Genomic DNA, 144179 nt, shown 5'->3' on the forward strand with positions numbered 1-144179 from the left:
TAAGTAACTGACATGTGCTACATATGATTAAGTTTCCAGGAAAAAAATGACTACTTCTTGGAACTGTGACCAAACTAATTTTTGGTTAAATGCAAACATCATGGTAAAGAGTGGTGGGTTGTGCATCAGTAAAGAAAGAGGAAAACCACAAATCAGTTTCACAGTAAGCAATCTCGTGGGATTTCTAGTCAGGATAAGCAAGCTAAGGAATACTTAATCAAATAAGTGGTCTGTTTGTTTGTTTGCTTTTTAGGTGTTTTGGCTTCAGGAGAGAAAAAGATTGGAGAGAGAAGGCTGGAGGCAAAAAGACTAGTTTTTTTAGGAGGTTATGTAATAATCCAAGTGGGTTGATGAAGGTGTTCTAAATGGTGATGAACTAAAAAAGACCCAGGACATGATAGTAGTAGGATTTGGTGATTTATTGCAAATACTGATGGGTGAGAACAAATAAATCATCAAAATCATGCACTATATGGCAGATTATATTTTGTAAAGATGGCTACACTGACCTATTTCCCACCTAGATATATGGTATTACAATGTGGTGTTGATGTCCTTCCATTGAAAGGAAATATCTGTTTCTTTCCCTTCAGTCTGGAGTGCTGAAATAGCTGACAAAAGAGTTGCCTTCCCATTGTCTGTTCCTTCACATTTATTCATTTTTATTAAACATTTGAGGACACAAATGAATTGAATATGGTATGAGAGTTTAATGCAATTGGACACAAAAAGACAAAAAATGAATCACAATGGATTACTTAGTGCCTATTGTCCCATAAAAGACAGCATAGAAGTTTCCGTGAGATTCAAACATTTTCCTGGTACCAAATTCTAGGAAAAGATAGTCCATGGGCACAGGAAATTGGAAAACATCACAATGTCTTCGAATGGATTTTATTTTTTAGAAATGAAAAAATGCTACTAATGAAGTAAAATAGCTCAGTGAGCCTGAATAAAATCTTTGTCAGAGAGAGAGAGCACAAGCAGGGGGAGCGGGAGGCAGTGGGAGAAGCAGACCCCCCGCGGGGCAGGGAGCCCGATGCGGGGCTCGATCCCAGGACCCTGGGGTCATGACCTGAGCCGAAGGCAGACGCTTAACCGACTGAGCCACCCAGGTGCCCCTTGCCTGAATAAAATCTTAAGGCAAAGCCCTACCTCTGGAGGCTAGTGGAGCCAACCGAGCTAAAGGAAACAAGGCATTAGGGAAGTGAGAAGAAATTGAGCAGTACCTTCAAAATGATGAGGAGTGGTTATTTGCAACCTGGAATTCTATCCCAATCATCCTGGGTATTTCAGTTGGAGATTGGAGACATTTTTAGACGTACAGGTCCCCAACATTCATCTCCTAGTCTCCCGTCCTCAGGAAGCTCCTAGATGAGAGATCAGCAAACTATGGTCTTCAGTCCAAATCAGCCCACTGTTTTTGTAAATAAAGTTTTAGTGGAACATGACCATGCTCCTTTGCTTCTGTAGTGTTCATGACTGCTCTCATGTTATAATGGCAGATTTGAACAGCTGTGAAACTCTGTGGCCCACAAAGCCTAAACTATATACTAGCTAGCGCTTTACAGGAAAGGTTTGCTGATAAGGTGCATAAAGGAGTAGGAAGGGGAAATGATGAGGGAATCAGGCAAACTTTAGAAAGGTAGAAAAGGGGTGCCTGTGTGGCTGTCGATAAAGTATCTGATTTCCATTCTGGTCATGATCTCGTTTCAGGGGGATGTCCTGGGATGGAGCCCAAGCTCAGGCTCTCCGCACATGGCAGAGAGTCTGCCTGTCCCTCTGCCCCTCCCCCAGCTTGTGCTCATGCCCTCACACTCTCCCTCTCAAATAAATAAATAAAATCTTTTTAAAAATAAGGTAGAAGGAAAATGAGTTAAGGGTGACAAGAGAGGATGGAGTTGCAAGAAATGTTTGATGTTTGAGAGATGTCAGGGAGCCTAAGATGTCTTTTTTTTTCTTAAGATTTTATTTATTTGACACAGAGAGAGCAAGCACAAGCAGGGGGAACAGCAGGCAGAGGGAGAGGGAGAAGCAGACTCCCCGCTGAGCAGGGAGCCCGACGCGGGACTCGATCCCAGGACCCTAGGATCATGACCTGAGCCGAAGGCAGACGTTTAGCCGGCTGAGCCACCCAGGCGCCCCGAGCCTAAGCTGTCTTGAAAAACCACTGAATATAATATAATATAGGGGGTATGCAAAATGGGTGAAGGCAGTCAAAAGGTACAAACTTCCAGTTACACTATAATAAAGTCCTGGGGATATAATGTACGGCATGGTGACTACAGTTAACAAAACCTTATGGTTTGAAAGTTGCTAAGAGAATAGATCTTAAAAATTCTCATCACAAGAAAACTTTTAAACTATGTGTGGTGATGGATGTTAACTACGCTTATTGTGGTGATCATTTAGTAATATATACATATATTAAATTGTGTTGTACACCTAGAAGGAATATAATGTAGCTAAATTTAAAAAATACATACATATGTACTAAGTTTTAAAAATTAAATTCTTGGGCGCCTGGGTGGCTCAGAAGAGTCTGCTTCTCCCTCTGACCCTCTTCCCTCTCATGCTCTCTCTCATTCTCTCTCTCTCTCAAATAAATAAATAAAATCTTAAAAAAATAAAATAAAAATTAAATTCTTTGTATTTATAATAAGATATACAAAATATAAAAATATATGTATAAAGCAAAAAGTTATATATGTTTAATATTAAAAATTAAATTAAAACATAAGAGAAGTCATGGTAAACTTTCAGAGTAATAGTGGTGATCTTTATCGGGGTAAAGTGAAGAAGCCAGAAGCCAGAAGGCAAAAGATTAAAGACTGAGTACTTCTTTTTACCAAAAGATGCCTTAAAGAAAGGAAGATATAGAGAGGAAGTGGCAGATTAGAGCCATTTTAAGGAGAATGAATATTTGCTAGTTAGATTAGTGGGAGGTGGTTGCTATTGTTTGTCTAATTGTTCAAGTTTCCCATTCTCCTTCTTCTATTAATAGTCCCAAATCCCCACCAGTGTGGACAAGTGATCCAAACTAGATCAGTCAACTTTCCCATCCCAGGATTTTAAACTTGACACTGTTGAAGAAATCAGACTTTGCATTTGGATCAGCTATATCAGAGGTGGCTTTAATTTCTACAGGTCTGAGAGAAAGTCATTCAAAATACTCTTGATTTGACAGAAGCACCCACACAATATATTTAGTACATCTAAGGCTAGTGAATTCACTTAGAGCATGAATGAGATGATTTGATTACTTAAGAGTAGTCTTTTGTTCCTTATTAAATATTAAAGAAGCTATAATCATAATAACAAGAAGTAGAGCACATTTAGATTTGAATTTTTTAAAAAAAGATTTTATTTAGGGCGCCTGGGTAGCTCAGTTGGTTAAGCGACTGCCTTCGGCTCAGGTCATGATCCTGGGGTCCCGGGATCGAGTCCCGCATCTTCTCCCTCTGACCTTCCTCCTTCTCATGCTCTCTCTCTACCATTCTCTCTCTCTCTCAATAAATAAATAAAAAAAAAATCTTAAAAAAAAAGATTTTATTTATTTATTTGACAGAGAGAGACACAGCGAGAGAGGGAACACAAGCAGGGGGAGTGGGAGAGGGAGAAGCAGGCTTCCCGCTGAGCAGGGAGCCCAACGCGGGGCTCGATCCCAGCATCCTGAGATCATGACCTGAGCCGAAGGCAGACGCTTAAGGACTGAGCCACCCAGGCACCCCAAGATTTGAATTTTTTAAAAGATTTTATTTTGAGGTAACCTTTACACCCAACATGGGGCTCAAACCTACAACCCCAAGATCAAAAGTTATATGCTCTACCAACTGAGCCAGCCAGTCGCCTTTAGATTTGAAATTTATTTATTTATTTTTTTAATAAAGATTTTTATTTATTTTTTGACAGAGAGAGAGAGACAGCGAGAGAGGGAACACAAGCAGGGAGAGTGGGGGAGGGAGAAGCAGGCTTCCCGCTGAGCAGGGAACCCAACGCGGGGCTCGATGTGGGGCTCAATCCCAGGATCCTGGGATCATGACCTGAGCTGAAGCAGACGCTAAACGGCTGAGCCACCCAGGCGCCCCTAGATTTGAAATTTAAACATGACCTTTGCCACTTAAGAGTTGGTCTCTTATTTATCGTGCTCCTCTAGTCATCAGAATGCAATTTTTAAAAATCATCTCTCTTTTATCTCTCTCTCTCAATTTTTAAAAATCATCCCTCTTGTTGAAAAATGATAGACCAACAGAATCCTTTGGATTCCCAAAGAATTTATGTCACAGAACAATTTGGGTTCCCAAAGAATTTATGTCACTAAGGTTGTTTACCTTTCATCTATTAACATTTGCGCCTGTGGTTTCTTTTATTTTTAATCAAGGTCAAATCAGAGGTTGGGGCTTATCATTCTTATTCCACAACATCCAGAAATAAAAGGCTGTATTGTTGCCACATTATCTGGTTGTAATTCCCTGAGAGATGATCTTCAAGTTCCTGTTGCAGAGACCCTGGTTGTGCCCACTTCTTATCCTTTCGAAGCCAATTTCTTTCATTTTTCTTTGTTTCTGTGAATTACTCCAGTACTCATCTTCAGATATTGTCCCTCCACGAGTTGGTTTCTGTGCTGGGAACAGGAGAACCCCTACCTGATACTACTCAGTGACAATCCGCAGATGGTGAGTAACACTGAGGGAGAAGATAGGATGATGGGCCACTCTCAGGTCTCTGGTTTGGTCAACCGGATGCTGGTTCCACACACTCTGAGGGATACAGGAGATAGGTTTGAGAAAGAAAATATATTCGGTTGGAGATATACCGAGTTTGAAGCACAGGTAGGACATGAGGTGGAGATGTCCAGGAGAACTTAACTGGAGAGAGAAAATCGTTATTTAGTAATTGAAGATGAGGGAGCAGGGAATGCCAAGAAGGAGCAGGCAGAGTGAGAAGTGGTCTGGGACTAACAGCCAACAAAGTGCCAACTTCAAAGGGGTGGCAGAGAATGAGAAGACAGTGAAGGTAACTGATAGAAAAGAATCAGGAGAACATTATGTAGGGAAGACCTAGTAGAGGAGTTTTGAAAGGGAGAATGGAGTCCACAGTTCAAACAAGATCAGGATAAAAGTGTTCATCAGAGTATGCTGGTGGTTGATCCTCGAGTGCTTAGTTTCAGGGTAGTCCAGTGTGTTGAGGAAAGAATAAAGGGGCAGCTTGAATACGGGAATGGAAAGAGAAGGATGAGGTAGGTTATTTTTTTAAGGAGAGACTAGGGATAGAATATGATAAGAACAAAAAACACTCAAAACACCCTAAAGCTAGGGTCCTCTGGGAGTAGTGAAGGATTTCTTAGGATATGAAGATATGGGTAGTGTTGTTTGTTTTTGTTTTTTTAAGATTTTATTTACTTATTTGAGAGAGAGAGAGAGTGCACAAGTAGTGGGGAGGAGCAGACTCCCCACCAAGCGGGGAGCCGGACGTGGGTCTCGATCCCAGGGTACTGGGATCATGACCTGAGTTGAAGGCAGAACTTTAACCAACTGAGCCACCCAGGGGCCCTGAAAACATGGATAATGTTAAGAGAATCAATCTCTTGGTCATATACATTCTTCTTTTATTTTATTTTATTTATTTATTTATTTATTTATTTATTTATTTATTTATTTATTTATTTATTTATTTTTGAGAGAGACAGAATCTTAAGCAGGTTCCACGCCCAGTGCAGAGCCCAATAACTCAGGGCTTGATTCATGACCCTGAGATCCTGACCTCAGCCTAAATCAAGAGTCAATGCTTTTTTTTTTTCAAAGGATTATCAAGAGTTGACGCTTTATCAACTGAGCCACCCAGGTGCCCCGATTCTTCCTTTAAATTGCTTTGCCTAAGAACGCTCTAAATTCAAGGTGTCCATGGGACGCCTGGCTGGCTCAATCAGTAGAGCATGCGACTCTTGAGCTCCAGGTTGTGGTTTTGAGCCCCACGTTGGGTGTAGAGAGTAATTAAAAATAAAATCTTAAAAAAAAAAAGTCAAGGTGCCTTTTTCACTATGGCCCTTCTCTCATCTTACAAAAGCAAGCCACACCTCTCAGCCACCTCCAGTCTATGGTTGATTACCCCCGGGGAAGAACTTCAAGTGACTTCAAAAGGACAATTTGATATACCAAATTAGATAATGAGGAAGTGAATAACAACACCTGGATATGTCTCTCTTTCTTTCTCTCTCTCTCTTTTTTTTCCCAAAAAGCCTCTGTCCCTTTCATTAAGAGATATATTTCAACTCTCAAAAGTTGTAACATAAAAATATGCTAATCACTAATAGTTAAAGCCTTTCAAAAAGTTGTAATATATTTACGTTGTTTTGAAAAGTTGTGTACTATTACTAATTATGCTTAGTCAATCATAATAATTTTTCAAATGGCCACAGAAAAAATTTAAACTTTTTAATTTACGTATGTATTTTTGTTGAAGAAAAGAATGAAGTGAACAATAAGACTTTCAAGGTTAAAACTGTATTGCATTATTATAAATTATTGTGGGGGAAGTAAAATTGACATACAAGTTCAGGGAGAAAATGCAATTATATAAAATTACTGATTTTTAAGAACTTGTTCATGTATTTTTAAATAGATAATAGTAGGCACCAAATCAATATCTCATTTAAAAAATCTTATTTAGAGCAACCTGGGTGGCTCAGTAGTTAAGCGTCTGCCTTTGGCTCAGGTCATGATCTCAGGGTCCTGGGATCGAGCCCCGCATCAGGCTCCCTGCTCAGTGGGAAGACTGCTTCTCCCTCTCCCACTCCCCCTGCTTGTGTTCCCTCTCCGGCTGTCTCTCTCTCTGTCAAATAAATAAATAAAATCTTAAAAAAATAAAAATAAAAGTCTTATTTAGATGCTACATATATATTTTTTTAATTTTTTATTTAAATTCAATTTCAGGGGCACCTGGGTGACTCGGTCAGTTAAGTGTCTGCCTTCCGCTCAGGTCATGATCCCGGGGTCGTGGGGTGGAGCCCGCATAGGGCTCTCTGCTCAGCGGGGAGCCTGCTTCTCCCTCTGCCTGCCGCTCCCCTGCTTGTGCTCTGTCAAATAAATAAATAAAATCTTTAAAAAATAAATTCAATTTCATTAACATATACTTCATTATTAGTTTCAGGGATAGAATTTAGTGCTATATATATAGTTTAAAGAAGTAACAGAAGGATTTTTATTTTATTATTATTTTTTAAAGATTTATTTATTTATTTTAGAGAGAGAGAGCATGAGCTGGAGGGATGGAGGGAGAGGGGGAGAGAATCTCAAGCCGGCTCCACATTGAGCATGGAGCCTGACATGGGGGTTTGATCTCAAGATCTTGAGATCGCTACCTGAGCTGAAACTAAGAGTTGGTTGCTTAACCGACTGCGCCACCCTAGTGCCCTGGTTTTTATACTAAAGTGCTAATATTTACAACAGAATTTATTGTCAAAATCTCTCCCTTTCAATTTTTTATAAGGGAAAATTTTAGATGCCAATCTAAAAATGTGTGAATGGATTACATTGGTTTTCAAAAATTTTTTTGGTGGCGAGAGGAATGTAAACAAAAAATTTTGAAGCCACTGTCTAAAGGAAATCGGAGGAGATATCCCTTCTGGTATAGGGATAAATTTTATCCCTAGAGGAAATGTTGCCTTAGCCTCTAAGATGCAAGGTGTAGTATTGTATTGGACCAGGTCAGCTTTTTGCCCCTTTTCAGTGATATTTGGGAGGGAAGAATAAAGTGAATGATAGGTTTTGCCAGAGGTTGGGAATTGATCGGTACTGTCTTTAAGATAGAAACCAAGGAAAGACAGACTTGAATTCATTGCCATCTTTGGGGTTGAGGCTAAGAAGGGAGCATGTGATACTTAGAGGAAACACAGACCAAAAAGCTGTGGAAATGTGCCAGGCGATGGGGAGGATCCAAAATGTATTCTAAATCCACAGGAATTAGGGAATAGAACAGTGGAAGGATTCTCTATGGTGGTTAGAGACTAATGTTTCGGAGTTTGATTTTTATAAGTGGGATGTTTTGAGTCCTGACACAGTTTTATGTATAGTGAACATGTTTTTAACTAATAACTGGCTGAAACGAGCAGGGATGAAGATCATGAGTGCTGCGGACTCTGTTGGCAGACTGGACCCAGTCCCTGACTTCTTCAGCAGCCAAAATGAATACTGTGTGAGACTTATTTCTGTAGAATTTTGGCTTGTCTGGAGCTCCTTGGGATTGGATAATTGAATCATCTGGGATAGTTGGATTTTCTAGATAGTTTAGAATTAATCCTTTTAGGCATCTAAAATTGCTTATTAGAGCGGGCGCCTCGGTGGCTCAGTCAGTTAAGCATCTGCCTTCGGCTCAGGTCATGATCCCAGGTCCTGGGATTGAGTCCCACGTGGGGCTCCCTGCTCAGTGGGTAGTCTGCTTGTCGCTCTAACTCTCCCCTCCCCCTACTCGTTCTTCCTTTCTCTCTCTCTCTAATAAATAAAATCTTAAAAGATTTTCAAAAATTTATTTATTTATTTGAGAGAGAGAGTTCGCGCACAAACAGGGAAGGGCAGAGGGAGAGGGAGAGGGAGAAGCAGGCTTCTGGCTGAGCAGGGAGCCCAGCGAAGGGCTCCGATCCCAGGACCCTGGGATCATGACCTGAGCCCACGGCATAACGACTGAGCCACCCAGGTGTCCCTGTACTGTCTCTTGATGTCAGGATTATCGCCACGGCCATCAGTTATTCAAGTGAAATGACTTCAGGGACTCTGGGGTGGGTAGTGCTTTTTGTACTTTACAAATAACCCCAGAATGTTCTGCTTTTTGAGTTCTTACAGCTTCTTTTCATAGTTTTCCTGCTTCTTGCTTGGTTTTTATGGGCTCCGTAAGCTCCTCTGTCATCCAAGTACCTGCCCAGAAGAGTGCTCTCTAATATTCTGCTTCTAATTTGCTCTCACTGTGGAAACAAGCCTACTTTGTTAGAACTGTACATACGTTTAGTGTAATTAGGGCCTTCCGGAGGGGAGAGTGGACTTTGAAAGAGTGGAAGACATAAGTTTTTCCGTTCTTGGATTTTGTGATGCATTATTTTGGCTTCTCAGTGGCCTCTTCTCTGCCCCCTGTGCATCCCCTTCCACAATTCCTTCTTGTCTGTTTTTGGAACTTGAAGTAAATTCTAGATAGGAAGTATCTCCAGGCTACTATCCAAAATCAAACTGTCTAGTAAGAATATGAAAGTATCTATCTATTTATTTATTTATTTATTTAAAGACATTTTATTTATTTATTTGACAGAGAGAGATAGAGAGAGAGCCCAAGCATGGGGAGCAGCAGAGGGAGACGGAGAAGCAGACTCCTCGCCGAGCAGGGAGCCTGATGTGGGGCTTGATCCCAGGACTCCGGGATCATGACCTGAGCCGAAGGCAGACGCTTAACCGACTATGCCACACAGGCGCCCCAGAATATGAAGCTATTTAGTGGGAAAAATAAACTACAATAGTTTGAAGGAAGAAGCAATTATAAAAAAAGCTTAGAGCTTTAAACACTAGAGATTAACAGCAGTGCTGTAAAGTGGTATAAGCTGCTGTATATGATGAAATGTTAAAGGCATCTTTTTTTAACCTAACAATTCCGCCTCTACATATTTCTCTCTATATAGGTAATAATGTGATTAGGTTGACATATGCATAGGAATTTTTTACAGTAGCATTTGCTTGCACTAGTAGAAAAAATTGTCCACAACCTAAATGCTCATTAGTAGGGGAATGGTTAAATAAGTTTTATCATGTACTTATCATGCAGCCATTTAAAGGAATGGGGTAATTCTGTACATACAGATCACAGTGGTGAAGAATGATCCACTCTGTCTAGGTTGAAATCCCCGCCCCACCACTTTCTAGTTTGTGGCATTTTGGATTTTTCCTCCACGATCTGGTGTCATAGAAATCCTTACTTCATAAGATTGTCGTGAGGACTAAATGGATTCCACCATGTAGAACACTTTAAACCCTGCCTGGCACGATTAGGTATTAGCTATTATTATCATTACCTCTATGGAAAGACACCTGTGATATATTGTTTGGTGAACAGATAAAGTTACATAATAATATGTGTAGTAGGATTGTGTATACGCACGTATCTGTGATTTGCACATGTGTGGACTCTGAAATTTATACATAGGATGAACTTAGGAGATGCTAGTCTTGTCTGGAAGTTAATATTGCCTAACAAACTTTTTTTTTTTAGTTTATATTCTTTTTTTTTTTTTTTTTTGGTGGTGGCTTTAGAAGGATCTGTTTGAGGCTATGGGAAGTCAAATTTTTTCAAACCAATCCTTGGTGCAGCTACTTTACGTATTCATAGTCAGGAAAGGTTGGAGGCACCAAGTTGTTAATAGGATTATTTCCAGGGAGTAAGAGATGAGGGGATGGTGGGCAGGGAGGTGCGGGACAACCTTTACTTTTATACACTTCTGTATCGTAGTCTTTGCAAATAACAAACTATTTGTCAATATCAAACTAAAAATCCAAAATGTCCTCAAAAAAGGAATTGGTGAACTTAATGTTGTATGTATGAGGTCATTGATAAAAAGAGTGGTGGTGTAGGCCTTTTTGGAATAACAGGGAAGAATGTTTATGGGGGAAAAACAGTAATACAGAACTTTATTGTAAGTATGGGCCTGTCTCCATTCTAGTTTCTTTTGGGGATGTATATATATGTGCAAAGACAAGGCCTCAGAGAATGCACACTCTACCTGTTAACCACATTTTCTCTGGGGAATGCGATGGTGGGAGTGGAAGGTCTTTGACTTTTAATTTTATGATATCTCCAATCATTTGAAAATTTCCCAAAGATCATGTATAATTTCCATACTAGAGCAATAAAGGAAATAAATGTCTTTAATGTGGTGTAAGTACCTTGTACTCGCCTAAGTTACATCTGGAATGACATATATTCATTTTTCAAGGCATTAACTAGGGCTTTATAGATTTCTTTTAGGAATAAATGCAATTTCAATCCATTTAGGGTCTTGATTTCTTCCTCTTATACCAAAGGGGAAAAAAAAGCATTTGATCTTGTACCTAATTTGTTGTTGACATTGCCATCACATATGCAACCCCTTAATTTGAATTCCATTTTGCAAGTGTTTTTTTCACGTACACGACCTCACGGACAAACTTAAGCCGTAAAGTTCAAATCGGTATATTGAAAATAAATCACTCGGGTTACCAAAAAGAACGTAGGTATTAGAATAAAAATTAAAAAAAGCCCATATAATCATATATACTTGAACTTTAAATATCTTGGTTCATTTAACTTTGGTAGGACTTCGTGGCTTTCCTTCACTCGGCAGTCCTAGTTTCTGAAAGATCAGAAAACTATACTTGATCACGGCTTTTAAGTGAGAAAAGGAGCCCAGGGAGCCGGGTCGGGGCGTTCAACGCGCCGGGGCCGAGAAGTTCGCGGGAGGCGCAGGGCGGGGCTTCCTCCCGCCGACTCTGAACCCGGCTCTACTTTTCCGAGTCCACGTCTCTTCCTTTGGACAGGCGTGTTTCTTCAGGTCGGGACCGGCCGACGTGACAGCCGCAGACCTTTCAAGAGGGAGCTCGGGCCCCGCCTGGAGGATCTCCCCTGGCCGCGGGCAGCGCGGACCAGCCCGGTCAGACCCCTCCCGGACTGCGGCGCGCGGCCCTTCGGGCCCGAGCCCGCCGCCGCCTCGCTTCTCGGCGCCCACCGCGCGGCGCCGCGCGCAGCATCCCCGGCATGGAGACCGGCTCAGACTCAGGTCAGAGGCCCGCGCGTCCGTTTCGTGGCGCGGCCGCCGCAGGCTGCTACGGCGCGGCGGGGTTGGCTAGGCCGGGCCGCCCGCGCCGGCCGCCGCGTGCCGGGTTCGCGCGGGGAGCGCTCGTGGGGCGGGCGGCGGCAGGTGGGCAGGACGAGCCGCGAGCGAGCGAGCGAGCGCGGGCGGGCGCGCGAGGGGCCCGGCGGGGGGGCCGCTGGGAGGATGGCTCAGCTCTTTCTAAATATAAAACCGGCGTGAGTTGGGCGAGCGCGGCGCGGAGCCGCAGAGCCGCCGCGCGGGCCGGGCGCACCGGGACTCGGCCGACAGACGGCTCGGCGGCTCTGCAGAGGCGCGAGGCGGTGGGAGCGCCCGAGTCGCGAGCTCGCGGGGGACCGCGAGAGCGACGCGTGCAGCGAGGAGGACGCAGGCGACGGCGGCGGGCGGGCCTCGTGGGCGCAGCGCGACCCGCGCCGAGCGACCGGAGGCGGCTCCCGGCCTCTGCCGCACCGAGAGCGGCGAGCCCCCCGCGCCGCTCGTCCGCGCCCTCCCGCTCCGGCCCCTCCCTTCCCTCCCTCCCTGGCGCAACATGGCTGCGGCCGCCGCCTCCGCCTCCCAGGACGAGCTGAGTAAGTGCCACCGCCAGCCCGCGGCCGCGAGTCAGAGCCGGCGCTGCGCAGGGCCCGGGGCGGCGGCCGGAGCCGGTGCCGGGCGGGCTGGCGAGCCGGGGCGCGCTGCCGCCCTCCGGGAGCCGGGCTGGCTGGCTGGGTGGGTGGGTGGGTGGGCTGGCGGGTGGCGGCGGCCGCGCCGTGCGGGGGGCTGGGGCGCTCGGGCCTGGCGGGCGGGCGGGGCGCCGGACGCCGCCGCTTGCGCTTGTAGGCCTCAGGTTTGCACCGTCACGTTGCGAAATTGAAACCGGAGCCCCGGGCGGAGCCACCTCTGCCCGCGATCCGCCCCGGTCCGGGGGTGGGGGCAGGTCAGCCCCCTGCCCTCTGCTCTCGGGCTGGCGGACGGGCCTGGGCGGGGGGCGCAGGGTGGCGGGCTGTGTCTACCCGTCCCGTCTGACCCCGCCGTGGCCCCGGGTCCCAAGTGTTTGGGGGAGTTCTAGAAATGGAGCTTTGGGGGCGGGGGAGAAGGTGCCTCTGTGTGACACCCTGGAAATCAGAGGAAAGGTCAAGAATAGGCGGTGACCCTCAGGTGGAGCAGGAAGGACGGGAGGGCAGAGAGAGGGTCGCTGGGCTAGACGCAGGGGAGGGGACCGGGGGCTAATAGCGCTTTCAGAAAGGAGAGCCGGTCCACACTCGGCCGTAAACGTTGCCGTTTTTCAGGGGACGGCGAGCCCTGTTTGGGGAGAGCGGTGGTCACCCTGAATCCCAGGCCGCCCCGCCCGCCGCCCGGGTTCACCTCGATGCTTTGTGGGAAGTGTAGTTCCAGGGCGCCGCAGGCCCACGCTGGGGTCATAAAAATTGAATTTTCCTAGGACACGTAAGATGATTTCTGATTGCGTTTGGGGTGGTTAGACGAAATGCTTAGGTTGAGCTTTTGTTTGTTTTTTTTTTCCAGTGCTGCCCTTCGGTTTATGACAGAAACAAAAAAGGTGTTATTTAGGGATGATGTGAGTTTTAAGGGGAATGAAGCATGGGTGAGGTGTCGCAAGCCTTGTGAAGTTTTTGTTGTTATAGTCCCTTCTGCATTTCCATACGAAAGTAGTTATAAACATAGTAATTTGTGTTTCTTTGGTGTTTGGCAGTTTAAAGCCACTTTTATATACGTGATCTCACTCTTACCCTCATAACAACCTTGTAAGGCAGGTAGGTAGGAATTATCCTTGTTTTAAAGAGGAGGCAGGCTTAGATTAAGTTCCTTGCTCCTTTGACAGAAAACTGGTTGTAGCAGGAGTAATGTTTGTTCATTCTGAAGCTGAAATAAACAGTTGGTGTGACCCTGGGCAGGATGGAGCGTCTGAGTGGACAAGGTCTCAGGGTGTTTTGGGAGATAGACATGGTTTGAGGGCCGTAGAGTTGATCAGATCCAAGCTGGAGCACCCCTACCAGGTCTCCTGGGGAGATCAGTTCCCTGATTTTTTTTTTCTTCCCTTTTTTTGTTATTGTGGTAGAATACACATAACATAAAATTTATGGTCATAACCATTTTTAAGTTTATAGTTCAGTGGTGTTAAGTACATATTGTTGAGCAACCATCACCACCATCCATTTCCAGAACTCTTCATCTTGCAAAACTGAAACTTTATACCCATTAAACTTGAACTCCCCATCCCACCCCACTCCACCCTCGCAGCACCTGGCAACCATCATTCAGTTCTGTCTCTCTGATTTTGACTGCTCTAGGTATCTCATACAAGTGGAGTCATACATGATTTTGTCTTTCTGTGACTGCCTTATTTCAGCCTAACGTCTTCAGAGTTCATCTCTGTTGTAGCATGTGACTGTATTTTCTTCGTTTTATTCCGTGTGTGTATATATTGCATTTTCTCATCCATTCATCTGTTGATGGACACTTGGGTTGCTTGCACATTTTACCTGTTGTGAGTAATGCTGCTATGAACATGGGTGTACAAATATCTCTTTGAGACTCTGCTTCCAGTTCTTTTGGGTATATATGCAGAAGTGGGATTGTTTGGTCATACGGTAATTCTATTTTTAATTTCTTGAGGGACCACCATACTGTTCCTACCAACAGTACACAAGGGTTCCTACCAAAAGTACACAAGCGTTCCAATTTTTCCACATTCTTACCAACATTTGTTCTTTTCTGTATTTTTGAAAGTAGCCATCGCAGTGGGTTTGAGGTGGTCTGTTTAAAATTGTTATACCGCATGGTATCTCAGTTCCTGTAGTACCACAAAACACTTTAAAATCTGAATTACCATTTGGAATGGGGGGAAAAAACTAGAGGAAAATTGGATATCATTCTTTTTTTTAAAAGATTTTATTTAAGAGTGCGAGCTTATGCGAGCTGGGGGGAGGGGTGGAGGGAGAGGGAGAAGCAGACTTCCTGCTGAGCAGGGAGCCCAATGTGGGACTGGATCCCAGCCCCCCAGGATCATGACCTGAGTCCAAGGCAGACGCTTAACTGACTGAGCCACCCAGGCGCCCCAAATTGGGTATCATTCTGAAGTGGCTGTCACATTGTGTACGTGCTCCTGTACATCAGGTATCTGTCAAGTGCTGGTAGTACTTCTGGTAGTACTTCTGGAACTCACAGCTTTAGCAGCTGCTGAAAAAGAAACAAGTAGTTCCAATCCTTGCTTTTCCATTGTTTTGTTTGGTTAAGTCATCAATCATCGACCACAAATATCTGTTGACTTGGTTTCTGTGTTCCTTTAGAAGAGATTAAATGTTTGGCCGCTGGTTGCTTAGAATAATTTAACTTGAAATTACATACATAAGTACTGGTTAAGCAGTTTCAAATAAGCCACTTTTAGTTTTAGAATAGTTAGAATAAAAGGAGAGATGGCTGATAAATGATGCTTTATACAATTTTTTAAAAAAGCCAAGAATCTGAATATTGCTGGCTATTATTTTTGAGTAGTAGTGATAATAAAAGCAAACTTTTGGATGCCAGCATTGTTTTTTTTCCCTAATACTTTATTGTAAAAATCTTCAAAAATACAGAAAAGTTGATAGTGAGTATTCATATACATACTACTTAGATTCTGCATTTGATATTTTACCAGCTTGTATCATGTATCTGTCCATCTTTCAATCCACCTTTTACAATTTTATTCTAATTATTTTTTAATTCAACTGTAGTAAAATACACATAATGAAACTTATCATCTTAATCATTTTTTAGTTGTACGGTTCAGTGGCATTAAGTACTCAATCCAGCCTTTTTTGATGTGTTTCAAAGTAAATTGGAGACATCTGTAAACATACCCCTTAATATTTCAAGTCTAGCATGAAGTGTTTTGCATATATTTTATTTGTCACAGTAATCCTAAGAGGTGGGTCAAATTATTATTGCCGTTTTATGGAATGGAAAACAGACTTTTTTAGGTTCCCAAGGTCCTGCAGCAAGTGAGTGGTGGCGTCGGATCCCAGGTGTCTCAGACTCCAGAGTGCACTCAACCAGGCTTTAGGCTGTGTTACCTCTGTTTACGGTAGTCAGTGTTCACGCCGATGGAAAGATCTAGTCAGGTGGGCTGCTAAATTCTTAGCTAGGTGTTACTTTAGTCCAGCTATTTGACCGCTGTTTAACATTGCTATGGGGTGCAAAAGAAACACCACTGTCCACCAACGGAATTATAATATTGCTGAGGGGAAAGAGGAAGCATACATGTAAACAAATATGCAGGGAGCAAAGTGTATGATTATATAATATAGATAATGCTAAAATCATATTATCTGTGGTTCCCACATCTGCTATTTAGGGATGTATTATAGCTGGTAACACTGGGTTTCTATAGATTTCAGATCAGCATTTTTTATCTTTGTATTTGAGGTGATACACATGCCATAAATTTAAATTAAATCTATAGTTGCTTTCAGTTGTATCTGCCACTGCACTTTGCGGGAGCTCCCAAGAAGCAGCACTGTTAGGTTTCTCTTTTATTTCATATTTATCGATTGAATGATTAGTATCATTGACATATGGAAGTTGCCAAAAGGTAAGCAGGACAATCTTGGGCTGGCATTTCTTAGAATTTGTTATTCTTTCACAAATCTCATGTAATTGTCACTTTGAATCAGGTGTTTGTAAAGTTAATGTTTATTGAAAGCTTACCGTGTGTTCTGGTCACTTTGTACATGTTGACTGACAGAATCCTTACAACACCCCTGTGAGTTTGGTGCTTTTACTGTCTCAGTGGTGGAACTTCCTTCAAATTATAGTTAGGACTTGAATTCAGATTCTCTGATTCCAAAGTTGATGTTAATTCTGACTGACTGTTGTATTACTCTCTCTGAAAGGGAAAATACAGTTTATAACAAGAGCAGCATGTTCCTCCCGCCCACCCCCCATGTCTTACTAGCCTCCAGAAGAAATCTGCTGTCGTGTATAAAATGTGGCAGTATTCTGAGGTTCGTTGAATAGAAATATTAGATTTTTGGGTGAGATGCCAGGATAGAGAACAGTTAGTTCTGACTGTTAAAGATAATTCTGAAATCTAGTTTGTAAATTACTTAAGATCATAGTGCTAGAACTGTTTGGAATGGAATGAAATTCAGTGCAGGGCATGTGGGCTAGTTTTTCTTCTAATATTATCCTCTGCCAGTTCGTGGAAAAGTTGACATTGTGGTTATGTTTCAGCAGTGGACAGGGAGATTTCTGACAGAGGGAAGGAAGCATTTGAGACTTTTCACCTGGTCAGCTGTTCAGTGGTTTCATATTCTGGGCTTTATAATTATAAGGCATCCTTAGCATCTGATCTTCACTGGGGTAAAGACAACTCAGGAAGGAGTACGGCCTGTAATCTTAAAGCACATTGACACTCTTCAGTTTGACCATTTGACAGAACCATGGGGAGCTTCACTTGCAAAAGCTGGCCAGATAATCAACATGTCAAATACCTTCTGAGAGAGGCTCTGCCAGTGCCTGGAAGCCTCGTGGCTCTTTTTGAGGGTGAGACGTGGGAAGCTGTCTGTGTAGCTGTGTGGGGGAACGTGATTCTGTGGCCTACTGAAATAGCCCCAGAGACAGCCATCCATGCAGCGGAGCTGATCTTTGTAGAAAGGCTCAATCATGCCTGTATCATTGAAATTTTGGTTACTTAGTCAAAGAGGAAAGTTAAAATGGGAAATAATGATATTTCTGTTTCTTATCACTTCTATTCTAATTCTTCATTTTTACCCCATTCTGTCTTGAATTATGCTTCCAATAAACCGTAATATTTAATAAAGGCCAATGTCAGTGAAAGTAGTTGGCACTGGGGCATTCGACCTTGTTCAGGAGATAGATGTTAAAATTATTGGCCCTGCCAACATGCTCTGATGGTCTAATTCAAGTTTCTGGTCTCTGGTTTCAGGCCTGGCTAGTCTCTGCCTTGATGCTGTTGTCTTATATGGCTTATTTTCCCCACACATTTTCAGTTAAGTAAGCCGACTTTAAAAATCGAGTGACTGACTTTTGGTCCTGTCCTCATAGGGCTCCTGAGCCACTGTAGACTCAGGGTTCTATCTAAATGTACATAACTGATACAAAGTGTAATGTGAAAAATGCCTTCCACTGTTCTTTGGAAATTTCAAGTGAGAATAGCTTGAGCTAAGACAGAGGTTGGAAAATACTTTCAGAGAAAGTTTGAGTCTGATGTGCTGGAGTAGAGGTGCTGTGGCTGCGTGAAGTGTTTGTTGGGAAAGGAGATAAAATTTGGAGTTTGATACTTGACCCTTTCTGCCTTTTATGTTCTTTTTACAATTTGGGATCTTCAGCAAATTATTTTACCTTTCTAGGTCTAAGTTTCTTTCTCATAAAATTGGGATAGTAAGAAATACTCATAGTGTTGTTATGATTAATGTATATGAAAATGCACTGTATAAACAATTAAGCTCTATGTAAATTATTATTATTATTTAGGTGGGGAGGCAGTAGGATATGAAGCTGGGAAGAGAGGTTGGGACTAGCTTGTGTGAGAATGCCAACACAACTAGTTTGGACTTTGTTCTGTAGACAGTAGAGGACCATCAAAGGCTTTTAAGCTGGAGTGTAACATGAGTAGGTCTGTTTTATAAGGATAACAGGTGGTAGTGGTGTAACATTGATTGCGTGGATCCAGAGACCAAGAGCAGCAAGACTAATTAGGAGGGTATCACAGTGGCCAAGTGAAAGAAACCTAGGGTCTGAAGTGGGACAGTGGAAGTGGATTTGGCAAGGAGGTAACATAACCTAGAATCCCTAAAATAGGCAGAAATTATCGGCCAAGTATATCAGTGTTGTTCAAGAGAGGGAGGAGTTAGAGATGATTCCAAGAATCTACCTGAGGGATCTGCGGGGGGTGGAGAGTATAATCTCTGACAGATTTAGGGAAGTGGAAGTGGAGAAAAGAGAGAACAGGTTTGTGTTCAACAAAGAAATAATTTGTTGAGTGAATGAGTTGAATTATTGAGGTGCCCATGTTGCATTGTTTAGGGAGACTGTTTGGAATAGTAGCTGAAATGTGTGGAGTCAGAGATGGTTTTGAATCCTGGCTCTGCTGCTTTTTGATTCATGTCCTTGAACAAGGGACCTAACTTCTGGGCTTTGGTTTTCTCATCTGTTAAGTGGGATAACCACCAAACCTATTTCACAGAGTTGTTGTAAGAGTGGGAAGAGATAAATAATGCATGTTAAGAACCTGGAATAGCGCTAGGCGTGTGGCTTCCTTGGGTGTGGGAACTTGTTCTGAAGCTTAGGACAGTGTGGGGGTGATGGTAGAGTCAGGGTAATGGGCAGATTGTCCAGAGGACAGCTGTCTGGGTGCTGTGCATATGTAGGGGTGAGAAGAAGACCAAGAAGAACCAGAGAAGGGGATCAGGAGTGCTGAGAGAGGGCAGAGGTTCCCAGCATTATGAATGTGCACCATTTACATTCTCAGTTGTAATGTGCAGTAACATGTGTACCCACCTACTAATACCCTTCTTATAAAAACTGTTGTATAATTAACACTTCCTTTCATTTTTAATGTAAGACTTTGTATGTTTGTGATTTTTGATGTATATGTACACATACACAGATATGATGAAATCTATGTTGTATTGATATTCCAATGTTTGTCTTCGGTGAATAATTTGAAAGTATTAGCCTGTTATTTCTATACAATCACTTTTATTTGTGGACATACTCCTTATCTTTCTACAATTTGGTAATCACTATAATTTTTTCCTCATTCTGAATTTGCAAAGCAGGGCATCAAATTAGATCTTAGCATAGAAATGAAAAGTGCTTTTCTTTTTTTATTTCTTAATGATAGCTATGAATATAAATCTTTTAATTGCTTTTTTTTCCTGGTGTTCTAAATAATAGATTCTTTATACAATTGCATATGTACGAGTGGATGAACCTACCATTGGTGATCCAGAGGATTTTTGTCAAGACTGGATAAACCATGTATCACATTGATTGTAGAGGTTAGTAGTTCCTTAGTTTCTTAGGAAAAGACTATGAGTGTTAGTTTTCAAGTAGTATTGTCTGCCACAATAAAAAATGACTTTACATGCTCCTGGAATGTCATCCTGGAGTTAACGGTTTTATTTGTAAAAAAAGAAAGAAAGAAAAAAAGGGGGACGTTGAAAGAGGCATCATCATAGTAATTGGATATCCCTAATTCTGCCTTTTTCACATGTGCTGTGATGAAAAAGCCACTAAATTCTACTTAATTCTGGGGCGGAATAAGACTCGTGTTGGTGTCATTCTTGGATGATATTGGATGGTCCTTTGATTGAAACTCTGTAAATTCAGATTGTAATTCTCTGATACCATGAGCTCAATATCCAATGTACCTCGGATTTTGTGGCTTCAATCCAAAGGTGCATCTTATTGCTTCTAATTTAACGATTGCATTCCCCTTCCCCCAGTGCATTCTGTTTTTCAGTATGTATATTGCTGATGATGGTGTATGATTCCTTAATTCAGTTAGGTGGAATTTTGAGGGATAGAATGAATGGAGTATTTTATAAATCAAAGTCCAACTTTAGCATAAGCTTTGGTTTATTTTTGCTATTTCACATATCTTCATTCCATTATAGAGAAATGGAAAACTGGGAGGTTGGAGGAATTGTTTAGAAGAAAAATGAGGATATTGTTTATTTGCTCCTAAATTCTTTCTCAGTGCTTTTGGGCCTGTGACAGATGTGTTAATGAAATTATGATGTACCGAAGGCAAGCAGGTCAAACCACAAATGCTGGAATTTAAATAGTGACTTAAAGAACTTTCTAGAGTTTACACATCCAAATGAGCATTGTCCTAAGTAATTAACTGCTTTGGTGGATCTTAACTATCACATGTTTGACTTTTATGCAGTCTGAACTCTTGCATAGTATATATTGTCTCCTCTGAGCTGGCTTTCATAAGCTGAACTAATCTTTCTGCTCATCAGTTTACTAACATTGATTTTTAACTGGGCATTGGCCAGCTGCTATCTCTGAGGGAAAGGGCTTCCTTGGGATGTGGGAGTGTTTGTGGAGCTCAGTGCATCTGGAGTGTGGCACTTATTCAGTAAATCTCGGGTACAGATGAGGGCTTCTGTCTCATCACTTGGCCCAACCCTGCCAAGCTAACGCTGTGACTTCTTCCTTCCCTCTGTCTGTGTGTGTGGAGGGGGGCAGGGGGATGTGTGTGAGCAGGAGAGGGTTGCCTTGCTAGGGCCTATGCTAGGTTGGTCAGGGACGCTTAAAGTAGCTTGACACTATCTCCAGGTAGCTAGGACTTTGGAAGCGGCAGGAGAAGAAAGACTCCTTTCCCCTTCCCTGCTCAGAGTCAAGAGCGCATCCTCGTGCAGGGGTTTCCATATTGGAGTGTCTGCCTCGGTCCTGGGGGTAAGATGGTGGGCTAGAGGACAGGAAGTTGGTCTGACTTCTTAGTTTTGGGAGTAAGGGATACCAGCAGGGACTGTCAGCAGGCACCTCCTGCTCCGAGTCTCATTGCTTGCAGAAGTTCTTATCTGTCTCCCCTTTGGGCAGCCCTGGCTGGAAGGAGCCATGATGGAATGAATCCTCTCCCCATCTCTGACTTATATTGATTACTACTGGACTTCCTGACATTCCCCTTTTAAGTATGTTTGCATTTAATAATTTTTTTTTTTAAGGTAGGGGTTGGGGCAAACATCTTTTTAAAAACCTAGCAGTAGAGATCAAAATTGAAAGCATTTATTCCTGAAGAAGGATCTCGCTGGCCTCATTTGGATTTTGTCACTTAAGTATTAGAGTGGCATTTAGTGAATCGAAATGGCATATAGAAATCAATAGATGATGTGGACTTTACTTTAACCTTAGTTAGTATCTGGTTAGATTTATAATTCACAGGATTGATCTACCAGAAAAGACTGTTACGTATAAAATCTAGATGGCAGCTAGGCCTTCCTTACTCTTTGTGGTTTTAGCCTCACACTCCTAATTGCAGAGGTTGTCAAAGTCCGGAGGTGGTCCTCTCTCCGCCATCCCCAACCCCCATCACACCCTGTTTTTGTGAATTTCCTGTAATTTACTTTACTTATGCTTTTCTTCTGTTAGGTTCCCATTTCTGAAAATGATATTTTGGTTCCACTCATGTCAGCTTGGACATGAAAACCCACCTGTTTCACTGGTTTACACACACACACACGCTCGCTCACTCACTCCACTCTCCCAAGCATTTCAGTAATTTAGTTAACTCTGGAGTCATGGGGAAAGTCTTGGTGTAGAGGGTTTTTTCTGTCCTTCCACTGTTCTGTCCTCTCTCCACCTTTTTCTTTTCTCCTCTTCTCTCTGTAGTAACTACTGCGTCCCTCCTGATTTGGAGCAGACCAGTTCTTTTTTTTTCAAAGATTTTTATTTATTTATTTGACAGAGAGAGACACAGCGAGAGAGGGAACACAAGCAGGGGGAGTGGCAGAGGGAGAAGCAGGCTCCCCACTGAGCAGGGAGCCCGATGCAGGGCTCAATCCCAGGACCCTGGGACCATGACCTGAGCCGAAGGCAGACGCCTGACGACTGAGCCACCCAGGCGCCCCACGGAGCAGACCAGTTCTGCCACACAATCAGACTGTCCAGAATTCCTCCCACCTTTTTTTTTTTTAAACCCTAAGCATTCGTCATAGTATTAAAATATATATAGTCCCTTTTCCAAGGGATTCTGATGTCAGGTATTATAAATTGTCGCCAGTCCCCTCCTTTCCCTTGCTACAGATGTTAAATGTATAAACTTCTAACTAACTTTTCTAATGCACGAGGAATTAATATTTCATTCATTCAACAGGTATTTGAGCAACTCTTCTCTACAAGGGACTGAATTAAGTGCTGGGATACCAAGAGACTTAAGTCACGGTTTCTCAACCTGAGGAGCTCTGTAGAAGGATGGAGGGTAGAGGAATGGGTACTTAGGTGGAATCAGATTGAAATCACACCTCAGAGAACTGCTTTGGTCTAGGGAGGAGAAGATCAGGCAGTTACATAATGTGCAGCAAAAGACAGTGCTAGGAGAGATGTAGAAAAGAGATCTGTGGGAGTTTGTAGGGTTCAGGTGGGATGTGTAAGTGTGCAGCACGTAATATTTGAGCTGGACCTTGAATGGGAGGAATTGGCTGTGTGGAGAAGGAGACTATTCCCCGTTGGGGGACTTGGTTGACCAAATAATTGGGCAGGGAAAACATGGTACACTTAAGAAGCTATTGCAGTTTGGATTGCTGTTGCGGGAGTAATAGGGTACATGGTTGAGAAGATTCTTTTGGAGATAGATTGGCCCTTAGGAAGGAAGGACTCTTTCTCTGATCTGATAATTCACCCTAGGCATGTGCTAGCTGCTTTTTTTTTTTTTAATGTACTTTCATAGAAGTACTTCTTTTTTTATTCTCCTTGGCAAAGACCTTCCACTTGTATTTGGACCCAGCTGTAAGCCGGCTTAGGCAAAAACAGGGCACTTATTTTAGGGAGTTTTATGGAAACACAAGGGGCCTTCATGAAATAGAAATCATCCAGTTCTTCCAGTCGCTCTCTGTGCCTTTGTGCCCATTCTTTGTTCAGACCAGCTTCTTCTGATTCTGTTTCATAGAGTGGGCTAAAGATGCCCATGTCCTGTCCATTGGCTTTATAGGTCCAGGCACTCAAGGGATGCTTGACTTTTTGGTCCCACTTCTGAATTGCTGAGGAAGGATGAATTGAGTTGGGACCCATCCTGACACATTGGCTGTGGCCAGGGTACAAAGTCATGTTGTACATGGTTGTCCAGTAAGCCTTCATGTCATTTCCACCCCCTTTCTCTGCTTCGGCAGTGCTGCAATTTAGCATGTTGAAGGAGCATTGGGTTTGGAGTTGGACTGGCCTGGAGTTTGAACCCTAGCCCTGACACTTGCTACTTTATAGTCTTGATCAACATTCTTCTTCTTTTTTTTTAATCAACATTCTTAATTCTAGGCCCTGTTTCTTCAGGTGTAAGTTGAAGCTAATATTACCCTACTTCAATAAATAGTACTTTAGAGGGAAGTGTACTGCATTCTAGTGTGTACTTGGAAGGTAAAGACCTCTCGAGGTTCAACTTAATGATTCTTTGTCTTATTAGCTTGGTGACCTTCGGCAAATAGATCCTTAGCCTGTTTTTCATCTATAAATGCAGACAATAGTTACCCACCTCACAGTGTTTTTTGAGGCTCAAAGGGCTGTGTGAAACTGCTTTGTGACTATAATGTGTTTACACATGTATGAATCAGAAGAAAGTAAATACCAGGAGGGACAATATTTCCTTGTGAGATTATTCCATTAGAGTTTAGTACATTTCTGTGGTAACTTGATAGATCTTTCTCAAAATATCTTGTAACTTTAGATTATTAATTGATTTATGATGCAGTGGGCAGTGGTCTAGGTATTTTCAGCTTTCCATTTCAATCTCAGCTTCCACTTAAGCTCTAACCTGATTAACAATTTAAAATTTACTTTCATATTCAGAAAAAATAATGTTCTTTGTAGAAAACTTAAGCAGCCTTAAAAATTCCTAAACCTGTTACCCTGAAATAGCTGTTTTCTCTTTTTAATTCAAACAGGTAATTCATGCTGATGAAGTAAATTAGCAATGACATAAAATTAAGCCAAAAAAGGATCCTCTGAAATTCCATCACATGGAGATAACCACTATCTTAAATTTAGTAACTTTTCCTATTCTTTTTGATGGTGTGTGCTTGCCTTGCATACTTTTTAAGGAATGTTTTGATGTTCAGGTTGTTATGAAAAGATGATACATCTGAGGAAATGGACATACTGCTATTTCTTTTTCTTTTTTTTTAAATTTTTTGTGTAATTGATTATGTGAGTGAAAAACCAGTATTTAGGGGCGCCTGGGTGGCTCAGTTGGTTAAGCGACTGCCTTCGGCTCAGGTCATGATCCTGGAGTCCCGCGATCGAGTCCCACATCGGGCTCCCTGCTCAGCAGGGAGTCTGCTTCTCCCTCTGACCCTCTTCCCTCTCGTGCTTTCTATCTCTCATTCTCTCTCTCTCTCAAATAAATAAATAAAATCTTTAAAAAAAACAAACAAACCAGTATTTGCCTTTTCTAATCCTGTGAACAAATAGCCTTTCCTCCTTAACTCAGAAGTCAAAGTTGTATTTTTTTGGAGCGATCTGAAGTATGAGTGATTTATGTGGACAGTTTTATTTGTCAGGAATAATTACATGTTTTCAGAAATATCAGTGGCTAATGGTGGATAACATCAGAGTGAAGTCCTTGAACCTTTACTGGTTATTTCTTCCTTGGGAGGGGTAGAAGGAAAGAAGGTACCTTCTTTGTCTCTACATAGAGAAATTGAAGACAGGTGAATAATGAATTATAGAAATATTTAATGGAAACTAAATGAATGTATTTATTTTTAGTAGGCTTTTTTCCATACATGAATGTAATAGTTGACATAAGCTAAACTGGGAATTGTCTTTTGTTTTGGGATTGAAGAATTGCAGTGTTTTGATATATTTTTTTGAGACTAAGTTTTGTTTTTTTTAAGATTTATTTATTTTAGAGAGTGCACTCGCACGGTGGGGTGGGCGGCGGAAGGAGAGGGAGAGAAGAGAATCTTAAGCAGGCTCCACACCTGGCGTGGAGCCCAATGCCCTGAGCCGAAATCAAGAGTTGGACGTTCAGCCGACTCAGCAACCCAGGTGCCACTGAGACTAAGTTTTTTTAAACGACTTTATTTTTTTTTTTTTAGAACAGTTTTAGGTTTACAACAAAATTGAGAAGGCACAGAGAGATTTCCCATGTTAACCCCCCACTTTACTCCCTCGCCCCACCCATAGCATGGCTTCCCCCGTCAGCATCACTCACCAGCATATACATTTTTAATCAAGGATAAACCACATTGACACAATCGCCTGAAGTCCATAGTTCATATTACAGTTCACTCTTGGTGTTCTGTATTGTATGGGTTTGGACATATATCCCTCATTATAATATCATACAGAGTATTTTCACGGCCCTAAAAATCCTCTGTTCTCCTCCAATTCATCCCTCCTTCCCCATTCCTTCCTGGAAGCCTCTGATCTTTTTACTGTCTCCATAGTTATGCCTTTTTGGGAATATTCTGTAGCTGGAATCAAACAGTATGTAGCCTTTTCAGATTGGCCTCTTTAGTACTACTACTACTACTAAGTAGGAATGTGCCTTTAAGTTTCCTCCGTGTCTTTCCATGACTTGAAAACTCTATTTGGCCCTGAAAAATATTCTGTTGTTTGTATGTACCAGTTTATTTATCCATTCACTTACTGAAGGACATCTTGGTTGCTTCCAAGTATTGGCCATTACAAATAAAGCTACAGTAAACATCCCTCTCCAGGTCTTTGTGTGGACATAAGTTTTCAACTCCTTTGGGTAAATAGCAAGAAGTGCAATTGTTGGATCATATGGTGAGATTCTTTAGTTTTTTAAGGAACTTCCAAACTGTCTTTCAAAGTGACCATGCCATTTTGCATTCCCACCAGTAAATGGTCTTATTTTTGTCCTTCCATATTCTTTAAGGTTCCTCTTAAGTTTTAAAATTCTGTGCTTTAAATTTCTTTCTTTATCCTTGAAACATGGCTTCTTTCAACAGATTTTTGTTAAAAAAATATGTTTTTACTGAGGAATATTTGAAAAATACATGAAAGTATAAAGAAGAAAAATTACTGATATATTTTCTTCCCCCTTTTATGTACTTGTATCCTAAAATAAAATTAGTATGGTGTGTATATTCTTTTTTAAAATAATGAAATATTTCAAGTATGAAGAAAGTATAGAGATTAATCTTAGAAATACTTATGTATGTCCTACCCATCTTTGTCATATCTTTACATTTTTTGCTGTTAGCAAAAAAATTTTTATTTGAGAAATAAATATTAGAGATACAGTTCAAGCTTGCTGTGTTACCCCTTACAATTTCCCTTTCGTTCTCTTTTTCCTCTTCTCTCCCCTTTTCCTTCTTCTCTATTCCCTTCTAGTCCAGAGGTTGTCATTCCTGTGAAGTATATACATCATATGCACCATATACATAGCACTTAAACTGTACATAGCCTTCTGCACTTGCTTTCATTGATCTTAGGTTTTTAGATATTGTCATGTAGGTCCATGTGACATTTAACTCTTGTTTATTTTCACTGAGGTGTGACCCTGCCACAATTTCTCTACCGTTTTCCTGTTGACTGACATTTAGATTGTTTCCATGTTTTTGCTTTTTTACTGACCCTGTGTGTATGATCAGTTTCTTACAGGTGTTCCTTGTGCTTGTCTTTGCCTAGGAGAGTTTTTCTCCAGGATAGTGTTATACACAGTGTGGTCTAAGGAAGGAAGAATTATTTTTTGCAAATAGAGAACTGTGGAAGAGTGTAAATTGTCATTGTTAATTTATTTAATATTTCACGTAAGACGTTCTCAACGAAGGACGAGTGTTCCTTATCTTTTTCTGACTGGTGACAGTTTGCAGCTGAGTTACTTTGAACAGCACTGCTTTAGGGTATGTTACCCTCGCGTAGAGTTGGTAGAGATTTGTTTTCAGAGATGGTATTGGTGTACACCCCATCAGCAGTGAACTCAATTACCTCTTGGTTTGTTTCCGGTCTTTGCCAACAATTGTAGGTTTGCAGAGTTTCTTTCTTTCTTTTTCTTTCTTCTTTCTTTCTTTTTCTTTTCTTTTCTTTTCTTTTCTTTTCTTTCTTTCTTTTCTTTCTTTCTTTCTTTCTTTCTTTCTTTCTTTCTTTCTTTCTTTCTTTCTTTCTTTCTTTCTTTCTTTCTTTCTTTCTTTCTTTCTTAAAAGATTTTATTTATTTATTTGACAGAGAGAGACACAGTGAGAGAGGGAACACAAAGCAGGGGGAGTGGGAGAGGGAGAAGCAGGCTCCCCACTGAGCAGGGAGCCCAATATAGTCCAACTGACTGAATCACCCAGGTGCCCCTTGCAGAGTTTTTCTGATGTGAAGGGTGCAATATTATATCTTATTGTGTTAATTTTGCATGCTCCTGATCAGTGTGATTGAGCATCTTTTTACGTATTATTTAGTTTATGGGTATCATCTCTGAATTGCTTGCTTATATCCTTTTTTCTTTAAAAACATTGGGATTAATTTGCTTTTTCTTTCTCTCTCTCTTTTTTTTAAAGATTTTATTTATTTATTCATGAGAGAGAGAGAGGCAGAGAGAGAGAAAGGCAGAGGAAGAAGCAGGCTCCCAAGGAGCAGGGAGCCTGATGCGGGACTCGATCCCAGGACTCCAGGATCATGACCTGAGCCGAAGGCAGACGCTTAACCATCTGAGCCACCCAGGCGCCCCTAATTTGCTTTTTCTTGATTTGCAGGAATGTTTAAAGTATTCTGTATAGGGGCGCCTGGGTGGCTCAGTTCTTAAGCATCTGCCTTGGGCTCAGGTCCTGGGATCCAGCCCCGCAACGGGCTCCCTGCTTCGGGGGAGAACCTGCTTCTCCCTCTCCCAGTCCCCCTGCTTGCGTTCCCTCTCTCGCTGTGTCTCTCTGTCAAATAAAGAAATAAAATCTTTAAAAAAAAAGTATTGTGTATTTAAATCCTTTTCATTTAAAAACATGGTTGCTTTTTATAACCTATCTTTTTATTTTATGTTTTGTGTTTTATGATATTTTTAAATCTTAACCCATTAGTCTTTTATGTTTTGTGCCCAAGTTTTAATTTTCCCTTCGTAGTTTTACTTTAAAATCTTTAAAATTCTACTTTTTACATATGTCATTAATCTACCTGCAAGGGATTTTTAGGTATTTCTTTTCTATATGGGTAAACAAATTTTTTTCCAGTTTTCATTGACTAGTTCATTTTTTTCTTTGCCTAGTTCTTCTGACCCCATAACTCCGTTTTCTTCCTATTTTTGTATGCTGCCTTTTATTTCCTTTTTTGGATTCTCCTTTCTTTATCTTTAAATGCTGTTGTCTTGGCCACTCTGTCTCTGGCTTTTGGGGACTTACTTGCAGCGTACCACTAGCACGTACAAGTGCTCAGACCCGTACCACGTCCTCGCCTCTTCCTTCTTCCCTCTGTTGATCCCTGACCACCAAGCCCTGACACGGGGTGGGGTTTCAGTGACTACCTGAACGAGTGCATGAGGGATCGAGTTAGGGAAGTTAGTGCTTCGCGGTGGAAGTAGGAGGGTGCTGGGCCTTGAAGGAGGAGAGAATTTAGATGAGCGGGGAGGAGGTGGAAGGGTGAGTTGCAACTTGACACATTTGGTGTTAGCTTCTGATTCATAATGGTGTGCTTTCTCTAGTGTCATTTTTTGACCTTTGATTTTTGTACATTGTTCCATTTTGTCTTAACTACCACTTGAATGAGACAAAATCACATGATCTTTTGGTGATGCTCTCAAACAGGGCTCCAGTGTCTGATGTAGTATGTGTAGCATAGTGCCCTATAGAAAATAGGATCATTGTTGCAGACAGTGGCACAGCGTTGGCAAGGTTTTTTAGACTGAAGATCAGAAGACCCCATTCTAGTTCTTGCCCTGCTGCTTATTACCTCTGTGAACTTAGGTGAGTCCTTAAAACCCACTGTGTTTTTTATGTTGAACAGTCTTTTAGTCCTCTCCAACTGTGAGTTCAGTAGAAATCTTTCTTTGTGGCATAGGTTTCAAAATAAGTTTTTTTTTCTTGGGTGGTATTTTCATGGATGTTTATAATTCATGAAACTGCACACTTCCATTTTGCGCATTTTTGTAGATGTTTTATTTCACAATGAAAAAAGATTTTAAGAACCCACAAAAGACTAGGTTTCTTATGTCCATGTGCCCCCTCCCCCCTCAAAAAAAAATTCCAGCTAGATTAAAGACTTGAATGCAGAAAGCAAAATCATAAGAGCAGGAAGAAAACATAGATAAATATATGTGGCAGGGGTCTCCAAGCCCACCTCCAGGTTCAGTGAGTTGAATTCACAGGACTCCACATATATTTGTACTCATGTCTAAGATGTATTACAGTGAAAGGATAAAAAGCAAAATCAGCAAAGGGAAAAGGCACATATGTGGAGCAAAGTCCAGAGGAAACCAGGTACAAGTGTCCAAGAGTCCTCTCCCAGTGGAGTCACACAGAACGTGCTTAATATTAACCCTCTAGCAGTGAGTTGTGACAACACACGTGACACGTTGTCTACCAGAGATGCTCATTAGAGACTCAGTGCCAAGGGCTTTTAATCAGTGCTGGTCATGTTGGCATCTCCTGCCTGACACGTACCACAATTCCAGAGTCTGAGAAGGAAAGCAAGTGTTCAGCATAAACCATATTGTTTGTACAAAGGGTTTAGGCCCAGTGAGCCACTCTTAGCAGTTCTGGGAGTGGGGGGATCTCTCCTGAAACCCATTTCCAGATGCCAGCCAAGGGCCAGCCTGGTAGGCGCGTGTTTCTAAGGATAGCAGTCTCAGGCCTGCTATGTTAACTATTTTCTTTTTCTTCCTTTTTTTTTTTTTTAAGATTATTTATTTGTTTATTTGACAGAGAGACACGCAGCGAGAGAGAGAGAACACAAGCAGGGGGAGTGGGAGAGGGAGAAGCAGGCTTCCCGCGGAGCAGGGAGCCCGACGTGGGGCTCCATCCCAGGGCCCTGAGATCATGACCCGAGCCGAAGGCAGACTCTCAATGACTGAGCCACCCAGACGTCCCTATGTTAACTCTTTTCTGCAGAATATATTATTTTTTGTAATCTTAGAGTAAGAAAGGCATTTCTTAGCATGACTAGAAGCTCTGAAGCCATAAAAGGAAGGAAGGGTAAATTTATATTTTAAAAACTTAGATATGAAAAGGAAGTGCTGTAGAGTCACAAGGCAAGTATTTATGATTGTGGGAGAATAGGGGGAGATTTTTTTCCCCAGTATATAAAAGCTTTTATAGTTCAGCAGCTCAAAAGAATAGTGAGTAATTTGCTGAGGAAGGTATTTCAAAGGACCAATAAATATTTGAGAAGATACTTTACCTCAGTGATAAAATAGGTATAAAATAAGAAAACAGTGTGACCCCTTTTCATCTATCATATTCAGCTAAGATTGATTACAGTCTTTATAAAATTGAGTACTCAGTGTAGGAGTGGGTATGGGGAAATTGCTACTTGTATACACTGCTGGTGGTAAAAATTAGCACAGACTTTTTAAATTAAGTTTTTAACTCCAGTGTCGTTAACATACAGTGTTATATTAATTTCAGGTGTACAACATAGTGATTCAACACTTCATACATTACTCAGTAGCACAGACTTTTTGAAGGGTATTTTTTTCAAAATCTCTTAAACTTGATGACACACCTACCCTTTGACTCAGCAGTTCCATTTCTAGAGTTTTAGCTTACAGAAACCCATACAAGTGCACAGATGCATGGATAAGAATGTTCTTTGAAGCATTGTTTGTGGTCCTAACTGGTGATAACACAAATAGAGGGTTAGTTAAATACGTTGTACTACTTCTATAGACAAAGTCTTCCTGTAGCCATTATCAATTAGACTTTTATTTAGTGCTACGGAAAGATATTTAAGATTTTATATGTAACCAAACATTTTTTTAGTGTTCTTCATTTGGTATTTAAAACCTGATCTGAATGGATATGTGGTTCTTTATAATCTTTGATTATCCCACTTAGTGTGAGTGCCCATATGTTTTATTACAGAAATATGAATGTATTTGATTACAGGTACTGCTCTAGAACCCATTGGATGGTTGGGGTTATTTGAAATACACAGTATATTCACTATATTGTATTTCTAAAATCTAAAAAGTTCTGAGACATATTGCTCCAAAGGTTTCTGGTAAAGGACTTGTATTAATCAAAAGGAAAAAGAAAGGCAAACTGTAAAATACTCTATTATATTCCAGTGTTTAGGTTAAAATAATGTTAGTTTTATGAACAGGAAATAATAGTTCAGAATATATTCTCCACACTTAACAGTGATTATCTGAGGTTATGGCAATGTCTTTTTCTCCTAAGTGAAAATACTTTGATACACGTTTGTATGCAATGAACAATGTCAGAGTTGTGAAGAGGGTGGAGCCGGCTTCTGACTCTGAGGTAGTGTTGGTCGTATCTCAGATACTGTGTGATGGCCTGGAGGGTCTCACTTCCCTACAACTGAAAACTTAGTCTGTGTGAAAGATGAATTTGAGTGTTGGATTCCTTTTGAATTTTCAGAACTTTTGGTTACAATCCTTTTTTTTTTCCAAATATAATTTTATTATGTTATGTCACCATACATTACATCATTAGTTTTTGAGGTAGTGTTCCATGATTCATTGTGTATAACACCCAGTGCTCCATGCAGTATGTGCCCTCCTTAATACCCATCACTGGGCTAACCCATTCCCCCACCGCTCTCCCCTCTAAAACCCTCAGTTTGTTTCTCAGAGTACATAGTCTCTGATGGTTCATCTCCCCCTCCGATTTCCCCCCCTTCATTTTTCCCTTCCTACTATCTTCTTCTTTTTTTTTTTTTAAACATATAATGTATTATTTGTTTCAGAGGTACAGGTCTATGATTCATCAGTCTTACACAATTCACAGCGCTCACCATAGCACATACCCTCCTCAATGTCCATCACCCAGCCACCCCATCCCTCCCACCCCCCAACACTCCAGCAACCCTCAGTTTGTTTCCTGAGATTAAGAGTCTCTTATGGTTTGTCTCCCTCTCTGGTTTCTTCTTGTTTCATTTTTTCCTCCCTCCCCTATGATCCTCTGTCATGTTTCTCAAATTCCTCATATCAGTGAGATCATATGATACTTGTCTTTCTCTGATTGACTTATTTTGCTTAGGATAATACCCTCTAGTTCCATCCACGTTGTTGCAAATGGCAAGATTTCTTTCTTTTTTTGATGGCTGCATAATATTCCATTGTGGGTGTGTATATATATATATATATATATGTATATATATATATATACACACCATATCTTCTTTATCCATTCATCTGTTAATGGACATCTGGGCTCTTTCCACAGTTTGGCTATTGTGGACATTGCTGTTCTAAACACTGGGGTGCACGTACCCCTTCAGATCACTACATTTGTATCTTTGGGGTAAATACCCAGTAATACAGTTGCTGGGTCGTAGGGTAGCTCTATTTTCAACTTTTTGAGGAACCTCCATACTGTTTTCCAGAGTGGCTGCACCAGCTTGCATTCCCACCAACAGTGTAGGACGGTTCCCCTTTGCATCCTCGCCAACATCTGTCGTTTCCTGACTTGTTAATTTTAGCCATTCTGACTGGTGTGAGGTGATATCTCATTGAGGTTTTGTTTTGGATTTCCCTGATGCCGAGCGATGTTGAGCACTTTTTCATGGGTCTGTTGGCCATTTGGTTGTCATCTTTGCAGAAATGTCTGTTCATGTTTTCTGCCCATTTCTTGATTGGATTAGTTGTTCTTTGGGTGTTGAGTTTGATAAGTTCTTTATAGATTTTGAATACTAGCCTTTATCTGATATGTCATTTGCAAATATCTTCTCCCATTCTGTCAGTTGTCTTTTGGTTTTGTTCACTGTTCCCTTTGCTGTGCAAAAGCGTTTTATCTTGATGAAGTCCCAATAGTTCATTTATGCCCTCGCTTCCCTTGCCTTTGGAGATGTGTCTAGGGAGAAGTTGCTGAGGCTGAGGTTGAAGAGGTTGCTGCCTGTGTTCTCCTTTAGGATTTTGATGGACTCCTGTCTCAGATTTAGGTCTTTCAACCATTTTGAGTCTATTTTTGTGTGGTGTAAGGAAATGGTCCAGTTTCATTCTTCTGCATGTAGCTGTCCAATTTTCTCAGCACCATTTGTTGAAGAGACTGTCTTTTTTCCATTGGACATTTTTTCTTGCTTTGTCGAAGATTAGTTGACCATAGAGTTAAGGGTCCATTTCTGGGCTCTCGATTCTGTTCCATGGATCTATGTGTCTGTTTTTGTGCCAGTACCATACTGTCTTGATGATGACAGCTTTGTAATAGAGCTGGAAGTCCGAAATTGTGATGCCACTGGCTTTGCTTTTCTTTTTCAACATTCCTCTGGCTATTTGGGGTCTTTCCTGGTTCCATACAAATTTTAGGATTATTTGTTCCATTTCTTTGAAAAAAAGTTGATAGTATTTTGATAGGGATTGCATTAAATGTGTAGATTGCTCTAGGTAACAGACATTTTCACAATATTTGTTCTTCCAGTCCATGAGCATGGAATGTTTTTCCATTTCTTTGTGTCTTCCTCAATTTCTTTCATGAGTATTCTGTAGTTCTCTGAGTACAGATCCTTTGCCTCTTTGGTAGATTTATTCCTAGGTGTCTTAGGGTTTTGGGTGCAATTGTAAATGGGATCGACTCCTTAATTTCTCTTTCTTCTGTCTCGTTGTTGGCGTATAGGAATGCAGCTGATTTCTGTGTATTGATTTTATATCCTGCCACTTTACTGAATTCCTGTATGAGTTCTAGCAGTTTTGGGGTGGAGTCTTTTGGGTTTTCCACATAAAGTATCATATCATCTGCAAAAAGTGAGTTTCACTTCTTCTTTGCCAATTTGGTTGCCTTTTATTTCTTTTTGTTGTCTAATGGCTGTGGCTAGGACTTCTAGTACTGTGTTGAACAGCAGTGGTGATAGTGGACATTCCTGCTGTGTTCCTGACCTTAGGGGAAAAGCTCTGTTCTCTGTTTTTCCCCATTGAGTATGATATTCGCTGTGGGTTTTTCATAGATGGCTTTTCTGATATTGAGGTATGTGCCGTCTATCCCTACATTCTGAAGAGTTTTAATCAAGAAAGATGCTGTACTTTGTCAAATGCTTTTTCTGCTGCTATTGAGAGGATCGTATGGTTCTTGTTCTTTCTTTTATTAGTGTATTGTATCACACTGACTGATTTGTGGATGTTGAACCAACCTTGCAGCCCAGGGATAAATCCCACTTCGTCATGGTGAATAAACCTTTTAATATACTGTTGGATCCTATTGGCTAGTATTTTGGTGAGAATTTTTGCGTCCATGTTCATCAGGGCTATCTGTAATTCTCCTTTCTGATGGGGTCTTTGTCTGGTTTTGGGATCAAGGTAGTGCTGGTTTCATAAAATGATTTTGGAAGTTTTCCTTCCATTTCTGTTTTTTGGAACAGTTCCAGAAGAATAGGTATTAATTCTTCTTTAAATGTTGGGTAGAATTCCCCTGGGAAGCCATCTGGCCCTGGGCTCTTGGGAGATTTTTGATTATTGCTTCAATTTCCTTACTGGTTATGGGTCTGTTCAGGTTTTCTGTTTCTTCCTGGTTCAGTTTTGGTAGTTTATACTTCTATAGGAATGCATCCATTTCTTCCAGATTGTCTAATTGGTTACAGTCCTTCTTGTTTCTGAAAAGACACTTTTGGGGTCCTAGGCCTAATTTGCCTTGTCACTTTCATGAGGTTGTTTCCTGGGTTGGGTAAGGGCACAGAGTTCAGATACCTTTTTTTTTTTTTTAAAGATTTTATTTGTTTATTTGAGAGAGAGAGCATGGGCATGAGCGTGGGGTGTGGGGGTGGGGAGGCAAAGAGAGAAGTGGGGCTTGATCCCAGGACTCTGAGATCATGACCTGAGTTGAAGGCAGCTGCTTAACTGATTGAGCCACCCAGGCGTCCCCAGAGTTCACATTCTTCCTGTGCCTCTAGAAACAGGATTCAGGGACCATACTATTGCTAAATCTTTATTTTTAATTTTGTTAGCTTTGACAGGTTGATAATTTTAGTACTTGATTATATCAGGACTTATTTACATTTCTTTTCATAAAGCTTGAACATGATTAATTACCTTTTATTTAAAGTATGGTGTGTAAAAAAAATAAAAATAAAGTATGGTGTGTATCTAAAGATGGCGTAAGAGCGTTACACTGATGCCCCTCAAAGGGTGGAGGAGGCTTTAACTCTTCCTCTGGTATACTTGGCCCGTTTTGGAGGGACTCCATGTGACATTTGGTGCCCTTTTGGCCTTCCCACAGTCCCATTATAAATAATTTTATTGCATTTAGGATGCTACATTTTCTTTTCTAGTGAGGGAGAGCGGAAAGTTTAGGCACTATACTGGGGATACATAGGAAGAAACCGAATGGTTGTATGAAAACGAAAGAGACCGATATCACTTGGCTTTTTATAAGCCTTTGGTACAGATTGTCTAGGTCAGTTTGTTATGAAGAATTTAACTTTCTGCCTTCTTCCCCGGAACAATTCTTCCGTCATTTCTGTAGCTAAAATCTGTGGGCAGTGTTTACTGCCTGAGATCTGAGAGGCACTAGGGCAGAGCCTCCTGTGCTGGTACAGATACTGCAGACTGATTGCACAGCCACCACACAGAATCAGCTGGTCTGCTACTCTCACAGCCGTCCTGCCTGCCTTTTCCTCCTCCCTTCTTCTTCACTCTTTGCTTCTTCCTTTATTATTGAGCTTTGGGCTAAACTTTGAGACTTTATTTGGATTTCGCCACTTTTTCCCATTAATGTCCTCTTTCTGTTCCAGGATCCAACCCAGGGCACCAGCCTGTGCTTAGTTGTCTCCCCAGTCTCCTCTGGTCTGTGACAGTGTCTTAGTCTTTCCTTGTGTTTCACCATCTTGAAGCCTGGAGTGGTACTGGTCAGATATCCTGTGGAAGTTCTTCCAATTTGGGTTTTTCTAGTTGTTTTACTGATAATTAGATGGGGGGTCTGGGGCTTTTGAAAGAACACCACAGAGGTGCAGTGCCCTTCTTGTCACATCCTATCAGGGATCATGATAGCCCTGTGACATCAGTCATGGTGTTAACTTTCATCACTTGGTAGAGATCGTATTTATCACGTGTCTCCACTGTAGCATCAACATTTTCCTTTTTCCTTTTTCTGTTCTTTGGAAGCAAGTCACTAAACCTAGTCTACCCTTTCAGAGAGGGTAGAGGCAGAAATGAAGCCGTACCTCCTGCAGGGGGAGGTCTCTCTATATATTATTTGGAATTCTTTTAGAAGAAAGATGTGTTTCTTTTCCCCCAATGAATTTAATCATTTAATGATTTCTTTACATCGGCATGGATTCATGTAGATTAATTTTATACTTTGGGTTATAATCCAATTCTGTGTTATTTATTTTGTTCCCCAAATTATTCCAGCCTTGGCTGTATTGGAACTCTTTCAGGTGGCTCCTGGAGACCTTTGGCCGTGTTTCACGCCCCATTTTCTTTCTAGCATGACAGAATGCTTCAGGTTCATCTTGCTTTTTCAGTGCTCCAGCCCCAGAATCTGTCATTTTTTTCAAGGAGCCTGGCTCCTCTTTTTGGAGAATGGTATTTAAATACCAGGATTTGGGTGCAGGGTGTGCTTGTTGCTACCAGAATGTCTTGCCTCTATGTTCTATGTGTGTGCGTCTTTGAAAAATTTGGAAAATATCAAGCATACACAAGAGTACGAATTCTCAATGTCTTTCATGCAGCTTGAACAGTTATTGATTAGTGGCTAATCTTGCTTTCATTTATATGGCCTCTCCCCATGCCTCACCCCTCTGCCTGTGATTATTATTTTTTATGAAGACCCAAATGAGGCTATTACTTTATTTATATTAAAAAAATAAAAATTGTATATATTTAAGGGGTACATCGTGATGATTTGATATATATGTACATGTGGAATGATTACTGTAGTCAAGCTAATTAACATATCTTCTCACATAGTTATCTTTTTGTGTATGTGTGGTGAGAGCATCTGAAATTTACTCTCTTAGCAAATTTCCAGTACACCCTTGGTTATTTCAAGTAAATCCCGGTAACTATATTATTTCACCTATAGATATTTCAGTCTTGATCTCTAAAAAATACTCTTAAATAAAATTTTAAATTGAGGTATAATAGAGTAGAAAGTATGAAAGTGTAGAGCTTGATGAATTTTTATCAAGCTATATGTCTTTGTAACCATCACCCAGAACAAGATACAGGGCATTTCTAGCCCCTCAGAAGGCTCCTCAATCACAAGTGATAATTTTCAAGAACCTTGAAAAACAAACATAAACCACAATACCGTTATTACACCTAAGAAATTAACAATAATTCCTTAAAATAAAATATCCAGGCATTTGCAAATGGTAGGTTCCCCTGTCCCTACCCCTCCCCTCCCTTGGAATGTTCTGCCTCCCTGTTCTGTACTTTGTTACAGTCTGGGTTTTGCTGAGAGCATCACGGTGGTGCTGTTTAACATGTTCCTCTCATAGAGGCTTTCTTGGTTGAAACTGGTCTCTCACCTTCTGCTTAGGTAATCCCACCACAGTAGTGGGCAGTGGTTCTGTCTGTGGAGAAACTTCATCAGTAAGGTGCCTTCTCCAAATAGATATTGTCCCTGGTGTCTGATTAAAGTTCTCCTTCCCACTGCTTGCTAGATCTAGAAGATTTCTTCAAAATTTTTGTATTCTTTTCAGTATAACAAATCCTTTAGAAGAAAGGAATAACTATATGTAGAAGAGAATTTTGATATTCTTGGCTTTGTTTTCTTCTCTTCTAGGGGTTAAATGACCAGGACAGTTGTAAGAAAGTATAAATAACTAGTAAACCTTTTTTAGTGTTGTTTCCTAGTATGTCAGAGTCGTCTGCATACAGGGCTAGTTGTGGTTAATCATGACTGAGTGATCTGCAGTACAGGAAAAGGATTAAGCTCTAAAAATACTTAGTTTTGGTTGTGTTTGATTTGTTAAGTTCTTTTTTTCTTCTTATATTATAGATCAGCTTGAACGGGTCTTTTTACGACTTGGCCATGCTGAAACAGATGAACAATTACAGAATATTATATCTAAATTCCTTCCTCCTGTTTTGCTCAAACTGTCCAGCACCCAAGAAGGAGTACGCAAAAAGGTAAGCATGTTGGGACAGTTGGGGGAATTAAATGGTGAGTAAATGGGTATATATTATGAAGTGAGTTTTCTGTTCTCATTTATTGAAATCTAGGTTCATGATCTCATTATGGCCTTTCAAAATGGAGAGTAAGTCTGGGACCAGCTTACAGGATTTAAACGTAGCTTTCGTATGCTTAGCACAGCTGCATTTAGTACCAACTGTACACTGGGCATCAGTGCCAGATGATATAATTGAGATAATTATTCTGAATATGTGGAGGCTTGATCTAAAATCCATGCCCTTGATTCCGATATGAAAGTCAGGTGGTAATGGGGCAAAAATATTCTTTAGCTTTGGCTGACTATGAATACAGCTTTCATGAAAATTAAGCAAAATAATTTTTTAAAAAAGCAAGAGACCTTACAGCTCCTGTTTTAGGATTCTGAAGTACTGTCACCAAAAGTTGGGTAACTATCACATCAAGATTTTTTTTTTTAAGATTTTATTTTATTTATTTTATTTTTGTTTATTTTTAATTTTTCAAGTTTTTATTTAAGTTCCAGTTAGTTAACATACAGTGTAATATTACTTTCAGGTGTAGAGTTTTTTTTTTTATTACTATGTTCAGTTAGCCAACATATGGTACATCATTAGTTTTTGATGTGGTGTTCAATGATTCATTATTTATTTGAGACAGTGAGAGCAAGAAAGCATGAGCTGGTGGGGGGAGGGGCAGAGGGAGAGGGACAAGCAGAGTCCCTGGTGAGCAGGGAGGGCTCGATTCCAGGACCCCAGGATCATGACCTGAGCCTAAGGCACTAATGCTTAACTGATTGAGCCACCCAGGTGCCCCAAGATTTTCTTTTTTTTTCTTTTAAGATTTTATTTTTAAGTAATCTCTACATCCATTGTGGGGCTTGAACTCACAACCCTGACAAGAGTTGCATTCTCTACTGACTGAGCCAGCCAGGTGCCCCTCAAGATTTTCTTTTTTAACCTAAATGTTCTGCAGGGAACATTTGCCCCCTTCATTTTTAAAATAGTTCATTAGTCTTCTGGTATATTTATACTAGACCTTCAGGTCTTAGAGCTGTGATCAGGTTTCATCTCTTGGGCCACTGTGATTGATTGGAAATGGCTCCTTGGAGGTTTGCCCTGAGAGGGATTTTGAGGCCCAATTTGGGTTCATTGGACAGAGAGTCTCTTTAAGAACATCTTTTAGGTTTGCAGGAAGAGAGAGGGCATTCTCATCAGGTATTTGACATGCCTGTTGTTAACACTGCCTTGCTAAACATGTATGTGTTTGATCCTGTCACTGTCCTATTTAAAACTCCTCTGTGGCCTGTTACCCTCAGGAGAGCAAGTTATACTAAAAGGCCCCTCATGAATTGGTTTCTGCTAGGTAACTAGCAGAATTCACGCTAGTGAATGAAAGAAACATCCAGTTGGGGAGACTGATATTAAACAATCAGACAGATAGTATCCAGTTATAAATTGTAATAAGTACCAGGGTAGAAAAGGATCTTTGAAAGAATATATTTGAGGACTTGATTTAAACTGAATGTGGGGTGTAAGGAAGGCCTCTGTGGTATGTAGGAAGTAGCCAGAGAGATGGGAAGACCATATAAGACACAGCAGGCCCTGTGTGGATGTTCTGAGCTAGAACAGTGTGGGACGCCTTCAGGGACCTAAGGGCCACCCAGTGCACCCAGCGATAGGAGTGAAAGGTGGTCAGGCTTTGGGGAGAGGAAACAGGGACGCCAGTGGACAGCAGTTTGAAAACTTATGTATACATAATTATACATAATTTCAATATGAAATTTTGTGATTGATGAAAACTTGTATTGATTTTCAGTTGTGTAATTTTTGGGTTCCTAACTATCAGTGTCATCATGCACATTAGACTTAACCAGGATATCCTGCAAGGGTAGGTGGTAATTTGTGGATAAATTGAGTGAAAGAGAAATAAAAGTTTTAGATTTCTAGTGACATATCATTAGAGTATATTTGCTATTTTAAGGAAAAGGTTTATTATGTAGCATTTTACTTTATAGCCAGCTTTATTTATTTAGTTTTTAAAAGATTATTTATTTATTTATTTGACAGAGAGAGACACAGCGAGAGAGGGAACACAAGCAGGGGGAGTGGGAGAGGGAGAAGCAGGCTTCCCGCTGAGCAGGGAGCCCGATGGAGGGCTCCATCCCAGGACCCTGGGATCATGACCTGAGCCGAAGGCAGACGCCTAACAACTGAGCCATGCAGGCGCCCCACTTTATAGCCAACTTTAAATGTAGTCTGTCATTAGAATATCTAAAATTAAAGACTGCCCATACCAAGTACTGACAAGGTTGGACTGGAACTCTCACAGACTGCTGGTAGGTGTGTAAATTAGTATAACCATTTTGGAAAACTGTTTGGAAATACTCTAAAGCTTATATGCGTACTCCATGACGCATATCCAGTCCTGAGTTCATATATAACAGAAGTATGTATATATGTGCACTAAAAGCATATCTAAGAATGTTCATAGCAGCATTATTCGTAAGAGCCCAAACTGGAAATAATCTCATGTCTATCAGGAGAGTGGATAAATGACGGTATTTCCTTACTAGAGCAGTGAAAGTGAACGGCTATGAGCAACAGCATGGGTGAATCTCAGATACGATGGCGAATAAAACATTCAGACACGAGTTCACCTTATGTGTTCCATTTACAGAAATTTAAAAATGGTGTTCGAGGAATGCCTGGGTGGCTCAGTTGGTTAAGTGTCTGCTTTCAGCTCAGCTCATGATCCCAGGGTCCTGGGATCGAGCCCTGCATTGGGGGGGGGGGGTCCTTGCTCAGCAGGGAGTCTACTCCCTCCCCTTGGTCCCTCCATCTCCCTCTGCCCCTTCTCTAGCTTGTGCTCTCTCTCGCTCACTCTCTCTCTCTCTCCAATAAATAAATAAAATCTTTAAAAAAATGGTGTTCGAAGTCAGGATAGTGGTAACTTTTGGGGAAGAGGGGTTAGTGAGTGGAGGGGCATGGGGTAGACAGGGCTTTTGTGGTCCCAAGTGTGCTTACTTTATGAAAATTTATTGGGCTATGCACTCTCAGTTGTACACTTTAGTTATGTTTTATACTTCAATTAAAAAGCTTATTAATAAATGAATGTAAATGTATGAGTAGTAAGAACTGATATAGACAAGATACTATATACCTGAGGTTGGTGATTCTGTAGGTTTACTAATAGTTGTCCATGGGGAAGGTTGGTTCAGTTGATTTTTTTTTTTTAATGTCGTTTATTTATTTATTTATTTATTTTTAAAGATTTTTATTTATTTGACAGAGAGAGAGAGACACAGCGAGAGAGGGAACACAAGCAGGGGGAGCGGGAGAGGGAGAAGCAGGCTTCCTGCGGAGCACGGAGCCTGATGCAGGGCTCGATCCCAGGACCCTGGGATCATGACCTGAGCTGAAGGCAGACACTTTACGACTGAGCCACCCAGGCACCTCTGTCGTTTATTTAAAGTAAAAAAAATTATCATAAAAAGAAAGTGTGTGATTGTGGGCATGACTGTCTGTCACTAATAATGATTTCCCATAGAGCTCTGCCAGGACTCAGCCTAGATTAGGTTGTCAGAAGAGGGCTGTTTCTTGAGCCTGGTTCCTCCTGATTCTTTTCTCCATCAGTCAGCTGTATCTTAGGTCTGGACAGCTAGGAAGTTGAGATGAGTATGTGTGGTAATGCAAGTTTCTAGGTCTCTGTAAGGTATATTAGTGGTTCCAAGGATGGCTCATGGTGACAGACACTTCAGATGAATTGAGCTCGACTGTCAGTGTTGGTTGGAAAGGTTAAAAGAATGGGCTCTGGAATCAGATCTTTACTATGTCACCTGGTGGCTCAGTGTCCTGGGACGTTACTTCAGTCCCCTAAGCCTCTGATTCCTCGCCTGTGAAATGGGAATGACAATACCATCTCTCTGGTTGTGAGAATCAGGAAATACAGAGTGCTATGCAGAAATGTGTTCTGTACAGAAACTGCTTGATAAATGTCAGCTATTTCATTATTCATTAAACATAATTACAGATTTGTTATTTTTTTTAAGATTTTTATTTATTTGACACAGAGAGAAAGGGATAGCAAGAGAGGGAACACAGCAGAGGGAATGGGAGAGGGAGAAGCAGGCTTTGTTGTTATTCTTAAAATTCACATTTCATTATTGCTTCAGATTCACTTGAACTTCTGTTGTTGCCAGGGATAGTCCTACAACTCTTTATTTTTTAAAATATTTATTTATTTATTTATTTATTTTAAAAATTTATTTGAGCAAGAGAGAGCGAGCATGAGCAGGGTGAAGGGAGAAGCAGACTCCCCGCTGAGCAGGGAGCCCGACGTGGGGCTCCATCCCAGGACCTGGGATCATGACCCGAGCTGAAGGCAGACGCTTAACCGACTGAGCCACCCAGGTGCCCCTATTTATTTATTTTAGAGAGAGAGAGTGAGTGTGCCCCAGCATGCACACAAGTGGGGCGAGGGGCAAAAGGAAGGGGGCAAGCAGACACCTTGTGGAGCACAGAACCCCACCCAGGGCTCAGTCCCACCACCCTGAGATCATGACCTGAGCCAGAATCAAGAGTTGGACGCTTAACTGACTGAACCAACCAGGTGCCCCTCTATAACTCTCTTTAATACTTGCTTTGAAGCTAGAGCACACGTTTTAGAAATGATGGAGAATAGTGTAGGCCTGGCTTTCCAGAACAGATACCTTAAATCCTTGAGTCTTTCTCAGGTGAGGCCTTCTAAAAATGTTATTTTTCTTTTCTTTCTTTTTTTTTTTTTAAGATTTTATTTATTTATTTGAGATAGAATGAGAGAGAGGCACAAGCAGGGAGGAGGGCCAGAGGGAGAGGGAGAAGCAGACTCCCCACTGAGCAGGGAGCCCAACATGGGGCTCGATCCCGGGACCTGGAGATCATGACCTGAGCCGAAGGCAGATGCTTAACTGACTGAGCCAGCCAGGCGCCCCTAAACATGTTATTTTTCAGTGCTCAGTTTCTCATTTCTCTCGTAGCAAGATAATCTCACTCTTAGAGTAAGATTGGGGCCATTTGACATAAGCTTCTGGATTTTTGTTTTCCATGCATGGGAATTATTGACTTGCAGATCTCTTCTCTTTTCCCACTTGAAGGTGAGGAAGCTTGTTGTTAACTTATATTGCGTTAGTAGAATCAGATGATCTTCAGAATAAAGCAAAAATTCTCCATCATTTTACCTGAGTCCTTTTATAATCTGGGCTCTTCTTTTATCTCTTATCACTCTGTGTGTCAGGCACATGCAGTATGTTACATTCTTTTAGTCCTCGTTCCTTCTTATAACTGATTCTCTGCTTGGAAATTCATCTGGTTGTCAGGATTCAGTGTTCTTGTCACTTCCTCCCTAAGTCCTCCTTGATCTGGCAGGGTCTTTTCTGGAAACCCACGGTATGTCGTCTGTTTCTCATATTGTCACATTCACCGTGTGTCTTTGTCCGTTTGGGCTGCTGTAACAGAAGGCCACAGGCTGTGACTTGAACAGCACTTTATTCTCACCATGCTGGAGGCTGGGAGTCTGAGGTCAAGGTGCCAGCATGTCAGGTTCCTCATGGAGGGACCTTCCTGGTCGACGGGGCAGTCTCTCTGCTGCATCCTCCTGAGGGGACGAGACAGGACCACTAATCCCTTCATCCCCTTATTAGGACACCAGTCTCATCATGGGGGCTCTGTCCCCATTACATTAGCCAAAGCTAAGTGTCTCCTAAAACCATCAAACTGGGGATTAGGGCTTCAGCAGACGCGTCTTGGGGAGACACAAACATTCCGCTCGTGGCATGGTGTGTTGCAGTCATTTATTCACAGGGGCTCTGGGGGGCTGTGTCTCAGTGTAGGCTCACACGGGATCCCAGCTTTGGGGGACACAGCATTTTGGAACAGGACCCTGATACTGTAAATTCCCTTTTTGGGATGTCACATTTATGTCCTTGAAAAAAACAAAGTAGCTGCTCTTCATCAAATAGTGGTTTAGAAATGAATTTATTTTAAAGGTATCAATAATTTCAGTTCATATCTTTCTGTATCTTAGGTAATGGAACTGCTGGTCCATCTGAATAAGCGTATAAAAAGCCGCCCCAAAATACAGCTCCCGGTAGAGACACTATTGGTTCAGTACCAGGACCCTGCTGCAGTTTCCTTTGTCACAGTGAGTGTTCTCTTGGAATATTTCTGACTTACAGTGAGTTTTCTCTCCTAACATTTATTAGATGTCATCAGTATATGGGCCAGTTTAGAATTTCACCTCAGACTAATTCTAAATGAAACAGGAGATGTTTTTCTTCAAATGACACACTGTTTTTTCCACTGAAGTGGTAGGTGCAGGATAAGGCGTGGTCGTTTACATCGGGCAAAGGAAGGTTGGTGAAATGACTACTCAGGCTTGCTGATATAAAGGGAGGATTTGATTCTTAGTAAAAGGTTGTACGAGGCCAGTCTGAACAGAGAGAAGACAGGGTTATGCAGCATAGGCATGAATAAACAATAATAGAAGGAAAGAAAGGGTAAATGGCAAGGATAGGAAGCTGAATTTTAAAAAATTCTGTCTCTGATACATTCAGAAAGGTATCCTTTTTAAAAGTGAAGTAACTGAGCCTGGTAAGAAATGTTCCTGTTAAATTGTCATCTTCATGAAATGTAGATGTATACAAGTGTTGCTGTCATGTGATGTCACATGATCTTTTTGTGGCCCTGTTGCTTCTAGCATTGAGGCTCAGTCTGTTGAGTATTATCTAACATCTGGGTTCCAGACCTTTGGAGCCACCTACTGGTGCAGGTATCTTTTCTGTGCCTGCTCTGGACGTACAGCTTCATTACAGAAGCTCCTCCTGCAAGCAGGCAGAAACATTGTGTGCCAATAAAACTGCCAAATAGAATGTCTCCCAAAGAATAACCTTATGAAGCCTATTCTGAAGTGAAGAATCCTTTAGAAAAGCAAATTTTTATCTTATGCATAGATCCAGATATGCATTCATGAGTTTGCTTAAAATGAAGCATTCATATGGATTCTAGTGATAAAAAATACCCACAGCACTCAGTTTCCCTTGGTTCATCATCCATTGGTCAGTTATCGGAACGAGGAACCAGAGGGCTGCCATGTACTAAGGCGGCTGTAGTAACTGACCAGTGGGGAAACGGCAGCCTAGGATTTCACAGGTGGTCTCCTCTTTGCTTGAAAGGATTAGTGCAACAAGCTGGGAGCTCTGATGCTAATGTGTAGTATGTAGGTTCAGATGGGCCAAATGATGACTTTTTCTTTTCAGTGAAAATTGTGTATTTGCGTGCTTTTATCCCCCCAACTTTATTGAGGCACAATTGACATAATTGTATATATTTAAAGTGAAAAAACATGAAGTTTGATATATGAATGCATGAGTGCTTTAGATTAGGTCATGCTCTCTCACATGAAGCACATCTTAAAGCAAACATGAATAAGTAGGGCTGGAATTCTTCCTGAGATGTCATAGTTGATCATGCTGTAATAAGTAAACGTGATAAACTTGTGGAGAGAGAATGTGATTTCTTTGTTATAACATAACTCCCTAAGTTAGCAACCATGTGTTCTCATTGAAATCCTAGAATATTTCCTTCATGCTCACTTGCTTTTCTCTCATTGTGTTAGAATTTTACTATAATTTATGTTAAGATGGGCTATCCTCGCCTACCAGTGGAAAAACAATGTGAACTGGCCCCTACGCTTCTTACTGCCATGGAAGGGAAACCTCAGCCACAGCAGGATAGGTATGGTGTCCTCAGTTACCTTCTCTCCCACCTGCATGAGTCAACAGCTACCTCTCAAACACAGAGTCACACATTTGGTTTTACTTGGGCTAATGTGAAGGCTTGAGTTCTTTCAGCTGACAGATGATTGAATTTTCTGTGTCCCTCAATGTTACTGTTTTGGTAATTATCAAATTTCTTGAATCGAGCATATTAAAATGTGTGCAGAACTAACAACATGTTTCTCAATCTAGATGCATTTATTTTGTCAATTATTTTGAAGAGGCTAATTTCACGTGATTGCACAAATTAGTCATAAGGTGTTTTTCATCAAAACATTTCTGTCTTGGAGCATATGAAGTTTTAGAGCAGTTTTAAGGAACAGATCATTTGTTTATATTAATATGGGCATTGGAGGGGTGAAAAGGTTTGGATAACATCCTTAGTTTCAGATTTGGCTCAAAGTTCTGTAGTGTAACCTGGTGGTGGTGAGCATCATCAGGAAGAGTACGGAAGCTGTGGAGGGAGGTGGAGTTAAAAAAAAAAAGTGTTTTATTTTGCTTTTTTAGAGCACATGTATTTTTAAAAGAGAGACTATCGTACGGATCTTTACAAATAAAATTAATACACAATACAAGCACTCTTCGAGGTTTTCACGTGTAATGAAAGAAGGAATTACTGAAGCTGTGTTATATAAGTTCATACGTTGGAAATTTTCATACTCAAAATATTAACAGGATTGGTTTTTAATTTCTTTAGATTTAGAATAACTTTATTTTAATTAACTGGAAAAGAAAAAAAATTATTGAAGGAACATGTTATAAGTCAAACTATACCTAAAGTTTAATAGAAAAATCTGTTTTGGTAACTTTAGATACTTTCACTGAGGGCATATTATTATGTACATCTCTTTCCCCGTGTTCTTGGTAATGAGTCGGAGGTGGCTAAATGGCAGTCATCACCCAGCACACTAGGGTTTCAATAACAAAGAAAGCTAGGCCAGTTCCTAGATTAGGAGTTTGTAAATTGGTGGTTCTGAAAGTGCAGGGCCATTGCTACACTTGCCACTTCTTGTTAATGTGATTTTTGTTTGTTATTTGCATGTATGAAAACCTTATTTTTAAAGTAGTTGCAATAAATGTAATTGTTTTTTCAGCTTAATGCATCTTTTAATACCAACCCTTTTTCACATGAAATACCCTGTTGAATCATCAAAATCAGCTTCTCCGTTTAATCTTGCTGAGAAACCAAAGACCGTGCAGCTGCTTTTGGACTTCATGCTAGATGTCCTTCTGATGCCTTATGGGTAGGTTCAAAATAAAGCCCAGCGACCTTGTCAGTGACCGCTTTCACTGTGTGGGGTTAAATACTATTTTAAATGATTCAGCTTTCACTTGAAAATGGATGTGTCTAAGATTTTCATTTCTGCTGCAGGCTGGACCTCTTCTAAACCCCAGCCCCACTGCTTGTTGACCTTACAGATGTGGAGCTCCCGTCACGGTTTCAGACTCAGCCTGTCCCTGCTGAAATCAGTTTTTCCCCATAAAATAGTTCTTTTCTTTAACGCTGCCAGTGCTGTGATGGTTCTCTTAGCCTTGTCTGTGTACAGTTACAAATTGCCTGCAGCTTTCCTTTTCCTTGTTGCTAATGCCAGTCCCATAATAGCCCCTCTCTGCTCCATGTCTTGTCCCGGAGCCATGCTGCCCGCGGCCCACTGCGGGCTGGTCTCTTCTCTGCTCAGCTCTCATCATGACTTTCTCTCCAGCTGTTCTCCAAAACTCTCTACACTGCCAGAGGGATCCCTGATTTTTATTGTTTTATTTTTTATTTTTTGTAAAGATTATTTGAGAGAGAGGGCACGTGCACCCACTCGTGCTTGAGTGGGGGGAGGGGCAGAGCGTGGGCAGAGGGACAGAATCCTCCGCGGGGTGGGGGTGGGGGGGGCTCGATCTCATTGAGATCATGTCCAGAGCCGAAATCAAGAGTCGGCTTCTTAACTGACTGAGCCACCAAGGCACTCCAGGGATCCCTGATTTTTAAAACATAGATCTTACCAGATCACCCTTAAAATCCTTGGGGTATTATTTTCCAGTCGTTACATACACTCGTGCAGTTCGTGCGCTCTTATGTCCTTGCCTTCGTGTTTTAAGAGAATATAGTTCTCTCTGCTTAGAATGCCTGCCCAACAGAAGAGAAGGGAAGAAAGAAAGAAAACAACAGCCAAAACAACTGCTTTCAAAAAGCATCTCAGACTAGCTTTGAGAGGTCAGCTGTGTGGGTCTCTGACACAAATTTCTTGCCTTGGGCAGAGGACACTATTTTCTGGGTTCTTATTACATTAACTATCCATCTGTATTGCCACTTCGTGTTTTCATTGTACTGCTGACATGTCCGGCTTCCCTAATAGATTGGGGCCTCCTTGAAGTCAAGGGCTGTTTTCGCTAGCTCTGGTCCCTTGCTCAGTGGCCCAGGTTGTGATCTGCTTTTACGCTACTTACTTTCTAGGTTGTCCTTCTGCCAGAGATATTTATCTAAAATGCTGCTTTCATTATGTTTCTTCCCTGACCAAAGGGGTAATGTGTACTATAATCTTAGCCTTTGGAGCTTCCTATCCTCTGTCCCCCCATCCAGACACAAGAGGGTTCATGCTGTACAATTTTTTCCCTTTCCAGTTTGCCCCCCTCTGACCCCTCTAGTTTGGTGGCTTTATTTTCCAGACCTTGAAACGCTTCCACTACTTCTACCTGTTCACTTCCAGTACGTGTCCTATCATTGCTTATTTCTCGGTGGTTTCTTTGTCATGTGATAACATGTCAAATGCTCTCCTATGTGCTGTTATTATCTCAGCCTGCTCCAGATCTTACACTTCCTGGTATTCTTCTGTCTTGTGCTCAAGATGGTGTTTTGCATAATGTTAGCTGTTCAGTAATTACTGATTCATTTACTTACTGCCACTAGTCTTGCTTTAACTTAGAAATAAATGAAAACCTCCTTTTTATAGTTGTTGAATCAGGAGGCAGCCAGAATTGGCAGGTGATGATGGCTTTGGTAAATAAACTTTGAAATCCAAATTTAACTTAGGCACATAACGTCCTCAATCCAGTTTTTCTTACCAAATCCAAATTTAACTTAGGCACATAATGTACTCAATCCAGTTTTTCTTACCAGTGGGAATTTGCCTTATTTTTATAAAAGTATTAAAGTGATTTCTTAATAGGTTTTTTTAATAGATGGATTTAAGATTAAATGGATATAGCATATAAGTAATGTGGAATAATTTACTGTACTATCAGGATCTAAGTGTTATTTTTAATTTTTATTATAATGGGTATTTCATTTTAATATCCAGTCTGATAATTCATCAGCACAGAATTTTAGAGTTTGAAGGGACTTGAATTAAATTTTTTTTCAAAATTTTCATTTTGTAGATGAGAAATACCAGTTTACTGGATCAAAACGAATTTATCAGAAATCTTATTTTTAATCTGTAGAAGCTAAAAATGAAAATAGGGTGGTAAATTAATAAATAAGTAGCTACAGAGGGCTTTGAACATACAGTGGGAAAAGCTAATTGTCATGACTTTTCCTCCGAGTGTTTTTTCCTTTTTGGGGTGTTATGTGCTTGTGTGGTAAGTGGTTTGGAGGTTTCAGTGGGTTTTCTAATGGGATATAAGAATTAAAGGTGAGTTGCCACTTAGCAGAAATGGGAATGACTGTAAAAATGTTCTGTGCTTTTGATATAGAATAATGTTCTTTTTTTTTTTTTTTAACCGTTCTTACAAACAATTGTTCTTTCTCTGTATTTGTCAACCTGAAACTCAAACTGTAGTAGGTCCATAGTGGCTCCTAGAGAGTTGTTTATAGATTGAGAGCAAAATATTTATATTCATTGTTGGTGACTGTAATAGTTCATTTGTAACTAAGCTGAACAGATGGACTCTCGTGGTTAATCTGCTAAAGATGTAAATACCCTTTTTTAGATACCTTCAGAATTTTTCTTTATGATGAAATTTTACTTACAAGTATTCTAGAAAAAATCTTGGAGAAAAGTATAAAATTGAATGTACTAAATGTGCACATATATGTTTATGTGTGTGTTTTAATAGGGAGGTTACAGTTCTCTTTCCTTTTCAGATATGTGTTAAATGAATCCCAGAGTCGCCAAAATTCATCTTCAGGACAGGGTTCTTCTTCGAATAGTGGGGGAGGTTCTGGAATACCCCAGCCTCCCCCAGGAATGAGTTTTTATGCAGCTAAGCGAGTTATTGGTGATAACCCGTGGACACCTGAACAGTTGGAACAGGTATCACTCCTTGTTCATAATGGAGCCTGCCCCAGTGGGCTGGCCCCGGGGCGGGGGGGTCCCCCGGGAGCAGGTCTGCCGTAGTTCTCATGTGCTCAGTCTCTCTCATGAAATAGCTTTGCAACCCCCGCCTGACCTCAGAGTGCTGTCTTCATCGTGGCAGTCATGTGTTAAAGACCCAGGGGAAGGGAGGGGCGGGCAGTGCTTTTCGGTTCTCTTCGTTTGCGTCCACAGCGCAAGGGTGAAATCCAGCCTGCTTAGAAACGGAGTATGTTTAACTTCGCTCATTTTAGCTTTTGACTGTAGGTTTAATAATCATCTAGCTGTTTTGGTGCAGTTAAGATAAAATTTATCTTGGGTTATTCAGCTTTTTAGGGCTGTACATTTTGTGTAAAGCGAGAAACTCCTATACTCACATGTGACAATATGGGGGAAAAGCATGACTCCCTTTGATATTTCTTGCTGGGAATTTAAAAATTGGCATTAAGCATTTTATTCTGGATTTAAACAGGACACAGATGTTCTCTGAGCAGCTTTTAAAAAAGACTGGTGCTCTACAGAGAAGTTGCCTCACTGTGTCTGTGTCATCAGGCACCTCAGGGAAGAACAGATGAGATCAGTATGTAATTATTTTGGAGTTCAAGCAACATGGGTTAGTCTTCCAATCCTTTCTCTCTCCATGGCAATCTAAATGATTTGATATTTTTTTCTTTTTGGGAATGTAAGTGACCACTGATCAAAAAGCAATGTTCCCCAGGAGAGGGAAAAAGGCAAGTGGGGGATTGCTTCCACTCGCAAATTTATAGAATGACTTGTTCAGCGAGGGTTACGTTTGATTAGATTTACTTCATGTTTCAAAGGTCTTTTTTTCCCCTTCTCAAACCATGATGTAAGTAAGAAAGAAAGGTCAATAGTAGTAGCAGCTCCTCTGTTTCCGGTGTGGGCGATGTGATGGGTACTCTGCTGAGCACTCTGAATACCTTGTGTCATTTAATCCTTACAGCAACCCAAGGAGGTAGAGAAATCATTTCACTTTGTAGAAGGAATTGAGGTTTTGAGATGCACCTTGGTCTTACTCCTTTTAGTAGGCTTTGAATCTAGGCCTCTCTGAGGGCTCAGGGTCCAAGTGCTGGAGAATAATTGTTAAATTGAATTGTAATCTTTTTTTTTAAAGATTTTTTTAAATTTATTTATTTGAGAGAGAGAGAGAGAAAAAATGAGAGAGAGCACGAGAAGGGGGAGGGTCAGAGGGAGAAGCAGGCTCCCCGCTGAGCAGGGAGCCCGATGTGGGGACTCGATCCCAGGACTCCAGGATCATGACCTGAGCTGAAAGCAGTCGCTTAACCAGCTGAGCCACCCAGGCGCCCTAACTTGTAATCTTGTGTTGGTAATTATTTGCTAATTTTTAAGGGCCTCTCCACGTTTTTGTCAATTTTATAATCTAGTGAATCTAAATGAACCATTTAGTTTCAAGGATGAAATAATTTTTTTTTTATTTAAACAAAGGTTTTTATTTTTTCTAATGATAACATTATGATAATGTAAAGATTCAAGTAGTACAGAACATTATAAAGAGAAGTTAAAAATGACCTGGAATCCTAGTTTGTCATTCATCTACAGCCTACTCTATGTGTGTGTGTTTGTGTGTGTATATGTATATAAGTACAGTTTTATACATTTTTACATATTACATTTACATACATTTACATGCAATACAGTATTTGTGGTTTACTTTTTTCATTTAACAATATATAAAGTTTTTTTAAAAAGTCATCTTTTTATATGTTACATATAACATAATTATAAAAATTATGTAATTATAAAAAATACATAAATATATATAAAAGTATATATATAAATATATATAAAATTATGTGTAAAGCACATAAGATTTTAACTAGTTTCCTATTGATGGACATTAGTATTATTTTCAGATTTCTTTGCACATTTTTTTGTTTATATCTTTGTGTAGTTAATTTCCATTAACTGTTCTTCTGTGGCTTAAGTAAATGAGTCTTTTCTCTTGTGGCTCTTGCCACAAGTAAGTTGTTTTGAACAAGGGTAGGGAAGGCAAGCATTTTATGATCTGTTTATATACCTTTTTAAATTGCATGTTATTATTTAATAATTTTAAGCTCTCTCAATCTTGATTCATATACATAAGAAGTGGTATATAACTGATTTTTAAAGGTAAAGATAGTTTTCAGGCATATTTGTCCTAAATAGAATTGTTTGTTTTGAAATTCATAGCTCCTTCACATTGCATGAAGTTCTAATTAGAATCCTTCTTCAGTCTGTGTTTTATTTTAGCCATTCAATTAGATTGAATACTGTTTGGTTAAAATTTCACTTGCCTTGACTAGAGTGTGTTTGAAATCCTATTGTTTTCGGTCTGTAAGAATATTGAGGACAGAATGAATATGTTAACAATAGAGTGGAATTCTGTGGAATGTGGTTTAGTTCTTTTTGAACTGTCAAAACAATCCACTGAGCCCTCTATTTATAATGTACCAATCTCTTACCTGTAGGCTCCAAATTTGGACTTCAGTTTAAGGCTTTATCATTCTAGAGAGACTGTAACCTAAGTAGGAAGGCTGTGTATTATAATGGTCTTCGATTTGGAGAAACTTGGGTTTGAATCTTGTTTTCATCACGTACTATGTGCCTTGATCTCTTAAGCCTCACCTCAGTTTCCTCATCAGAAAAATGGGTATAATATTACTTATGTCATAGATTGTGAGGGTTAAATGAAGTCATGAATATATGTTATATACAGTTCCCTGGCACATTGTAAGCCTAAACAGGAGCTGCTACTGTTGTCACTATTAATTTTTGGTTGGTAGTATTTGTTTCTTTGATCACTGTTTTTCTCTCCCTTCATTTATCTGCAGTGCAAATTGGGTATAGTGAAATTCATAGAGGCTGAACAGGTGCCTGAACTCGAAGCTGTTCTCCACTTGGTGATTGCTTCTAGTGACACACGCCACAGTGTAGCGACAGCAGCGGACCTAGAATTGAAAAGCAAGCAAAGGTAAACTACCTCCCTTTTCACCTTGAAAAAATGAAAAGAGTCCATATTTCTGAAAGCTCACTCAGCACATATTTATTCTTTCAGGATTTTCTATAATGAGACATTCAATTTAGGAGATTATGAAATATACCTAATTTGTAATAAAGACAGTTTGCTTTAGGAGCAGCTTTCTGTATAAGACAAGAAAAGCTGTTTGGAAAAGCAGTTTAAAACTGGAATGGATTAGAGATATTACCATGAGAAGTGAGACCTTTGTCGTCTAGCTAAATGGACTTAAAGAACTGATGTTAAGAAGAATGTCAAAACCCAGAAGTTACTCATTTTTGATTCTTCCTCTGTGTCAGACCATTTGAGATTGCTTTTAATAAAGGATATGTAGGTATTATGATAAATACGGTAAAAAACAGGTCCCATGAAAAGAGGTGCTGAATAGATCTTAATTCACACAGGAGGAAATACAAATAGTGATAGGCTCAGAGAAAATATTTTGTGTGAGAAATCAAATCAGTGCAAAATGAAACACTGGTGTACCAGTTTGTACCCATTGGTAAATAAAATTATGTAACAGCTGAAACTCCATTTAAGTTTCTGTTGAAACTGTTGTTTTTATATTCTGTTGATTGGCATTATAAACCGAAATAATTTTTGGAAAGCACTTTGCAGTATGTAATGAATCATAAAAATATTTATAATGTTTTATGTAAATCTTCTGGGAATTTATCCTAAGAGAGTCATTCAGAAGAAGAAAAAGATTATATTTAGAAAAATGTTATAGATTTGCTCATTATACCATTTCCTATAATTTTAAGAAAAATGGAAACATTCAAATTTCTACTACAGGGAAATAGTTAAGTAAATTAACTGTGTGTCTCTATATGGAATATTATATATCTTCCCAAATAATTATGAAAGTAATAAAACAATGTGTAAATTGTCCCCAAGTAATGGCAAATGAATACAGCGGAATACAAAATAATATGTGTACTGATTTAAAACAGGAGATGTGGGGAGACTGGAAAAACAACAGGAGAAATTAAGTTACTTGGTTGAAAACTATCACAATTGTGGAAGAGTTATGTTCTTCATTTGTTTTAATGCTTAATGTAATAGCATGCTAAAAGGCAGTGGAGTGCATATATCGTCGTTTTTCCACTTCAAAGAAAGTGATACAAGTAGGTGTAACCGAGTAAGGAAGGTAACTTCGTTGTGTCTTCGGTTACATGTCCGTAAGTGGACTGCACGTGTGGGGGCGGTTAGGAATGGTGTACCCCTCCAAGGCAGGGGTAAGGCAGCGTAGGGGAGGAGCACGTTGTCATGGCGTTAATTCTGGTCACGCCTCTTGCTGATGGAGTGTGAAAGCCTCTTGTAACCTACCAGGCCTTGGACTCTGTGGAATAAGGAAACTGAACTAGACTGTACTTTTAACACCGCCCCCCCCCAATCTAAAGTTCCTTCATGCTGCTTATAGCTGCATCCTCCTGGTATCCCTTTCAAAGAATTTATTTGGTTTCGAAGTATCAAAAAATCTTCCTTTAAAACTTCTCATTGTGTTTGAGCTGGCCCCATTCTTTACACCATGTAGTGGATCGGATTGTTAGAAATGTAAATGTGGTGCAGGAGTATTCTAGTTCGTTTCGATTTTGTCTGTTAAAACAAGTGTGCATTTTTTTCATAAGAGGAGTTTAACATTGTTAAGAGGTAAAAAATAAGTTGAGAACGGCATGTAGATATTTTCCCATTTTGTTAAAAGAAAAATCCTGAAGTATCTCTTCAGGTGATGCATCTCTCTTTAATCTGTTTCTTTACCTACCTACCTGCTATACCATCCACCCATTTTACATGCATAAGAGAGAAGTCTAGAAAAAGATACACCAAAGTTAGTGGTTACTGAAAAGGAATAGAGAGGGGTATGGTATACAGATGATAAATTTCTGTACATTTCTGAATTTTCACAACAAACGTAATAAAACTAGAAAGATGGCAAGGGGAAAGTAGAGGAAACAGTGAAAATTATCCTTATTAGTTTTTAGTTTGTTTTTACCATTAAGTTTTACTAAAGTGTGTATGTGTTGTCAAAAATCTCTACGCCTGATGTATTTATAGAAGGGAAACAAAGGTGGAGCTTGAGGATTAGTTAATAGCAGTCACCTGAGGAGAGTGTAGGTGAATAGAAACTAATAGAACAGTGGAACATCTTCGAGGATAGTGAAATTGTGGCTGTCTGAGGAAGAGGCAGATGGATGAACTGTGAAAGAAGAGATGGATTAGAAAACCTGTCAGAGCAGCATCAGAAATTGTGTTTGCACAGATTAGAACATAGCTTGGAAGCAGAACCAGTGTCAGGAGGCAGAGAGAAGATAGTATGGTTTAAAAGTCACTGACGAAGTGACACACAGGCTTGCGGTACTGCTAGGTTTGTAACGTGACTGGGAGGGGCTGCCGCAGGGGGTGGTGGTATAGGGTACGGTGCCGTATCCTCATTCACCTGACAGTGTGCGGCCCGAGTAGGAGCAAGTCAGGGACTAATGGCAGCATGACTGCTATTAGGGTTAGGTGATGAAGCTGCAAATACGTGCTGGCAGAGAAGGAAGAGAGGGAGGCTGGAGGTCATGGTAACACAATATAAGAGAAATGGGAGGGGCTGCCAGCTTCTTAGGGTTGGGGCTTTAATGGATAATTTTTTTTTATTTTTGGGTCACTTTCCTTATCACTTTTGGGTTTCCAGATAGTTCAACAGAAGAATGATGCTTGCCTCAGTTCTCTTTGAACAAGTGTACTACAGCTCTGCTCTGTCGGAACTGCTCCGTGACATTGGCCTTGAGAGGGAAATACAGTCCATTTTTCTTGTATGGGTGTCAAATTGGGCCGTGGATGTAATGCGCTATTGAATCAGGGTGGGACAAGTGACTTCCTCGATTTCTGTTTAGAAACTAACGTTGATCTAAATTAATCCCTTTCCTCTCTTCTACAACTCAGTTGCTCAGTTCATTTGTGTATTTCTGACATTTTCCTTTGGTAACGAATATTGGGGCTGTGTATTTTTTGAAATCATTGAAGTGGGACCAAAAAAATAATTTTAACAAGCTGTGTTGAAACCTTCTGTAGCTTGATTGACTGGAATAATCCTGCCATCATTAATAAGATGTACAAGGTATACCTTGGAGATATACCACTGAAGACAAAAGAGGTAGGTTGTTTTGGTTTATTCTCACATCATCATAAAAAGCATTTGGTTGACATGAGCTCCATATATTTGAACTTTTTCTCCTAGTTATCTTGACTTAAGCTGAATTTATCCTGGAGGAAATACTAGTTTTAAGCCATGTTGTCTGGGTGGATTAAGATTTTCTGGTAACTTAGTTTATTTGAGCTGGTCGTTTCAATTCCTGTACTTAAATAATGATGATACACTGTCTGGATTAGGGATCCACACACTTTTTCTGTCAGTTTTTTAGGCTTTGCCGGCCATGTGATTGTGAGGCAACAACCATTCAGCTCTGCCCTAACATGAAAGCAGTTGTAGGCAACACACGAAGGAGCATGGCTGTATGCCAGTATAACTTCATGGCTACTGAAATTTGAATTTCATATAATACTCACATATTCTGAAGTACTAATCTTTTGATTTTTAAAAAATCATTTGAAAACATAAGCACTATTTTTAACTCATAGGCTTTATCAAGACAGATGGTGGGCCAGATCTGGCCCATTGGCTCATTTGTTGACCTCTGGTCTAAAATCTAGGACAATAGATGGGTTCTTCTGAAGCCTCCAAGTAAGGTGTTTCTTAATAAGCTAAATTCTGTTCAGTTCACTGTGTTTAAAAGTGTTCTCAAGTTCAAATCCAGACATACAAGGATTATTTTTTTGCTTGCTTGTTTTTTAAACCATAAATAGTTGTTTTAAAAATCATACCCCCCCACATACTATTTCCAGTTAGATTAAATTGAGTGTGATGTGGCAGAAAGAACAATGAATTGGGAATTGGGAGCCTCCCCCTTGGGTTCTAGTCCTGAATGGCTGCACATAAATGTACTGGGGAGGAGAGATTTGGCTAATCACAGGGCTTTTCTTGGCCTCATATTCTTTGTGGAGAAAATGAAAGGGTTGAATTAGGTCAGTGCTTCTTAGAATGTGGTCCATGCACCCCTGTCGGGTCATAGGGAGATTTTTTTTTTTTATTGTGTTGATATTTGCACTGATGGTGCACCAACAATGGTGGGTGTAACTGCTGGGGTCCTAGCACAAACCACAACTGTGTCACTAAATAGTACTAGTAGTTACTGTGTTCTTAACTGTCAGCACTCATTGTTAAAAAAAAAAAAAAAAAGAATAAAACTCAGCTTTACTTAAGAATATTTTTGATGAGGCGCCTGGGCGGTTCAGTTGAGCAGCTGACACTTGGTTTCTGCTTGGGTCATGATCTCGGGGTCGTGGGATTAAGCCCCGTGTCAGGCTCCGTGCTCACTGTGGAGTCTGCTTCAGATTCTCTCTCCCTCTCTCACTGTGCCTCCTCCTGATGCATACTTTCTCTCTCCCTCTCTCTAAAATAAATAAATAAATCTTAAAAAAGAAAAGAATATCTTTGATGAAGCAGTAAAAATTATTTTACCTGTAGGCTGGGAAGCTGTGGATATTGAGATGGTATTTGGCAGATACGTTCTCTAAAATGAAGAAATGAGGCTTCAAGAAAAACAATTCACGTGGTTTATTGGCAGTGGTAAAAGCTGGACTTTCAAGCAAAAATTACTATTTAGGGAAACCTGTACCCATCACAATGAGCCTCACATTTTGTCAGTACCTACAGATTTTTCTGATTAGATTGGTGGTGATAATAACATGTGATTTTAAAAACTATTTTATAATGAAATGTTTGCCTAACTCATGAGCCAGTACTTTGCAAATGACCAGTGATGTTACAGAAGCATTACGAGGGTAAGGGCGCCATTCAGTGGGCAACACAGATCAGTGGAATTTAGTATAACAGAGTATACAAAAGTTCAGTGATAAGGTTTCAAATCCAAATTGTAACTAGCCTTTAAGAAACTATTAAGTTTTGCTGTAGTATCAAAGAATATATGGAATTACCCGAAAAAGCTAAAATCATCCCCACTTTTCCAAACACATATCTTTATGAAACTGGGTTTTGTTTTGTTCTTTTGGCCCCACCCAGTGCCAGTTTTTTTTTTTTTTTATGTAATTTAACTAGAACAACATACCAGAACAGATTGAAGGCAGAAGATAAAAGAATCCAACTCTCTTCTGTTAAGGTGGACAATTAAGATATTTAGAGAAAATATGAAACAGTGCCACTCAGTACAGTTTTTTGTTTGGGAAAATATAGTTAATCTTAAAAATATGTTATGAAAATGTATAATGGATTTATTATAATTTTAAATGAATATTTAAAAATTTCCCAGTTTTCATTTCTAATATAGCAAATATTGATAGGTATTTCAGTATAGCAAAAGCTCTTTGGAGTGTTCAGTAGTTTGTAAGAGTGTAAAGGAATCTTGAAAGAAAAGATTGAGAGACCAGTGATTTTATGATTTCTCATGACTGTTTTCAGTGAGTAGTAATTTTGAACTGCTGAGTTATAATTAAACATATTTTTAACAGGGAGCAGTTCTGAAACCAGAGCTGAAGAGGGACCCCGTCAGTACAAGGGTTAAGTTAAAGATTGTCCCCCATCTCCTTCGTTCTAGACAAGCTGCAGAAACGTTCCCAGCTAACATCCAGGTAATTCATTCTTTCCAGAGAAAAATGGCCTGTTTACAACTTTTATGTCTGTCTAATTACAGAAAGAACTGCATTAATGCATATTTGGGAGGTATGTTGATGTACATAACAAGTCTAATGAGATTCCATCTTTTTTTTCTATCTCAAGTTTAGCTGCAGACATGGTTAATTTTTTGTTATAGGATACATACTATATATAGTTAACACTCAACTTAAATGTATGGTGACTGTCCTTTCAAACTAGTGCTTTTCTGCGTGGCTTTTCTCCAAAAATGTTTGTCTTAGGCAAACAAGTTTCTGGTGGTCAGTTAAGTGGAAAAATTCAGTTATCAAGTGTCATCCTTAACTGAACCCCTACATGACAGCAGTGGCCAAATTCTCTTGATTCTGCTGCCTCAATATCTTCATCTCCCTCCACCTAATGCTGATGTTAATTGGGACTGTGCCTTCTCACTTTGGCCATCACAGTAATCTATCTTGTTTCCCCTCCTCTCATCTGAAAGACAGTCAGCCTATTTTCTCTGTTGCCACCAGAGTTTTTGTTGCAGTTGGAAATCCTTGTACTCTGTTAGTACAGGACACGAGTCCCTCTGCAAAAGCTCCTACCTTTTTTGCCCAAGTGGTGACCAGCTCAGCTCAGGTAGCAGATAGATTTGAGTAAAATTTTGTCATCAGTTATTTGCTGTAGATCCTAAATAAGCCTCAGGGTTTTTTCTGTTTTTCTTAAAAAGTTCTTTTTTGAATCTGTAAAATGGGTGTAATAACAGCAGCTTACTCGTAGCAAGGTTTTAAAGACTGAATGGGGTGATAGAAAATTGAGAGCACAGTGGCTAGTACTCATTCAGTTACCACGTTCCGAGTACGAGCTGACAGGTTAGCAGTTCTCTCTCTTCTGGTCTCCTGTCTCACCACCCCCTTGCCCTGTACCTTATGCTCCAACCGAAGATTGTTCCTCTTTAAAGATGCTGTTTTCATCGCTCTGTGTCTCCGCTCATGATGTTCCCTCTGCCTGCCAGAGCCCTCCCCTTTCCCCCTTCAGCCTGGTCAACATCTACTCCTGTTTCAGGATTCCCTCCAGTGCGTCACCTCCCGCTCTCGTTTTTCAGTCCCGAAGTGAGAACACTTGCCATCGTGCTCACTGTATGGAGGGCCTAGGCTTCTGTCTTAGCATCTCTCCCTCTTAAGGCTTATTTTGTTGAAGTGGCTACTTCCTCCCCCTCGATGATAAAACTTTTATTCCCCCATCTGGCACTCTAATATTTGATGACTTTAAAGTATTCTCTGTGTCTCATAAACATAAAATTATCCCAGAGTTTCCGTCATTTCTTTTTCATAATTGGTGTTTTATAATTGGTGTTCGCAAGCACTGTTTCCTGGGTAGTGTCTTGATAATTCTGGTTCAGAAATTTTGGTTGTAGTAACACTACATTACATAATAAGCAGCTGGAATTTTGTGACAAAATATTCATAGACATCCTGTAGGTGTGTACTTTATTTGTAGTTATTTATGTTTTCCAAATAAATCTGGCTAAAACTTGGTTATTCAAAGACAAACTCACTGTCCCTCACACACATCTTCTTTCTATTCCCATTTTTAATGATTGCATTACTTTTCTCCTACATAATTGGCCCTACCCCTCTCTTCTCCACCTGTCAATCATAGAAATCCTTCAAGGCATCATTCAGATGAGCCTCTTCTTTCCTGATACCAGTGGCTTTAACTAGGCACATGGTACCTCACCCTGATTTTGAACATACGAAAGTACCCAGCATAATTCTTTGCATATAATATGTGCACAGTGAATTTTATTTTTTCTGATAAAACATTAGTATTCTGATTAATTCTTTTGCTTCTTTTATCTTACCATATTATTCTGTATAATTTCGCATCATCAGATAAATTTTCTAGAAGTCTTTTCTGAATAAGGTAGCATGTGATTATATATTGTCCTGTATCATTTTTAATGTATGTACATTTTGATCCCTCAAGCAGATCGGGTGCCTTAGGAGCAATGCTTGTCTCTTCGTGTGTCTCACAGTACCTGGCTAGTGTTGGTTACCCAGCAGAGCTCGGTCCTGTTCAGTCACATGTCATTGTTAAGTAAGATCAGAATACTGCTAGTCATTTTAGAAACCAATGTGAGATTTTTTTTTCTAAGTGTAAGACTGTCCGTCCCATGGAAAGTGGGAATTTGAGGAATTTAGATTTCTTTGACATTGCTGTCTAATGTCTGAACCTTCTAGATGCTGTATAGGACTCACCTGTGTGATCTGTTGCCACCTAGGCATGACTACACCATACATGGAGCACCTGTATTCTACACTTGTAGAATAAATGCTTTAATCTTGACATTTTCCATGAAGCTTTTATTATAATTTGTTTGGAATGACTGACTACATGTAATTAAGGAACCAGAGTGGCTTTATCTGCTCATGTCCCCTGTGTGATACGGAGTGGCAGACTGAGGGCCCACTGTGAACTCTGTTGCTTTCTGGTGGTAGACCCACAAGTTTTGCAGACTGTCAAGATCAACCACTGTGTTTGTTATTCCACAGACTCCTGATTGGAGCTACTGACGGCTTCCTAAGTTGGTCAACTAAGATGATTATCTGTATTAAAAAGAACTGTGTTAATTTTGAATAACAAGGGGTAGTGCACAAGATCTGCTGTTGAATCCTAATATCTGAGAATAGCAAATTGCTGGTATTAATTGGTGTTCTTGACATTGTCCCTTTTTCATAGGTGGTGTATGATGGACTTTTTGGTACAAATACAAATTCAAAATTGAGAACATTATCCCTGCAGTTTGTGCATCACATTTGTATAACGTAAGTTTTTTTGAAATATTTGTAAGATTTCAAGCTGTTGGAGTGAGCAAATGATTCAAGTATTTCTTTCTTACCCAGAAAGAAACCATGTTTGCTCATCTTGAAAATATTTTAGGTTTTAATAGGTTATTTCAGTTGTGTCTCTAATTATTTTAAGTCATCATCTGAAAAGATACGCTAATAATGAGATTCTTAACTTGCTTTTGTGTATGTGTGCTATTTTTTTAAAGTTGTCCAGAAATCAAGATTAAGCCATTAGGTCCAATGCTTTTGAATGGCCTCACCAAGCTAATCAATGAATATAAAGAGGTAAGTGACTTGTCTTTTAAACACTGTTAACATTTTATATTTTAAAGTATTTTCTGTTATCAATCTTTCTGGTCTGCATGTTTGTTTAGTTAGTTACAGTTTGCTATTGTTCCATCATTTCTTAACATTTTTACTTGAAGTGGTGTGAATTTCAGAAATTACTGCCATCTTTTGCTTTTTTGTTTTTGGAATTAAGTGTTAAAAATACAGTACAAATTTCGAGGGGTCTTGTTGCTTCTTTAAATAACATCTTTTAAAGCAACTGCATTTTATTCTGCTTTTAGGCACTGTGCAAAAATGGAATGGAAAGCATTACATTTTATTTTATGATTTGTTTCCATATGGATGTTTATTTGGATTTGCTTATATTTAGAAATAGTGTTAATTCTTAAGGGCTGAGTTTTTTACCAATTCAAAATTATATAAAAACATGCATTCAGTAAGTTTTTGATTCCTTAAGCTAAGTGGGATGAGGGTTCTTTGGGATCCCCGTTGTCCTTGCTGTGTCACTCTTAACCATCTTCATGTAGTTCGGGTGAACTTGCTAAAGAAGGTAATATTGCAAGAACTCTAGTGAGCATTATTTTCCCAAGTCTTAACTAAACATGAATGCATGTTTGCAGCTGTAAACTAATTAACATTCTGCCGGTTGGAGTTAGAATTGAGTTGGAATCCTAGTTTTGTTCTTTGATGAGTTGCTTAAATTCTTTGGAGCTCTGTTCCTTATTAGAAAAATGAAAATAATACCTGTTCGTTGGATTATTGTGAAGATTAAATGAGATTATACACAAAAATTGTTCAGCACATCGAATGCACTTTAGTAGGTATTATTATTAGGGAAAAGCTGTTCATTCCTGTACAGTTCCTTTGGGAGCAGTGGTAGGCCTGGCTCTCCTATCTTTTACTGAATAGTGCTTGCAGGGTTTTTGAGGCCTAGGAAACCTTTCAGAGTTTTTTTAATGGCATACATAGTCTGATGCTTGGGATGGTTGGTAGAAATAAAAATGCTTTTGGGCTTTTAGGGAGAATCTGTATATTTAAAAATAAATTCAAGAGGCCAGATAAACCATAGGTCCCTAATCTCTCTACCTCCTGGAGGTACCTGCAGGGCTTCCCAACAGATGAATCTGTTAAGTGTGTCCATCAAGGTGTGGAAGAGTGAGTCCTATGTTAATTGTATAAACTTCAACTCACAGAGGTGTTCCTTTTTTCTGAGTAATCAGACTATTGGTTTTCATAAAACAATATAAAATTCTGTCTGTCTGAGGAGGGAACCTCACTCACTTGATGACTATGATCCCTTTCATTTTTTATAATGGAAGATATGAGGGGAAGCTGTTTATTATCATGCAGTGTTTTAGGTAATCGTTCCCCAGCTTACTGCAATTTTGGGGGGAGAGATGGAGGATCCTAGTCTGTGCGACCAGTGGTGAATTTTCTGATAAGTTAAGCTGTTTTCCCAGTGTGTTGAAGATGAATTTTGGTGTTTGCAGGGTACATAGTGTTGAAAATATCCTGAACTTAGCACCAGCTGAGAGAACCCTTTCATATATGATCTCTGTGTTTTCCTTTTGGAGTGAGTTGGGGATGCAAAGTTTTGTTTTGTTTTTCTTTTCAGTAGTGTGATGATTCCGGGTTTGGACCTTTTTTTGTTTGTTTGTTTTGTTAGATGCTAATATCACGTAGTTAGGCAGAGTGAGACCAGGTTTAACAAGGAGTAAAATAATGCATGTAATTGCAGCAAAAAGGTTTTGCCGTTTACTGTATTTTTTGTTTTGTCTGTTTTTTGTTCTTTTTTTTTTTTCTTAATTTCAAGGACCCTAAGCTACTGTCAATGGCATATTCAGCTGTTGGAAAACTCTCCAGGTGAGTAAACTCTTCTTCAGTGAGAGATATCCTGTTGGTAAACTAAGAAAAATTATGTGGCATTTAATAATGGATGGAGAATAAATTGGTTGTGATTTTGAAAGGAAATGTATTTAATGGCCATGGGTTGTTTAGGAATGTTTTCCTTGTAGAAGGAAAATGATGTGAGACATTCCATTTGAAGATAGATATGTTTCCATATTAAATGGTAGTCTTGAAATGAGATTTTTGAACTGGATTGTATCTTAACGGGTTACTTTTTCTTGCACCCTGGAGACATTTGATTGACCTTAAGTGTTCTTGTGGCTGCTTACCAACTAGTCTTTATAACCACAATCATCAAGGTTTAGCTCTTGACTCTCTTTTCTGATAGTGCTATATTATGATTCTGAGTGGCCCTGTTTCCAGAGGTGGATTTTTTTTCTTCTGCTTATGGTATGATTTCCTCCTTCCACTTCCTCCTGGTTTCCTCTTCCTTCCCTATATTTCAGGGAGACTGTGGCACCGTGTGGTGCTGCCAGCCGTGGCGCAAGGCCTGTACTGGCCTGTGTAGACTAGGTCTTGCTCTTCTGTCTGTGCAGGGAAAGGATCTTTGGGGCTCAGAGGAAAGCCACCCTCAGTCACCTGATACAGCACTTACATGATAGCCTTTAGTTTAAATAGCAGTTTGGTCTTAATTGTCTATTTCTCTTATGTTAAAATCAGAAATGTTAACTGAATGCATGGAATCTTATAAAGGCTCTGTCTGGGTAGTATGTAGTCTAATCATGGGTTACTTATATTAGACAGTTGAAGAACTAAGTATTTACTTTTAACAATATTTGGCTCTTTGGGGAGGTAATCTAATGATGTCGACATTATGTTTATTTATTTATTTATATATCTATTTATTTTTAAAGATTTTTTATTTATTCATGAGAGACAGAGAGAGAGAGACAGAGGGAGAAGCAGGCTCCCAGGGAGCCCGATGCGGGACTCGATCCCAGGACCCTGGGATCATGACCTGAGCCGAAGGCAGATGCTTAACCATCTGAGCCCCCCAGGCACCCTGTTGACATTATGTTTAGAGATGAAAATGCATTTTCAAGAAAATTTGTGTTCAGTTACATTTTCTTCTAACCTCATGGAAATTTACGATCGTAATAATGGTCTTGTATTCTCTTACAGTCGAATGCCCCATTTATTCACCAAGGATATAGCTCTTGTGCAGCAGCTTTTTGAAGCCCTTTGTAAGGTAGGGAAACACCCAGCAGGTTTATGCTTTCCACTTGGATGCTGACCTGGAAACCCGACGGGGAGGGAAACACTATTTTTATTATATTTATAGGAAGAGCCTGAGACTCGGCTTGCTATTCAAGAAGCATTATCTATGATGGTGGGAGCTTATAGTACTTTGGAGGGAGCACAGCGAACTCTCATGGAGGCACTTGTGGCTTCATACTTAATAAAGGTAGGTCCAACTATGTGAACTGCCATGGTTGCTGATACAGTATACATTTTTAAGAACAGAATTGGAATTGCTTTTTTTCCTTAATGATCTTGACAATTAAGAATATTTGGTTTCACTTGGACTGTGATTATTATTTTTAAAGATTTTATTTATTTGAGGGAGGGCAGAGGGAAAAGCAGACTCCCTGCTGCTGAGCAGGGAGCCTGGTGTGGGACTCGATCCCAGGACCCTGGGATCATGACCTGAGCCGAAGGCAGACACTTAACCACCTGAGCCACCCAGGCGGCCCAGGACTGTGATTTCTGATTGATTTTTAATTCTTCATGATGGGAATCTGATTTTAGGGGAGAAGGAGTGGTGATATTCTCAGAGGTTTTATGTTTAAAGCCTTTCAGGTTGGGAAACTGTTGTTGATGTCGTGTCCTCCAAGTTGGAAGTCTTTTGTCTTACTTGGTAGCTGAACACTACAGTCCTTTGGGATGGAGTTCTATAGCCAACACTGGGGGAAAAGCAGAAGGAAAGAAAGACAAATTTTATACCTTAAAATCGAGTCTGTAGGAAGTAAGCCAGTATATCATACATAGTCTTCTTCCTTCTAGTCCTCTTTATTTGGCTGTCATGGTATTTTATAGAAAATTTTGAGTATCTATATATACACATACGTATATGTAATATATAATATACAATATAAAATAATATGGACTTGCTATAGTCAGTTCTTTGTCCTCCATTTCTAGGAGTAGAAAGAGGGAGATTAGAAGAGGGAATGATGTCAAAAAGTATTGGTATGATTAATATATATTGTGTCTTACTGAAATTTGGCTGGCATATGTAATACATTGATATCAAGGGAATTACTAAAGGTTCAGAAAGATATCTGGTTTCTATTGAAATATGATAGGATTATTATGTACACTCAAAAACAGTACTGTATATCGAGTTCCACTGTTGGATGCTCTTGTACATGGTTCATAGTCCTATATTGTGGACAAAGAAGTGTGGGCTTATTTGGAAGCTCATTAGAATAGAACACTTAAATCTTTCCCTAGGTAATCGTACAAGGATATATGATGCTTGTATAATGCATGTGGGTTCTGGTTATACACATGCAGATCAAATCATGTAGCAGTGTTACTAAACCGAAGCTAGTTGGTGTTCTTTTCTCAGACTACATTTAAAGCAACCAGACTCTAGGCCAAATCATATGAACTAGTCCTTAATATCACTGCTCTTTATTGTAGCTCAAGGAATGCTTAAAAGAACAAGAATACCTGAATGAATAGGACAGTATCTGTTTCTTAATATCACTCTCATCTCACTATGTTAGGTTTGTGACTAGGAGAATGACCTGGGGGGAAGGTACATGAGAATAAGGCTTTTCAGAATAAAGGTTCTTCAACTGCTTCTTTCATTGAACTTTGTATTCGTAGATTAGTTTATTATTCTGTTTAGGTGAATTGAATATATTCATGTAGTTGAAACTCCTTCGGAGTCAGTTTTAACTAAAGCTAATCTGAAAAACTTGGAGACGAATTTGCTTCAAATTTATAGAGATTCCAGGTAACCTCTGTTTGTGTTCCCTGCCAAATATCTTAATTTCGGGGCGCCTGGGTGGCTCAGTTCGTTGAGCAACTGCCTTCGGCTCAGGTCATGATCCTGGAGTCTCGGGATTGAGTCCCGCATCGGGCTCCCTGATGTCAGCGGGGAGTCTGCTTCTCCCTCTGACCCTCCCTCCTCTTATGCTCCCTCTATCTCATTCTCTCTCTCAAATAAATAAATAAAATCTTTAAAAAACAAAACAAAACAAATATCTTAATTTCATTCATGTGACTGACAGTTTGAGGGTTGGGGAAGCAGAGATGACGGCGAGAAACCTGTTCACAGTGACCGTGGTCCCAAAGTTGGGTGGAGGATGTGCGTGTACAGGGACATCCTCTGGCTATGGTCTTTGTGGGTCTTCCTGCTTTATTTGGAGGGTCCTTATTTAGCTCATAAAAGTACTTTTTAAGTGATGCCGCTGTCCAAAAGACTTTTAAACAACTTGATTAAAGATTTTCAACAAATGATTTGTCTTCATTTTATTTACTTAGGCATACTTATTAAAATAACTTCATTTTTGATTTTTTACAATTAAGATGACTTATTTTGACTGGAATGAGCTGTTGGTAATTGGATTCTTCTTTCTTCTTCTTTTTTTAAAATCTGTATGTGTTTGTGTGTGCGTGTATTTATGTGTTAAATAGCCTGAAGTTCAAGTTCGACAGGTGGCTGTGAAATTTGCTAGCACGGTGTTTCCCTCAGATCATATACCTTCCAGATATTTGCTCTTACTAGCTGCAGGAGATCCGTAAGTTTCAAAAGGTGTTAATTTGAATTTGGGTTCATTTTAAATTATTTGAAAATTACTAAAATTTATTTTGTTTTCAGTGTGGCTCTATGGAATTTGGAAGCAGTTTATTAAAGAGTTAAAAATATGGCCCTTGATATGATACCTTTAGTTATACCCTATATTCTTTTTTTTCTGTGGGTAAACTTAAAAGATGCAAGCCACGTAACTCTTCAAATCTCAAGAAATTTCCAAAAAGAAGTAGTTTCTTACAATGTATTTTATGACTCTTTGCTTAGATAGCTAAGAATATATTTAAGACATTTTCTCAGATCCCCCGAAATGGCTGTTCTTAATCATCACATGATCATTCTATCATTATTGCAATTTATTTTTTATTCCTATTTGTCTTTCTGTAAGACGGGAAGAAGTTCATGGAGAAGCACAGCGTGTATTAAGGTGTCTTCCTGGTAGAAACAGAAAAGAAAGTGCTTCTAAGCAGATGCCTTCTTTCCCGGAAATGGTGTATTATATTCACGAAAAGGTATGGCATTTAACTTCAGATAGTTAGTTTGGGTCATATAATGAATCATGAAAATAAACATGTATTTTTTTAGGTGACACATTTAAAATGTTATCACTAAATGTTGAATAGTAGTAAGGTTTCTAACAGTGTTAATATTTACAAGGAGAGGACGAAAATACAAAATGAGAAAAATGTTAATTCTCAAAATTGATCTGTTTTGCCCCAATCTGAATTACTTAAATTCCTTTTATGCTTGTCAACATTTTGGCTGGGTTTAAAAATTTTCTCCTTGGTATGACATGCTTAAAAATACCTTTTTTTTTTTTTTGTATTTTTAAGGATATTATTTAGAAACCATAAATTTAAGAATGCTTCAGGGAACAGTTCAGATTTTTTCCATTGTGATCATAAGGGAACGTCACGTCTGCTTTTGCAAGCCTCGTGTGTGTGTGTGTGTGTGTGTGTGTGTGTGTGGTTCTCTCTGCTGGTGGATCAGACAGAGTACTGGCTGTTGTGACCCCCAGTCCTGACCCTGTCCCACTTTTTACGTCAGGGTTCCTTTGAGTAGGCTGGTGGTCCTGGCTTTTTATTTAGATAGACATCTTAAGGGAGTTGGAGGCCAGGACTAAGTAGCCATGATTTTTTTCTCTGAGGCACAGTCATATTTGTGGTGAGAAGATGCTTTTGTGCTCATCTTTTCCTCCTGCCTCCGTTTGTAATGAAAGTAACTGGCCTGCAGTGGCCTGAGGTGACTGTTCGTAGATGCCTGGAGCAGGTTTCTTCTTCTTTTCTTTCTTTCTTTTCTTTTTTTTTTTAAGATTTATTTATTTATTTGAGAGAGAGCGCGCGTGCACGCATGTGAGGGGCAAGGGCAGAGGGAGAGGAGGAGAGAGAATCTCAAGCAGACTCCCCGCTGAGCATAGAGCCTGACACAGGGCTCAGTTTTGCGACCCAGAGATCATGACCTGAGCCGAAACCAAGTCAGATGCTCAACTGACTGAACCACCCAGGTGCCCTGAGCAGGTTTATTCTTTTTAAATAAGCCAGTAAAAACAGGAAGAAGAAAAGACACCACACCTATCATTTAGGGTTTGAGGGACATGTGCAAATCAGCATGATTGATGGAAAAATGCTTTGATTAGAAAAAAACAGTAGCAAACAATAATGTAGTTAGAGATACAGTTATTTTTGAATTGAGGAAGGGCACACGTGCTCCATGTTTTAGTAATTGTGTTTGTTTTTGGCTTATTTTTATTAGGCTTCCCATCGAATGAAAACTCCAGCTAAGTACATGACTGGGACCACTGTCCTTCCATTTAACCCAGCAGCCTTTGGAGAGGTAGGACTTTGACCTATTTCCATTTTGCTCTCTCTAAACGTTCTAAAAGATAATGTCACACCCAAAGAGATGTCTGAAATTTTTTGTGTTTTAGATAAAGCCATATGGTGATGTCATTGTCCTTCACCAGATTGTTTATTAGAAAAACAGTGTTGAGTAATTGGTATTATTTCAATTCGTAGTGGAGTCTGTAAATATATTTATCTCAGTGAGATTGTGGAAGAATTGGGTGCTCTGCATTGATTACTATTGTGATTTTACAGCAAAATTAGATTTGAATTTTAAAGCCAGGGCTATGTTGAGGTTCTTTGGATTATCTGTTGTTTAGGTCATTGATTTGCATTAATTAAATGACAAGAGGTAATCTTGTTCAGAGTAAGATACCCACAGTGGAATTGCTGCCTATTTTAGCTGTCAAGGAAAGAACTTCAGGAGGACTCCTGGGTGGCCAGTTTATATCAGAAGGTTTTATGGTGGTGCGTCTACTCTTATGATTTGAACCCATTTTCTCAAATTCTTATGTTGGTGGAGATTAAATACAACTGGAGTTCCACAGGAATAGATGATTTGCCCCAGGTTTCTGCTCACTCTCCCCTCTCCCACCAGCTTTCAAAAATAACAATTTTTTATTGTAAGTGTTTAGACTATTTTTTTAATCTTTAAAAAGATTTATTTATTTATTAGAGCGAGAGCGCGAGCATGCGAGTGGGGGAGGCACAGAGGGAGAGAATCTCAAGCAGACTCCCCGCTGAGCGTGGAGCCAGTCACGGGGCTGTCTCGCGACCCATGAGATCACGACCTGAGCTGAAATCACAAGTCGGAGGCTTTAACTGGCTGAACCACCCAGGCGCCCCTGTAATTGTTTAGACTTTAAAAAGTTGAGTTTGCATTTTAATTCCATTAAACTCCACTAAAAACACTCTGGATTTGTAAAAGCTTGTTATGTAAATTGTGCTCCATTATGGTAATTTCAGTTAACGTACTGAGTCATTTGTGCTCCATTATGGTAATTTCAGTTAACGTACTGAGTCATGTTTTCCAGCTTTCGTGAGGATTGTTGAATAGCTTTATGAAGGCGGCGGGGGGAGGGGGGAATGAAAATGGGAAACTCATTTTGAAGAGCACCCTCCCATACTAATTTCTTGAGGAGCTTGTCTGGTATTCTTCTTCCTTCTGCTTTTAGATAGTCCTGTACTTGCGCATGTGCCTAGCGCACAGTGCGGGAGTGGTGCCCACCTCCCAGAGTTTGGCTGATATGCAGGACCACGCCCCAGCCATTGGACGCTACATAAGGACCTTGCTGTCAGGCGGCCAGGCGACATCCTCATCATCTTCTTCCAAGAGTGGAGAAACCCACCCTGTTCAGATCTACATTGGCCTACTTCAGCAGCTGTTGGCAGGTGTTGGAGGTAGGAGGTCGTGCTGCTGAGGACGGACATTAAGGCACTTAAGCAGAAATCTCATTTTAAACTCAGCTGAGAATTTATAGCAAAATTATTTTCTTCCTTCACTACTGTAACTGAACATGAGTCTTTGTTTCTTTTCTAAACTTACTTGATTCATTCTTTTTTTTTTTTTTTTTAAAGATTTTATTTATTTATTTGACAGAGAGCGAGAGCAGGAACACAAGCAGGGGGAGTGGGAGAGGGAGAAGCAGGCTTCCTGCCGAGCAGGAAGCCTGATGTGGGACTCCATCCCAGGACCCTGGGATCATGACCTGAGCAGAAGGCAGACGCTTAACGACTGAGCCACGCAGGCGCCCCTTGATTCATTCTTGATACACTCTTACTCTTCTCGGAAAGAAATGCTAACAATAGATAATGTTTTTACTTTGGAAGTGGGTGTGAAGAACAGGGCATTTTTTTATAGATACGTAGTCTATAAATTTGCTATTTTGGATCACATACTGTATTTAAATTGCTTTTTGTTTTGTAGAACTGGGGAATGCTTCGGAAAGCAGTAGCCTTATACTTTATTTATTTAAAGATTTTTTAAATTTATTTGTCAGAGACAGAGGGAGAGAGCACAAGCAGGGGGAGCTGCAGGGAGAGGGAGAAGCAGGCTCCCTGCCAAGCTAGGAACCTGATGTGGGGCTCGATCCCAGGACCCTGGGATCATGATCTGAGCTGAAGGCAGACACTTAACTGACTGAGCCACCCAGGTGTCCCAGTAGCCTTATACTTTATTATTTTTTTAAGATTTTATTTATTTATTTGAGAGAGAGAATGAGAGAGAGAGAGAGAGAGCACGAGAGGGGGGAGGGTCAGAGGGAGAAGCAGACTCCCCGCTGAGCAGGGAGCCCGATGTGGGACTCGATCCCGGGACTCCAGGATCATGACCTGAGCTGAAGGCAGTTACTTAACCAACTGAGCCACCCAGGCGCCCCCAGTAGCCTTATACTTTAAAGGAATTTAGTGAGCCCTGTGTGTTTATCACTTTTCTTGAAGCTAAAATGGTTTTGAATTCTTTCTTATTTAGGTTTGCCAGTCATGTACTGTTTATTGGAAGCTGTCTCCGTGTATCCAGAAAAACTGGCTACCAAATTTGTAGACAAAACAGAATGGATAAAGGTACATCCTATGCATGTATATTTCTCTTCGAGTCTGCATATTTTACACTTTAGTCTTATAATTTCGTCTTCCTACTAGTGTTCCTATAACCTTTTCTGCCTTTGGGTTGTTTTGAAAACTCTTATCAAACAGTTCCTGGGAAGCATGTAGGTGGTCAGTGTATCAGTGTATCTCAACAATCCATCTAGGTGAGAGTGAGAGAAGAATTGAGAATCATATAAGTAAAAAAAAATATATGTATTTTCTGTTTCAAAAGTTAAAATAGATTTGTGTAGCTTAAATAAAAGATGGGTAAAATATCTCCTTTCTGTAACTCTCTCCCACCTACCCACATCTCCCAACTTCCTGCCCCTTCCTCTCTCACCTGACATATGTAGGTCATCACTTATTTCTATATGGTGCACTTTCTAGAGTTTATTTATGCATATACAAATAAAAATAAGCATTTTTAATTTTTCTTCCTTCTTTTACACAAAAGGTACATGGTTTCCACAGTTTTGTTTCAAGTGTTTATTTAAATTCTAGTTAGTTAACATATAGTATAATTTTATTATTAAGTTATTTAACTTCTCACACTGTTTTGTGCCTTACCTCTTTCACTTAACATTAGAATGTAGAGGTATTCTGTAGAAATAGAGAGGGAATGTCCTCTTTAACAGCTTCATTTTTTCCATTGTATGACTATGCCGTGATTTATTCTAGAACCTCACTGATAGTCATTTTGGTTGCTTCCACTCTGCTGCAATGAACAGTCCATCATTTTGAATATAAGGAAGTCTGTTTTTTAGATGGATTCCCCAGAAGTGGAATTGAGGACATAGACTTTTGCAGTTCTGACTGATAGTCCACATCCTCTGGTACTAATTTACACTCCCACCAGCCACGTAGGAGAGTGTTCCTGTCTCATGGTAACACCAAAAGCATTGCCAGGTTTAGCGAATAAAAATATAAGATTCTCGGGGCGCCTGAGTGGCTCAGTCGTTAAGCGTCTGCCTTCGGCTCAGGTCATGATCCCAGGGTCCTGGGATCGAGCCCCGCATCGACTCCCTGCTCAGCGGGAAGCCTACTTCTCCCTCTCCCGCTCCCCCTGCTTGTGTTCCCCTCTCTTTCTCTGTATCTCTCTCTGTCAAATAAATAAATAAAAATCTTAAAAAAAAAAACCACAAGATTCTCAGTTAAATTTGAATTTCACATAAACAATGAAAAGTTCTTTTTAGTACAGGTATGGCTCATACAGTTTCATATACCTCTTGGGCTGTGTATAATGCAGTTCTTTTGGGAAATTGGAGCTTGAATTATGGTAAAATTTGCAGGTTATCTCAGGGTGAAAGCATGAATATAATATACCAAGAAGTGTAAGTTTTGTGCTTTTCTGGAAAGACTGGCCTCATGAAATGGCTTCAAATTTAAAAAGGATTTTTTATTCCTTGTGAATATTTGCTGATTGTAAAATGATCGTACAGTTTTTGACTTTTGATCATGTAGATCAGGGGTCATCAAACTATGGTCCATGTACCAAATCTGCCTTGCCTCCTGTTCTTGTTTGGCCTGCAAGCTAAGAGTGGTTTTCATGTTCTTAAATGGTTGAAAAAAAATCAAAAGATGAGTAGTATTTTCTGACATGAGAATTATAGTGTCCATAAAGTTTTATTGGAACACAGATAGCCCCTTCATTTCTCCATTGTCTGCGGCTACTCTTGCCCTACAGTGGAAGAATAGAGTTGTTGCTGCATAGACCAGGTGGCCTACAAAGCCTTGTTCGCCCTTTACAGAAAGCATTTGTTGACCTCTGTTTCAGATCATCTGTGTATTTTGTCTGTTTTATGTTTGTTTTTTTGATGAAAATGCACAGAAGATTTTGGTATATAATTCAGATTTTATTTTGACGTAGCTTATTGTGTTATTTTCTTACCTATACCAATAGATTGAACAATATAATGTATCATTTATTCTTTCAATTTTAAATGTCAAATGTTGTCAGTAGGAAGATGATTGTATATCACGTATATATTTGTTTTTCTATACCACTCAGAGTCTGATGAATAGCAGTAAAGAAGAGATGCGTGAACTGGCGGCATTGTTTTATTCTGTGGTGGTATCTACAGTGTCGGGGAATGAGTTGAAGTCAATGATAGAACAGCTTATAAAGACCACAAAAGACAATCATGTATGTTATATCAGTTTTGTCTTTGTTCTTTTTTGTGGGAGATGGGAGAGCTTTCTAAAAGCATCTGATACGTTTTTAGTTTTTGTATTCTCATTTCTAAAAGGAACTTTTATGATGGTGAAGAATAATTGAGATAGGTAATACATTGATTCATTCAGTCCATTCAACAACTGTGAGTGCCTTGTGTCTAATCGGCGCTGTTTTAGGTGCTAGGAATACAGTGGGGAGTGATTACACGAGGATCCCTCGTACTACCAGGTGCTCGGACATCTTAGTTCCTTTTTCTTTCCCCATCTAGAGCCACCTGTCGTCAAGCCTGTTCTATTAGGAAACACGTGCTTTTGAATAATCAAACCTCTACTTTGTGTTTAGAGGTTTTAGCAATTAGAAATCGTGTCTGCTCATTGTATTTTGTTGGCAGTAGGGCAGAAGGGAGAAATTATGCTTGAAAATTAATGGTAGTGTAGTTACGTGAGTGCTCCAAGCTAGAAGAAAGTTTGGGTGCTACAGGGAGCCTGCAGGAGAGTCACTTCACCCAGACTTGGAGTGGGTGTGGGGTTAGGGAATTACTCGAAGTGAATCAAGACTCAGCTTACCTTCTCAGAATTCTTGAGTGTTGGAAACTCCAGGTTCGTTAGCATTCAGTAGAACTTCAGATGATCACTTTGTTCTCTGGCCTTACATTTTATTGGAGAGATGACTCTCCTAAGCATACTGTTATTTCCGTGCATTCTTGCATGTGAGAGAGAGTGACAAGAGCTGTTGTGTGGTTCAGAGCCCAGAGATACAGCACGGATCCTTGCTTGCGTTGGGATTCACGGTAGGAAGATACTTGGCCAAAAAGAAAATGAGAATGGCAGAGCAGCAGGACCTGGAGACAGATGCCGACTTCCTGCCGGAACAAGAGGAACTCATTCAGAGTGCCACGGAAACAATAGGTACTTGACTCACTTGTGCTGACTTGAGTTGGGTTCAAATTTATTACAGCATCTTAATTTCTTTTTACAGCATTGCACCTTAAAAGCACAAGTCTTTTCACAAAACCTTGCTTGATGGTGGATAAGTTCTGTGCTTTTAATAACAATGAAAGTACTTTAATTTTTCTGTACGTTTCTTCCTATGTGTTTCTGTATGACAGAGATGGTTGTGTTACAGGGAAAAACCTTAAACATTTATAAGCGGACAGTGCTGTCTGCCTTGTTCCCGTGTTGTTTCATTACTGACTGAATGTTCACAAATTACTAATTAGAAGAAAATGTGGACTTTGATTTTGTTTTGCCGTCTCTGAGACAGTCTTGAGTCCCTTGCTGCTTGCCCCGGACCCCAAGAGCAGTAGTGTCTTCTTCTCAGTCTTGGCTCATGTGCTTCCAGGCTCGTTTTTGGACAGTACGTCGCCCCTCCTGGCCATTGCTGCCTGCACAGCCCTCGGTGAAATCGGCAGGAACGGTCCGCTCCCAATCCCCAGTGAGGGATCTGGCTTCACCAAATCACATCTTGTAGAAAGCTTGCTGAATAGAATACCCTCCAGTAAAGAAACAAATAAGGCAAGTCTCTCCTTTTTTCCCCTTCTTCTGAAATTCTTTCTATTCATAGATACATAAGTGAGCAAAAACGCAGTTGCAATGAGGATAGATGACAGTGCAGTTGGAGGAAGGATTTAATGTAAAAAAAGAATGATAAAGTCTAGTGACTATTTAGTTTTGAGTTAGGGGTAATCTGTGTATGACCTCTGTGCATGCACCGTTTGGCCCAGTTGTTCCGATATAGACCCATAACTGTTAGGATTTGGGTAAAGAACTAGCTGCACAGGTAATTCTTTTGTCATGCGAAAGTGGGTAATAAAGTGTTAAATAGTTGTTACCACTTCTGTAGTTTTAGACCAAATCTAAATCTTAACCTCTGACAGCAAAAATGGTTTTAAGAAGTCTGGATGTTAGGAAGCAGTGTGAGTAATGTCTGAGGAGAAGGACATTTATCATTTTTAGTTTTAGATAAACACTTTCATAAACTTTAAAACATTTGTGATCAGAGGACCTCAGTGTTGAAATATAACATGATTTAATGAGCAGATAAATCAGTTTACTACCAATTTAATGAACAATCTTATTCTTGGTCTAGGTACCATTTAAAACTTCCTGAGACTATCACAGTGTAGTTTTTGTTAGCTATTATTAACTAATTAGTGCTCACCAACCATTGTTGAACACTTGTAATGTGCCAGGAGTATGCTAAGGGCTTCATATATGTTAATTAATGGAACTCTTCAGAAGGTCTACTGAAGTAGGTACACTTGTCATCTCTCCTTTCCCATATGAAGAAATGGAGTCACAGAGAGTGCAGTAACTTGCCTAGGGTCACATACCTGTAAAGGCTGCTAAAATGGTTAAGCTGTGATTTGACCTTAGGTCCTTTGGGCCCAGAATCTACATTTATAAACAGTGTGACGGTGACGGATAATAAATCTTGTTAAAGGCTTTCTTCTTCTTTTGCAGCCATGGCCCCTTAATGAACTCAGTTTTATGTCTTTCTACCTCCAATGTCTTATACACATAATTCTGTGAAATTGTGGATACTTTAAAAAAAAACTTGCATGCATAAGTGCTTTAGACAGACTGCCCTCCCTGTCATCTCATTTTGGAAACACTGTTCTGGGTTATAAAGCTGTTACGTACTTTTTTTTTTTTTTTAAAGCAAAATTCTCTGGTTTTCTAGATGAAAGAACGAGCAATCCAAACACTGGGATATTTTCCAGTTGGGGATGGAGATTTTCCTCACCAGAAACTCCTCTTGCAAGGTCTGATGGATTCTGTGGAGGTATTTATATTGCTCTCTGATTGTTAAGTTAATCAAACAAAAGGCGTGGAATTTTGCATGCTGTGAGATTTTATTTTATTCTTTTTTTTAAATTTTTTCATCTGTTTTAGAGAGGGAGAAAGAGAGAGTATGGGGGGATGGCGAGGGGCAGAGGGGGAGAGAGAGAGAGAGAGGGAGAAGCAGACTCCCCGCTGAGCAGGGAGCCCGACGTGGGGCTCAATCCCAGGACCCTGGGATCATGACCTGAGCTTAACTTGACTGAGCCACCCAGGCACCCTGGCATGCTGTGAGATTTTAAATTAAACCTTTATTCATTTATTCACCAAGTACTTACTGAGTACCAGCCTTGGGCTTACCACTTTGGTGGGCATAGCATTGAGTAAATCACCTACATGGAAAAGTACTTTCCTCTTCGTTTTTGAGTAAAGCCCGGTGCAGTGTGGGTAGAAGGGGTGGCTCACCCAATCAGCTACATGTGGGAAGTGGGTGCTGGTATTCCAGTTGCTCTTGAGGCAGGTGGCCAAGCTTCTGTCATCTGGATAAATTTCTAATGTAGTTGGGAAGACCTGCAAGCAGGCAGTTGCTAGTGCCATGTCGTAAGTCTTAACATGGCCTGATACGGCCCCTCATCTAGGCTTGGTTCTCGTTACTTGCTCCCATTTTTGTACACCAGCCTCTTTGTCTTCTTTGCCCTGAGCTTTTGAAAGACGAATACTTCCTTTTTTGGGTTGCTGCTGAACTAGAGTAGATTCCTTAGATACTGGGCTCTCCTGACTCTCCATACTTTTTCTTCATAGCATTTATCACAGTTTCTAATTTTCCACTAGACTGAAGGCATAGTCTTTCCTGATCCCCATTATGAAATAGGTGCCTTGCAGTGTGATTAGAAGTAGTAGGACCTTAGTAAATGTGGGAAGAGTAACTGAACGAAGAGATGTTTGCATGTCAGGGAGTAGACTCACAAGGGGGAGTGTGAGTACTTCTGTCTGGAGACTTGGTGCAGGTTTTTGGAGGCAAGGTTGCTGCTGGGCCTGGAAGGATGGGCGGGAGGCAGGAAGCAGGTTGGAATTGAGGACTAAGGCCAGTGAGTGACAGAGCCAGTGTTAGGATCCAGGTCTCTGGAAGCATAATCCAATATTTTTAATGTGAATTGTTTGAGAATGAATTATACCTACATCCAGTTCTCCCTTGTGTCATTGACATTGTAACCGCTTGGGGAAAAGCTTATAGTGTCTGCTTTCTTATTTCTTTTTAAATTAATTAATTATCTTTATAAAGAGAGAGCACGCATGTGTGTGCACATGATGAGGGACAGAGAGAGGGAGAGAGAATCTTAAGCAGGCTCCATGCTCAGCACGGAGCCTGACTTGGGACTCCATCTCATGACCCTGAGATCATGACCTGAGCCAAAGTCAAGTCGGATGTTTAACTGACTGAGCCACCCAGGGCCCCAAAACTTTATTTATTTAAATAAAACTAGAAGAAATCCATCTCTGTCATAAATTTTTAAAGAAGAAAAAAGGAAAACATTTGAAAACAGGCACGTAAAATGAATCCTTACTGTAGGATCCTGTGTTTACATACCTTTTTTCTCTGTTTAGAATTTCCAAAGAATTTTTTGGCCAGGGAAGCTGTGGAGCTGAAGCCCTGAAATTCTTTTTCCTCAGAGTAGGAAGCATCTGGCATCAGAACTTGACACCTCATTTGAGATGAGAGCATAGTTGATTGAGCTTAGGAATGGCTGGCTACACTGTGGGTCTGTGCTTGGTAGAGTTCTCTCAAAGGTCACTATTCCCATGCTCCTTGTGGGAACTCTCTGTTCTTCATTCTCTTCTTAGTCCCCAAATTCTTAGTTGTTTTCCAGTTTATAGTAAACAGAGAAAAAAACCAAAGGGAACTAAGGTCCAATTCCATGTTGAGTGCTACATGCTTGTGAAACGTGTCAAAAATTTATTTTTAAGATTTTATTTATGGGGCGCCTGGGTGGCTCAGTCATTAAGCGTCTGCCTTCAGCTCAGGTCATGATCCCAGGGTCCTGGGATCGAGCCCCGCATCAGGCTTCCTGCTCAGCAGGAAGCCTGCTTCTCCCTCTCCCACTCCCCCTGCTTGTGTTCCCTCTCTTGCTGTGTCTCTCTCTATCAAATAAACAAGTAAAATCTTTAAAGAGAAAAAAGATTTTATTTGAGAAAGAGAGCAAGCATGTGTGCACAAGTGGGGGTGAGGGGTAGAGGGGGAAGGAGGCTCCCCACTGAGCAAGGAGCCCAACACGGGGCTCAATTCCAGGACCCTGAGATCATGACGAGCTGGAGTCAGACACTTAACTGACTGAGCCACCCAGGTGCCCCAATGTGTCAAAATTTTCTAAACCAAATTAAAAAAAATTTGAGGGGTACCCGGGCAGCTCAGTCAGTTAAGCATCTGACTCTTGATTTTGGTTCAGGTCATGTTCTGAGGGTCATGAGATCGAGCCCCCGTGTCGGGCTCTGTGCTGGGTGTGAAGCCTATTTAAGATTCTCCAAAAAAAAATAACAACAAACAAACAAGATTCTCTTTCTCCTTCTCCCTCTGCCCCTTCCCCCTGCTCGCTTGCACATGCTCACTCGCTCTTGAAAATTCTTTTTTAAAAATTTGAGTATATACTATATAGAATTTTCTTAATGTTTGGTTTTTGAAACAATTTCAACCTTACAGTGCAGTTGTAAGACTAGCATGAAGAACTGTTCTTGTCTGGATTATTAACTTGCTAGTGAAGCTAGCTAGCTCTTCATGGATCTCTGTCCTTTTATACTGTTTTATCCAGATACACCAAATTTTACCATTTTACTGCATTCTCTCTTTTATCGGAACCACTGGAGAGTAGTTTGCGGACACCATGTAATTTAACAGTGCCCAGAGGAAGTATTAATAAGTTAGAATGGCTGCTATGTACTGTGCTGTTACTGCACACCAGGTGTCCCCTAGAAACTTTATGTACATTACCCTCGTTTCCTCCTTACGAGCTGGGTGATGGTTACACCTGCGTTACAAACGAAGTTGAGGCTCAGTTTAAATAAGTGTATGTAGCCGGTGAGACACAGATAAGAATTTGCCCCGAGATCTGCATGGCTTCAGTCTGTACCCTTTTCCTCCAGAGATTAAAAATCCCTGCTTAGTGGTTCTCTGCCAAGGGTGAGGAGGGCAACGTGGGGTTGGGAAAAGATCTTCAGAGCATTCTTAACGTTCTCCATTCCCTCCCTTCCCCTCCGAGCCACCAGCTTAGGTGAGAGCAATCCAGGCAAAAGAGTGGAAACAGAGCATGTTGACAGACAAGATCTGAAACCGCTTTTTGTGGAAGTGGATGTTGTGGGGAAATGTTCTCAGTGATTCATGGCTTTCGTTTGCATGATTGCAGGCCAAGCAGATAGAACTGCAGTTCACTATTGGCGAAGCCCTCACCAGTGCTGCTGTGGGAACGAGCTCCGTGGCTGCCCGGGACGCCTGGCTGGTGACGGAGGAGGAATATACTCCCCCTGCTGGTACCTCATACTCAGCTAAGCCTTTCGTAATCCTCAAATAACCCTTTCTGGTCTTGTTACCACATTTGAAGCAAAAGAAAAAATTTATGCGTTCCATTTTAACTCTTTTTCAGGTATTTATATATGTCTTATCAGTTTGGTTCAGTCAAAAATAGTTGGCTAAAGGAGAGTGAACACAACAAAATGAATGAGATCTTTTTTAGTTCTTTGGGAAACAAGGAGTTAGCTATGTATTACCTTCAAACTTGTGCTTTTTCTGGAGGATTGGTGTATTTAGCCATTTTCGGAAGTCGAGGCATAGTTACGTTTCCAAGTTACCTGTCCCTTAATCCTTATCACGTAATGAAGCCTCAGGGTCTTCTGCTCATGTACCACATACCTCTGCACTGAAGGTGCACTGGCTTTTAGTGCCTACATGATGAGGGAGTGCGTACTTTCTGACTACATGTCATAGATACCATGGTTTCATATGTCTTGTGGTTCTGAAATGGATGATTATCAGTTCCTTCAGCAGCCTAAACACCTTAATCGTGTAGACTTGAATATGTTCTAGGATTGTTGTATTGAGTAAATATTGAGTAAAATTTAATTTTTCAGGATACTCTTTTCATTTGTTTTAATTGATTTTATCATTCCTTTCTTTCTCCCCAGGAGCCAAAGTGAATGATGTGGTCCCCTGGGTATTGGATGTGATTTTAAATAAACATATCGTCAGCCCCAACCCACACATGAGGCAAGCGGCCTGCATCTGGCTCCTTTCCCTTGTGAGGAAGCTAAGTACTCATAAAGAAGTGAAGGTAAGCCATTCTAGAAATGTGTTCAGCACTGTTGGAAACCATCTTTGAAATATTTATAATTAAAAGGTGATAGGAAGGAAAGTGTATGAAAGTGAGGGCCAGTGCTGATAGTGAGGGTCATTAGCCAATAACATATTTTGAAAGAAGCTGTGAATGAAGGTTGGCAGCCTCATGTACAGTGGCTGGAAGATGATTCTAAACTTGAAGGCATAAGGTCAGGTGGTCAGGATGGGGAGGCTGAGTGTGTATTAGACTACCTGTGAGCATACAACCTTCAGGTGATTTGGCCGCCTTCAGACAGAACACAATAGGGTTTGTGGCTGTCTTGGGTCGGAAGACTCTTACAAGGTGTTGTATGCCCTGAGAGAAGATTCTTACCTTCCCTTAATCTACCAAGAGGTAGAGTTTGTGTTCTTGAATGCCTGTTTTCTTCTTTCAGTCTCACCTTAAAGAAATTCAGAGTGCATTTGTTTCCGTTTTGTCGGAAAACGATGGTAAGTTATTGGTAAATATTTGATTTGCAAACTTAACTAAGCTTGTGTTTAAGTTTTATTTATTTATTTATTTTAGATTTTATTTATTTATTTATTTGACAGAGAGAGATACAGCGAGAGAGGGAACATAAGCAGGGGGAGTGGGAGAGGGAGAAGCAGGCTTCCCGCGGAGCAGGGAGCCCGATGCGGGGCTCGATCCCAGGACCCTGGGATCATGACCTAAGCCGAAGGCAGACACTTAACGACTGAGCCACCCAGGCGCCCCGTTGTGTTTTAAATTTTAAAAAATCTAGGTTAATGAACATAAAAGAAGGAACACAGGGAAGTATTTTTTTGGGTTGATTTAATTAATTAGATCATGTTCTTCAGTTTCCATTTAAAAATGGAACCGACTTAGGGTTGCTGGAGGGGAGTGGGGTGGGGGGATGGGGTAACTGGGGAAGGGGTAACTGGGTGATGGACATTAAGGAGGGCACATGATGTAGTGAGCACTGGGTGTTATATAAGACTGAAGAAATCACTGAACTCTACTTCTGAAACTAATAATACACTATATGTTAATCTCTTTTTAAATTCAATTAATTATCGAAAATGAAAAAACAATGGTGCCAAGGCCTTCTTTAACATTAGTACTTATAAAAATAGCTTTTTTCTATTTCTTACTCCTTTTCTCTTTGTGATGTAAGCTAGGAGAGAGCGAATGTATTAGACATTTAAACAGTAGCTTTGTTTTATAAAATTTTTTTTTAAAGATTTTATTTATTTGAGAGAGAGAGCGCGTGCGCACAAGCAGGGGGGAGGGGCAGAGGCGGAGGGAGAAGCAGGCTCCCCGCTGAGCAGGGAGCCCAACGTGGGGCTCAATCCCAGGACCCTGGGATCATGACCTGAGCCAAAGGTGACTCTTAACTGACTGAGCCACCCAGGCGCCCCTGTTTTATAAATTGTTTTAAACATAGGGTCTCATATTGACTTTTTACTTAAAAAAAATTGGATGTGGGTATGTTGAAATCCGTGAGGCTGTTGTACTTTTCACATCTATGACTTGTAGTACACAGAACACTAAAGCCCAGCAGGGTTGACTTGGTTTGTGAGTTGGATCTTTTGTGAATGTAATTCTTAACTTACAGGGATGTTTGGTGCCATGTCCACTGAGAGGATTTAATATGTTTTAACACAATAGGCATATTGATTCTGCTTTCATGTCTTCACTTGGATATCATTTTGGATTTCTATTATAACTTTTTAAAAAAATCCGACAATGGCCAGAAGGCAAATTTTCTTAAAGTAATACTATTTTGTCTGACTTTTGTGCAGAACTTAGCCAAGACGTTGCCTCAAAAGGCCTTGGGTTGGTGTATGAACTGGGCAATGAACAAGATCAACAGGAATTGGTTTCTACACTTGTAGAGACACTTATGACTGGCAAAAGGTACAGTGAATTGTCCATTTCAGACTTAAACACAGAACGATTTGCACATACTGAGAATATGCAGTGGAAGAAGGAAAATTCAGCATTTGATGTTCTTGTTTATTAAGTCTTAAAATTCAAGTCAGTGATTGTTATGTGGTGGATAGCAGTTTAATTATTCAGTGTATACTGTTTAGACAGTAAAGTGAAGTAAACTAAACTACTGTTCAGAAACAGGCCGGCCAGTAGGTCAAGCTTTAAAAGTTGAATGATCTCAGGATAATCAAAGCATTGGATTATAATAATACCGTAATTGCTGTTGGTTAAATGAAAACGAAGATGTGGAGGGGAAGCTTGCATGTATTTCATAGTCTGGTTTGTGAAGAGGACGAGAGGGGCAGTCATTCTTGTAATTGGTTACTGTTTTATGTTGCCTTCCTTGCAGGGAGGAGACTTTTTAATGGATGACCACATTTAATTCAGTTTAACTTGATGTGGAATGTCTTTTACATCTCTTTGTTCATCCTACAGTTAGTTTTACAGAATTCTCAGGCTGATTGGAAAGGATTTAGTTGACTTTTACATCTTGGTCGATACCTGCTATGGAATTTGATTTTATCAATTTATAAAAGAAATGAGTCAGTTAGTTGATTGCTGGTATGAAAAATTTGAGGCTAATATAAAGTCTTACTGTTGTTTTGCTTTAGAACTAAACATGAAGTTTCTGGAGAGACAGTGGTATTTCAAGGGGGAAGCCTTGGCAAAACACCCGATGGGTAAGTGTGCCAAATCCGTTGATCAGTCATCACTGACACCTTTAGTCTCTGAATGAAAGCACTCACAACACTGATTTCCACCCTTCTAGGAAATGTGTGTTAGTGGAAGAAGAAAGCTTCTGTGGAGAAATCATAGTGTCTTAGATTGGGGTTCTTGGGAAACAGACTCTGAGGTGGAGTTTTGGACAAAGCTGGAAGCTGACTGAAGAGTGCCCCAGGCTCATCACCTAGGGCAGTGAGGAGGCAGGAGAGGGCCGATGGCCCAAGGAGGAGCTGACCTTCTGCCAACACTTAAGCAGACCATGGCCTCTGGAACTGGGCTGGGCAGGCCCTTCAGAGTTGTCCTGCTTTGAGGGGCCAGGACATTACATCCCCTCATTAGGCTTTACATCCCCTCAGTGACTAGCCATTGGTGGTGAGCTGCTCTGGGGGAGGACCTGACCTTGGACTAAGGGCAGTTCCGTTAGCTCCCAGCCAGCTGAGTCGTGAGGGGCGGTCTGGCAGCATAGCTCGGCATCCGCTGCACCTCGTTTTTTGGTGGGGGCAGCTCTGCTTGATATTGTGGGGTCCATCAAATTTGTTCTTAGAGCCTTGCCTCCTTTTTCTTACCATTATTCCATTGTGGTTATGCTGATGCTTTTCCTCTCAAACCCCTCAGGTCAAACTGTGCAGCTGGCTGGGCCCTGCGTCGGTGTTGTCTGCAACACCAGAGAGCAGCCATTTGTTCTGTTCTTGACTTCCTCCCATAGCTCGCTGTTTCCACATTAGAAGTTATTTTTGTTCCACTTACTCTCCCTGTAGACTTTTTCTGAGTTTTTAAAAAGTGCTTTTTTTCACAGAATAACCAATAACAAATGATCAGGTATTTAAGGAAATATTATTTGTTCAGAGGAAAGTTAATAGGACTCAGAAGGAGTTATCAAGATTGGGTACTGCAGTCCTACAATTTGTATGGAACTACAACAGACCCTGGAGAGCCAAAGCCCTCTTGAAAAAGAAAAGTGAAGCCCAGAGGCATCACAATTGTAGACTTGAAGCTGTATTACAAAGCTATAGTAATCAAAACGGTATAGTACTGGCACAAAACTAGACTCATAGATCAATGGAACAGAATAGAGAGCCCAGAAACCTGTAATTATATGGTCAATTAATCTTTGACAAAGCAGGAAAGAATATCCAATAGGAAAAAGACAGTCTCTTCAACAAATGGTGTTGGGAAAACTGGACAACAACATGCAAAAGAAATACACAGAAATAAAGTCAAAATGGATTAAAGATCTAAAAGTGAGACCTGAAACCATAAAAATCCTGGAGGAGAGCACAGGCAAGTAACCTCTTTGACATCGGCCAAAGCAACTTCTTTCTAGAGATTTCTCCTGAGGGAAGGGAAACAAAAGCAAACTATTGGGACTACATCAAAACAAAAAGCTGTGCGGTAAAGGAGACAACCAACAAAACTAAAGGCAGCCTGTGGAATGGGAGAAGATATTTGCAAATACATATCTGATAAAGGGCTAGTATCTAATACGTATAAAGAACTAATACAACTCAACACCTAAAAAACAATGGGCAGAAGATAGGAACAGACATTTCTTCAGAGAAGACATCCAGATGGCCAACAGACACATGAAAAGAAGCTCAACATCACTTATCAGGGAAATTCAAATCAAAACCACAATGAGATATCACGTCACATCTGTCAGAATGGCTAAAATCAACAGCACAAGAAACAACAGGTGCCGGCAAGGATGTGGAGGAAAAGGAACCTCCTCTTGCACTGTTGGTGGGAATGCACACTGGTGCAGCTACTGTGGAAAACAGTGTGGAGGCTCCTCAGAAAGTTAAAAATGGAACTGCCCTATGATCCAGCAATCACACTACTGGGTATTTACCCAAAGAATACAGAAATACTAATTCAAAGGCGTACATGCACCCTGATGTTTATAGCAGCATTATCTACAATAGCTGGGATATGGAAGTGGCCCAGCTGTTCACTGAGGTAGATGAATGGATAAAGATGTGGTGTACGTATATATATACACAATGGAATATTATTCAGATATAAGAAAGAACGAAATCTTGCCATTTCCAACAACATGGATGGGGTTATGGGGAGTATAATGCCTTTTTTTTTTTTAAGATTTTATTCATCCATTTATTTGAGAGAGAGAATGAGAGAGAGAGAGAGCATTAGAAGGGGGAGGGTCAGAGGGAGAGGCAGACTCCCCGCCGAGCAGGGAGTTATAATGCTAAGGGAAATAAGTCAGAGAAAGACAAATTCTGTGTGATGTCACTCACATGTGGAATTTAAGAGTCAAACAAATGATCATATGGGGAAAAAGATGAAAACCAAGATACAGACTCTTAACTATGGAGAACAAACTTGTCACCAGGGGGGAGTGGGGGATGGGTAAAGTAGGTGATGGGAATCAAGGCGGGCACGTGTTGTGAGGAGCACTGGTTGATGTGTGGAAGTGTTGAATCACTGTATTGTACACCTGAAACTAATATAACACTATGTTAACTAACTGGAATTAAAATAAATACTTAAAAATGATTGGGGTGCTGTAGCTTAGAAAAGACTTGGGGATGATACACGTTGTCTCTGAGCGACTCCTGATTCTGAGAGAGATTGGTGCACAAGGTCACAAGGAACTACTGAGCCACCTCCTGGGGGGCAGGTGAGGGCTCCACGTCCAAGGGACTCATGGGGGCCTTCCTGTCATTTACCTGGCCTTGTCAGTAATTGAACTAGGTGACTCTTTATATTCCTTTCAACTGCATTCTCTTCCTCTGTGGTAATGGGATTGAGAACATAATTTTAAAATGTCCCACTAATATTGGTGAGGTAACTTTTACTAGGCTGGAGACAGAGAAATACATTGTGTACTTTTTGTTTGTTTGTTTCCAAGCCAGGGCCTCTCTACTTACAAGGAGCTTTGTTCTCTGGCAAGTGATCTTAGTCAGCCAGATCTGGTGTATAAGTTTATGAATTTAGCCAACCATCATGCAATGTGGAACTCTAGGAAGGTAAGTTGCTATCACTGGACGGTTTTTACTTTTTATCTCCAAACCAAACCTGCTACATTGGCTGGCAGTGGCAAATGATACGCAGTATGCTTTGTAAAAGTCTGGGGTTAGAGGGAGCCAGGCCACGGCATGGTTGCTGGGATTAGAGCCAGACCACTGCATGGTTGCTGTTACCGCTACAGCTGAGACACCCAGTGGATCAGGTCCAGGGACAGGTTTGGGAGGGAGGATTTTGTGATCTTCGTAGATTTAATAAATTAACATTTTACCACAGTGAGGTATCTGAGTCACTTCATCACCATCTTATTTTTTTTAGGGTGCTGCTTTTGGTTTTAATGTGATTGCCTCCAGAGCTGGGGAACAGCTGGCTCCTTTCCTGCCTCAGCTGGTTCCCCGTCTTTATCGTTACCAGTTTGATCCCAACCTGGGCATTCGACAGGCCATGACAAGTATTTGGAATGCATTGGTCACTGACAAATCAACGGCAAGTATCTGGGAACCCTTGTCCAAGGTTACGCGTGGGATTTCAACCCAAGGCCCATCTTTCTTTCTGCTCTGTGTACTTACCTGTTTAAACAAATAAGCTTTCTTTCATTCTTTGCTTTCTCCGTTCTTTCAAGATGTCGAAGATGCTCATGGCCACATTTATTAAAATCTCAAGAATGGAAAGAACCTAACTGTCCATGGGGTGGCTGGCTGAGGAAGTGGTGGGGTACTCACACAAACGGAATACCGTGTCCATCGGGACTGTCCATACAGTGGGGAACAGGTCACAGTCTTGCCTTCAAGGAGTTCCCTTTGTTGAGGAGCTAGACAAGGAAACAGGCCATTACCATGTATGGTTTTCTCTCTTGGTTTTCTGTTCTCTGGCTGCTTGTCATACTCGAGTCCACTTGTTGATGTTAGGATTTCTCAAGGCTTGCCTCTGAGTACCTTTTACTCTCTCAACTTTATGTTTTGAGCTCAGCAGTTCCAGTGAATCTAAATGTCATCTTACTTGTGGTGGTTCCCAATCTTATATTTTGGCCCAGACTTGACTTGTGTTCCTGATTTGTACATCCAACTGCCCGCTTCACTTGGATGTTGTTTCACAATTCCTGCAACTTAACATGTCCAGAACAGGACTTTCCCCTCTCTTCTCAGCATTCATCCATTTACCCATACCAGGAAACTTGGTGTCCTCTTGATTTATGTCTGTTGTGCCCCTACTTTCAGTTGAATCCAGTAGCGAATTCTGTTGATTCTGCTTCCAAAGTATCTCTTGAATCCACTCTCGTCTTTCCCTAATTCTTTCCTGGAGAACAGGGTGTCCTCTCTCTCTTTCTTTGCCTTCCTTTATTTAATCAGCAGTAAAAGTGATTTAAAAAGAAATTGGATTTTGCCATTTTGGGTTAAAATACTTTAGTGGCTTCATAGTTCACTTTAAATAAATTCCATGAGCCTTACCTTACCTTTGCAGTCCCTGCACATGATACGGCTTTTCCCCTTCTTCACTTTAGTGTCAGGTTGAGTGTGTTCCTGTTCATGGTGATAGGCCTTGAGGATTCAGCGTTGAAGGCTCTAGCAGAGTATTTGGTACCACTGGGTCAGTCAAGATCTAATAGTCCACTTGGCTTGATAGATCTGCGTCCAGTGCACAAGCTGAGGCTTTCGAGATGTGAGTATCATCTCCTTATGAGTGAAAGGGGATCAGTGAGATCGGTCTGTCTCAATGGATAGATGAGATAGTGCAGATGAGATTACTGTGGAGAATGTTTATAGAGAACTGGACGTAAGAAGATGTCAGTTTGTTAAATCTTAGGTGAGTTATTTACCTCTCTGTCTTGGTTTTCTTCCATATAAGTGAGGATAACAAAACCTTTCCTACCCATAAGAGTAAAAGTGGGAAAGCCTTAAGTTTTTCTTTGAGATTTTATTTATATGAGAGAGAGCATGCGCACAAGCAGGGAGAGGGGGCAGGAGGGAGGGATGGGGTCAGAGGGAGAAGCAGACTCCCTGCTGAGCATGGAGCCCACCGTGGCTGGATCACAGGACCCTGAGACCATGACCACAGCCAAAATCAGATGCTTAACCAACTGAGCCACCCAGGTGCCGCCAAGCCTTAAGTTTTGAGGTTCTTTGGATCAGTGCAAGAATTGAGCCTCGCATCAGTTAGTTGTTATTACCAAATTGTTAAGTGTATATCCAAACAAAACAGGCTTAAAAGATTCAACTCACCTTTCATTCTGAAAAATCATAATACTTCTCTATGTGCCAGACACTGTACCTGTTACCAGGGATATGAAGACAAGTCTGACACTGTCCTTGCCCTTGGGGTCTCAGTGTGATGGAGCAGTGTAGTTATACATAGTCTGATACGACACGCTGGAGGAGGTGCTGTGGGAACATGGGAGGGTAGGCCAGTCTTCTCCGCCAGGTGATGCCTGATTTGAACCTTGAAGGACAGGTAGGAATTAGCCAGGCAAGCAAGAGATGGATTGTAGGGAGAGGTATTATGTATCAAGGAATAAAGACGAAATAGTACATGATACCTTTGGAGCTAGTTCGGTCACAGAGGGCTTTGTATCCATGCCTGGGTGGTTGGATTTTATTCTCGTGTCCTGAGGAAGACAAGAGAATCAAGTTTGCATTTTAGAATGATCATTCTGGCAGCTGGCAGCAAGCAAAGTGAGGAGAGACTTGTGGGCTGAGACGCCCAGAGACACTCAGGCTGCTACCTACAGAGACATGGTTAGTGTGGTTGAGAGATTAATAACTTGACAGTTGATGAATTTCACATTTTAAATGTTAAACTTTTTCTTTCATTAGGTGGATAAATATTTGAAGGAAATTCTTCAAGACTTGGTTAAGAACCTTACCAGCAGTATGTGGCGAGTTCGAGAATCCAGGTACTATTTTTGGAAATAAAAGACTAGGCAAATATAACTAATTTTTTTTCTTCAAGTTTCCAAGCTTTATACTTTATGCAAAAGGAATAAATTACTAAAAAGCATATTTTTGGTTGGGTTAGAGAGTTCTTTTTACTTTACTGTTTAAAACTCTAAAATAAACACCCAACTCTAGTCAGTGGTTTTTCTGAATTGTCTTAGTTTATATAAGTATGACATTAAAGAAGATCACTTGTTAAATTGGTAGACATTAAGATATATATTGTCATGACTTTGTAGGGTGTCATTTACTTATATATTTATATAAATTTATTCAGTGCCTGTTACATGCTTGTCAGTGTGCTATGTGAGGGTACACTGGTAAATAAATGATGTATCCTCTCAGAGAGGCTGTATTGTAGTTGCGGGACGCAGACATCTGATGAATATAAATGCCACGTGTGTGGGGGGTATTTGAGGCACCAAGGAGAGAACAGGTGTTGCTGTCCAGGAGTGAGGGGGTAAGAACTGGAAATACAGGCAGAATCCATGTTCTTGTTTGATCTGAATGTTTCATAGTAAAAGAATGAGCTTTCTTGATCATAAATTTGAAAACCAAATTGTTTATTTTCAGCTGTTTAGCTCTGAATGATTTATTGAGAGGAAGACCTCTAGATGACATCATTGATAAACTTCCAGAAATTTGGGAAACTCTTTTTCGGGTACAAGATGATATCAAGGTATTAAGAAATAAGTCTGCATTTATTCACAGAATAACTTTAATTGGGATTGTTAAAATATATACATTGGGTATTTCAGAATTCACTCTCTATACAATTTTAAGAGACTACAGTTTCCTCCCAAAATTTCAGTCTTAATGTGTCTGTGATGTTGCAAGGTTTCTTTCAATAGAGATTTTATGATGTTATTGATTAGGACAAGTAACAGTTTGGAAATAATCCAGACAACCTCTACTTGATCATTTTTATAAATTGGATCAGTTATTCCCAAATAACGTGACCAATTCCTTTGAATTTTAAATTCAATCTAAATTTTAGATATTTTGGTATCTCACCATTAGAATTGGGCACTTTAGTTTTACCTTTCTTTTTGCTTTATTCATTAGAGATTTTTAAAAGTCTTTTAGAATCCTCATATAGATATTTATATGTTTGCATTTATAATACATTTAGTTTCTAAACTGTTATATGTTTTTTTAAAGATTTATTTATATTTTGAGAGAGAGAGATGAGTGTAGGAGATGTGCAGAGGGAGAAGGAGAGAGAAGGTCCCAGGCCGACCAAGCAGACTCTGTGCTGAGGTCAGAGCCCCACATGGGGCTCAGTCTCACAACCCTGAGATCATGACCTGAGCTGAAACCAAGGGTAGGACACTTACTGACTGTGCCACCCAGGTGGCCCTAAACTGTTATACTTTTTAGCCATATTTTTGTAAGGTCAAAATAGGTCATACCTAAAAAAATATATGCTATTATAACATGTTCCTTGATGGGCAGGGAGCCTAATGAAACACTATTTTTTACCTGATATTGAAAGTAGGATTTTTCACTGATCTGTGTAGAGTCAGAGGCAGTTAAATACACATCATGGGGTGGATGGGAATGAAACTAATCTGTCATACCATACTTTCCTCATTTTTAGGAATCTGTACGGAAAGCTGCAGAACTAGCTCTGAAAACTCTGAGCAAGGTGAAAACTCTTATCTTATACTGGGAGTGAAGTGGGGCAGGGCTTTCTGTGACCAGGACAGTGATCACTTATTTCTTTGTCATCTCAATTGACATTGAGTTGCAGTGACATAAAGTAATCGGTTTCATGTTATAGTTCAGTGTTCTTACAGTGAATGAGAAACTAGGTGCCGTTATACTAGAATACCAGTATTTTTAGCATAGAATATGTCTGGTCTCTTTATTTCGTCCGCTTCTGTGGGCCTTTACATAAGGTATGACTTTCACTCGACCCTGAAGAACACATTGCTCAGGTAGATCCAGCCACATCTGCCTCTTCTCTTATTATTGCTATGGTTTTGTGTTCAGCTGCCTTGCATGTTTATGAGGTTGGCAAGCTTTTTGAAACTAGTTTCTTACTTGAACTTGATTGTATGGTATTTCAGGGACTTCTACATTCTAACTGTATAGCCTTGCCATAGATTACATCATTAGTACGTAGTAAAAACAGGGTTTAAATTCAGGTGTTTCTTATTCCCAATTTGTGTTCCTGACCACTGTGTTATGCTGCCACCCAAAGTTATTGATGATGATGATACCTTAAGCCTTCTGCAGAGTGCTTTCTTACCAATTTTCTCACTTCCTTTTCAACTATTTCCTGTCTCACAAATGACAGGACCAAAGCTTACAGAGTGGAAGGCATTACCCAATTCCCTGTTAGGTGTTGGCAGACAGAACATTCTTTTCTGTTTCTCCCTGAAGTGTCATGGAGTTGATTCTTACTCTTTTCTACGGCTATGGGAAATAGAAAGTATTTTGTTAGATGAATGCTTTATTGGGTAAGAGGTCAGTTTCACTAATTTCCATGCTCTGTGTATGTGAGGTTTGTGTGAAAATGTGTGACCCCGCCAAAGGAGCAGCTGGCCAGAGAACCATCGCGGTCCTTCTGCCTTGCCTTCTGGACAAAGGAATGATGAGTCCTGTGACAGAAGTTCGAGCCCTCAGGTGTGAATCAGCTGATAAAATGAATGGATTTACTTAGTTTCTAGCCATTCTGCAGAAATAGTGTTTCTCTGAGTGTTAGATTCTTCAAAGTATGGAGAAAATGAGTTGAGGAGAATACACTGAGGTGACCTAAGAGCATTTGTGAAAAGTTCTGAGGCAGAACATTTCTCAGAAACACACATTCTCATGGGAACCTTGCTTTGGACCAACATCCTGCTGTTCTGCTTTGACCTTGTGTAAGGCGTGTTACTGTGTTGCCATCAGCGTCTGTCCTCGGCAAGCACATCTTTCTGTTATGCCCCTGGTCCTTGGGAGGTTGCTTATTGGTTAGACCATTTAGTAATACTTCACCGATAATTAGGTTTAAAATAAACTGTACCACCTGCAACAATGAAGTACTAAAAAAATACACTCACATGTTTAGACATATATGGCCATTTTGTAAAATTCAGCAATGAGGGATTCTAGTTTTTTGTTTGTTTTTTTTTAAACTAGAGTCTTATTTAGGAATTTTATCTGTCATTTTATTTCACTCTTAAAATTAGATCACATTAATAGTACCAGCAGTATTTCATACTAAGAGTAACTATTTCTTACTAATAAAATAATTGATGAGGGAAGATTTTTTTTTTTAATTACCTTATTTTAGAGAGAGAGTGCCTGCGCGTGAGCAGGGAGAGGGGCAGAGGGAGAGAGAATCCTGACGCAGACTCCTTGCTGAGCGTGGAGTCCAACACAGGGTTGGATCCCAGGACCCTGAGATCGTGACCTGAGCCAAAATCAAGAGCTAGTCGCTCAACTGACTGAGCCACCCAGGCGCCCTGAAGGTGTTTTCTTTTCGTTGTTTTGTTTTTAAAGAATTCACATAACAAAGGCAAAGGAATGATAAAAGTAGGATATTGCTGTTTTGCTGACCTCATTAAAATGACCTAGGGCAACGATCATTGGTGGCTCCTAAGTCCACGGGTCAGAGGTTGTTGGAAACTTTAAATGGATGGTCAGGAGAACCGAACTTGAATTCACTGACCACTCTTAATAGCACAAAAAAAGATAAGCAGACATTGCATGCATCCTGATGTGATGGAATGGGACATGGACACCACCATCTGCAAAAGATTCATGGCAAAGAAAAATTGAACCTGAACCTGATTTAGCCTGAAGATCTGTACAAGGGACGGAGAGGAACATGTTAAATGACACCATTGGAAAACAGTTAGTGAGGACAAATAAATTATAAGGAAAAAGAAGAGGGATGATTAAAAAGGATTGAAGAAATGCAGTAAATTGCAATGTGTGGGTGGACTCTGGATCCGATTCCAACAAACCAACTTACTTTTTTTTTTTGAGTGAGAGAGGTGCAGGGGGTGGGAAGGGGAGAGGGAGAGAGAGAGTATCTTAAGCAGGCTCCAAGCCCAGCATGGAGCCCCACACAGGGCTCGATCTCACAGCCCTGAGATCATGACCTGAGCCACAATCATGAGTTGGACGGACAAGTCACTAACTGAGCCATCCAGGTGCCCTCCAAACGAACCAGCTCTTAAAGACATTTGTGAAACAGGGAAATTTGGATATCAAATTACATGAAAAAAATTATTAATATTTCCTAGGTTTGAAAATGGTATTTTCATTATAGTAAAGGATTCTTGCCTCTTAGTGACACATACTGAAGTTTAGTTAGGGGATACTTCAAGATGATATGGAGGGGGGGGTGTGCTTGTGTGTATGGAGGAGGAATAAATGAAACAAAATTGGTGAGAAGTTGCAAATGGCTGAACTGGGTAGAGAATATGTAGAATTTCATTTATGATTCTTTCTTCATTCACATATGCTCGAAAATTTCTATAATAAAAAGTAAAAAAATAGTGTTAAGACCAGACACTGTAACCATGTGAATGTGTTCCTGAATACAATAAACCACAGAACATCCTCATGATTAGATTTGTAGAGCTGCTGGCTTTTGTCAAAAGGACTTAGGAGTTGTATTCTGTGTGTCTGTAGCATTAACACCCTTGTGAAGATTAGCAAAAGTGCGGGAGCCATGTTGAAACCACATGCACCAAAACTCATCCCAGCTCTGTTGGAATCCTTAAGTGTACTGGAACCCCAAGTTCTCAATTACTTGAGCCTCCGGGCGACAGACCAAGAAAAGGTGAGTTGACGGCACATACGTATTGGTGAGTCTCAAGGAAGAAAAGCCTTGCTAATGTACTGAGTTCCATCTGAACAATCTTTCCAGTGTCCTTAGACAAAATCCATTACTCAAATGATACTTTCACCACTCTTGAAATAACTCCACACCTGTGACTTCATGCAGGGTGTGTTTTGGGGGGTCGGAGGGAGCACAGCGAGGGCTCACATAGTGTTTTGTGAATTGGATGAAAACTAACACTTCCATTCAAAAAATGCATTTCCATTTATTTAACACAGTTTTTTGTACATGTTTGTTTATTTTAGGGGTTGGTTCTCCACCTTCAGAGACCTTCTAAGGACCACTCCTGCCCTATAAGTAAAGAGGATTTGTATCTAGACTCTGGCATTGTCCAAAATTATTCTGCTTTTCAGAGATACTGTAGTTGCCTTGACTGATCAAAGTTTTTTAAAAAAAAATTGTAGATGAAACATTTACTGTGAAAAAATAATGCAGAAGGGGGAGGAAGTAATCCCCTAGGGGTCCCCTCTGCCCTAACGGGTCCCCACTGTCAGTAGCCTCCTGGGTCTGTTTTCAAAATTCCCTTGAAGTCACAGGCTACAAACACACTGATTTAAAAATAGACTGTGAATGTTGTTCTACGACTTGCTTTTTGTTATGGACAGTATTATCATATCTGTATATAGAGCTATTCCATTCTTTTTAATGCATACATAGTATTCTACAGTGAGGTGATTTCACATTTTGGACAGAGAGATTATGCAGCATCAAAGGTTGTGCCCGTTCTGTTTCCTCCACACCTTTGCCAACATTGAATAACATCAGTCTGATAAGCAAGAATCTCATTCTGATTTACACCTTCCTGTTACTAGGGCTGTCCGTTGTCTGATCGTATTACGTTAGTTCCTTACATTCTGTGAATTGTGTGTTTCTATTCCGTGCCTGGTTTTGTACTTGTTGGTGTTTTTACGTTGGTCTCTGTTTATTAGGACTGTCACACCTCTGTCATGTAGACTGCCAGTGCTTGCTCTCAGTTTGCTATTTGGTTTTTACCTTGGCTAAACTATTCTAATAACCGACCCTCTTTCCCTTTGCCTCTCATGTTGCTGTTTCTTCTCCATTCATCATTCTTTTCCTTTTCAGCAGTGGACTCGCCCTGGCTAGGTCCCCACAGTGTGTTTACTAGTGCTGAGAAGTAGGAAACAATGTCTAGCCCAAACTTTGCAGCCTTAGGCCTGTCACTTCTATATGTGTCCTTTTCCTCATTGACTCTGTGTGGCTAGCTAACCTCTCCTGCAGGGTCATTGTTAGACTGAAATACCTTTTACAAAGTTAAAGCAAAAAAAAAAGTATGACATTTTTTATTGCTTAGATACAATTTTTTAAAACCTTAGGTAGAAATTTATTTAGCCTATTCCCGTATTTAGTGGATGGAGAACCTGAGGCTCAGGCAGGCCAATGGCTTGTTCAGAGCCACGCTATGTTAATTTCTAACTGCAGTTAATTTCTAACTATTGTCTGAATTTCTCACCTGCAGTGAGAGGCTGCCTCATTGGTAATTGTTGAATGGAGCTCCAAAGAAATTAGAGTTGGACTTACCTTTGAGTTTGCTTTTACCTGTATATTATTTTTAAAAAATTTCCTCTGGAAGTAAAGCCCTTTTATGGGAGTGTATGTGGGTTCTTCTTAATTGATCGAATATGCTGAGTGACTTGGATTTGTGTCCTCAGGCTGCGATGGATAGTGCTCGACTCAGTGCTGCCAAATCCTCTCCCATGATGGAAACAATCAACATGGTCAGTGCCTAATATAATAAGAAAGTTTGTTTTTTGCTTACCTTAGAGTGTAATTTTTCAGTCTTCACGGCCCATTAAATGAAGTAGAGATTTAAGGGATGAGTCAAACAGCTATTGACTCTAGTTTTTTCTTAGTACAGGTCTTTTTTTCTTCTTCCAGCTTATTAAATGGAATAAAACATTTTCCAAATACTTAGAATCCGTTAGTCCAGATTTGTGTTACATAGAAGAACAGTATATTAAAAGATTTCTCTATAAATCTCTTATCTTTTTTGGCCTGTCTGCTTAGAAAGGTTCAGATAGTTGTGTGCCTGGGCATGGTCTTTGGGAGGACCTAGGAAGGTGTAAGCTGGAGGTGTTCAGTGAAGGTAGGTAGCATAAAAGATAGGGAAGGAGAACTGAGCAATGTTGAAATGTTTTAGTTGTAAGAAGGGATTTGCAGAAAAGATCTGCTTGGCGCTGAGGTTCTAAATTCTAAAGATCCTGGGTCACTAAAGTCTAGAGCCCGCTCTGCTGCACATACCCTGGAATGGTTAATTGACAACTCGTGAGCTATTGGAAATTGTTTTGTTAAGCAGATCGCAGGGCTGGACAAGAGAAGAAGATTTTTTTTAGTGCTTACTGGGGTACTATCACCAAAATTTGGTCTAAGGGTATTATGTCTTAGTTGGATTATTGAGGGGAAAAGGAATCTTAAATAAATAGGAATGGTTAGTAGACACCTTTTGGATATGCTCATTAATAATAGAAAATATGTCATTGCATTTTTAAAAACATAGTGTAGCAAATTTGGCTAAGAAGTTGGTTTGGTAGGTCAGGCCCACTGAAAGTCAGTTTTAACTAAACATGTTTTACACTAAACATGGATCAGTAAGGAGAAAGAGTAGGCCCAGAGAAATCCTTTCTTGCGGAATCCTAATTTATTTTCTCCTTTAGTAAGTCAGTGTTTTTTATGATTTTTTAAAAAGATTTTTATTTTTTTTGATAGAGCATGTGGGCGGGGCGAGGGGCAGAAGGGAAGGAAGAGGGACAGGCAGACTCCATGCTGAGCATGGAGCTGGACTCAGAGCTCAGTCTCAGGACCCTGAGATCATGACCTGAGCCGAAATCAGGGGTTGGACACTTAACTGACTGAGCCACCCAGGTGCCCCAATTTTTGTTTTAATGTTGAACGACTGATGAATGTTTTTTCTGTTTGTAGTACAGTGGTGGTTTTTATGTTGAAATCAGTGCAAAATGAACCTGGCAGTTTTTCAACTTGATGTCAAGTCCAGTGGGTACATATTTGACACAGCAGCTTCTACTTGATGATGTGGTACTGACTTCCTCGTTTTCTAGGGGTAACGTTATGTTACTCTTTTCCCAAAGTGCCTGCAGTATCTTGACGTGTCGGTGCTGGGCGAGCTCGTCCCGAGATTGTGTGAATTGATCAGAAGCGGTGTGGGCCTTGGAACTAAGGTAAGTACGTGTATTTCTTACAAGAGGAATTTGCATCTTCATTAGTTGGGGCCGCAAAAATGTGACTGCCATCATGTTTGAGATTCATATTTCTCTGTACAACTTAATATTTTACATTAACCATTTTGTTTCTCTGGTTGTACTAATAACTTAAAATATGTAGCTCACTCAGAATAGAAAACATGTGACTTATTCAATAAATAGTGTCTGACTTTTTTAGTGGGATCATTTCTGTCCCCTGGTTGCCGTGTACGTGCCCTCTGGGTCCCCGCCATGATCAGTCATTGATGGAAAGGCTCGTGTAGCTATCGAGGCACGGATGGTGGTTTTAGGTGGTGATTAGCATTTTCACGGGGGCTAGCAGGTATTTGGCTAGAAAAAGGTCTTCCTCTCCAAGATCTTTCAAGGATCAGACCCTGTCCCCACGCTTTAAAAGCCAGTTCACAGTTTTTCTCTTGACAAAATTAACACTTGCTTGCATTTTAACATTTTAGCATTTATAGATCAGGAGAAAGTTAAAGACTGTGCATGAAGTTTAGCACCCGGAGGTAACTGCTGTTAATATTCCACAGTGTTTTCCTCCGGTCTCTTTTCTGTGCGTGTGTCTGTGACAGCGTCCTCTTTAATGGCCATGGGGTACTCTCTCATGTGACTGTAGCATCATTTATATTAGTCCATCAAGGAGCATTGGATTTGTTTTCAGCTGTTTTGATATTAAACAGAGCACTGTGATGAAGGTCTTTGGACACATTGGAAGCTATTTCCTTTGGTTAAATTTTTAGAACTGTTAGAACAAGGATGGCCAAGTTGACCTATGTGACCCTCCCAAAAGATTGTATTAGTTTTCTTTCTTCCTTGTAGTGTATGTGAGAGCACACGTCTTCCTGCTGGAAGCCTTGAAAAAAAATCTTTGCATTGCAAACTTAAAATAAGGACCTTCCTCTTGCCAGATATGAATCCTCTTAGGCTTCGTATATTTCTCATCTTTAAATCACTGACACCTAAGACACAAAGGGTTTGAGAGACAGAACATTGTGACCATCAAATTTAGACCTTTGCCTTTGTAACCCTGTAGGGAGGCTGTGCCAGTGTCATTGTGTCATTAACTACTCAGTGTCCCCAGGACCTAACACCTTACTCAGGTGAGTTTGCCAAAACCATGTGTGATGATACTTTGGTATGCCCATGTCTTGTGTGATACGGTTTTTAAAAAAATTAAATATCATTCAGACAGGCTTGTGATCTGTATGGTTTTTCTCCCTTTAAACTCCCCCTTCTATCTTTGTTTCTTTGTTTGCAAGTGGTGCAGTGATGACCAAGTTTAACAAGTTTAGCAAGTGTTCACTGTTTTATAAGTATTAGATTAATTCTTACTGGCTATAAAGAGGTGAGAGTATCTGCCATTTTGTAGGCTTTGTTTACCATTTATACCTAATTTTACATCAGCATTTTTCTCTTCTTGGATTGACTCCTCAATGGGGCTAATGAACTTTATGTACCTAGCTCTCATGTTTGCAACTTTCCCCACAATATTCTAGGCACAGATTAATGTTTAATTTTGTATTGGGCGCGAAAGGAAGCAAGTGCATAGTACACAAGTAACATACAAGGGTTCTAAACAGGGTTAAGTTTGTTTTGGTTGAACATTTGGTCAACCAAGTATCAGATTTTTCTTCATTATTTTTGATAGGTAAACTTATGAGTGCTTTGCTTAGTGGCCTGACAGATCGGAACAGTGTAATTCAGAAATCTTGTGCATTTGCCATGGGCCATTTAGTTCGGGTGAGTTGAATTTCTCATTTAATTAAGTATTTATACTTTGATAATTATAAAGAAATAAATAGCGGTTGTTTTCTTTTTCAGACCTCGAGGGATAGCAGCACCGAGAAACTCCTGCAGAAGCTTAATGGCTGGTACATGGAGAAAGAAGGTACCTTTATTTCCTTCTCTCTAGTATTTTTATTTTATTTTATTTACTAAAGATTTATTTATTTTAGAGAGAGAGTGCACTCATGAGTTGGGGGACAGAGGAGGGGGGGAGAAACGGGCTCCCTGCTGAGCTGGGAGCCAGATGAGGGGTGGACTCCATCTCTCCACCCTGAGATCATGACCTGAGCCGAAAGCAAGAGTCGGACCGTTAACTGACTGAGCCACCCAAGCGCCCCTCTGTTATTTTTAATTTAGATGTTAACAGTCTAGTAAAACAATACAAACCGGGTTTTGCCATCTGTGATATTATGTGCTTTGCTAGGAACATTGGGCTGATGTTACTGATATGTTTTGCTTTGGTGCAAGCTGAGCAATAGTTTGTTTACATCAGTTAGTCGCCCTAGCCACAGTAAGTATCATCAAGATGACTCGATTTCTGTTCCTCTTCAGAACCCATCTATAAGACCTCTTGTGCTTTGACCATCCATGCTATTGGACGGTACAGCCCCGACGTGCTGAAGAACCATGCCAAAGAAGTGCTGCCTTTGGCATTTCTGGGCATGCATGAGATCGCCGAGGAGGAGAAATCAGAGAAAGAAGAGTGTGACTTGTGGACTGAAGTGTGGCAGGAAAACGTACCTGGTTAGTAATCAGTACCTGTGAATTCATCCTGTTTCTTAAGAACCACAGCTGGAGTTCTTACTCCTCTTTTTCATTTATAGACTCATAGTTACTTTCCCAGGACCTTAACGGTATGTGTCCCATCTGGTTTTAAGCCTGTCCAAATTGCTGCCTTCTCAAGGTTGATGCTCAGCTCTTCTCTCTCCTCCCTCATTGCTGCCCATGTGAGAGAATAGAACCTCTGCCCCAGCGAAGTAGAGCTTTACCGATTTGAGTTGGGAGTGAGTGGTGATTTGATGTTGGCTTAGAGTATCATTTTAGAGTGATGCTTCTTCTGTACTTCACCTTCACATGTATAAATGGATGATGACCATTTGCATGACACCCTCCTGTGGGCATATTCAAGTTCATAAAGTCCTACTGTTGTAAAGATATATCACAACACTATTCTCTTTCTCTTTCAGAGAGTGGTGTGATTTAACCATTGAGAATTATTGCTTTAGACTGATGGTCACTGACTTTTTTTTCAGATTAAAAAAAAAAACCAGTTAATTCTTTTTGTCACTTAAAAGTTGCTTTGATTTTGCTTTTCATAACCTAGGTTCCTTTGGTGGCATTCGGTTATACCTGCAGGAGTTGATTACCATTACCCAGAAGGCTTTGCAGTCTCAGTCTTGGAAAATGAAAGCCCAGGGTGCAATTGCCATGGCATCAATTGCAAAACAAACCAGCTCCTTAGTACCTCCATATCTGGGAATGATACTGACCGCATTACTGCAAGGCCTAGCTGGAAGAACATGGGCAGGAAAGGTAAAGGAACCATTCATGCCCAGTTAAATTTAAGGTATCCTTAAAGGATTATGACTTCATCTTTCATTTTCTATAAAAATTAGAATCTGGTTTTGTGGGATGCCAGGTGGATGGTTTTTGTGAACCAGATTTCCTAGCCAATGGGAAGCTTTGGGTAAACCTTGTCTGATTAAATATGCTATTTCATCAAAGTGTAACCCACGTGTTTTTGAGTACTGCACAGTAATGCTGGGGGTTGATTTTTATTTATCGTGTTCAGCTTTCCAAGAGAGGTCTTAAATCACTTGGTCACCATTTTGTCCCTGTTGACCTCGTGAACAGATTAGGATTGGGCACATGTGAAGCTGAGTAGCGAGGCAAGCTATGTCTAAACCTGGAGCTGAGGATGCCCATCTCTGAGGCCTGTGAATTAGTCATGTTATACACAAGGGTGCTAGCGGGATACTTATAGTGAACGCTTCGTGGGGGAGATGAGGTTGTGGCAGCATATCACAATGTCCTTGATGTTGTCACAGTCAGTAGTGGCCAACGCTGTACTGGAGGAGAGGTGTTGGACTGGGAATCAGCATTCTGTGATTGACATGTCCACCTGTTGACCTTGGGCAAGTCAGGTCTCTAGGCTTTATGAAATGGAGATGAAGACAGTTGTCCTGCTCTTGTGGTTTGGAGTACAAGTCTGTAGATGTGCTTGTTAAATAGTAAAGTGCATTAAAGATAAGATGACTCTGCTTAATTTTTGTCCTCATAGTTATTAAGTATTCCTGAGGTAATGGAGTCATAGTACATGGGATGGAAATGACACCTGTGTGCTTAACAGTGTTCCCTCATCTTTCAACCCTTTAGGAAGAGCTGTTGAAAGCCATTGCCTGTGTGGTGACAGCTTGCAGGTAAATGTTCTTTCAGTGAAGATGCCATTTCTTAAGCTGAACCCCAAAGCTGGAGTCCTTGTTAACTGTCCCGATGCATTTGTGTGGCTCCCATAGTGCAGAGCTGGAAAAGCCTGTGCCCAGTCAGCCCAGCACAAAGGAGATTCTCCGGGCTGTTCTGAAGGAGTGTTGCAAAGAGAATCTTAAATACAAGATCGTAGCAATCAGCTGTGCGGCGGATGTCTTGAAGGCCACCAAAGAAGACAGATTCCAGGAGTTTTCTGACATTGTCATACCTCTCATCAAGAAGGTAGTGATAACCTCTATCCTCTCAGCTCCAGTTCAGACTTAAAAACTAAAATTTAGAAAGAAAAGGAAGGAAGATTTTCCTGGCATCCTCTTATTTTATTTGGATTAGTGTAGCTGCAAATAGGAAATCCCAAAGTATCATGGCCTCAAACAAGATAGAGTTTTGTCTGTCACGTAATAGTTGAGGCTCTTCACAGCTCCGCCTTCCCTGGAGTGTGGCCATTGTCATTGTGGTGCGTGGTGTCACTGCCTTCCGGGCGGGTAATGGCAGAGGAGATGGAGAGAGGATGAAGGATCGAAGTTGGCACATCTGTTCTCTCTCAAGGAGAGTTCTCTGACATTGCTGCATGGTACCTGCACTTCTATTTCATTGGCCACTTCCTCACCAGTTAGCCACAGTTCTGCACAGGAGGCTAAGGAAGGCAGTCCTCCAGGGGTCTGCCCTCCGTGGGAGGATGGGAGAATGGCTGGTTCTTCTTAAGCAAAGCGGAAAGATGAGTTTGTTGCAGGGGTTTCAACCTGCACGCGGGGAAACTCAGGGCTGTGGGGACAGTGACTTCCAAGAATGAGTGTCGGAGTGAATAGACAGTCTCTGACGTAGTGGTGATGTGCTCTGCCCTTTAAGGGTGTGCAGAAGCCGCCCCAGGCATCCTAGAGTGAGTACTGGGAGCTCAGTGGGCCACTGTTAATTGTCTCTGCCATGTATTGAGGGACTTTGGTCAAAAAGACTTTGGTTTCATTTGGAAAATGAAGTACTCGTTTGTAAAGGTTGGGCACTGCTTCAGAGAAAAAAAGTTATCGTTTATTATCTTTGTGTGTGTGTGTGTGTGTGAAACACGAAATATTTTAAGTAGCATTTTTATTTCTTGTGTTGCCGCCAATGTGCAGTTTTCTTTCAACAGTAAGGCTGTTTAAATAATTTCTGTTACATAATGATAGTACATGGATTTGGGAGACTTGTGTTTTCAATTGATTATATCACCAGCTAGCTGGATGAGTCACTTCTCAGCATGTTTCCCTTTCTTATTAAGAAAGAGTTTGGGTTTAGAGGATTATTACCAAGTTCTTGCATCTTTAATCCCATGATTCTAAAGCATGTCTTTTTATGTTATGTTTAAAATCCTACATATACAGTATTTTTTTCACTTTTCCTAACAGAGTCCTTTAAAGGATTTTCCAAATTTATTAGAGAGGTGTAGTATTTCTGTAACAAATTTTGTTTTACAAATAGGAAGGCCCATGGTAGAGAATTTAGTATTTAGTTCTTGGTTAACATCTGCTCCGGTACCGATTGTTTTGCAGTACACCTGTAACTTTGACAGAAAATAAGTTTTGCTTTCCTTTGCTTTGATGTATCCTAGAACTCCCCTGAAAACACTGGTGTTCGGACAACCAAGAATGAAGATGAGAATGAGAAGGAAAAGGAGCTGCAGCTGGAGTCTCTGCTGGGAGCCTTCGAGAGCCTGGGCAAAGCCTGGCCCCGAAATGTGGAGACCCAACGTAAGCCCACGGCCTGCATATGAAGAAGTGCTGTCGCCAGAGGTTACTGAATGAAAGCAAGGATGTTCTGTGTGACAGATCACAGTTATCGTTTGTTGTGTAGTGAGAATCCAGTGTAAATTGTACTCCTACGTGAGCAGATGATCTCGCTGACTACTCTTACTGGGTTGGCGAGGGCTGCTGCAGGAACAAAGCACCATGGGCCGGGTGGCTTCAGTGACAGAAATGATTTTCTCACAGTTCTGGAGTCTGGGAGTCTGGGATCAAGGTGTTGGCAGTGTTGGCTGCTTCTGAACCCTCTCTCCTTGGCTTGTAAATGGCCATCCGTGTCTGAGTCCTAATCCCTTCTTATTACAAGGACACCAGTCAGACTGGATTGAGGCCCACCCTTTACAGACCCTGTCCCTGTCTTTCAGTACGGTCACCTTCTGAGGTAATTGGCGTTAGGACTTCAACATATGAATTTGGGGGACACAGTTCAACCCGTATCAATCATGATACATTTTATGTAGATAGTTTGGCCATAAAAAGAATTCTGGTACTCTTTACGTAAATGCTCTGTTCTGAGGAATCTGTAGAATTTTCACTAGTGGGTTCTTTTCATGTCGAAATTAAGGGCCTTGTTACCACATCTTCAATAAAGAGGTAAAATCTGTATTTCACTGAGAAACTTGCAACTTTTTGAGAGATTTTTAAATTGAACATGTATTTCCAAAGGATTAAGTAAGTAACCACTAAACCTTTGTTGTTGATTTAGGTTGTAGTTCATTCATAGGGCCTTAAACATGGGACGACGCTGCTCCTCAGTTTGCCTGGTGGGGCTTCCTGCAGTGCACCCTGCTGAACATCTCAGTATTCTCAAATGTTTTACAGAATATTACTGATTATTCAGGACTGGATATGTCTAAACTCGGACTTAAGGTTGTCTTTGAGCCTTGCCATTCTTTGTGTGAGCTTTATACGGCATGTTTGCTATGTACTGGAAGGATTTTCCAAAAAGATGGAACTTTGTTAAGTGGCCTTATTTTTTGGTATTACGTTGAGTACCGCAGCGGAAGTTCACTCTATTGACATCATTAGGACTCCTAATTTTTGCTTGATAGGTAGAAAAGTTAAAGTAGCAAATTCTATAAAAAAAGATGACATACATCTCAAAACAAAGCAGTTTATTTTCATAGAAGGCATAGGAATGTACATTCATTTGCTAGTTATTGAGGGGAGGGCCAAGGCCTTTGAGAATTGAACTGTTCCACACTGGCTTCTTAATGCACATTTACAATTTCCGGTTTCTGTTTCTTTATAGTGGAAAAAGAACTTATAGTTTCTTACGAAAGAAATCAAGTGCAACATTCTTCTAGATTTTTACCACCATTCATCATTTGTGAACCATACTAAATTTTACAGCATTTAAGAAATAACTACTTTGTTGAGCTTTATACTCCTTTTCATCAGTTAGCATAATAGTAATTATGTAATTATAACAAGTGCAGTCGGCATAACATGTTTGGAATAGGCATAACGTGTTTGGAATAGGCATAACGTGTTCGGAATAGGCGTTGTTGTCTCTTGATAAGCCAACCAGGCGCAGAAGCTTGGACGTGTCCCAAGTCGAGTTCCCTGCCTCCCGAGTTCTGCTTTCTCTGGCTATCACTCAGGGTATCTTACAGGGAAAGGTAGTGTGGTTAAGATTCTGTGTTCATTCCTTGGAGAGCCAACATTTTTGAACAGGGGCAGGGTGGGGGGTGTTCCTGGCCAGGGAAATTTGGGAATTGGGCACAAAGTCAGGCTGAAATTATTTTGAGATTTCATGGCTTTAATTAAAGGCATTTGCTATTTTATTTTTTTCCTCTCTCCTACTCTCCTTTCCCTGTCCCTCTGTCCTTCTCTGCTCCAATTTCTCTCTGTCCCTGTCTGTGTCCCCCACTTGCTCTGTCTCTTGTCCCTGCCCATTCTCTGCCCTGCTTTCTCCAGGTTGTTACCATCGGGAGCTGTGCAAGTTGCTATGTGAACGGCTAAAACTGAGCACGTGGAAAGTGCAGCTCGGAGTCCTACAGTCCATGAACGCCTTTTTTCAGGGGTAATTTTGCTTCTAGTTCACTCATTTGTTTGTCTCTCCTGCCCCAGTAGCATTTTATAGCGAATCAGTGGAATTATTTAATTAATTTATTTTATTAACATATAATGTATTATTTGTTTCAGGGGTACAGGTCTGTGATTCAACAGTCTTGCACAATTCACAGCGCTCACCACAGCACATACCCTCCCCAGTGTCCATCACCCAGCCGCCCCATCCCTCCCACCCCCCTCCCCTCCAGCAACCCTCAGTTTGTTTCCTGAGATTAAGAGGGAATAATTCTTTTGTTTTAAAACTGAAAAGCTGCAATGACATCAGAAAGTGATATATGCAGATAGAAATTATTGGTGCCAGAAAGGTTTTAGAATGTGTCTTCATAACTAGCAATTTGTATCTTGTTTTCTGATTTGTACAGATTAATGATTTTGGAAGAAGAACATGCAGATCCTGAGGCTTTGGCTGAAATTCTCCTTGAAACTTGTAAATCAATCACATACTCTTTAGGTGAGTGTGGTGAACTGACAGTGATAAGGAGTCCTCTCATTTTAAAGCCCCAAAAGTGAAGCTTCAGATGTTCCCTCCATTGTGCTCAGAGCTAGATTTATGGAACAGCTGCTGAGCTACTTCATCTACTTGACCTTGGCCCCACACTGTGGTATATTAGTCTGGAGCTGTAATTTAGGATTTTAACCCCTAGATTGGGAAAACGTTTGTGATAGGTATTTTTTTTTTTTTTACCCTTATTTGGAAATAATTTCAAACTTACAGAAAAGCTACAGTTATAGTACATATACCTGTATATCCTTTTTTAAAAAAGATTATTTGACACAGAGCGAGAGCACAAGCAGGGGGAGTGGCAGGCAGAGGCAGAGGGAGAAGCAGGCTCCCCACAGAGCAGGGGGGAGCCCGATGCGGGGCTCGATCCCAGGACCCTGGGATCATGACCTGAGCCGAAGGCAGTCGCTTAACCAACTGAGCCACCCAGGCGCCCAGTATCTGTATATCCTTTACCCAAAGTCACCTGTTAATATTTTGTCCCAGTTACTTCGTCATTTGTACTTCTGTGTACGTATTTTTTTCTGGAACCATCTGACAGCATGTTGCTGACGTCATGGCCTTTTACTCCTGACCTCTTCGGTGCGCCACCGTCGATACCATCGCAGTACCGTTACCAGCCGTCGGTCATATGACGCTGACGCAGTGGGCTTAATCACATTTTTTCCATTTATATTTTAGGTTCAGTTGATTTGACAGTGTTCTTTTATAGACTTTCTTCCCCTCCCCTCCAGTGAGGAACCCAGGATTATTCATTGATTTTAGCTGTACAACAGCTAAGCAGTCTTTTTAATTTCCTTGAGTCTAGGACACTTCCTCAGCCTTCCTTTACCTCACGTGACATTGACAATTTTGAAGAAAAGCCCCCCTCCCCCCCGCACCGGTCTTGTTAAAGCTAGAGTGTTTCTCATTTGGTGTTTGTTTGATGTATGCTCACGATTGGATCCAGGTTATGAGTTCCCAGTTGGGATACTCCGAAAGTGAGGCCGTGTGCTCTCACTTCAAGAGGCACAGAGTGTTCATGTGCCCTACTTGGCGATGTTAATTTTGATTACCTGGCCAAGGTACTACTCAGTTTTCTTTATTGTGTAGTTACTAAATTTCTCCCTTGTGTCTGATAAGCGGCCTGTGGGAACACACTTTAAGACCATTCAGACACCCTGCTCCTCTTCTAAAGTGTGTCTAACCAGCAGTCGGAAGATACTTCAAGACCATGCAGATACACTGCTCCTTTTCAAAACATCCTCTTTAGACCATGCATCCGTGGTTTTTCCCTGAACCAGTTTTTACTAAGATTTTCCAACTCTGGCGCTTTCTCCATATCTGCCATTCGGCAAACAAGATCCCTCCTCTCCCTACCTCTTCATTTATCTGTTAACAGTACTGATTTGTGGATTTTCTCCCCCCCCCGTTTATAATTAATTATTTTCCTTAATTTTTTGCTCAGATTGTTCCAGATTTGGCCAGTGGAAGCACCTTTAAGCTGATTCCTATGTCTTATTGGCAGGTCACTGTCATCCTTCTAGGCACCTTTGTACTTTGTAGCATAAAAAGGATGTTATAAGCTCACCCTGTGCTTTCCTTGCCTCAGCTTTGGCCGTGTATTAATTTTTTCTGTAGACAGTTTCACACTGAACAAGATGCCGTGTCTAGAATAGACACCAGAGACACCTATTTCAGTTGCAACTCTTGGAGGTAGCCTGCCTTTGAATAAAAAACTGGCTGCCAAGACACTAGTCCTTGCAGGGTCTCAGCCAGGTGTCCCTGATTGCCCTTAGCCCTCTGGGTTCTGTAATGTTCTCTCATAAAATGAGGAAGTCAGGGAAACCTAAAGATCTTTCTTAGGTATCATGTGATGACAACTCTGTGTTTGAGATAGTGTCCTTTGATTTCTCACTTCTAAAATGGGTCCTCGAAATATTGCCATCTGTTGTGGTGATTGGTATATTGGGTATATGACAGTTACATTGGTATATTGGTATATGACAGTTTTTTGTTTTTTGTTTTTAAGTAAGGAATATGGACACGTAACGCACTTCAGGTATTTGATGATAATAAGCAAAGTGAAGCTTACTTAAGAACAGGTGTATCTTTCCCTGAATTTGTAATTTCTGAATATCTTTCTTCCAGTAACACTAACTTAATCTTGGAGGTTCTGTTTGTAAGGCGTATAAAACAAATAATGTGAATATCTGATTTTCTTCTTAGAAAATAAGACCTACTCATCTGTGAGAACAGAAGCTTTATCTGTGATAGAATTACTGCTTAAAAAACTTGAAGGTGAGTTCTTGATTCTTCTGATTAGAGGAGGGCCAGAAAGCCAGGATACTTTATGGCATATATTTTAGAAATTTTTTCCTGCTTTTGTTTTTAATAAGTGTATACTCTAAAATACAAATTAGTACATGTGAGTGAGATCTACAAAGCTAAAACCTTTAAATTTTATTAAGTGTTGAAATTTGGTACTCTTTCATTTTATATACTTCTAACGTATTATGAAGCTACAGTTATGTTGAAATAAAAAAGCTCTCTTTCCACCATGACTCCTGATGTAATCTGGGTCACTTCCAGTGGCAAAATGGGGCTCCCAGTACACATGCCGAGAAACAGAGTGATCCCTGAAGAGTGGGGTTGGGAAAACATTTTAACACTTACCTACCCAACTCATCAAATTTGACGGCAGTTTGCTTAATCTTTTTTTTTTTCCTCTTTTCCTTTTTTTTTTTTTAAACCTTTTATCAAAAAGCAGATTTCTTCTAATGATAAAAGAAAACTGCTCTCATTTTTCCAGTGGGGTATTTCAAAAGGAGGCCACTTTTGTTCTTTCTCTTCTTTTTTAATTATTCTAAGCCTATAGATTAAGAATTGAGAAGATGGAACGGTTTTCTCTAGAGTCTTTATTTGCTATTTCTACATGTCTTTCTCTCTGCTTAGTAATTAAAGCACCTCCCCCCAAGGTTCCATGAAGCAGGCCTTTTAGAGCCAGTAACACTACGCACCTCATAATCTTTTCCTTGTTGAAATAAAAGAGCTAGGCACTTAGTCACATCACTGAATTTTCAGTTAGCCAGATACATACGAATGTATTCTAGATGAGGAAAATGAGGCTAAACAGCAAAACAACTTGCTTGAAACCTTATCACTAGAAAGTGGCAGAACCTCATAGACAACTTTTAGGATCTGGTATACTTTCTGAGTTTCTAAAATTTTCAGTATGTATATAGATTTCTGGTGCTTTAAAGAAAGGAGTAATTGTTGTCTGTTGTCTGTTTAGACTGACTTGGCAATTATGGGAAATTTATGAAAGGAGTAAAAGTCTGTTCAGACTCACTTGGCCATTATGAAATTTATTCAAGATTTTTTTACTGAGCATATTTTATAAAGAGTTTTTTTTTTGTGTTAAATGACTTTTTTGTTACTGTGTGCTTTGCCTTGGTAACTCCTCCTTCCCACTTTGCTTCAGCATCCCTAGATTCTCTCTGTCCCACCAGTGCTGGGGCAGAGGGTGAAACTCCCTGACACGCTCTCGGATTATTGTCAATAATTAGGTTTTGAGGTACCTATTGAACCTCTTCTATACCAAACTGTTATCAGGGGGTTGCTTTGCATTTATTTGGGGGATAGGCTATATGGAAGAAAAGCAGAAAGAATAGTGTTTAGGTTTTTTGCTTGCTTGTTCTGTAAGGATTCTATTTTTCTTCTTTTTCCATTCAGAATCTAAACAGTGGGAGAGTTTGACATCTGAGTGCAGAGTGCTCCTAATCGAGTCTTTAGCTACTATGGAGGCAGACAGCAGACCTGAGCTGCAGGAGAAAGCATCATTACTGAAGAAAACACTTGAAAATCTGGAATAAATTAGAAGGGGAAGAAGGAAACAAGTGCCATGTTCATTGGGGGTTGAAATGGTGGTATTCTTTGAAAAACCAAGTGGGGAAAAGTAAAGATTAATCTGTAGCATGCATCATTCCTTGGCTGAAATAAAAAAAAAAAATGCCTTAAATTTTGTTCCTTATTAGCTTTATTTTACTTGATTTTTTTTTTTAAAGATTTTATTTATTTATTTGACAGAGACACAGCGAGAGAGGGAACACAAGCAGGGGGAGTGGGAGAGGGAGAAGCAGGCTCCTCGCTGAGCAGGGAGCCCAACGCGGGCCTCGATCCCAGGACCCTGGGATCATGACCTGAGCCGAGCCGAAGGCAGATGCTTAACGACTGAGCCACCCAGGCGCCCCTATTTTACTTGATTTTTAAAAGTGTCTGGGCCTAGTGAGCTTAATGGGACCTTGGATGTTTGAGAGGTGGTTGTTGGTGAAACTGACAAATAGTTATGAAAAGAATTAAAGCTGTTATTAAAGCAATAGGCAGAGTTGCAGAGCAATCTGGATAAAAGTCTTAGAACTGCATCCAAAGTAAATAAATTACTTTAGGAAGGGACTCTGTAACTCACTTAGTTTAACCCCCTTGTTTTACGCCTCCATGAGGCTAGGAGATGACACAGCTTCCGACCTGTGGCCTGTGTGGAGGCTGGGACCCAGGGGTTAGATGCCCTGCCCGGTGCTGCCCCTGGCCTGCCCGAGAAGCTCCTGAGATGAGGTGTGCACAACAGTCCTTGCACCGGAAGCCGACTGACCCGTTGCCTGAGTACCATGGGATTCCTGAAACTCAGAAGCTGAACGCTGAACAGATTGTTTAGATGATCAGTTTTTAGAAAATGATTGTTTAGCGTCTTCACAGGTTGAAAGAGAGACTTTGGTCTCCATGGGATTAATTCCAATCGTCCTTTTACAGGCGGATGAAAGCACGTTGGGACAAGATTGCTTCTTCTGTCTGTATCTGCGGTTGCCTATTTTGCAAAAGCCAAATCAACAACAAAATCATGACCGCTTTGGTTTAGACCATTTATAATCTCAAAACTGTGAAGATGACTTAAAATTTTCCACCCATTTTTAAGCTAACAGTTTGATTATGGAATAGGAGGGCAAACCTCTTAATTAGCCATTTGGGAGTAACATGATATCACTCAAAGTAAACAACTGCAGCTAGGGTTTTTTTTTGTTTTTTGTTTTTACTGCTCTACCCCTGCCTAAGGGTGTAGGGTCAGGGGGAAAACCAAGTCTAACGCAAGTATTTATGGTCAACTGACAACTCTAGCTCACCTTGGATTCCAAGCACAAAATTGGTTTTACAGTTTCCAGGGTGGAAACTCCATGGTTATTATTTTTGGTGGTCTCTATAGACCATTGTATTGACTGTGACCATAATAAAAATAACTTCTTACATCTTGACCCAGAAATTGTGTGTGTGTGTGTTTGGGTGTGTGTGTGTGAGAGGGAACGAATATAAAATCTTTAACTGAAATAAATGTTTTGTAAAATAATACACACTCTTCACTTGATCTTAGCCAAAAGGCCAAGAAGCGATAGTAATACACACTCTTAACTATGTGTAATATACTTTGATCCCTTCCCCCCACAACCATTTTAAATGCTCTTCAGACCCACTAAATTCATTTCCTGACTTATAAATGTGTTGCAATGCACAGTTTGAAAAAACACTGCCATAAATAGTACTTAGACTTGGCTGGATGTACCGTGTTCCGGGGTTGCTTCTGATTTGGAAAGGGGGGTTAGGAATGAAAATCTAGGTGTCTTATTATCAAAACATCCTCTTAGATGATACTAAATATAATTGTGGGTTTTAGTAGCATTATGAATTGTAAGGAGCCTCTCATGGACTCTCACTTAAGAATGGCTTGTGCTTGGAGGGAAAATCCACTTTGGCTATTTTTCAGAAAGCGTGTGGCCTCATAGAATTTGGTGTTTTCCAGTTCAGTATTTCCCCCTCTGCTGAGTGCCCTCTGACTTTGATTTACAGGACATGGGATACGCCTCTGAGGTAAGAATGCCATGCAGGTCAGCTGTCTTCTGAAAGTAAGAGGGTGAGGGCAAGAATTGTGCTCTCGGAGTGTTTCACCTCATCAAGTTTTATGCTATTTAAACTTTTTGTTATTTACTACTGGGAATTTCCCATGGTGCTGAGAGTGGTGCTGACCCTTAAGCCTTTGTGCGTAGTGCTACTGAGTTCACTTATTGTCTCTTTCTATAAGCACAATTCCTATTTACACTCTTAATGCCTTCCCCTCGACCAGCCAAGTCATTGGCATGACCGGTAATGTGAAATCATGGTGTCCCATTGCAGCGTGTGTTGGGTGGGCACATATTTATTAAAAGGATTAATAACTGAGAGTTTGTCATTTTGGGTTGTTGATACTGGTGAACCAATGGCAAAAGGACCCACGCGTGTTTATGTCTTTGGTCCTCATTCTCCAAAGCTCTCTGGAACTGATTTTTACTATTTTTTCCCCCTGGGAATATTCAGTGCTACTTGTCATACAAGCATCTGATTTGGAGAGCCTAATTACCGAACACCTTACTCTTGAAATTAGTGCACTTAGATAGAGCTTCACAAAATTATTAGGTATGTGAAAAGGAGGGACCCGAAGTTTGGCAATTGGAAATCAAAACAAGGAAAGTAGCATGAAGTTGTGTTTTCAGTGAGAAAGAGCAGGAGTTTCATTAATGAGTGTTTGTGTCCCATTTACAACTGCCTGTGACAGTCTACCTGCCGGTAAGACTGACCGCCGCCAAATCCCCAAGGCTCTCCCCTTCCATCTTTTCCTTGTGTGTGCACCAACAAGAAAAAAGACGTGACCTTGTTGATCTGTGCTCTGCACTGTGTGGCTTGCCCTTCGGGGGGCATTTCTGCAGGCTGTTGCCACAGTCTACTCATGCTTCTGGTTAGTACAGGGGGTTATTTCGACACTGGAACTCATTGTAATGTACAAACCGCCGTTAAATGGATGTATATGTAACAGACTTTTGTATTTTATACACAAAGTCTTCATAGACTCCTTTGCAATATGTGTTGAGCTAGTTAAGCATGTGATCGACCTGTTTGAAAGGAACATCCTACCCATGCCCAAGAAGATACTAAGTGATAAATAAAACCTGCATGATCAGTTCTTCTGAAGGAGTGCACTGATTTTTACTGGTTCTCTAGGGAAATAGTTCAACTTCCAGGGAATTGACTGGTGACATTTTAAAAACCGAAAAAGGCCCTATTGCCTGCCTTATCCTGAGCTACGTCCCTGAAGCAGACATTGTTGGGTTAACTGGAAGTCCCAGAGCAAAGCAGAAACAAAGGCAGGACACCTGAAAAATGGCAATCAAATATTTGGAGAGAAGTAATCGTTGAAAGATCGATTATTTATTTATTTTTGAGAAAAGTAATCCCAGGTGAACAAATAGAAACAGGCAGTTCTGCCTTTGACCAAGATTGATGGACATGGCTATGGACATAAAATGTCAGACATCCCGTACGGTAACCTGCCAGACAAATCTTGACACTGGAAGATGGGCTTGAGAGTTACCTTGCTTTACCTGTAGTCGTGGCCAACAAACCCACGTCACATCGTTCTCTTCTGCTTCCTTTTCCCCTAAATGCAGGTTCCAGTTTGATGGATTGGATTGCTTTTTTTATTTAAAGTGGAAAATCATGATGCTACAAAAATTAGAAACAATCAGCCTTTCCAACAATGCCTATTTAAAATTTTAAGTGTTTATCTTAAGAAATGACACATTTCTTTTACATTTAACGACTGTTGATAAAGTTGCCTTTAAAATACAAAAGACAGGGCAAAAAGAGGTCATGGTTGAAGGATACCTAATTTTTGTTTGGGTATTTCTGAAAAGAGTATTTTAAAATCAGTTTTGGGTATTAGCAGTTAGATATCTAATTATATTATGCTACTTTTGATTCCAGACCTGTCTTCAAATACAAAATCTCTTCTAAACATCAGTTGAAGCGAATATTTTTTGAGTGTTTGTTTTATTTCAACACTATAAAGATTTCCAGTGTGATAACCGGTCATTCAAATTTTTATTTCCCTAGATGTACCCTTTTTTTCTGGCTTCTTCCACGATTTTCTTTATTTTTGGATTTCAGCACTTTATGATATGCCAAGGTGTACCTTTTTTGGTATTTATCCTGTTTGAGGTTTGCTTAGATTTTTGAATTACTAAATTTTTGTGCTTCACCAAATTTTGGATATTTGGGGCCATTATTTACTCAAAAGTTTTGTGGGTTTTTTTTTTTTCTTGTGCTATTTGCTCCCTCTTCTCTTCCTGGGACTCCAATTAAAGCTATGTTAAATCATCTGATCCTGTTCTAGGGGCACCTGGGTGGCTCAGTCGGTTGAGTGTCTGACTTGATTTCAGCTCAGGTCATGATCTCAAGGGTCCTGGGATAGAGCCCGGGTCCCGTCAGGCTCTGTGCTCAGCGGGGAGTCTGCTTGAGGATTCTCTCTCTCCATCTTCTGCCCCTCCCCCTGCTTGTCCTCTGTCTCTCTAAAAAATAAATAAATAAAATCTTTAAAAATATCATTTGATACTGTTCTACAGATCTCAGGCATTTAAAAAAAAATCCGTGTTTAAGTTCACTGACTTTGTTTGCTATGTCCATTCTGATATTAAAGACCATCCTGTGAATTTTTATTTCAGATATTGTTTTAAGTTTTAAAATTTCCGGGCACCTGGGTGGCTGAGTCGTTAAGCGTCTGCCTTCGGCTCAGGTCCTGATCAAGTCCCACATCGGGCTCCCCGCTCAGCAGAGGGTCTGCTTCTCCCTCTATTCCTGCTCTCTATCTCTCACTCTAAGATAAATAAAATTTTTTTTAAAAAAGTTTTAAAATTTCCATTTGATTCTTTTTTATATTCTTTTCCTAATATTTCCAAGCTTTTCATTCATTACGAGGTTAATTTTAAAGTTCACAAAGCAGGGTGCCTGGGTGGCTCAGTTGGTTAAGCGACTGCCTTCGGCTCAGGTCATGATCCTGGAGTCCCGGGATCCAGTCCCGTGTCGGGCTCCCTGCTCAGCAGGGAGTCTGCTTCTCCCTCTGACCTTCCTCCCTCTCATGCTCTCTATCATTCTCTCTCTCTCTCAATAAATAAAAATCTTTAAAAAAAATTCTAAAGTTCACAAAGCATACTTATAATAACTATTTTTAAGTTCTTCTCTGACAGTGACACATCTGGGTCATCTTGGGTTTGGTCTCTGTTGATTGTCCCCCACCCCAACCCCGCTGACCCACCTTTTCCTGGTTCTTCATATGTCCAGTGTTCTGGGATTATATCCTGGACATTGTGAATGTTATGTTGAAGAAAATCTGGACTCTATTAATATTCCTCCAGTGAGGTGCTTTTCTTTTGGTAGGCAATAAACAGGCTTAGACTCAAACTGCAAACTGTCTTACCTTTGGTGGGTAGCAGTTCAAATGTCAGTTCAATTCTTTTTTTTTTTTCTTAGTGGACCTGTTTGCAATCTACTCTGCAACATGTGTGGTTTCAGAGGTCAGCCAGAGACTTGGGTAGAGTTTATGCATAGAATGTGGAGCTTCCCCATCTGCCTTTTTTCTTTCCTGAATTTTCCCTTCACTTTCTGTCTTGGGCTCTGCCTCCCTCAGGCTGGAAGGAAGTTGTTTTCAATGAGAACATCAGCTCTTCTTGGGCCCATTTTGGCTGTGTTTCACTTTAGACGAAAGCCACAAATCCAGGAAGCTCACCGTATATTGATCCCTTATATGTTTTAGTTCTCTTCCAAAATCTGCCTTTGTTGACTCTGTGGAGCCCTAAGAGAATTGGTTTTTGTAGTTTGTCTAGAGTTTATAGTTGTTATATTATGTAGGAGGGTCTATCTTTGGAGAAGTTTATAAATTACATTAAACTAAATATACTCCTCCCATACGATCCAGCAGTCATACTCCTTGGTATTTACCCACATGAATCAAAAACTTATGTCCACACAAAAACCTGCACGTGGAGGTTTATAGCAGCTTTATCCATAATTTCCAAGACTTGGAAGCAACCAAGATATCCTTCAGTAGGTTGAATGGATATGTTAACTGGAACATCCAGACAATGGAATATTTTCCAGCACTAAAAAGAAATGAACTATCAAGCCCAGAAGAGATATGGAGGGAACGTAAATGCTGGATATGGAGTCAAAAAGACCTGAAAAGGCTACGTACTCTGATTCCAACCACATGACATTCTGGAAAAGGCGAAACTATGCAGACAGTGGAAGGGGGAAAAGATGGCAGAGGAGTAGGGGACTCTATTCCAACTGGTCCCCGGAATTGAGTTGGATATCTACCAGACCACTCTGAACACCCATGAAATCAGCTTGAGATGTAAGAAGATGGATCTGGATCTCTACAAACAGAATATTGTGGGCGGTTGGTTTCCAGGTCCGAAGCAGGGAGCTGTGATTCCGCGGGCAGATAGAGGATAAACGGAAGGGGGAGGGAACCTGGCCCTCGGGATCCTACACCACCGGTGAGCGACAGCCTCCCACGCTGGGGACCGGGCACAGACTCGCAGACCAGTAGCAGTGGTGAAAGGACTTTAGGGCACCGCCCCTCAGATGGAAACCTGGAGCAGCGGGGCCACGTGTGCAAACTGGAAGCAGCTGGCGGTTTTAGAAGCACAAAGGGCAGAGACGTGCCCCAACCTGGAGGCAGGACTGGGGGCACTGCGGAGGGGCACACAACCCAGGACACTGCCATTCATAGCAGCACAGACAGAAACGGAGATAGTGTGGCCTGGAGAGCTCACTGAAGAACAGACTGTGATCTCTCTGCTCTGAGGCAGAGGGTTGGAAATGGTCTCTTCTGCTCTGATTTTGGGAAGAGACGCGGAAAGCCGCCAGGGAAAGCTGCCAGAGAACAAAAGCCCCCCAAAACCGGTTTTCACTGAGCCCATCCCACACCACAGGGGGCAGGGCAACTCTGCCCAAACAGGGTTGCCTGAGTAACAGCACAGCAGGACCCTCCCCCAGAAGACAGGCTGGGAGAACAAGAGGCCAGCAACCCTAAGGTCCCTAGAAAACAGGTGCATCTTGCTTGGGTTGTGGTCAATAATTTGGACTCTATACATTCCCTCAACCACCCCTCAACAGAATGACTAGGAGGAGGAACCCCCAAAATAGGAAAGACTCAGAGACTATGACTTATGCCACAGATTTACAGATGGATTCAGATATAACCAAGATGTCAGAGATGGAATTCAGGCTAGCAATTGTGAAGACAAGGGCTAGAATGGAGAAATCAATTAACGGCAACACAGAGTCTCTAAGGGCAGAAATGAAAGCTGAATTGACAGAACTTAAAAATGCTATCATTGAGATCCAATCTAATCTAGGTAATTTAACAGGGTAAGCGAGGCAGAAGAACGAATTAGTGACCTAGAAGACCAATTAATAGACAAAAAGGGAAAAGAGGAGGCCAAGGAAAAACAACTCAGAATCCATGAAAATAGAATCAGAGAAATAAGTGACACCATGAAATGTTCCAATGTCAGAATTCTTGGGATTCCTGAGGGGGTGGAGAGAGAGAGAGGACTAGAAGATATATTTGAGCAAATCCTAGCTGAGACCTTCCCTAATCTGGAGAATGAAACAAACATTCGTGTCCTAGAGGCAGAGAGGACTTCTCCCAAGATCAAGGAAAACAGGCCAACACCCCTGCATGTAATAGTAAAACCTGCAAATCTTAGAACCAAGGAAATCATCTTAAGGGCAGTCAGGGGAAAGAGATTCCTTACGTAAGGAGGGAGGAACATCAGAATAATGTTAGACCAATCCACAGAGACCTGGCAAGCCAGAAACACCTGGCAAGACATATTCAGGGTACTAAACGAGAAGAACATGCAGCCAAGAATACTTTATCCAGCAAGGCTAAAGCCATCAGGGAAATTCAAATCAAAACCACATTGAGATACCACCTTACACCAGTTAGAATGGCAAAAATTGACAAGGCAAGAAACAACAAATGTTGGAGAGGTTGTGGAGAAAGGGGAACCTTCTTACACTGTTGGTGGGAATGCACGTTGGTACAGCCACTTTGGAAATCAGTGTGGAGGTGCGTCAAAAAATTAAAAATAGAGCTACCCTATGACCCAGGAATTGCACTCCTGGGTATTTAGCCCAAAGACACAGATGCAGTGAAAAGAAGGGCCATATGCACCCCAATGTTCATAGCAGCAATGTCCACAGTAGCCAAACCATGGAAAGAGCAGAGATGCCCTTCAACAGATGAATGGATAAAGAAGATGTGGTCCATAGATACAATGGAATATTACTCAGCCATCAGAAAGGATGAATACCCAACTTTTACATCAACATGGACGGCACTGGAAGAGATGATGCTAAGTGAAATAAGTCAAGCAGAGAAGGTCAATGATCATATGGTTTCACTTATCTGTGGAACATAAGGAATAGCAGGGAGGACATTAGGAGAAGGAAGGGGAAAATGAAGGGGGGGAAATCGGAGGGAGAGATGAACCATGAGAGACTATGGACTCTGAGAAACAAACTGAGGGTTTTAAGGGGATGGGGTGGGGGGATGGGTTAACCTGGTGATGGGTATTAAGGAGGGCACGTACTGCCTGGAGCGCTGGGTGTTATACGAAAACAGTGAATTGTGGATCACTACATCAAAAACTAGTCATGTATTGTATGGTGACTAACATAACATAATAAAAATTAAAAAAAACACAAAATTATGCAGACACTAAAAAGATCAGTGGTCACCAGGGAGGAGTAGGGAGGGAAGGATGAACAGGACAGAGAATTTTGAGGCAGAGAAACTATTCTGTATGATACTATAATGATGGTGTGTGACACCATAGTAAATCCTAATGTAAACTCTGGAATTTGGGTGATAATGATGCATCAGTTTACGTTCACTGATTATAACAAATGTCTGACAAATGTTGATAGTGGGGGAAGTTGTGTGTGTTTGGGGGCAGATGAGATATGGCAAATCTCTACTTTCTACTCAACTTTGCTGTGAACCTAACACTGCTCTAAGAAATAAAGTTAAAAAATAAATTATTTTTCAGATAAATCCGAAGGTTTTATAGGTTTATTTTGGATTACAAAGGTAATAAATGCTTTTTGCACATATAACAAAACTTTTTGAAGATGAAAAGAAAGATCACCTATATGCAACTATCCAAAGATAGTATTTGTTAATTTTTTAAATTAATTTTTCTTTTCTTTTTTTATTTTTAGAGAGGGAGAGGGAGGGACAGAGGGAGAGAGAATCTTAAGCAGGCTCAGTGCCCAGCATGGGGCCTGACCCTGAGATCATGACCTGAGCCCCAATCAAGAGTTGGTCGCTTAACCGACTGAGCCACCCAGGCCAGGCGTCCAGTATCTATTAATATTTAATGGCTACCATTCTAGGAATAATAGCAATGACATAATTATTAATAAAAGAATTAATGAAATGTTATTAATTTTTAATTAAATGTATTTAGTGTTAGGCAACTATTGACCTTCTGATGCTACATTAGGAGGAGGATCTGCTTCTGGACTTCAGCTGACTGTGGGTAACTGAAACAGCGGAAAGGGAAACCATGGTTAGGGAGGACACAGCCTTTCGCAAACATTACCCTTAAATAGCCTGAATTCCTGACCCAGACATCAATGAGATAAAAGAAAATGCCTACTGTTTAAAGGCACTAAGCTTTGATTACTTTGTTATGCAGCAATAGGACATTGATACTTCTTTTTTTTTTTAAAGATTTTATTTCTTTATTTGAGAGAGAGAGAATGAGAGAGAGAGAGCACATCAGAGGGGATAGGGTCAGAGGGAGAAGCAGACTCCCTGCCGAGCAGGGAGCCTGATGCGGGACTCGATCCTGGGACTCCAGGATCATGACCTGAGCCGAAGGCAGTCGCTTAACCAACTGAGCCACCCAGGCGCCCAGGACATTGATACTTCTGAGAGTAGTTCAGTTTTCATACCATGTTGGAAAATCATTTAGCACTAGCTACTAAAGATGACTTAAGCATGTTCTGTCAGTGTTTTCACTCCTAAGTATAGACCCTCAGAAATGTGCATACATGTACCCAAACACATACACATGCAGGGTTATACAACATTACTTGAAATAGCCAAAGAGTAGAGACAATTCAAATATCCCACAATAGAACAGTGGATAAATAAAGTGTTCTGATCATAAAATAGACTAAAATACAGCAATAAAAATGGGCAAACTGGAGCCACACATCAACATGGATCTTGCAAGCATATTGTGGAGGGAAGGAAGCCAAACACAGTATAACACACACTGCATGATGGCACAAAATCAGCAGGCAATGTTCTACGTGCACTTGAGAAGGATGTGCATGTGTGTGTTGTTGGGTGGGGTGTTCTAGAAATGGTGTTCAGCCTATTTGCTTTACAGTGCTGTTCCAGTCTTCTCTATCCTTCTTGAGAGGCTGTCTAGTTGTTCTATCAGTTATTGAGAGCTGAGTATATTAATGTCTTCAACTATTACTGTTGAATTATCTACCCATCCATCTAATTCTGTCAGTTTCTGTTTCAAGTCTTTTAGGGCTCCTTTTTTTTTTTTTTTAAGATTTTATTTATTTGAGAGAGAGAAGGGAGTGAGACAGAGAGAGTGTGAGCAGGGAGAGAGACAAGCAGACTCCGAGTGTGGAGCCCAAGGCAGGGCTTGATCCCACGACTCGAAGATTATGACCCAAGTCAAAATGGGGCCCTGTTTTTTAAGTGCCTCTATATGTATTTATACTTGTTATGTCTTCTTGATGGATCAACCGTTCTATCATTATTTATTTATTTTTTACTTTTTGATTTTAATTTACTTTAATTTTCTAATGCTGTGAGTGAGTGAGATGAGGAAAATCATCTGGGACTGTGGTCACGACAGTGGATCTTCAGGCCTTGGGATGAAGCTTTTCTTACCAACTTCTTACTGAGATGTTGATTCAAATCCTGGAGGGGCTCCCATGGAAGGATGGAGCCTTCATTCCAGAAGCTCTTTGGGGAAAAGCAGGCTACTGTGTGCAGAGCTGTCATTTATATCCATTTTATTTTCATGTGCCTGTACAAAACTTCTAAAAGTTTAAATAATTAAAGTTGGAGCTTGGGAGACTCTAATTGGACTCAACGAAGCAGACATGTAAGTAGGAAGTAAGGCAGTGCGAGGAGATTTCTGACCTGGCAAACTGATTATATGCCTCTTGCTCTTGGCCCCCAGTAGAGGAGTGCTCTGTTTGGAGGTAGATACACTGATCACGGAGTGTGGCGCCTTCCCCCAGGACACTGTCAGAGGCTGAGACATCCAGAGGACCACTGCCGTCTACACGACTCTGCAGTAACATCGCAATTCCTGCTCAGCTCTTAGCTGGGTTCGAACCGTCCTCATACATCAGTGTTACCACCACGCCTGTTTGAGCCTTTCAACCAGTTGGCTTTTCTCCAAATCATCCAAATACCTAACGTCACAAAAATGGTTTTCGCATGCTCTTGCGTTCCCACAGTTTAGGGGGCTTCAACCTCATCAGCATTTTCTTCCAATGCCACATGTTTATTTGTTTTCCCTGAAAAATGACATGTACCATGTTTTCTTTTAAGATTCACGGGCATTTCTTTTTTTTTCATTATTTTTATTTTCCTTTAGGAAATGCGTTCTTTTAGACTCCGTTTTCTGTAGGACTGAAGCCTCTTGGTTACATTGTGGAATGAAACAACTGGGAGGAGCCAATGAGTGGACGTTCTTCTGGTTTTGGTCGGCAGAGGGCTGATCTGTGAGTCTGATACTGGAGGACGGAGGACAGAGCTTGATGGATGAGCCTGACGTCTGGCTTGTAGAAGAATTCAGATTCCTTTTTTCCAGTGATTGATTCTTCCCATTTTCAAGAAGTACTGAATACTGAATACGGGAATTGTTTACCACTTCTGCAGTCTTTTCACTCTCTCTCCAGTTCTTAGACTCCACTGAATCACCTGAGTGCACAGCAGACATAATCTTCTGTGCAGCCCTGGACAGGGGTACCTTACAAAGATCAAAGCCTACAAATGCCTCATAATTTTCCATTTTCATAAATCCTCAGCGACTCAAATCAGCATCTGCCATTCACCCAGGAATCAATGTCCAGAGACGATCAACCTACTCTGGAAGCTCCGTTCGCACGCCTCAGAAACCCGCCGCCGCGCTCCGCGCCTCGCACTCCCCTTCTATCATTATTAAACACAGGCCATACTTTCCTGTTCCTTTGCATGTCTCTTCATTTTTTTGTTGAAGACTGGACATTTAAGTAATATTATGTGGCAACTCTGGAAATCAGATTCCCCTCATTCAAGAGTTTTTGTTAGTGCTGTTTTCTTTTTTGGTGATTTCCTGAACTAATTCTCTGAAGTCTCAATGCTTTATTGTATGTGACCACTCAAGGCTCTGCTCAGTTAGCTTCGTGGTTGGCTAGCCATGTACCCATAAGTTCTCCATTCTGTGTAGTTACTCCTATTCCTCCATTACCCAAAGTTCTGCTCAAGATTTTGCATCAGGATTCATTTAGTTTACTGGTTATCACTACTGTTATTAGAATTTTATTGTTCCCTTCATGTAAGTTCTGCACTGTTAGAAGTCATCTAAGATTTCTCAGAATTTTAATAAAATTGATAATGGCATCTTTTTCTGGTCACTATATCTTTCAACTGGCTACAAGAAAATTACTGATTTTTATTTATTTGTTACTATTGCTGGGGAACAGTTTTAATTGGATCTCTTCTTTTTAGACATAAAATCATATAGTTTGCTAGTGATAATTTTATCTCCTTTTCTCCATTATCAATGTCTATTATTTCTACTTAGTATCTCATTGTCAATCTTCTAGCGAAATTATTGTTGCATTGTTGCCTGGTGATAGATTTATTGTGAGCACTGACATTTAGGAGAGTAGAGTTTCAAGATGAATCTTATGAAAACTGAAGTCATTAACTCTGTGTTGTTTCCTGTGTCTTACAGTCAAACAAGCCCATTGGGTGTAGCAGGTTTAACCAGTTCAAGCTTATCACGAATGGGCCACTCTAGCCCATTAGCCCCAAAATGTCATTCTACAACTTAATTAGTTCTATTGTTAGTGACTTCTTTTCCTAAGGAGGGAAAACAATCTGCTTATTCATGTGGTATGCCCAAGTTCTGCTGGTCGTTTTTATCTGGCATGTCCCTTCACCCTTGGTGATCCAGAGTATGTGAACTGTCATAAGGACACAGGACAGACGGAAACTGCATACCTTGCAAAAAGAATGTGGTAACAAATGTAACTGCTGTCCACGGCACAACTAAAGTAAACTTTTCTTCCCCCCTACCCCCCCCCCCCCCCGCAACAGGATCTGGTTTATGCCGCCTCAGGAAGGTGGTCCTGAGGGTGGCAGGTGAAGGGCCCAAGGGCCAGGCCAGGCCAGTGGTAGGAGAAGTGGGTGAGGCTAGGCGGAGGCCCGGCAGCGGGAGTGGGCCTCACGGCAAGGGCCCTTGCTGCCCAGGATGAAAAGCACAGGCTGGGGCCGGCTCACGGCAGCAGGACAAGGGCGCCCCAGGAAGTGAGACGCAGGGTCACATGACAGACACCACGAAACACAAGCAACTGACTCATGAGTCGGCCTGTGGACAGTGTGCACACATTCACAGGCCAGAGAGACCCCCCCCCCGCCCACCTCGGCTGGACACACGGACACCATGGTGGTATCATACAGACTACGAGGACACGTGGCCCTCATGGCCGCAGGGGTCGACCCAGGTCACCAAGTGCACTGGGATCGTGAGGAGAGGGGCGCTGGGGCTGGTCTGAGGCGCGTGGGGGCGGCGCCCACGCAGACGCTGGGGGCTGGGTCTGTCTGCCACACTTGGCCCGGCAGCTTCCCCACGTCCTCGTAAATGGTGACCACCAGGGCCCTGTCCAGGCTGACCCGGCGCGGGCGGGGGCCAGTGCCCTTGCGGAAGGCCTCGAGCCCCTCATTCCTCAGGCCCTACCAGCTGCACACCCACCGGCTCGGTGTCAGTGCGCCTCCCGACCTGGCATCCCGGTCTTGCTGGCGTCCGCAGGAGTGTTCCAGAAGCCATTGGTTACACCTGTGCGAGCTCCCGGCTGATTGATCAGCGGGTTCCCGCGCGCGGCGGGACGGCCTCTCGGTGCCAGCTGCGCGGGGAGGTCTTGACGAAGCACCAGGTGGCTTGTGGGGGGTCGGGGAGAGGGGTCCCTGCTTTGGCCCTTCAGCCCTTGTTCGCGCCCACTCTCCCTGCCCCGAGCCAGGCCCCTCTGCACTTTGGGTTGGGGCAGGGCTGGTCGGGGATGCACGTCACCCTGCTTGGTCCGGGTGGGGCACGCGGCCGCCTCGGCCCCGGTAGCTCCCGCGCGTGCCGTCCTGTGCAGTCCCCGGAGCCCTGCACGTGCTTGCTGCGGGGACCGGCGGGCCGCCTCGGGGGTGGCGCCGCAGGCCGGGGTGGGGCCGCGGGACAGGCCCGGACGCCCGGGCTGCGCACCCGCGCCGCTGGCCTCCCGGGCCCCCCTCACCCACCCCGCCCTCCGGCCCCCCCCCCCCCCCGGCCCCCGGCCCCCGGCCCCCGGCCCCGCTGCCCCGGCCCCCGCTGCGTCGCCGCTTCCTAGGCCTGCGGGGACCGCCCGGGGCCCCAGATCCCCGCCCGCCGCTGCCGCCAGGGCTTGGCTCCAGGAGCGGTGGGGCCACGTGCAGGGCCAGCCCCTCCGGAGCGAACATTTTTTATGGACTCTTTGCCAGTAAGTTGGAGACATTTTGCCCCAGTAACACTAGCTACTGAAATATTTTAGAACAAGGACGTTCTCCTACATATATGCGCTATGGAGTTATGAAGATCAGGAGATTTTCACTCCGATACAATCTATTATCTAATGTACAGCCCATATTCAAATTTCTTCTATTGCCCTAATAATGTCCTTTAGAGCCCCCCCACCCCTGCCGCCATGGTCTAATACTGAGGGCTGGGTCATGCATTGCATTTAGTTGTCATGTTTCTTTAATCTCCTGGACCTTTTCTTAGTCTTTTCCTTTGCTTCCTGATCTTGACAGTTTTGATAAGTATAGGCCGGTTATTTTCAGAATATCCCTTAATTTAATTTTGTCTGGTTTTCCCTCATGATTAGATTCAGGTTATGTATTTTTGATGGGAATATCATAGAAGTGGTATTATGTCCATCGTATTAGAAAGCACATGGAGTCCGTTGGTCCCGTGGTTGGTGATGTTAAGGTGGTTGCCCTCCGTGTCTCCCCGCTGGAAAGCTATTATTACCTTGTTTGTGAAATTAATCAGTAGTTAGTGGTGCGATACTTTGACACCATGTAAATACCCTGTTTTCTCATCCAACCTTTACTTCTGACCACTCTGACGCTTACATTTACCTGCTAGAACATTTTACCTGTTCTAATCTATTACTACAACAACCTGTAATGATTTTCTAGCGACATCATTCTTTTATATTTATTTTTTGGCATCCTCCTGTAAGGAAGAGTTTTCCTTACTTTCTTTCAGAAGAACTCGTGCATTCTTATTTTATTCTCTGGATTATAATCTATGTTAACCATTATTTATTTTGATGCTCCAAATAATCTGTTGCAAATTTGGCCAATGGGAACCTCATCAAGTGGCTTTCTATGGGCTTTTGAAATTTTCCTGTCATTCTTTGTGTACTTCCTGATATTCTAGTGCAGTAAGCTGCTCTAGGTCTGTCTTGTCCTTTTCCTGCTCCAGCTTTGGAAAAGGAGACTTGGTATTTTCCTACTGTTTAAATATAATAGCCAGGGGCGCCTGGGTGGCTCAGTTGGTTAAGCGACTGCCTTCGGCTCAGGTCATGATCCTGGAGTCCCAGGATCAAGTCCCGCATCAGGCTCCCTGCTCAGCAGGAAGTCTGCTTCTCCCTCTGACCCTCTCCCCTCTCATGCTCTCTCTCTATCTCATTCTCTCTCTCAAATAAATAAATAAAATCTTTAAAAAAAAATAAAAATAATAGCCAGGAGGGGCTCAGTTAGTGGAGGATGAGACTCTTGATCTCAGGGTTTGAGCTCGAGCCCCACGCTGGGTGTGGACATTACTTAAAAAAAAATAAAAAAATAAAAAAAAATAGTAGCCAGGAAAAATTTGTCCTCCCATCTGAATTCCCTGTCACCAACTCCAAATAAAATATTGTTTAGCTATGTGCAAGAAAGAATGAATGTATCCATACTTAAAATGTCAAACGTATTTACATTTACCTACATTACCTACATTTAGGTGAGAATTATATTTAGAAACCAAGATCTGGGTGCTAGGTGTGTCCATTGCTGCTGAGGGTTCATTGCTTTAAGGCCCTCCTCAATATGTGTGTTTTGAGTAAAATTTCTGATAAGTTGTTTAGGACAAGTGCTTTAAACAGTAAACTTTCTTCCTGTAAACTCTGAAAACTAGGGAGTAGTTCCACAAATGAAAAAATGTGTATCTTAGAGTTCTAGGGATATCTTTTCTCTGTAGACTGTTAAATATTCTACACTGTAATCATTCAAGAAAAAAAGTCTTTTTCTAAAAAAATATTTTTAAAATTTAAATTCAATTAATTAACATATAATGTATTATTGGTTTCAGAGGTAGAAGTCAGTGATTCATCAGTCTTATATAATACCCAGGGCTCATTACATCACATGCCCTCCTTAATGCCCATCACCCAGTTACCCCATCCCTCACACCCCCCTCCCCTCCAGCAACCCTCACTTTGTTTCCTGTGATTAAGAGTCTCTTATGGTTTGTCTCCCTCTCTGGTTATGTCTTGTTTTATTTTTTTCTCTCTTCTATTGATCCTCTGTTTTGTTTCTTAAATTCCACATATGAGTGAGATCCTATGATAATTGTCTTTCTCTGATTGACTTATTTCGCTTAGCATAATACCCTGTAGTTCCATCCAGGTTGTTGCAAATGACAAGATTTCATTTTTTTGATGGCTGAGTAATATTCCATTGTGTGTGGGAATAGAAGACTTTGTTTTTATGAGTTCTTTGAAACTATTTTGGGAGAACTGTGGCTCATGGTGTCTCAATTTTTAAAAGCTTGGTATAATTGGATCATTGGGACATTATCCCTCCAGGATCTAAAGTGTTAAACCTCTGTATATTATAGCTGCTGAACTTTAAATTGCTCAGGGACAACAGGTATTCCCCCCAAACAACAGATAATTTAAATTTATGTAGTATGTCTGTTGCTGTCCTTTGGCACGTTTAGTCATGGAGGTGACAGTCAGTACTTTTGAAAGAAATAAATTGCAGTGTTGATTTTTATATAATACGTTTAACATTTTAAGTATGGATACATTCATTCTTTCTTGCACATAGTTAAACAATATTTTATTTGGAGTTGATGACAGGGAATTCAGATGGGAGGACAAATTTTTTCCTGGCTACTATTTTTTTTTAAAGATTTTTTTTTTTTTTAAGTAATGTCCACACCCAGTGTGGGGCTCAAGCTCAAACCCTGAGATCAAGAGTCTCATCCTCCACTAACTGAGCTCCTCCTGGCTATTGGTTTTAAACAGTAGGAAAATACCAAGTCTCCACAACTGGGCTGATTTTTCATTCTAAAAAAAACATTGTGTCTTTTTTGCTTGTCTTAAGAGTGACACACACACACACACACACACACATACACTTAGTTTCTTTAAAATAATCTTATAATAATATAATAATTTTTTGTACAGAATTTATTAAATATAAAATCTAGCAGAGAAATCCCTAAGAAATAATCTGTTAACCAACAAATGAGTAAGAACTCCCTACTGTGATGTAGGAAAAATGGAGCTTTTAGGAGAAGAAGCACGAACTCTGCATGCTCGAGGACCGCAGAGGAAAGTCCTACTGATAGGCATTCCCTAGAACACCAACAGTGTCCTGAGTGGGAGCAGATAATGTCTGGACCTCCAACGCAAGCTGCTTGGGGACTGAGGAGTAAAACAGGAAACAGCGGAAGGGCTAGCTAATAGGCTAGGAATGAGATACAATGGAGCAGAAGTCACAGAGAATAACGTAATATAATGAAAACTCATTGGATAAATCCTCTGCTGCTCCAGGGGCATGATAGAAGCTATTGCCCCCAACGTGATTACACCATCACCCTGTGTGCGGGCTTTTGTAATATGGGGAGCTGGGAGGCAAATGAAAACGCTGGCTCAAAGAGAAACCAAGAAGGAACACCCGGGATGAGAAAGTGAAGAGTGAAACATTGTAAGTAAACCATATCAGGGAGGAATTTGCCTGTGAGAGAAAGAGCCAAGGTAGGATGTGCACGGGGACCATGACGACGCGGGGAATGTTTCAGAACAAGGATATCTAAAAATAGAAAGGAAAGAACTAGTAGGGAAAAGAAAATGATTGAAGGTGATAAAGAGCAGTATCAGTGCAGAAGCAAGGTACGCCTTTGTCTTTTCTTTCTGTTCATGTGAAATGTAAAAAACCAAAACATTCAGCGCCTTGTTTATGATTAGATGATCCATAATCTTCTTTCCCAAGAGATTTTAAGGTAGCTTAAAAAGGGTGTTTAATTTCTGCATATTCGAGATCTTCATGGGTTTTAATGTAGAAGAAGAGTATTGCCTGGGAATAATACTTAGCATGATTTACGTACTCACGAAAGTATGGGTCTCAACAGTGAACAAGACTGAGCCATGGGTGTGTCGGTGTTTAAATAAGGTGGCTTATTTTGTGTGACTTGTAAACTGGCTCTTCAGTATAATCAGAATGGGTACCTACAATGCTTTAAACAATGTCATCATTTTAGAGACAAGTGTATGGACCTCCAGGCTATTTGCCGGAAAGGAAAGAGTTCATTTAGGCCAAGAACTTCATAGACCCAGAACAAATTCATTTATTTGGGGGAGGGGGGTGGGGGATGGGTTAGCCTGGTGATGGGTATTAAAGAGGGCACATTCTGCGTGGAGCACTGGGTGTTATGCACAAACAATGAATCATGGAACACTACATCAAGAACTAATGATGTCATGTATGGTGATTAACATAACAATAAAAAATTTAAAGTAAAAAAAAATTCATTTATTTGTTTCTTTCGGTATCCCTCCTCTTCTTCCAGTGAAGATCATCACTGGTTTTTATTGTACAAACCTGCTTTCTTTACTTCACTTATCTGGCTTACTTTTCTAATCTGTGCTGTTTATTGAGTGTTCATTCCTATTTTCTTGTTGCACAGTACTTTCAGATCTTTACTGAAAAACTACTGCATGCCAAGCATAGGAAAACAGACTGAGATTCAGGTATTAAATGTGTTTATTCTTGTTTTCAAATGCACTCTCTTCTAAATTTTCCTGTGGAAGTATCAATTTTTTATGTAGATCAAACCTGTTTTCTACCCCTTTAGATCAATAGGTAAGTCCTGTGATTTCTTGTGGTAAAATTGTATTTATAATAGTGAAAATAAGTTTGAAAGTGTTTTCCTAACTAAATGAACATGCTGCTTGATCCACCTCTTTATGTCCTCAGATGAAATGAAGAGAACACTATTAGAATAACTACAGGTGCAAAAAAAGGAAATGCAAGGAGGAAACCTCACCATTTGGAGCCTTTTTTTCCTGGAGGGTTTTTCTAGATACCCAATGTTAGAGATTGTTCTCTTCGTCTTCAGCCTTGTGATGTACCTGATAACCCTCTTGGGCGGCATCTCTCTGATCTTGGTCGTTATCCTAGATTCATGCAGCCAAACCTCCATGTACTTGTTCCTTGGAAATCTCTCCTCGTGGATATTTGTTATACATCTGCTTCTGTTCCCACTTTGCTGGTGAACTTACTGTCATCCCAGAAAACCATTACCTTTTTGGGTGTGCTGTACAGATGTATCTGTCCCTTTCCATCGGCTCCACAGAGTGCATGCTCCTGGCCATGATGGCGTACGACCGTTACGTGGCCATCTGCAACCCTCTGAGGTACCCCATCCTCCTGAACAGGCAGGTCTGCGTGCACATGGCCACTGCCTCTTGGGTGACAGGTTGTCTGAGCGCCCTGCTGGAAACCAGTTTCGCCCTGCGGGTACCCCTCTGTGGGAATCTCCTTGATCACTTCACGTGCGAAATTCTGGCCGTGCTGCAGTTAGCGTGCACAGATTCACTGCTCATGGATGTGATCATGCTGGTGGTCAGTGTGCTTCTCCTGCCCATCCCCATGCTCTTAGTTTGCATCTCTTATGTCTTCATCCTTTCCACCATTCTGAGAATCAGCTCGGCAGAGGGAAGAAACCAAGCTTTTTCTACCTCTGGTGCCCATTTGACTGTGGTGATCTTGTATTACGGGGCTGCCCTCTCTATGTACCTAAAGCCTTCTTCATCGAGCTCACAAGAAGTAGATAAGATCATCTCACTGCTCTGTGGAGTGCTGACCCCTATGTTGAACCCCATCGTTTACAGTTTAAGAAACAAAGAAGTCAAAGATGCCATGAGAAAAGTACTGGGCCAGATACCATTGTGTCAAGCACATGAACGTCTCTGACTCAGGGCTGCGCTCCTGGCAGAATTCACCACAGAAATTCTGCTCACCCTTAGAACGCTGATTCCACCCCTCGCCCTATAGTTTCACAGCCATGACATACGTGTGCACCGAAGTGATTGCCTGTGGGCAATAGGAGGTTCCAGCTGGCATTTGGTAGTATTATCTGTCCGCTGTGTTTCATGGTTGGACAAGTCTTGGTCTGTAGCATCCCCACACATTTGCCCCTGCAGCAAACCTGGATGAATTCAGCCAGTGAATATTGGTGCCAGAAAAAAGGCTCTCTGCCTTAGAGCCTTTCTAGAGTGAGGTGGGCGCATAAAGATACAAAGAAACAAATAATAGAGATTGGCCTTGATTATGCAAATGAAAAATTAGAGAAAAATTAAATACTCGCTCAACATCACACAGTTGCAGAGCTTGAACTGCGACATTTCTCCTCGTCTTGCAGAGTGTGTTCTTCCACTGCTGTGGCGGCACTGTCATCGCCCTTCCTCATTCAAAACTCCTGGTGAAAGCTCCTGACCGTCTGACTAAAGCCTCCATCACCTGTGTGATTTGCTCGCCTGCCCTCTCTGCTTTTCTCAGCGCATAGATACCACTGTAAATTGTATCCGTTTCTTGGCCCCACACGAAGGCTTTGTGTGTGTCAGCCTTTTCTCCTTATTGGGTGACTGACTTCACGAGGGCCAGGAAACCTGCAAGAGCATCCCTTCAGGTTTACAGCAGACATTCGGTAAACTAATACGTTTACCAGCTTTACCCTAATCCCCTTGAGAAGTAAGTACCACCTGTGAAGATGATGCAGGGACACCTTAGGGCAATGAGGTTTCTTGCTTTATATAAATAGCCAACGATTGCCAAGACCATGTTTGTATTAGCTGTTGTAAAACTTTTATTTGTATAAAAATTTTGCTTGTTAGAAATGTGGACTCTAGGCTTCTCTGCTCACAGATATTCAGTAGCTCTGCAGTGGGGTCCTGATAGCCTGCATTTAAAAATAGATCCCTGAAGGGGTGCCTGGGTGGCTCAGTCGTTAAGCGTCTGCCTTCAGCTCAGGTCATGATCCCAGGGTCCTGGGATCGAGCCCCGCGTCGGGCTCCCTGCTCAGCAGGAAGCCTGCCTCTCCCTCTCCCACTCTCCCTGCTTGTGTTCCCTCTCTCACTGTCTGTCTCTGTCAAATAAATAAATAAAATCTTAAAAAAAAAAATCCCTGAGAAATTCTGGTACAGATTTTGAGATGACCATACTTTGGGAGGCATTGTTTCTGGCAAAAAATCTACCATTCCAAAATAAAAGCAGGATTCGTTCTCATTTCTCCCCTGTTGCCTTTTAATTTTGTTTTTCCTTCCATTGTTTGTGCCTCTGTGTGTGCCTTCTCATTTGTCTACTTCCATGTCCAGGGTAGGGAAGGGGAGAGGGTTTTGAGTGGAGGAAGGTTAACGCACTTGACAAATTTCAACATATGAAAGATCTAAAGAGTTGTAGTATTGGATATTGAGTTCTGGATGATTTCACTCATAGGCCATCCCCTTAGATCTGAGGCTTCCGTTACATGTTCAGGGATGTGTAACCCACATAAAGAGACACTTTAAATTATCACTCAGCAAAATTCTGGTGATGCTGGGGCGCCTGGGTGGCTCAGTGGGTTAAGCGTCTGACTCTTGATTTCAGCTGAGATTTCTCAGGGTTGTAGGATTGAGCCCCGCATTGGGTTCTGCACTGGGCATGGAGCCTGCTTACGATTCTTTCTCTCCCTCTCTCCCTGCCCCCCTCTCTAAAAAAAAAATTCTGGTGATGCTGCAAGGGGACAAATTTGATGCCAGGTATTGTTGCCAAGAGGTGTTTGATAGTGGAGGATGAAAGCAAGTCCTGAGTAGTTGGCTTTGGGGCAGTAGAGGTGAGCTGACCACGAAGATTTCATCCCAGAAGTAATTGTTTTTTCTGTTTGGATACCTCCGCCTTCACAACCAGATACCACATGCATTTCCTGGTAATTTCAGAGTCATTGTCAAGTGGCATTCTGTAGGAGGCTTTTATTACAATAGAGCTGGCTTTTATGTTCGAGTAGAATGAATTATCCACCTCCCAGAATTCGCGGTAATATCTGTGCTACTGAATATAAACAGGATTAACCAGAGTTATAGACATATCTGAAATCTTTACTCCAAAGAATGAATTATGAGAACTTAAAGACACAGAAATTGAGTGGCTTCTGTAATTAGTCAGCAACTTTGACACAAGGAACTGAGCAAATGTGCATGGAAATGAGCTTCAGAATGGGATATGGATCAAAGTGGGACACTGAAGCAGATTAGAAATGACCCAGATGTCAGAAAAGGACTCATGATGGGACCCGGGCAGATCTCTCTGTAGCAGTTGGTACCTCAGAGATTAGGAGTTAAAGTAGTTACAGCCACATGGTACATAAAGTTGCTATGGAAAACAAGTGAATATAAATATAAATGTGTTTTATATATTATAGGCAATACTAAAGTTAAGTGTTGGTAAATGGTGCATTCCTTCATTTGGATTAGATTCCATCTCCACCATTACTAACTGCAGTCATAACTTTTAGAGTCTGGGTAAGGGATCCTTTTCAGGTATTGTTAAAAAAAGGGATATATTTGACAGAGAAGGGAAAAACGACATCTGACAGAGAGCCAATTGCTGAACGATTGATTACATAACCCAGATCTATGCTGTAGAAAAATTGGATCATGTTACTTCCCTGCCTAAATCCCTCAGTGACTTGAAAACTTGAAGTCCTTAAAATGACATTCAAGGACTTTCTTAATCTGGTTACCCACCATTTACATCCTTTGCTTTAGGAATACACAAATCCTTCTAGTTTCATGGAAGTGTTATGCTCTGTCTTGCTGCTGCTTTTATTAGGAACACTTATCATAATTTGTAACTTGATAATAATTTGTGGGTTGGCCTGTTTCATACCAGTTGCACTAGTGTGCAGGCTCATGGAGGCAAGGGCTATATCAATTTCATTAACCATCGTATACCTAGGCATTAGCACAAGTCCTGCACAGAGAAGACATTTGGTGCAGACTTTTTGTGAAGGACCGAGTGCTCAGTGAGCATCTGTTGAATAAAAATATGCATGTAATAAACTTCTAATGGTAACTCAGAGAGGTACTTGATCATTCCTGAAGATGTCAGTGGTGACTTCTGGGTGTCAAAAAAGGCTGATGGTGGAGTTGAAAGGTAAATCGTGAGTTGTGTTTTAGACATGTTGAATTTGTCATGAGTTTGAGATCTATAAGTAGAAATATCGGGGATCAGTTGGATATGCAGGGTTTTTTTGTTTTTTTGTTTTAGATTTTTATTTATTTATTTGACACAGAGCCAGAGAGCAAGCACAAGCAGGGGGAATGGCAGGCAGGGGAGAAGTAGACTCCCTGTTGAGCAAGGAGCCCGATGTGGGGCTCGATCCCAGGACCCTGGGATCATGACCTGAGCCAAAGGCAGCCTCTTAACTGACTGAGCCACCCAGGTGCCCCAGGATATGCAGGTTTTAATTAATGAGAAAGATCAGCCTGGAGATGGAAATTTGTGACATATTTGCACATATGTAATTAAGTGATGAACATGGTTAACATGGACTTAGGGAGGGAGTATAGAGTGAGAAAACTGCTTGAGATGAAACTAGAGAAACACTAATATTTAAAGCCCATCAAATGGGAAATGCCAACAAAGGGGTATTGAAAGGGAGCACATTCTAATTAGGAAGAGGGCAAAAACCAGCATACAGATTCCAGTTTTGATCAACATGAAGTAAGCACGTGCCATCCCATTTCTTCCACAAAATGCAATTAAAAATTCTAAGCAGCCCAAGTGTCCTGGCCTAATGAATGCTTAAAGAAGATGTGATATATATATATAAAATGGAGTATTACTCAGCCATAAAAAGAATGAATTCTTGCCATTTGCAATGACATGGATGGAGCTAGAGGGTATTATGCTAAGTGAAATAAGTCAGAGAAAGACAAATACGATGTGAGTTCACTCAGGTGAAATTTAAGAAACAAAACATACAAGCAAAGGAAAATGAGAGTGAGAGAGAGAGAGAGAGAGAGAGACAAATCAAGAAACAGATTCTTAACTGGGGGGTTGAGTGAAATAGGTGATGGGGATTAAGGAGGGCACTTGTCACGATGAGCACTGGTTCTTGTATGTATCCTTGTGTGTATGGAAGTGTTGAATCACTGTATTGTACACCTGAAACTTATATTACACTGTTAACTATACTGGGATTAAAAGAAAATGAATGAATGAATGAATAAATCCTCTAGACAGAATGTGTGGAGCATCTATCTGAGGACTCTGCAAAATAAGATAGCAAGCGGACCCGGGAAGGAAACTACCTGGCAAGCTATCCCTAAACTCAGGGTGAATTTCTGTCTCTCCTCCTCTCCCTCCCCCGGTATCTGTTGGCTTTGATTGAAGGGAAGGCTGAAACCCAAACCCACACACTGGGTTCAGGCAGAAAGACAGAAAGATCTCCTGGAGACGTTCCCTTTTCTTTTTTGGTCTGGAAAGAGAAATGGGGCTCCTGTGTATCAGAAAGAGTGAAGTACATTCCCTGATGTCTTCCTATTACCTCCTGCCCAGATCCCCAGGCAGTACTGTGGGGACGGTGACGCCATCAGCAGTGGTGGCTGCGCAGGCACCTGAAATCCTTAGGACAGACTCTTCTTCCTGCCCGGAGGGACTGTGGTCCCAAGAGCACGGCAGGAGTCCTTATTGCCTGTCTTCTTTCTCTAGCCTCTCACTGTTTGGTACCTGAAGCAGAGACTTCCAGCTTCCAGAACTGTCAGAAAGTGAATTCCTGGTCAGTCTATGGTATTCTGTCATGGCAGCCTGAGAGCACTCATACGTGGCCCCTTCCTCCAACTCCAAAGGCAGCAGATGAGTCAAGTCTCACGTTGCATCACGCTGACCCTGCTTCGCTCATCACATCTTTCTCTAACTCTCTTCTGTCTCCTTCCACTTTTAAGGACCTTTGTGATTATATTTGGGCCAAGGCAGATAACCTCTCTCTTGTAAGGTCAGCTGATTAGCAAACTTAATTCCATCGGCAACCTTGATCTTCTTCGCCATGTATGTGAATAACACATTTTCTTTATCTACTCATCCATAGCTGTACATTTGGGTTGCTTCCACCCCTTGGCTATGGTGAATAATGCTGCAGTGAACATGGGTGTGCAGATATGTCTTTGAGATCCTGCCTTCGATTCTTTTGGATATGTAACCACAAGTGAGATTGCTGGATCATATGATAATTCTATTTTTAATTTTTTGAGGAACCTCCATACTACTTTCCATCCTGGCTGCACCGTACAACAGTGCACAAGGCTTCCAATTTGCCCACATCTTTGTCAACACTTGTAATTTTTTTCCTTTTTTTATACATTAACCATTCTAATAGGTATAAGGTAATATCTCATAATGGTTTTGACTTGCATTTCTCTAATGATTAATGATGCTGAGCATCTTTTCATATACTTTTTGGACATTTGTATGTCTACAGAAATGTTTATTCAAGTGTTTTGCCTATTTTATTTTACTTTATAGTCTCTATTATGTCCTTGATTAAATGGTAAGTTCTTTAACATGGTACCTTGGCTCTCTTAAAATTCCTTTTTTCATTAGGCTTTATTTTTTTTTTTTAGAATAGTTTTAGGTTCACAGCAGAATTAAGGGGAAAGTACAGAGATTTCCTATACACTCCTTGCTCCTGTCCCCACAGCCTCCACCATCATCAGTACCCCACAGTGGAGGGGTACATTTCTTATTCAGTTGATGAACCTACATTGGCACATCACAGTCACCCACAATCCATGGTTTGCAGTATGGTTTTACTCATGGTGTAGTATATTCTGTGGGTTTGGACAAACATATGACCTGTAGCCATCATTATGGTATGAGACTTCATGGCATTTGCAACTGAGTACATTTCTGTTTTTTTATTAAAAGATTTTATTTATTTATTTGGGAGAGAGAATGAGAGAGAGCGAGAACGAGAGGGGGGAAGGTCAGAGGGAGAAGCGGACTCCCCGCTGAGCAGGGAGCCCGATGCGGGACTCGATCCCGGGACTCCAGGATCATGACCTGAGCCGAAGGCTGTTGCCCAACCAACTGAGCCACCCAGGTGCCCCTGCAACTGAGTACATTTTTAAGCTTGAGAGTAATATTATCTTTGGACCCTTTTATGAGTACTTTGAACCACCTCCACCCCTCAATATTCCACTGTTGCTCATCAGTAGAGATTATTGCACTTTGAAGGCACTTCAAATTTCCCTTAGGAGAAACTTTCTGAGAAGAAAAGTTCTCTTACTAATGTCTCCGTTGGATTTTCCCAAGTTTGTTCCTAACCTACTGCCTACCCACGAGGCTGAGTCCCAGAGTGTCTTATTTAACCCGTGTGCACTACCAGGGCCACGAGCACCCCGTGGGTTCTGAACTGTAATGAATCTCAGTTTCCTCCAGGGCAGTGAGAACTAGTCTATGACGTGGACCTGTGTAGTGGGAATAGTGTCAAAATGAAGAAGTGAGGTGCTACAGAGAAAGAAAATAATTATGACTGTCTCGGTTAAGTAGGTTTTGTCAACAAAGGCATGCTCTTGCACTATTTGAAGAGTTAAGTCAAGTAGCTGTTTCTCCCAAAGGGCCATGGGAAGATCTCAGAGGGGTGGTGGAGAATATGGAATAAGAGAAGCGGAGAGGTGTGTGTGCATCTTACTGCCCCTTGAGCAAAGAAGTACCTTCCCAGTGTAACTCTTTTCTTAACTTCTGTTTCTTTACCTCAAATGGGCCTCCAGATTAACGAATACAACTTTCTGTACTTTATTAAAAAACTTAACTTTCCCTGTATGTTTTTCCTCTTTTTTGAATAATAAGTCCTAGAGATTTAGTGCACAGTATAGTGAATATACACATCAATATTGTGTTATAATCAGACTTGCTAAGAGACTAGAACTTAATTATTCGAACCACAGTATGTAATGTGATAGAGGTGCTAATTCTCACTACAGTGGCAATCACTACCATATAAAAATCTATCAAATTAACATGTACACCTTAAGTTTATACAACATTGTAAGTCAATCATATTTCAATAGGAAGAAGGAAAAGCAATTTTTAGAAAATAAACCAAAATATATGAAAAAAAAAAGGAAAAACAAAATTAGAGTCAACTACCGTTGGCTTCCATAAAATGGGTCCACTACTTGCTTGTGATGTTTAATGTTTCTCCAAGTCAAATCACTGAAAACAATTTTATATAGAATAACCCAGAAGGTAGAGCCATAATTTCGCCAATTAAAACGTTATTAAACCTTAAGTTGCCTTGTATAATGTGAAGAATTGCTAATCCATTGGCAGTGAAGACAAACTGTCATTTACCTGACTTCATTAGAACTGCATTCAATTTACCATTTCTAATATTATTAGGAGAACTTATTAGAACATAAGACTTCGATGGCAGAGACCAAAATCTTTTTTTTTCACCGGAGTTAGCAAGTCAAATATGAATTCTCTTTCATACCCTCTCTAAAATTCTTAACTTTTTAGTCTTAAAAAAACAAAAAACCATCAACAAGAGTATGAAATTCATAAGTTCCACTGTAATCACTAGCCCCAGCCTCCCCCACCAACACTCACCCTAACTGTATCTAATCCCCATTCTTCCTCCATTCGCCCATAGCTTTCAAATTCTCTCAAAGTTCAAAAAAGACAGTCTTCTCCCTGATTAATAGCTCATAAAACTCTCCAAAATTGCCTACTTTTTTTCCCCCTACAGTTTTATTCTATTCAGTTGGGTATACTTATATATTATATTGTGAAACGTTTTAAATCAGCTTTTTCATTGGTATTTTGTCAACTAACTTAGAAGAAATTCAAGGCCGGCTGCTTTCTGTATGTAGGATCAGAGCACAAAAAAAACAACACAAAATATATTTTGTATTAGACATGGCTTTTTCAGTGAAGTAGGGCAATGGTGCTCATGCACAGTGAAGCAAGTGGCCACTGGTGAAGTGTAGAGTGAGGTGAGTCAGGGATCCGAAATAATCACATTCCAGATAGTCAGTGGGATATAGGTATGTGCATTCCAAATGCCTATATTTTATGAAAGGCAGTATGTTACTGACAAAGGACAACTAAAACAATTATTAAAGAACAAAGCTACTACCTCCAGACCTGGGATACACCTCCTGGGCTGTGCGTGTACATTCCCATCCGGTACTCCTCATCCATCTCCCACTAGAGCATCAGCAGTATGAGGGGCCAACAGGTCTTCCATTTTTATCAGAGCAGGCTACTCCTCCAAAGCGCATGCCTTTTCCACATTCTTCGCAGTCTCCCTGTACCCGAAATCCTCCTTGAGACTCCCTTCTGCCTTCTGGAAGAATGCACTCTGATCATTTTCTATGAGGTTGAGAAATAAATATACCACAAGGGCATAGTTTGGTTTCCACAAGAGGGTACTAGCATTTCTCCTTCTTCCTGCTTTTCCTGTGAGCTGTTGCCATAGACTTGGGGTTATTTCACAATTTGCAGTGCAGGGTGTAAACTTGGACCAAGCTGGGAAGGTGTAATCATCTTGATACAGGACTGTGCATTCTTGCACGAATGGAGGCGTGCCATTTGTCTGCTTGAGGCATTCCATCATTTTTGCGGTCTGGTTATCACCAGAGATGCAGGAGACCAAAACTCTGGGAGTCAGAAGTCCGACATCAGTTTCATGAGGTTAAAATCCGGATGTCAGCAGGGTTGGTTCTTTCTGGAGGCTAGGGAGAATCAAGTGTCTCACCCTTTCCAGCTTCTAGGGACCGCGCACATCCTGCACGGCTAGGCCCTGACTCCAGCTTCACAGCCCACAGGGTAGTATCAGCACACCTCCTCCTCTCTGACCCTCTGCTTCCTTCTTGTTTCTCCTGATGGCCCATCTTACGGAAGACAGTTTCCTTGACATTGTGGGACTAGTAGCATCATGCCCAGAACAGATTAAGGCTGGTCGCATTCTACTCCATATGGGTTAGAGCTACGCCTGCAATGTCTGTTAGTTTTAGAGGAAATGTACCGCCTACTCTAATTATTCTGAGCAGATCTGGGAGGCTCCTTCCACTCTCGCGTTGCCTACCAGCTGTGCTTCAAGGAGAAGAATTTTAGGAGCTCATCAAAATTCTTTTTAATTTCCCTTCTGGCACTTGCTGTCTTTTAGCCACAGGCAAAAGTTAGCATGATGGCATTTACATCTGGGGAACAGCGTTCCAATTTAAGAGAGACATTGATAAACAGGGGCTATGTTATATTTTACGTACATCTTTCCTGAGTACATTTTCCTTGAAGAATTATTTTATCTTCTATTGTCTTTTTAAATTCATAGTCTATGAGTAAATATATTCTTCCAAAAACCATTAAAGCAAAATGCTTTAGCAAACTTCTCCTTTCAATATATCCACATTCTATCCCAGTCCTACCCCCAGAGTTAATTCCTTTAATCAGACCTTTCTTACACAATACTCTAGTAGTTCTCAAACTTTACTGTGCTTAAGAATTACCTGAAAAGCAAGTGGTGAGCAAGTGGCTTGATTCCTCAGCCCTATTCTAGAAATTCTGGTTCAGTCGTTTGGGTGGGAAGTGAGAATATGTTTTTCTAATTAGTTCTTAAATGATGCTGATGTTACTGGTCCACAGACCACATTTTGCTATTGGCATGTGGTATGGAAGTGGTATAGAAATATTTAGTATAACTGTGTATATGGTGTTATGCATATGTTATAGTGTTTGTAATTTGCTTTTAAAAATTAATAATGTGTCTTGGAAATAGCATCATGGCAGTACATATGGGTCTACCATATTCTTTTAAGCTCCTATAGAATATCCTATATTTTCTTCTAATTTTTTGGGTGCTTACTATAATTTATTAGGATTTCCTTTCTTTTTTTTTTTTTAAAGACTTTTTATTTATTTGACAGAGGGAGAGAGAGAGAGAGAGAGCGAAACACAAGCAGGGGGAGCTGGAGAGGGAGAAGCAGGCTCCCGCTGAGCAGGGAGCCTGATATGAGGCTTGATCCCAGGACCCTGGGATCACGACCTGAGCTGAAGGCAGATGCTTAACTGACTAAGCCACCCAGGTGCCCCTTAGGATTTCCTTTCTTGCACAACAATTTGTGTTGATACTTGTCTGTTTAATATTTAGTTTTTAATGTTCTTTTTATTAACTCAAACCCAAGCACCAGCCAGAGAGTGTATATCTTCTCTCCATATAGTCACACACATTAATTATTATTTTAATCTCATCTTTTGAAGAAATCTCTCCTCAGGGTCTACTCCAGAGACCTCTAACTTACTATAGTCTTTATTTTTTTAAAATAATTTTTTATTGTTATGTTAATCACCCTACATTACATCATTAGTTTTTGATATTACTATAGTCTTCAATGGCCACTCTCTGGACTTGGTATAGAACTATGATCTTGAGGTCTCTATCATTACTTTGGGGATTGCTTTTGCCTCTGACTTCACTTGTGTTTCCCAGTTCCTGATTTGATGTCTTCCTCCTTCCTTCTCCAAAACTGCCTTGTGTTGTTGACCATCCCTTCAGTAGCTTCCCAGAAAAGGGTGCACGAGTGGTAATTTTTTTGAAACTTTGAATGAACATATCTTTGTTCTGTTGATGGTTTGGCTGGTTATAGAATTCTAAATATTTCGAAATTTCTTAATGATGTGGCTTTGGATAGATTTTTTTTTCACCTGTAGTTGGGGTACTGCTTGGAAGCTTTCAATCTGAAAACTTATGTTCTGGGACATTAAAAATATATATACTTTGATGATTTCCTTCTCTTTATTTTCTCTGTTTTTTTCTGGAACTTTTAGCATTATGTTGAAATTTCTGGATTGGTACTCTAATTTTCTAATCTCTTGTCTTTCTTTGTGTTTTTGCTTTACCTCCTGGGAGTTTTTCTTAATTTAATCTTCCAACTTTTCTGTCTAGATTTTCCAGTTTTGACCATGCTTTTAATTTCCAAAAGCTATTTTTATTTTTTGAATGATTCTTATATACCACAACTTCTTTATCCATTTATCTGTTGATGGACGCTTCGGTTGTTTCAACATCTTGGCTATTGTAAATAAATAATACTGCTGTGAACGTGGGAGTGTAGTTATCTCTTTGACATAGGGTTTTAGTTTCCTTTGGATATATTCACAGAAGTGGAATTGCTGGATCATATGGTAGTTCTATTTTTATATTTTTGAGGAACCTCTATATTGTTTTCCATAGTAGCTGCACTAATTTACATCCCATCAACATTCCACAGGGTTCCATTTTTTACACTTTCTCTCCAGCACTTATGTCTTGTTTTTTTGATGATGGCCATCTTAGTAGATATGAGGTGATATCTCATTCTGGTTTTGAATTACATTTCCCTTATCATTAGTGATGTTGAGCACCTTTTCATGTACCTGTTGGTTATCTGTATGTCTTCTTTGGAAAAATGTCTATTCAGATTTTCTGCCCATTTTTAAATTAGTTTGTTTATTTGTCTTTGCTATTGAGTTGTATGAGTTCTTTATATATTTTGGAAATTACCCTCTTATCAGATATATAATTTGCAGATGTTTTCTCTCTTTCCATAGTTTACCTTTTCATTTTGTTGATGGTTTCCTTTGCTGTGCAGAAGGCTTTTATATTAGATTTTGCTTTATATATTTCAAAGCTGTTTAGTTAAATCTATAAAAAATCATACTGTTGTGTCTTTTTGATGTATTGAAATGTGCTTGCACAATTATTAATATGTAATAATCCCTCTGGTCCCTCTAATAATTGTCATCTTGTATTCAATTTAATATTAATATTGTTACAGTTGGTTTTCCCCTAAGCATTTTCTTGATATACCTTTTCTCATCCCTTTATTTCAACATTACCTTGTTATTTTAAGCCTGTCTCTTAAATAATATAGAGTTTAATTTTAACCCCCTCAATCTGTGAGTCTGTCTTCTAAAATGAATTCTACCTATTCATATTTATTGTTATTTTATAGTTAGGCTGTTTGTCCCCTTTATTTATTTCCTCATTCTTGCTTTTTTTTTTTTAACTTCTCTCCCCATCCCCACTCTATTGAATTGATTATTTCTTTATTTTCTTCTGCTGATACATTAGAAGAAATAATGCCATACACTTATTTAAGTTTATATTTTCTAACAATGTCTATCAATTAATATCTATATCTGTATAAGTTAGCTAGGGCTATTTGATGTTTTGTAATAAGATATCCCCCAAATAAACCCAAATAATAGCAATCTTTTTCACCATTCATGCATCTGTGCAGTGCCTGAGGTTCAGCTGATCCAGACTGGACCTGGCAACATAGCTCTGCTACTCA

At 40.8% G+C, this 144179-nt stretch overlaps 2 protein-coding genes across 8 annotated transcripts; both read left to right on the forward strand.

Moving 5' to 3' along the window:
- Positions 1 to 11523: 11523 nt before the first annotated feature.
- On the forward strand, positions 11524 to 111369 carry ECPAS (Ecm29 proteasome adaptor and scaffold). 7 transcript variants are annotated; one of them, XM_027614862.2, is made up of 50 exons: positions 11767 to 11785; positions 19739 to 19842; positions 38554 to 38684; positions 44767 to 44883; positions 46357 to 46475; positions 47611 to 47760; positions 50589 to 50757; positions 53649 to 53788; positions 56894 to 56975; positions 59408 to 59527; positions 62271 to 62356; positions 62587 to 62665; positions 64482 to 64531; positions 65699 to 65765; positions 65859 to 65981; positions 68225 to 68328; positions 68728 to 68851; positions 70092 to 70172; positions 71356 to 71581; positions 72651 to 72742; positions 74775 to 74909; positions 75685 to 75847; positions 76281 to 76453; positions 77622 to 77723; positions 81115 to 81238; positions 81890 to 82035; positions 82475 to 82529; positions 83844 to 83958; positions 84645 to 84713; positions 87626 to 87743; positions 88060 to 88227; positions 90552 to 90631; positions 91245 to 91350; positions 92272 to 92319; positions 93181 to 93302; positions 95301 to 95451; positions 97182 to 97247; positions 98616 to 98705; positions 99781 to 99847; positions 100396 to 100487; positions 100569 to 100635; positions 101085 to 101276; positions 101857 to 102065; positions 102909 to 102952; positions 103049 to 103241; positions 104602 to 104740; positions 106712 to 106817; positions 107230 to 107318; positions 109578 to 109649; positions 111084 to 111223. In XM_027614862.2, exons 2-50 carry the CDS (start codon positions 19821 to 19823, stop codon positions 111221 to 111223), a joined length of 5523 nt encoding a protein of 1840 aa, XP_027470663.1. In that variant the 5' UTR covers positions 11767 to 11785; positions 19739 to 19820. The 7 variants fall into 7 exon arrangements, with proteins under 7 accessions (XP_027470665.1, XP_027470663.1, XP_027470662.1 ...); XM_027614861.2 differs by lacking the exon at positions 11767 to 11785 and adding an exon at positions 12038 to 12408; XM_027614864.2 differs by lacking the exon at positions 19739 to 19842 and having other exon boundaries at positions 11524 to 11785.
- An 18048-nt stretch (positions 111370 to 129417) lies between these two features.
- On the forward strand, positions 129418 to 131778 carry LOC113934899 (olfactory receptor 2K2). Its single transcript, XM_027616495.1, is given in 4 exon segments — positions 129418 to 129510; positions 130780 to 131028; positions 131031 to 131108; positions 131111 to 131778. Coding segments are annotated over 3 exon segments (945 nt in total). The 5' UTR covers positions 129418 to 129510; positions 130780 to 130829.
- The last annotated feature ends 12401 nt before the right edge of the window (positions 131779 to 144179 follow it).

This window comes from Zalophus californianus, chromosome 13 (assembly GCF_009762305.2).
Source record: "Zalophus californianus isolate mZalCal1 chromosome 13, mZalCal1.pri.v2, whole genome shotgun sequence".
NCBI lineage: Eukaryota > Metazoa > Chordata > Mammalia > Carnivora > Otariidae > Zalophus > Zalophus californianus.

Bases quoted from the DNA above. Each gene is read 5' to 3' on its own strand.
- ECPAS (XM_027614860.2), top strand. From the start codon at position 12,369: ATGGCTGCGGCCGCCGCCTCCGCCTCCCAGGACGAGCTGA. The intron at 75,848-76,280 runs GTACTTGACTCA...ATGTGCTTCCAG, and splicing joins GAGTGCCACGGAAACAATAG to GCTCGTTTTTGGACAGTACG. The intron at 91,351-92,271 runs GTATTAAGAAAT...CCTCATTTTTAG, and splicing joins GGGTACAAGATGATATCAAG to GAATCTGTACGGAAAGCTGC.